This window comes from Canis lupus, chromosome 27, assembly GCF_011100685.1.
Source record: "Canis lupus familiaris isolate Mischka breed German Shepherd chromosome 27, alternate assembly UU_Cfam_GSD_1.0, whole genome shotgun sequence".
NCBI lineage: Eukaryota > Metazoa > Chordata > Mammalia > Carnivora > Canidae > Canis > Canis lupus.
The window spans coordinates 12,907,875-13,052,053 of NC_049248.1; the positions used below are offsets into that span (position 1 = coordinate 12,907,875).

A 144,179-nucleotide genomic window follows, 5' to 3' on the forward strand; every position below is an offset into this window, starting at 1 on the left:
ATGAACATATTAATTGCTAAATCAGCCTTTTAGATAAGTCCAATGGGCTGGCCATCCCATGAAGAGTTCTTATCAGCTTGTCCTCTCTTCAGGCTATAAAGCCCATGTCACAGAGACAGTAAAACTGATGAAAAGCAATTAACATTCTTTCCTCTTGACTTTTCTTAAGCCTCTCATGGTAATAGCTATGTAGAACAGTGGTATATGAGACTCAATCAATTTACAAGTGTTCACTGGTCATCTTTACCATAAGTATAGATGCCCGATCCAGAAGAGGTGGGAGATATGATTCCTGTCATCAAACACTAATAATCAAGTCAGGGAGCTAAAAATAACAGTCAAGAGGTAAGCATAAACATTTTTGACAGTATGTATAAATTATATGACTAACCTCTGTCCTGATACCTATTTGAGAAGGTCAAAATGGAGACAAATATGTAGGGAATTGAGGACGTTGTAGAGTTTGTATTGTTAATAACAATGATTAGTAATGGAGCACATTGGCATTTACAGTGAACTCTTTTTATAATCCCTGTACCATCTCTCTGAAAGAGGTAGTGGAAGGAATATAAATTGTTGAGTAAATATGCAAAGTGGTCTAGATGATACCTACACGTGAAGTGGGTTACACTAGAGAAGAGGAATCTTGAGCTTAGGAGACCCAAATCTTTTATAATGGGCAGTAAGCCTTCTTGAATTTTGTTCCAAAGGGAGACTCTATCTTCCAAATCTATTCAATATACAAATTACCTTGAAAAGATAAATCTGGAACAGACTAGTCAGTGCCTCTCTCATAAGACATGTGAACTTATGAGAGACTCATGGAGAGTTGTCTTTTAGCTTGCTCAAGGTTGCTCACCTAGTTAACATCAGGGCTATGGTTAGGAGCAAAGTAGCCAGATAAATATAATGATCTCACTGGTCCCTTGTTTAAGACATCAAACTCAAATTTGTCCCAACACCTGGGACCAGCCCTTATCCTGTTTGCTGTTCTGGCTCATATGAGGCATCCATCATAAGTGATTGGGTTCTGTCTTTGTCCCATGGGCCAAGCCCCAGTCTTGGGCTCCATTCTTGTGATATTTCTTGTCTTGTTGCTCAGGGCTGAAGTGCCTGCCTTGGCCCTCCACTGAGTTCCACTGTCCCAGAAATTTCTTTGCTGTATTCTGAGTCACTCTTGGCCAGCATCATGCCCAGACCTTTGTATCTTCTATTTCACCATACATGATCCAGTTGTCACACTTGCAGGAACTTCTTGGTGCTGATCTGCCCACCAAGACATTGATCTGTCACTCCCTCCATAGGTCCAGTTGAACTTCAGATACTTTCTCCTATAACATCTACTCCTGTATGCTTGCATGAGCCATTCATTCATTGTGTTTTGTTTCTGCGTCATGTCCAGTTGCTTACTTGATTTCATTCCAGTAAGAGAAGGAGTTTGTTTTGGGAAGAACAAGGATAAACGTCCTAAGCGGAGTGCTGCAGGGGGATGAGTATAGTGTATCAGCCCCAAGGCCAGTGTGATTAGAATGGGAGGAAGAGTGGCCCAGAAGAGACTCTGGCTGAAGAATACCAATAGAACAACCAACTGAATCATAGAAAATCACAAGGCTTCATGGGAGTGTGCACAAACTGATAGAACATGGGTTTGGGGATCAGATAAAACTGGGTTTGAATCCTGGATCTGCTATATACTCGAGCATGACCTTGGAACTTTTGGTCTATGTCTCAGACTTCCTCATCTATAAAGTCGTGGTAATAACATGTACCTCATGGGGCTGTGATGAGGATTGTTGATAATAAAGATACGACATCTAGCACTGTGACTTCAATTTTTAAATGCTCAACGAATGGTAGCTGTTATATATTTATCATTATGGAATGTTTGCCCTGGAATAGACTATAAATCTTCATCTAACTCTCTAATTTTAGACGTGAGAAAAAAGAATGAAGCACAGAGTGGTCAGCAAAGTAACCCATTTGCCCAGCCTTCTTAGCTAGTAACAGAATCTTACTCATGGAACACTTATTTATCAAACAGTACTTGATACTATGCAGTCAGACATTTATTAGTTGGTGACTTTGCTGCAAGCAGTCGGGAGCATCCTTGGGAGGCACAGACTCTGGGTTTAATTCAGGCTTGCCCTATGCTGGGGGAACTTTCCTTTTTAGCTACAGACTGTCTAGATCCTCAAAACTGCCTCACTCTTTGCTGCCACTTTGGACCACTTCATTCAGCTTATTCCTTTTTTTTTTTTCATTCAGCTTATTCCTACCCATCCTACCCATTCCTACTTAGTTTAAATGCCACTTTCTCAGGGAAATCTTCCCAGATCTCCCCAGTGAGGCAAGGCTGCCAGTCATATGCTCCTATAATGCCTTGTGCTTCTCTTTCATGGTGTTCCTTGTGCTCTGCTGACCTCATCAATATCTGTCTTTCCTCCTAGAGATTTCTTTAAGAGCTGCAGTTAGTGGCACTTATTCTCTGGGACATTCCCAGAGCTGGACAGAGACCAGATGCTTAATGCATGTTAGTTAAATGATTAAATAAGGCTTGCTAGCTGCAGTTATTGTGCCAGAATTTTGGAGGTGCTGTTTAGAATGTAAAACATGCTCTAAAAATGGGACAATACTGGTCTCAGAATAAAGGAGAATTTTTCCCAAGAAAGATATTAGAAAAATTATACTGATATGTACATATTTATGTAAGACACCTGCATACACACGAGCATTTTGCAGTGCCCTTATTTTTCTCATTTTACCTTCTAGTGACACTTCATTATGGAGTCATTTGGCCTGAGGACTAGCATTTGGAAACTACTATGCTAAAAGTCAGAGTCATTAATTAACTGTAGCAATTGCTATTGCTCCACATTGCTAAGGAAAGCAAACTTCAGAGTCCTGAAGGTTTTCATGACAAATGTACCAAATATACATCCATCTTTTATTTCCTCTTGGTACAATTTTTATCCCTATTTGTACTTTTTTTTTTTTAAGTGAAAACTCCACCTCATCATGATGGCTTATTTAGTTTCAGGGCAATGCACACAAGGGAGATAGTGGCACATAGAGAAAAAGACAATTTCTCTGGGAAGTTCCATTTAGCCAAAGTAGAACATGACCCTCCTCTAGCAGCTGAAATCCCTTTGTGGGTTTATGGTGTCTTCAGATTGTCCCAGTCCTGCCTCAGGATGAGAACAAGGGAAGCATGCTTAGGAAATGGGATATAGGGCCACCATGTATAGCTGTGCAGTCTGTGGCCTGCCAAGAGTCCCCAGCTGAGAGAGGTGGGCTCTCTCATGAAGCTATGCATCCTGGTGGGGACTGGCTGTGTTAGGAGGTCAAGGCCACATGTCCTAGGCCACGAGGAGAAAGGGCTGGAGGTGGTGGCATTTCAGTGAGATCATAGAATATTTTGGTGTAGAGGACATGAGCTTTGCTGTCAGAGAGACATGGATTTAAATCTCTGCTCCACTGCTTACTGTGAGCCTTTGGGCAAGATTGTAAGCCTTGGTTTCCTCATCCATAAAACAAAGATAACAGCACTATCTATTTCATAAGATTGTTGGAAGGATCAAATGAGATAATGTGGGTGCCACTAAGCAGAGTGGCAGGGCCATATTTAGTGCCTCCTGCACCTATGTTGGTCATTGGTGGTATCAAGATGCCCATGACCATCTGGGACATACTTATGGACAGAGAACTCATATATACTTTGCTCTTTTCTCCTTAGCTCACCACCCTGTCTCAACTTTGCCTCCCCTTAATGTCCCTGCCAATCTCATTTACTAAAACCAAAAACCCAAATGCCATCCTAGACTTTTCTCTCTTCTTCTCCTTCTGACATTGAGGTGGTCACTAAAGTCTATCAATCCTACCAGCTTAATCTCCATCTCCATCCCTTATTTCTGCTACTTGTTCCAGAACAACATGCAATAAATTCCTTTCTTGGACAATGGCAGCAGCCTCAATGGACTCCCATCACCAATCTTTCAGAAAGGCACATCTGATCTCATGTACTCCCTTGCTTAAGACTATCTCTGTTTATCTACAGGATAACACCCAAAGTTCTTTGGGAATAATTATGGCTCTGCAAGACCTGGCTTGTCTCCTCACTGCTTCTACCTTGATTTCTGTGTTCCAGAGATACTTTCTACAGACTCAATGGCCTCACGTTTTTTTTTTTTCTTTTTTTTTTTTTATCTCTGTGCCTTAAACATGTTGCTCCCTTTCCCTGGAATGCTGTTAATAATGATGATAATGATGCAGCGAGGGAGGATGATAATAACAGCCACCATGTATTGGGAATTTACAATATACTGTTTTCGGTACTTGGTGCTTTACGTTCATAATCTGTCTCTCCCCAACCTTAGTCACCTGAAGGTTGACCTAAGGTGGATGAACTAATCAAAACCAATTACAACTTTTTAAAATATATTTTTAATTTATTCACACAAGTGCTTTGTTTGTAATCCAGAGGGCATGACTTTGCCTGTGTCTCTTACCTACAGGGGGAACCCACATTGGCGAGTGTGGTAGCTGGTGCTATGCCTCTTATTCATTCTTTTTTTTTCTCTTTTAAATAGACTTCATTTTTTAGAGCACTTTTAGATTCACAGTAAAATTGAGTGGAAAGCATCAAGAGTTCTCATTTACTTCCTACCTCTCCTTTTTTGCCTCTACTACTATCAGCATCCTGCACCAGAGTGGTACAGGTATTACAATTGATGAGCCAACATTGATACATCATTATCTCTCAAAATCCATGGTTACATTAGGGTTCATTCTTGGTGTTGTACATTCTATGAATTTTGAGAAATGTATGATGACATGTATCCACTTTTGTAGAACCATATAGTATAGTTTTACTGCCTTAAAATCCTCTGTGCTTTGCCTAGTCATCCTTTCCTCCCACCAACCCCTGACAACCATTGATCTTTTTACTATCTCTATAGTTTTATCTTTTTCAGAATGTCATAATGGAATCATACAGTATGTAGCATTTTCAGATTTTTTTTCACATAGCAACATGCATTTAAATTTCCTCCATGTCTTTTCATGGCTTGATAGCTCATATCTTTCTTTCTCTCTCTCTTTTTAAAGATTTTATTTATTTCACAGAGAGACAGAGAGACCACGGGCACAAGCAGGGGGAGCAGCAGCAGGTAGAGGCAGAGGGAGAAACAGGCTCCCCGCTGAGCAGAGAGCCCAACACGGGACTCCATCCCAGGACCCTGGGATCATGACCTGAGCTGAAGGCAGACACTTAACCAACAGAGCCACCCAGGCATCCCGATAACTCATTTCTTTTTAACATTAAATAATATTCCATTGTTTGGATGAACCAGAGTTTGTTTATCCACTCACCTACCGAAGGGCATCTTGGTTGCTTTCAGGTTTGGGCAATTATGAATAAAGCTGCCATACACACCTATGTGCAGGTTTCTGTGTGGACATCCATTTCCAACTTCCTTGGGTAAATGCCAAGGAGTGCGATTGCTGGATTATTTGGTAAGAGCATGTTGAATTTTATAAGGAACTGTCAAACTGCCATCCAAAGTAGTGGTACCATTTTGCATTCCCACCAGCAGTAAATAATGGTGCCATTTTACATTTCTGTGGCTCCATATCCTTCCCAGCATTTGGTGTTGTCAGGGTTCTGGATTTGGGTCATTCTAATTGGTGTATAGTGGTATTTCATCGTTGTTTTAATTTTCAGTCACCTAATGGCATATGATGTTGAACACCTTTTCATATGCTCATTTGCCATCTGTCTATCTTCTTTGGTGAGGTGTCTGATCAGGTCTTTTGCCGCTTTTAAAAATCGGGTTGTTTATTTACTGAATGTTGAGTTTTAAGAGTTCTTTGTATATTTTGGATAAGAGTCTTTTATCAGATGTCTTTTGCAAATATTTTCTCCCAGGCTTGGGTTTATCTTCTCATTTTCTTGAGCTCCTACTCATTTTTAAAGCACAGCTCAGAGGTCATCTTCTGTGACACTGGGCCTATCTCTTCTCCTACCCAGCAGTTGGTCTAGATTGACTTTGCACTGTCGCTGTGCCTTTTACAAACATCCATCCTCATGTAAATATTTACACAGCAGACTGTGGGATTCTTGGGGAGAGGGTCCCATGACTCATTTTTGCATTTCCAGAGCAAAGCAGAGTGTCTGGCGCGAATGAAGCACCCAATATGTGTGTGTGAACTAAATGAGGTGCCAGATGAGGACATACATGCACAAGGCACCCTTGTCTCTCTCAGAAGCACGGGGTGGGGTGGGTACTATTCCTTTAGCAGCAGTAGTGAGAAACACGTTCTGCGAAGAACATTTTGGTCTAGGCTACATTCCGTCTTCATCTGAGCACAGGTATTTTTCCCAGATTCCAGATGCAAGCCATCCAGTCCCCACCAGAGAAGCTGCAATTGGGCAAGAAACTGAATGCCCTTCCCACTCACAACAGGAATGTTTGTAAAATGCTCTGAGGTGTTCTGTGGGCAGGAAACCTGTTCCTCGGAGGCATGCAGTCTTTCAGAATGTATCCCAACTCAACATTTCCCGCTCCTCTTTCCATGTCTGCATGTCTGTAAAGCTAGAACTCTCACTCTGAAGGAATGATTTACCATTCTGTCTGCCTCCAGAAAGTCTCTTCTGGTTTCCTGAACAGAGCTCCTTGTGCATGTATATGTGCGTGCCTAGGTGGCAAAATTCCTTGTGAATTCTTTCACGGGTCAGAATGCTGCAAACATTAACATCAAAACTCTTTATTTACTCTCTCTCCCCACCGCACCCCCACCTCCACCTTCCTTCTGCTTTTCTCACTTCTCAAATGTGCTTATCTTTCCTTTGGCTTGCAGTGTTTTTGTAAAACTCTCCCCTGTCTGACCCATCTAGTCTTTGGTATTTAGCTCAGAATGTGTTCCATTATGTTTAGGAACAATTTTCTGTCAATGGGGCTTCTATTGGGAGCAGACTGCATCCAGAGTTGGGTGAAGCCCTAGGGGAATGCAGTTGGGAGAAGAAAGAACTTTCACATGATTTATAGGCTTGTGACTGTTTCACTCATAGACATAAATGCTGAGACATTCAGATGAAAAGTAGAGAAAAATCCTGTAAAAGATCACCAGATGTTTTGTCTGCAAGACTTCAGGCTTTTGATGTTAGGAGGGAAAAACATGTGAATTCCTGACTGAATTTTGCAATTTTCACAGGGCATTTTAGGGATATTTAGATTTTAGTCATTATTAGCATTTCGGATCAATTTAAGGAAAATACAATGTGATCAAGGATTGCAGGCTTATTGTAAACACTCCAAGTAATGTAGAAGTCTATAGACTAGAAGCGGAAATGTCTTCTGTCTTTTCTCCTTCCCTCCAATTTCACTCTATTCTGAGTCACGAGTTGAATATGTATGCTTTTAGGCACTTTTTCTGTACATTTGTATACAACATAGTTCTATTATTATTTTTTATGTAAATGGTAATTTTATACAATGTATTTTGTAATGTCTATTTTTTCTGTGAACAACAGACCTTGGAGATCTTCTATGTCAGTATAGACAGCACTACCTCATATCGTGTCACTGCTGAAAGGGTTCTGTCATTTACTTAACCATTTCCTCAAGGAGGGGTGTTTGGGTTGTTTTTATTTTCCATTCCTTTCTTATCTTTTCTATTTTCTATTTTAAACAAAAAAGCAATAAATATCTTTACACATATATTTTTTCATGAGTGTATTTTTGTTGTATGTTATCAAGCTTTAGAAATTTTTTTTTTAAATTTTTTTTTATTTTTTTAATTTTTATTTATGATAGTCACAGAGAGAGAGAGAGAGAGAGAGAGAGAGAGAGGCAGAGACACAGGCAGAGGGAGAAGCAGGCTCCATGCACCGGGAGCCCGACGTGGGATTCGATCCCGGGTCTCCAGGATCGCGCCCTGGGCCAAAGGCAGGCGCCAAACCGCTGCGCCACTCAGGGATCCCTAGAAATTTTTTCTTATTCCAAATGAAATTAAAAATCCTCTTTTATACATTTAAAAAATTTCAAATTGTTAATTTTTTTACTGTTCTTGAGAGTTATATGTATTTTAAAATTCGTTTTAGGAGTCTTCCCCCAACATTTTATTATGAAAATGTTCAAGCACACAGAGAAGTTGAGAGTTGTGCAGTTTAGGGGTGCCTAGGTGGTGTAGTCAGTTGGACATCTGACTCTTGGTTTTGGCACAGGTCATGATTTCAGGGTCATGACCTCAGGGTCATGACTACGTTGGGCTCTACAATCACTGCAGTCTGCTTGAGATCCTCTCTCCCCTCTCCCTCTCTCTTTCCCCCTTGCTCTCTCTCTCTCTCAAATAAGCAAATTTAAAAAAAGGAACTGTGTAGTTTAAACATCCATATACCTATTATCTATACTGATAACATTTTTCTATATTTACTTTATCATATATCTTTTCATCCATTTGTTCCTTTATTCATTTATCAATCCACCTTATTTTTGTGCATTTTGAAGTGAATTGCAGATATCAGTACACTAAATATCTCAGTTGCTTACCAACAACAGGATTTAATGTTTATTTATAGTCTTTATTATTTTTTGAGGTAAAATTTACATACTGCAAAGTGCACACATCTTAAGAGTATGATTCAATGTAGGGAGTTTTTATATATTAAGATTAGTCATCTTTCTCTCTCTCTATATATATGTATTGCAAGTATTTTCTCCCAGTCAGCCTCTTACTCTTTAACTTTGTTATGATAGCTTTCACATATGGAAATAGAAAATTTACATAGCCAATCTATCATTAATTTTCTTTATGCATTCTAGGTTTTATGTCTTGCTTAGGAAGACTTCTCCCACCTAATATTACTTTAAAAGTTCTATATATTTTTAGTGCTTTGATAGTTCTAGTTTTAATTTGTAAATCCATATTAAATGACATTTTTGTGTGTGTGTGTGGACCCTAAAACCTAACTTTTGCATTCAGAAAATCAGTTGTCCCAAAGCTAAACACTCTTTTTAGAATTATCTCCTATAATCTTTGGCTGACAGTTTCCTTCAAATCTTGGAAGAAACTGGGAGAGCAAAGAGAGAAAAGGCAGTAAGACTAAGTAGGCAGGGGAGAAGGGGATAGAGAGAGATAGGATGACATTTGTAGTGAAGATTCTAAAGGTCTTGCTGCGATTTTTCTGCAACCACCGAATGAAGTTATTTCTGGCATAAAAGAAAGTGTTAAGTCAAATGTTGGTTTTCAACAATATCTCCCCAATAATATTATTTTCTAACCAAAACAATATGGTAAGATGATTCAGGGCTTGGGAATTACATAAAGAGCAGTTTCTGGATCATCTTAGCCGGGACATCTGTGAAAAAGTTGGAGTCAAAGATAAGAAGTTTGTAAAATACGAGCTGCAGCATTAGTGATTGATGAGTCTGTAATGAATGGAATGAGAGAGAAGGCAGCAGTTGAGAGCAGGCAAGTAGAGGATCTGGTTTGCACCTTGCTGACTCACTTTTGCAGTAGGGACAAGCCAGCCTTTGGCAAGGGAGTATGACTTGGGGTAAGTGTTGCCATTTGAGAAACAAGGGAGCAAAAGCAATTTGGATATGTAGTTCTTTTAAGAACATATCTGGAATACTTCATTCAGTCTTAGAATGTGTTACTGTTATGTAGGGAGACATAGTGAATCAGAGAAAGAGAAGAAATTACTTGTAAGGCTACATGACAGTAATATATGCACAAGCATTTTGTTAATTACATTGTGTAAAACAAAAGCAAATTCTTTCAATTATTACAATAACTTAGAAGAAAGTCTAATTTTTTTTTGTTCCATGATAAACCATTGTAGGCATCAAGAGAACTGTATGTAAGGGTTCATATATATCATGCTTTTCTCCTAGCCCATTATCTATTTGTTCAGGATCTACTCAGAAGATAATATTATACCATAAGACCTAGCCATTTCACTTCTTGGTATTTATCCAAGAGAAATGAGAGGTTATACCCATGCAAACACTTGTACATGGAAATCCATTGTAACTTTATTTGTAATATCCCCAAATTGAAGCAATTGTCCATCAACAAGAGAAAAGATAGGGGGCACCTGGGTGGCTCAGTCCGTTGTACCTTCAGCTCAGGTCATGATCCCAGGGTCCTGGGATTGAGCCCTGTATTGGGCTCCCTGCTTGATGGGGAGTCTGCTTCTCTCTCTCCTCCCTGCTTGTGCTCTCTCTCTCTATCCCTCTCTCTTTCTCTCTCTCTCAGATAAATAAAATCTTAAAAAAAAAAAACAAACAGTGAGAAGATAAATAAATGTGATATATCCATACAATGGAATACTATCTAGCAATAAAAAGGAATGAACTCTGATACACTCAACAGTATGGAATAAATCTCAAAATAATTTTACCAAGTGAAAAAATCCAGGCAAATGCTTGGGGGTAATGGGTATGTTCATTATCTTGATTAGGGTGATGGTTTCATGGATATATATATATATATATATATGAAAACTTTTCAAATCATACAATTTAAACAGTGTATTTTATTGCATGTCATTATATCTCAATACAGCTGTTAAGAGAAAAGGTGATATCAGAAGGTGGCATTTTCACCTTGAAAAATATAATATTTTCTAAAAATTCAAAATTAATTTTTTTAAGCAAGTGACATTTACTACTGCTCTTAGTCCACAATTTGATGTAAAAAAATCTAGTTTATACCATATACTTTTAAAATGAAAGCTTTTCAAGAATTTTTCTTAGAGTTGAAGCAGTCTGTGTTGATCATGTATGAGACAAAAAAAAAAAAAATGAGTCAGAGAGAACCATAAGAGGTTTATAAAGGCATCTGTTCACCACCACACTCTTAGGGTTAAGGAATTAGTTTCTCCAAAGGGAAATTATAGAAGCTCCATTGCCATAGTCAAGAAAATCCAACTGAACAAAGACTCAGCTTAAGAACAGAGCTCAAAACTTGTAAATGCTTTCATCCAAAGATACAAGCTTTTTCAAGCACCAATTAACCAAGTCTCACAGCATGCTGGGACCAGAGGGGTACAATCATCACTGCTGTTACAGACCGAGAGTTAGAATTCAAAAGGGCTCAGCCAGCCTGCCCGAGGTCACCTGGTGTGGCCCCTGCTGACTCAAGGGTGAGGCCTGAGTTCTGCCTCCTGGTTCCCTTACTTACTCCAACCAACAAAGAACTCTCTGGCCCTAGACCGGCCTGTGGAGGGGGAAGAAAACTTAAGTCTTAACCAGTTTGCTTTGGAGCCAAGATGGTATGAGAGGCACACCAAGGGTGGGATCCAATGGTTCAATGCTAATCTCATTTCCTCACTTCCTCCTTATTTTGAGCCAGTTCATTGCTATCTTTATTGCGTTCTTTGTGAGTGACAGAATGTATTATTGAAGGCTAAATGATTTCTTGGTAAACTTGAAATCAGGTTTTTCACCCGTTTGCTTTGTGTTTTCAGAGAGCTGTTTAGCACAAAGTAGAGATTCTTTCCACTCCAGGGAAACTGAGAAATTCTCAATCCTACTGAATTGCTTATGCAATAAATTTGGAGTCTTTGGGACCCAGAGAGAAAGCGTGTTAGACCCAAAGCACCAGCAAATGGGAGATCCATTTGGCATATCCTGGGAGTGGTTTACTTGTGAATTTTGAGAAATATTATAGTCAGGGGCTCCCCATCCTTCACCCTTTTCCGGAATGTGAGCTCTGTTGGCTTTACCTCACAAGTGTGGAGGAACCAGTTAATTTAGATGTGAGATCCTATGATCAGCGGCAATCTTTTCCTGGATGACATATGGTGAGAGGTTCTAACCCAAGTAAGACTCATTTATTATGAGTTTCTGTTGTAGCTTTCATGGTAATACTTGACTTATCTGGGAATTACTCATTTAGCAGGAGCAGCCATCTGAAGCACAGCTGAGAAACCAGAAGGAAGCAAAAAAAGCCTTTGTGTGGCCAGTATGGGCATCAAAAATTCATAGAAGCTACTTTGCCTTTTTTACTTACTTTTATTTCAGGCATGACCTAATAAGCTTAATTCTGATTTAGAGCAGATTACAGTCAGTGCATTAATTGGGCAGGGAGGAAATTTAGAAACCGAGAGAAGAAGTTGGCAACTTTACAGTGAAGGAGGAGACAGGAGAATTGTACGAATAAGAATGCAAAAAACAGGGATCCCTGGGTGGCGCAGTGGTTTAGCACCTGCCTTTGGCCCAGGGCGCGATCCTGGAGACCCGGGATCGAATCCCACGTCGGGCTCCTGGCGCATGGAGCCTGCTTCTTCCTCTGCCTGTGTCTCTGCCTCTCTCTCTCTCTCTGTGACTATCATAAATTAAAAAAAAAAAAAAAAAAAAAAAAAAAAAAAAAAAGAATGCAAAAAACAATCTGAGATGAGGCCAAAGAGCTCTTTGTAATTCCAAAGCCCAAGAGTTCATTTGTTTCGGACAAGAAAGTCTGATATTGGAGGTTATGTATTTGTTCTACAAATACGTATTGAGAGCCTGAGTACTCCACCAGATACTGGGTATGTAATGCTAGAAAAGGTTCTGTCCTTCCAGAGGGTAATAAAATACGTTGGGTTAGTTTAATTTAGGAAAATAGCGAATAACACAACGTATTTAGAAAGATTTCCATAACAACGAAAAATGTTTAAATGATTTGATTCCCCAAATTTTAGGCTCCAGGAATCTGGGAGGATCAATTATGTAGAACAGTTCATTCCCCATTGGACGTAATACATGAAGCCTTAATTATATTAGCATGACATTGTTATTAGTTTTATATTAAGAGCAGTATGCATATGTGTTATTTTCTGAAGACACAGATGTCTGCTTTACCCTTTAATTATTGCCAGCTCCTGTGACATTATTTCAGCTCAATTAAGGCAGCCAGCTACTCCTTGGGGTGAGGACACTGGGCACAAACTCGGGTGTTTGATGATGAGTGGAGGTGACAGGTTTGAGGGAGGAGAAAGTAAAGAGGTAAAACAGAGGTGCAAGGGGCCCTCAAGGTTCATGTTTCTAGAGGACAGTCATTTTGCCAACCTGTCTCCCTACCTCTCTTCCAGTCCCACATTCTAATGGAGAAAAATAAAGCTCCAAAGGGAATAGATTTAATGGAATTAGAACAGGGGGTGGGGCTGCCTGGGGATGTACTGTGCATTTAAAATAAAACAAAACAAAATGCCTCTTGATTGCCAAGTCCTTTTGACTGCCAAGGCAGGAAATTTCTGCCCAACTGGAAGGGCTGGTTGCAGAAATCCTTGAGGGCCTTTCTGGAAAGGCTGGAGGAGGCGTGACTGAGGGAGAGCTCCTCTGGGCATCCACAGTCACCTGTAGCCTGGTCGAGGTAATGAGTCAAGTATACCAAGGGTGTCAGGGCTGTGAGATGAGTCTGACCCAGCAGAGGGGTCGGGTCAGAATGTGACCATGTTCAGACAGGATCATCTCAGTGTCAGAGAACTGGGCCCAGGAGGCCAAAGATGATTGAATTAAACAAGTAGTATGGAATCAGAATGAGAGCCAGCATCAATCCACAGGTGAGGCCTCTCCTTATCCAATTTACTTTGACTTCCACCTCTTCTGTGTGTATTTCTCATCATTGTACCCTTAATACCTGGAACAGCTCCTGGCATGAGGCTCAGCAATGTTGAACGAATGAATGAACTTAGATTCATTCATTCATTGCTACCCTCTTTGCTACTCTCTTACCATTATAATAAACTATTTTTCTGAAACTACTTGCCATCCCTGATTTAAAACACACACACACACACACACACACACACACACACACACCAAGAAACAACAGAAACAGTTCTCTACCCTGCTTAAAATTTCTCATACAATTAGATCCAAGGAAATTAATCAGATGCTAAAATTGGGAGAAATTGGGCAAATCATCCCCACATTATTATTGCTCGTTACTTCACAAAAGTTTCCGGAGAATAAAAATAAATATTTACTGTTGTCTTAGTAAAGAGTTTGGTGGTTTACCCTTAGTAATGAAGTGTACACTCAGAAGTTTATGGTTAGGCAAGTTTTACCGTGAGCAGTGAGCAGTCTAATTATAAGGAAGACAAACAAGCATAAATACACATAAGTGCCTCTCTCATCAAAATAACCTCTAGGCAGAGCTTCTGTTTTGAGGTTTCTGAATATCCACCATCTTTTAAATATGGTGTCTAGGATGTCAGTATGTTCTAGGTCTCTGCATTTAGGGAGGTAGAATGATGGCTCTGCCTCCTTAGAGCCCAAACTCTGAACTCACAGGTAAGCAGACCCTATCTTTCCCTACTGCTCTGTGGACAGCGCTACTCAAAGAGTCCACAGAAGTCAGTCCACAGATGACTACTAGCCCATCACCAGTGAGGAACTTGCACCAAAGCTTAAAACAATGGTGTCACAAACCACACTGTTAGGTTCTGTTAACATTCTTGAAGATGACCTCTAGATCAAAGGTTGACAAACTTTTTCTGCAGAGGGCCAGAAAGGAAATATGCTAGGCTTTGCAGGGCAGTCTCTATCACAATTACTCAATGTTGCTGTTTAGTAGTGCCAGAACAGCCATAGAAAACACGAAGGGTATGGCTGTGTTCCAACACAACTTTTCTTTTTCCCTCCCCTTCTTTCTTTCCTTCCTTCCTTCCTTCCTTCCTTCCTTCCTTCCTTCCTTCCTTCCTTCCTTCCTTCCTTCCTTCCTTCCTTCCTTCTCCCCTGTCTTTTGACAAAGATTGTCACAGGTGTGAAATGTTCAGTGGGGGAGATGTGGCTTGGGGGTGGGGGGAGGGGTTGTAATTTAGCAACTTCTGTTCTAGATGAAGGAAGCTATTCGTGATTATATTCTAGTGCAGGTTTCTTGAGTACCACTGGACTGGACAACCTATGAAGAGCCATGTCAAGTAGGATCCCAAGTCCATCCATCTGTTGTCCGTGAGACCACTAACGCAGGTGTCATGCGGAGGGTTATAGTTGCTCTTCATGGATAATGGTTTTATAAGAATAAGCATCTACCCCTTGGAAACATTGCATTTTCTTCCAAACTCACCAATGGCTTGACCATCACTGCGAAACTTATAACTTCATTTAGTAAATGTCCACTTTCCCTTTGCCCTATCTCCTTCTTAATCTACTTCTACACCACTACCTACCTTCTTGCTTCTCTCTCACTTCCAGTTTTCTTTTCTGGCTAACCTAGTTTTTAGCCAGTCACCCCAGCTTTCTTTCTCCCACCAACAGTTCTTCTATTAATATCTCCTGAGGCAGATGCTCTTTTTTCCCACTTGTAGTCACAAAATGGTCAGGGCCAGGTTTTTTGGGTCATCTTTCTTCCTATTTGGGTGTCCATACCCTTTCTCTGGAGTTCTATGCTATTTAGATCTTCTATCTCTTTTTCCTCTGGGCTCTAGTTCTTAAAAACTTTCTGCATTTGCCAACAAAAGGACCCTTATCTCCAAGAGTAAGTTTCCATGCTGTGCTTCTTATTCTTACATTTTTCTATCTAGTTTCCACCTGAGCTCACCTCTACCATTTCCAAAATTGCTCTCCTGACGTCTTGATCTTCTCTTCTGAGTTGTCATCAAAAAGCATCAGTGGGGCAACCCGGGTGGCTCAGTGGTTGAGCACTGCCTTCAGCCCAGGGCGTGACCCCGGAGTCCCAGAATCGAGTCCCATGTCGGGCTCCCTGCATGGAGCCTGCTTCTCTCTCTCTCTCTCTCTGTCTCTCATGAATAAATAAATAAAACTTAAAAAAATACAACTTGACTCTACCCCCTCCGAGTCAATTTTAGAGTGTGTGTGTCTCAAAACAAACAAACAACAAACAAAATAAAACAAAAAACCAAAAAGCACCAGTGTTTTCTCTGCTTGAGAAATTACCCAACCACCCTTCTTGTCTCTTTATTTCTTGTCCCATTCAGGTTCTTTGACATTGAATCTTTGCTTTATACTCTCATAATCAATACAATGTCCACAGTTATTTTCTAGGAATCAGCCTCCCCTGACAGAGGCTGGCTTCTTTAAAACTTGGACTCAAAGTTGTCTAGCTACTACCTGGTATCTGATGCATGTTCTATAAATTTATTAGGCTGGGCTAGAGATTGTACAGAGCCATGATTTCTTGCTAGGCAAAAGCACTCTCAGAATGAGCAGTGGTAAAGTTTCAGAGGAGTTGTGGGACCTTGGTCAGCCAAGCTCTAGACAGTCTTCTGTCTCTAAGTGGATCTTTCCTCCACTGTTACAATATCTACCTTATCTTCTTTGAGGTGCCCACTTGGCCTCCTGGACTCTTGCAGATTCTACAGGAATCTCCCAGAAAGGCTGGATTGCAAATATCAGTAGAATGGCTTCATGCACCTGACAATGGCAGAGAATTGGATTGGAAGGGGTAGGGAGGCTCTGACTTCTCCCCTTTCCTCCCAATAGTAGGATGCTCTGCATAGAATATGAACTTCTCTATCAGATTGCTTGTCAGTAATGGTACCACCATCCACCTATCACTTAATCCAGAAACTCAGATGTCCCCTGGATGACTCCCTCTCACTCATTTGTTCATATCTGTCATTGAATCCTGCTATCATAAACCTACTCCCCCCCCCCGCCACTTTAATTCAGGTGATAATGGGAATGATAACAAGCTTACCTAACTCTTAAGGTTGTTATGTGGATCGAATAAGTTAATATGCATTAAGTATGTAGAACAGCATCTGACACAGTAAACACTATAGTTATTATCATTGTTATTTTCATTGCTATTTTCTTTTCCAGTGTGGGGTCAGATAATAGCTAGTATATGCTAATTAGTATTCTATTTTAGCACTTTCCACACCATACTGTATAGTCTCCTGTTACTTGTGTACCTGTAACACTGTATAGTGTCTGACCCAGAGCAGATATTCAAAGAAATTTCTTGAATTAATGTATGAATATAAAGTGAGGATTTTTGGTTTCCCATAAAGGGAGGTAGAGGGAGGCGATAAGAGGAGAAAGAAATTGAAACAAACAACCAGCACCTTATGATAGGCTTATTCCTCTCCTTACCAAAGATATATCTCCTTACCAAAGATGTGTCCTCTGCAGCAGCAGCTGCTGCAGCTCATTTTCTTCCTGACTCAGCCAAGCAGGCATCTGCTGTCATCTTCAGGTCCCTGTCTCTCTGATCTATTATGATGGGTGTTCAAAAGTTGATTTATCCACTGAAAAGTTTTTCGTTGTTTTGCTCCATCATTACTTCCAGGTTCACAGCCATTCTGAGCATTCCTGAAGGCTGGCCTCTGGATAACTGAGACAGTAGAGACAGTTCTCAGGATCATAGTTGAAAGTGAAGTGGACCCTCAATTTCTCAAATTCTAATAGCAGAAAGCCAGTGTTATGAGTTCAATAATGAAAGGCTTCTGATTCCTATAGCTAAATTTATTGGTGGTAGTGGCAGTGCAGAATTCATTAAGTTCCCTGTCACTCACGGTGCCACAATGAGCACTCCCGACTGTCCTAGTTTCTTAATAATTGGACTTTGTTAGACATTTTCTAACAAAGCAGGGAAGTGTGTTGCTTTGCAAAGTGAATAGCTCTTGTTTAGGTCCCTTCAAAGATGGGCTCAGATGAGAGTTTGGAAAGGGTATTGTAGAGGTGAGTGGAGTGAGACAGTTTCCCTCAGACTCAATTTAAGTAGTAGCCAATGGGAAATGCTGGAGCCATTCAACTTTTCTTTCAACAAATGTTTATTGGGCACTGTCTACTAGACACTGTGCTAGGCTCAGAAAACCCAAAATGAATGATATGAGTTGCTGTCTTTCAGAAGCACATAGCCTGGAACAGTCTGTCTGGGACAATTAGAGAAGTCACCACGTGATGCTATGCAGAGGAGTCACATTTCATTCAGAGATTTAGTCCAAAGTCAGCATATAAAGTGAAATAACAAATAGTCAAGAAAATCGCCCCCACAAAAATCCCTAAAATCAAGTCTAAGAAACTTCCTTCATTTTTTTTCAATTTTAGTGAGTACTTCCTTAAAAGCAATTTTTTAAAAAGATTTTATTTATTTATTTGACAGAAAGAGAAAGAGAGCTCCAGTGTGCGAGTACACAAGTAGGGGAAACAGCAGAGAGGGAGGGAAAGGCAGGCTCTCTGCTGAGCAGGGACCCTGATGTGGGATTCAATCCCAGGACACTGGGATCATGACCTGAGCTGAAGGCAGATGCTTAATTAACTAAGCAACTTAGGCACCCCTAAAAATTGTTTTAAAAATTTTATGAAGCTATATTTTGTAGAGTGTTAGGAATAAAAATATGTCTTTCTCTTTTCTCCTTCTTTTCCCTCTTTCTGTTTACTGAGCACGTGTAGTTAAATCCATGCAAGTCAAATGTACATATGATACAGCCCCTTGGTTATCCCTAAAATGGAAGTTCATATGACTGTATAAAGTGCTCTGAAAGCAAGGGGGAAAATGTTCTAACTTGGCCTGAGGAAATCTAAGAAGGCTTTATTGAGGAGGTATCATTCCAAGTGGTAGAAGGTTAAGGCTTTATAAACACACAGAAGAGTGTGAACAGAGGCCTGTAGCTATAGGAGAGCATAATTTCTTTAAGGAATGATCTAGAATTTATGTTTGGGGCAGGCCTGATGATAGTGGAGAAGGTGAAGAGTGATGAGAAAAGAGGTTCATCACAAGATCACGAAGGGACCAAAACACACCATGGCTGGCACAGCTGGAAGAGTGATTGGAGACATTGTGTCCACTCTCTGGCAGTCCACCTTCTCCACCCTCCCTTCTCATCACTTGCCACTTCCTCCTACTGTTCACTACTTCCTGAAGTGGCTTGATGCACCATTCTGTGCCTCAGTTCTGTTGCGCCGGATCTGACTCACGGAGTGCTGTTTTCTAGCCGAGGACAAGGATGAGTTTCTATTTCCTAAGCTTCTTTTTATCCAAGGATCACCAAGTCATCTGGAGACATGCATCATTACTGATTTTGATTGTGGCCCTAAATGTAGTGGGTTTCCTGTGTCTATTTCATAGTTCGACTGTGGGATAGCTGCTCTTGGCAAACCAGGGAACCAGAATTTGGCCTGGATGGGAACCCAGATGCTATTTCACTTTCTGCTTTGTCATTCATGAGATGGGCATCTTCAGGGACCATGGGAATATTGTCTTCTTAATTTCCCTCAAAAGAAAGGGAAAGTGAGTTCCATATTTAGACACCTCCAGAGAAATTAAGGAAATGACAATGGAATTTCTGGACTAGAATTTATTCAAGATGGCTTTGGTGTTATACCTAAAGCCTGGAGAAATGCTTTGTCAATTAGGATCAGATAAAGTGACATATAACAAAGAAACCAAAATTACAGTGTTATAAACAAGATAGAAATTTATTTTCCTTTCAAATATAAGATGTCTAGAAGTAAGCAGTCTAGGATTGGTACAGTCATGCACAGTCAAGGACTCAGACTTTGGTTTTAATAATCTGGTATCCTCTGTATGCGGCTCTCATCTCATGGTCTTGGGTGGTTACACAAGCTCTAGCCATCACATCCACACTCTAAACAGCAGAAAGAAGGGAGGGACAATTAAGAAGGGGAAAAATAGCACCTGACAGCAGTCTTATAAAGAGATTTCCTGGAAGCTGCTATGCATTGCCTCTGCTAATCACACATTGGCCAGAACTTAGCAGAGGCTGGGAAATGTCATTTCTCCAGTTGATGAGGTAAAAAGATACTGCAGTAGGCAGTAGCAGCCTCTGCCATAAATCCCATGAGCAAGAGCCCAGAACTGTACATGTGATCAGAGTTGACAGGCCCTTGCCCCTTTCCTTTCCTTGATAACCAAAAAGTCTGTATCTCAGAGAATCATGTAGCTGTAGGGACCCTTCTAGAGAGTTATTAACTCCTATCCTTGTGTGTGTGGTGTGATCAGCACTGGCATTATTTAAATGCTGAAGAAGGGAGACGTCTCCTTGCTTGCCAATTCACCAGTCCCCCAGGTATCTTGAGAACACCAATATGGGTGAATGGATGTCCTCGGCCTCCTGGATGGATGAATCCTGCCTATTGGTGTTTCATCCACATAATACCCATTGTAGGCAGAGCCACAAATGTCGGGGCCCATATGGAAACATTCTCTCAGATTCCCTACCTGTCCTCAGGCCCTCATCTGTTTAAATGGTACACCAGAGGTACCTGGGATCTTTCTGCCAATTGTGAACGTGAATTTCATCTGCAACTAGGCAATACATAAGTGGAGCCCAAGGACACAAGAGAGAAAGAGGAGGAGGAGAAGGAGGAAGCAGCAGTTCAAGTAGAGCAGTAATGGGTGGAGAGAAGGAGGAAGGAAATAGGTGGGGCCAGCCCAGCCCTGTACAAATATGTGAAAGAATCCAGTTTCTTTTTAGGGTCCTTCCGTATCTTTGGACATAATCCCCTTTACTTGTCCTCTGTGTCCTCACATTCCTCTAGTCACCCACCCTCAGCATCCTCCTTAGCGTGCAATGAACAATCTTTTCCTTCCTTTGTCCCCATCAAGCAACATTTGCTGTACTATGTCTTTAGGGAGTTGTGTAGGTGATAACGCTTAAATAATGGCTAATAAATCAGACTCTCAAAACATGTTATATTTATCCACTTTCCCCAATAAGTCAGAGAAGGTTATTCACTTCCATAATGATCAAGATAAGAATGTGCTCCTCCCAGAAGTCGTATTTACATTGTAAGAGAGATTTCTAAGCCTAAACCCAGAGATATATTCATCATCTACAATAAAATTTTATTAAAGGGAAAAGAATTAGGTAGGAGTTACCCCTGTAGGGCTGGGGCTGGGGTTCCCTGGCACTAGCAGGAAGGAGGAAGAGGGGAAATAGAGCTCATTTCCAGCACCAAATTGGTGTGTGCCTAGCACAGTGTCAACTCCATACTGAGTGACTGATCCATAAGGAATAAAAATGTGAATGGAGGTTTAATGAAAGGACAACTTACAAAGCTGTGGGATATGGTTTAGAGAACCAGGAAGGGATGGTACAATGTACAGGATGAACATGAACATGGTGGAAGACCCATATCACCTCTCAGTCTGAAGGTGTCACGGGAAAAAGTGGCTATCAGCCTTGGAGAGGGCTACGGCTTTTGGGGAAGGGCCATTTACCAGGAGTTGTGGGGTTTGGTAGAAGAACACAGCCACTGCCCAAACATGGCCTAGCAGCTAGGAATTAATTCTCCAGAAGATGCTCTTTTCCCATCCTCCATTTTTCCATCTGTACTTCTCATTGGAGAACCCACTGGAAGTCAATGATGCAAGGGCAGAACTCAGCCTCCCAAGAGCAGTGTGGAGAAAGGAGAAGCAAATAGAAATAGATAATGTTTTAACACATTAGCCTTTAGCAGCTTGTGCTTTAGTGGGAGACAGGCTGAGATGAACATAATTTATGTACGAAGCAGCCATCAAGTTCAATAATAGAAGTGTATTATCTGATTCATTTTATAAAATAAAAATTCACTGGCTGTTGGCAGGTCCTGAGTAGGATCTGGAGGTCTCCAAATCTTCAAATCAACTATAACTCTCAATTGAAGCATCTTTTCTGTCTTCTTTTCCTCTCTCTCTGCCTCCTTCCCTTCCTTCCAACAGGTATGACCTGAGTCCTTCATGTGTGGTAGGACTTGTGCCTGTCATCTGCTCCTTGTTGGCTTCTGTCCTGGGAGTGGCTCTTGATCACAACTGCCCCCCTCTCTCAGTCCTGCAGACTAGCCTTTCCATACCCTTTTTGAGGGATGGTGATGCTTCATTGTTGCCTGGGGCAGTAAGAATTGTGATGTGAAAGTTTCTCAAAAGAAGTAAGCTGTGAAGGATTTTTTTTAAGCTCAATTGTAGACTGGGGAGCAGAGGGAAAGACTGGGATTCTGGAAATCCTGGACTAGAAGGTGAAGGCTGCAGGGCAATGGGAAAGGGGAATAGCTGGGAGATTTAGTTCAATGTTATAGGGGGCATGTAGTAAATGATAGCTTATATCCCTTCCTTTTCACCCCTTCCTGAAGAAATCAACACAAATACAGAGGAAATGTACTTCAGTGGGTGGAGGCAGAGCCCTCTCAGCTCATTTGACCCAGGACTGACCCTTTTTCAGACCTAAACCAGGAATGCAGTGTACAAGACCCATTCAAACAGTCCCAGAACCATTAAGCAATGGAGACAGGCTCTTGGACACTTGGCATGAGTTTCTGGCAATTTCCCCTCACCAACATGGCTCCCTCACCCTGTCTGTAGGGGCCTCCCTGTTTATCTAGTCCTCATTCTGTCAGTGGTCACTGGCCTGACTTCATATTTTATTTTGAGAACGACTTTTCAGTCTATCTTTCTCCTCTGTCCCTTGGGCCTCTGTTTCTTTGGCAAATCTGTTCTGAAGTATCTCTGAGGCATCCCCCTGGATTTTATTGAGTACCTATGTATCTGCTAGACCATGTATGTTATTGCTTTTACAACCTCTCCTTCCTCCCCTGATGAGTCTTCAAATGTCAACAAGGCCTCCATCTTGGTCTCCACTTTGTACAGCATAGTGGTCAGGAACACTGACGCTAGACTGCCTGGCATTGAAGTCTGCTTCTGCTATTTGAGCAACAATGTGTGGGATAAATCACCTAACCTTGTTGAGACTTAGTTTCCTCATTTGTAAAATGGGAATGATAACAGTTTTTTTGAAAGATTTATTTATTTGAGAGAGAGAGAGAGAGAGAGAGAGAATGCACAAGGGGAAGTGATAGAGGGAGAGGGACAGGGAAAGAACCTCAAGCAGACTCCCAGTAGAGTGTGGAGCCTGACATGGGGCTCCAACCCATGACCCTGAGACCATGAAATCAAGAGTTGGTTGCTTAACTGACTGAGTGACCCAGGCACCCCAGGAAAAATAATAGTTCTAAGTTGTGGGGATTAAAGAAGTCAACATCTATAAAATGCTGGGCCCCAGGTCTGACCCATGTGAATCCTCAATAACAGTAAACTTTTATTACTATGAGTGCTAGATTATTATTATGGCCCAGGGCACTATGGTATGAAGCACTAATTTCATCTCTAAATTGTGTTCTGTGCTCAGTTATAAGGGTCTTCTAAGAATAGAGATGACAACAGTTCTCAGGTTTATCTCCATGTGAAACTCCATCTTCTCAAGAGGAGGAGACCAAGGTAGGGTTCAAGCTCTGGTCATTAAGACACCTGGAAGCTTTGTCTAGAGCTTCCTTACAATCAGAGTCAATTTTTGTTGGGGCTGAAGGTCCCTAGAGAATTGTTAGCCCAAATTGAGAGTTGATCAGTTGAAACAACCCCAAGACTTACAAGTTACGATCTTGCCTAAGACCATATAGGGACTCAGTGGTGGCCTGGGCTAGGGCAGCCTCCTAACTCTGAATGCAGCATTTATTGTATATCAGCATTCATTCATGTTTTATATATTTTATCTGTCTACCTGTCTGTCTCCTCTATTTGGACCTTATTCCCCTAGATTAAATGCTTTCCAGAGTTCCAGTTTATGAGGAGGGAAAGGGAGCTGTTCTAGCTGGGAGAGGCATGGCCTTGATCCCTGCACACTGTCCTTTTTTTTGCTTTGTGCAGGGGCCCTTGAGACAGCCTACATTGCTATCTTATCAGTACCTATGCATCTTTTTCTTTGATATGGTGTCAAATTCCATTTTTCTAACCAGTTTTTCTGGTATATGGAGTTTTTGAACATATTACAAGGGTGTTGTCAGCAAATGCTCTCTATATAATATGTTGTAAATGGAGAAGTTTTTGGATTGATCACCTTGAACTTTGGTCTTTGCAGGGAGCCTGGAAGCCAGCCTGACTCTGTGACATTGGCCAAGGTTCTGGAGGATGGGAAGGACCCTAAAACAAATAAGCCTACACCCCACTTTTATAAACCCAAATATGTCTGTCTTCAGCTTGCAGCACACCCAGAATCAAGTTCCAAAAATTCCATTTAATTTTCTTGGCTTCTATATTCACTCAGTTACAACTGGACCAGAAGGAGTCTTGGCACTAAAAGCTTGCAAGGAAAAGGCTGTTTCTTTGAATGTTGTTGCCCAATTTTGCAGACATTTTAGGTTCAGATAAGGTTTTGGGTGGCCAGTTAATTCTTCCTACATGTTGTTCTGAAATGAACTCAAACTCTGCCACCTTCCGAGATTCTCTGGTCAAATCATAGGAATGATAAGCTGACATTCCTGACTCTAAAGCCAACTTTTCCTAAAGGTCATTTCTCCTCCTTCTCTGAGAAGTGCTCCTTCTCTGCCATGCCCCTCTCTTCACCCTCAGGTCAGGGGGAGGGTTGTCTGAGCCTCTTCCTCTGGCCCCATGAATGGCTGCTTAGAGGCATCTGTGTGCGTGCTGTTGTTGTTCCCTTGAGAAGATAAGAGGAAGATTTCTTGGAAGCATCACCCCTGCTTTCTCAGCTATTGCTTATTTTTAAACCACCATCTCTGCCCTAGTCAATTGAGACTCCCACTGTAAGAGTTATGACAGTTAAGTGTATGGTTTTGTTCTTTCTTTCTTTCTTTCTTTCTTTCTTTCTTTCTTTCTTTCTTTCTTTCTTTTTCTTTTTTAAAGATTTTATTTATTTGAAAGAGAGAGAGAGAGAGAGAGAGAAAAGCGAGCATAAGTTGGGTGAGGGGCAGAGGGAGAGGGAGAAGCAGACTCCCCACTAAGCAGGAATTCTGATGGGGGCTGGATCCCAGGACTCCAGGATCATGATCTGAGCCAAAGGCAGACACTTAGCTGACTGAGCCACCCAGGCACCCAAGTGTATAGTTTCTTTCCTACTCAGCTGTGTGTATGATGTGGAGTGTATGTGTGTGTGTAAAAATGAGAAGGGGCAGCATAAGGATCTCCATTATTTTCTAAGCTCCACCAGATCAGGGAACATACCTACCTTAGTTACTGCTGTATCTTCTTTCCCTGCCACATCCTAGTGGTACCTAGTAAACACTCAATAAATATTGCTGGAAGGAATAAAGGAACATCTGCCTTCCCGTATTAGTAGACCTTTTTGGCCTCAGAGTTAAAAAGTACAACAACCTCTGAGATCCAGGATGTGGACTTCAGTGGATTGTCTGATTATACTGTGCAGATTGTGGTGACTTATGTTGTATGTTGAAGAGTGTTGGTACTTCCTAATGCCTACAATAACCTCATGTCTTAGGGCCTTAAATGCAATTCGTTCAGAATGTTATTTGTTATCTGTGAGAATGCAGATGTTCCTGGCAGGATAGCCTCTTTAGATTTGTTGGAAAGTTGTGGTGGGTAGAACAGATTCTGGAGTCAGATGAGCCTGAGTTTTAACTTCAGTTTTGCCATTTACCATCTGTGTGACTCAGATACATTATTTGACCTCTCTCAGTGGGTTTCCTTATCTATAAATTGAGGATAATAATATTTTCTTCTCAGAATTATCAGCTTTAAATGATATTGAGTATGAAAGGTGACCAGTCACATAGTGGCATGTGGGAGACATTCAAATACTAGGAAGTCTTTCTCTTGCTCTTCTCCTTCCCAAAAGCAAGGAAGAGGTGTTGGAGGGTGGGAGGTAGGAGAGGGTGGCAAGAATAGATCTTGTCACAGACTTAAAACTGTCTGGGAATAGTTCCATAGACTGATATTGCCTAATTGGCATGTAAAACTAGTAAACATGGAAATAGGAGACTTTTTCCAGTTATATAATTTTATTGGAGTAAACCTAATTGTGCCTATAGTGCCTCTGCGCAAATTAGAAAAATATCTCCATGGGGCTATCAGCCCTCTGGGCATATGTGACTTGGCAATCAGACTGTGCCTCTGGACACATTTGAAAAGGGGCCATTTCCTCTGGGCAGATGCAGCCCTGAGCTGGGGCCCACAGCTTGGTAGGAAAAGTTCAGGCTAAATACCAGTCTTCATCTGCCCCTTCAGCCATTGCCCCTATGCAGTGAACTACTTGCCCAACCATATGAGATGGGCTTACCAACCAGAGACAACAATTTGCAGTAAACTTGGACTGAATCATCAAATATAGTAGAAATTTGTGGAGGAAAACCTATTTGAGGCAGAAGACCTGGTTCAAATCACTTCCACTTCTAAGTCTTTAACCCAGGGTGGGGTTATGAAGCAGGTAAATACTTCAAACCTCAATTTCTTCATCTATAAAACAGAGATAAAAATACTATATTGGTTATCTATTCCTGCATAAGAAATTATCCTAAAATTTTGTAGCTTACAAACCAATAAGTATTTATTATCTCACATAGTTTCTGTTGCTCAGGAATTCAGGAGCAGATTAGTTGGTTGGTTTGTGCTCAGAATCTCTTGTGAGCTCAAGATGTTGGTAGGTCAATCAGTGTAATTAATGTAATACACCAGAATAAAAATAAGCCACATGAGCATTTCTCTAGATTTAGAAGAAGCATTTGGCAAATCTAATTCCCTTTCATGATAAAACACTAACAAATTAGGAATAGAAGGGAACTTCCTTAACTATATGAAGGGCATCTATGAAAAACTTACAGTTAACATCATACTTAATGTTGGAAGGCTAGGTAGGTACTTTCTCCTAAACATCAGCAAGAAGACATGGATGCTGCTATCACATTGTATTAGAGGATCTAGCAAGTGCAATTTGGCAACAAAAAGAAATAAAAAGTCATCCAGATTGGAAAGGAAGAAGTAAAGTATTTTTAGATGACATGATCTTATATATAAATAATCCCTAAGGAATTCTCAAAATAACCCCTAAGGAATTCACAAAAATGATTATAACTAATAAATAAGTTCAGCTAGTTTGCAGAATATATGTGCAATGAACACTCTGAAAATGAAATCAATTCTATTTATAGTAGTATCAAAAAGAATGAAATACTTGGGAATAAATTCAACAAAAGAGGTGCAAAATTTATACTCTGAAAACTACAAAACATTGTTGAAATAAATAAGCTGTAAGTAAATAGAAGTCATTCCATGTTCATGGATCAAACAACTTTTTAAAAAAATATTTTATTTATTTGGTAGAGAGAGAGAGCGAGAGAAAGCACACGTGCGTGGGGAGGGATAGAGGGAGAAGGATAAGCAGACTCCCCACTGGGCAGGGAGCCATACAATGGGTTCAATCCCAGCACCCTGGGGATCATGACCTGAGCCAGAGGCAGACACATAACCAACTGAGCCACTCAGGTTTCCTAAGGATCAGAAAACATAATATTGTTAAGATGGCAATATTCCCTAGATTTGTCTATAGATTCAATATAATTCCCATCAGAATTCCAGCTTGCTTCTTAGACAAGCTGATTCTAAATTCATACTCCCAGAATAAATAAATAGTCCTGAAAAAAAAGGAACAAAGTCAGAGGACTGATATTTCTTAAATTGAAAACTTATTATAAAGCAACAGTAATTAAGACAGTGTGGTACTGGCATAATGATAGACATGTAGATCAATGGGATAGAACTGAATGTCCAGAAATAAATCCACGTTAACTGATTTTTGACAAGGGTGCCAAGACCCTTCACTGGGGGAAAGAATCATCTTTATAATGAATGGTACTGAGACAACTGGATAACCACAGGCAAAAGAATGCAGTTGGACCCCTATCTCACGCCATATACAAAAATTGACTCAAAATAGATCAAAGACTTAAGTGTAAGAGGTAAAACTATAAAACTCTTAGAAGAAAACATTGGAGTAAGTCTTCCTGATCTTGAATTGGGCAACAGAATCTTATTTATGACACCAAAAGCACAAGCCACAAAAGAAGATATAGATAAGTGGGACTTCATCAAAATTAAAATGTTTTGTGCTTCAAAAACAATATTAAAAAAGTGAAAAGACAACACACAGAATTGAAAAGAATTTGCAAATCCTGTATCTAGAGTCTAGATATCTAGATTGAGAGTATATAAAGACCTCTTATCTATCTAGACCTATAATATCTAGAATATATAAAGACCTCTTACAGCTCAGTATTGCAAAAACAAATAACCGAATTAAAAAAATTGGCAGACTGCTTGAACAGACAATTCTCCAAAGAAAATGTACAAATGGCTATTAAACACATGAAAAGATGCTCAACATCATTAGTCATCAGGAAAATGCAAATCAAAACCACAGTGTGATGCTACTTCACACCCACTAGCATAGCTCAATTGTGCAGCCCTGCTTGTTAATTCAGCATTTGTCTCCTCATGGCTTTATTGTGTGGTTAAAAGATACAACAAAGTAAATTGCAAAATTAATGAAGAGAAGGAGAAAAGAAACCCAGGACTGGGACCCAAGAAGAAACAGGGTTTCTCTGAGAGATTGTCTAAGAAAGGCGTTCTGTCCCCCAATTTATATGGAATCTGGTCCAGCTTCAGGCGGGCCCCAGGGGTGCGGTTTCAGACAGGATGGAGAAGAGGGTGTGGTAGGACTGTAGCCAGATGGCTGTAAGCGGCCAGCTCTGTCCCTCCCATGTTTACGGCTTCCGGAACACAACACTCCTTGTCTCTAAAACCCTTGATAGCAGTGGATTTCAGGCTGTCTTCCCGTGTCCTTCGGTTGTCCTTCTATCACAGGCAGCATGTAGGCTCAATAGGATTATAAAAATATGATCTCAAGTTCATAAGTTAAGAGCAGAATCTGATTATTTAGGTAGTTTCCATCACTGGCTTGGATGTATCCTTCCAACTTCCTGAGTGTTATCCTTTATCTCCAGAGACTTTCTTAGAGGTCTAGTCTCTCTGGTTTACTCCCCTAACTTGCTTAGAAATCTATACTCCCACCTTCCAGGTACCTCTCTCATAATTTTATAAATATCAATTAACATCTGGGTTAGATATTACCAGAATGTTTGGTTGTCTTATCTCACTTAATCATCCATGTGACACTGTGACATAGGTAATGTTACCATTGTTTGAAAGGTGAAAAAATGAACACATGAAAAGTTGAGCAATTTGTTTAGTAGCGCACAGCTAGCAACTGGTACCCATAGCCGGATTCTCTGGATTTTCTTCTGACCCTATGGCTCCTTTCTTCAGCCCCAGACAGTAGAGTTTCCCTTAACCTATAACTCCTCTGCTCTTTCTTGGGGAAGAGAGTGGCCTGATATAAGAAACTCACAGAGACAAAAATAATGCTTTATACATTCTCCCTAAACATCGAGTTCTGATTTGGATCATTCGCAGGAGTTCCTATCTAGCCCATTTAGAAATTAATGAGAAGACAGTGAGTTCTGGGAAGGACCAGGGAAGGACCAAGGACCTGGGAAGGACCAAGGACCTGGGAAGGACTCATCAATGAGCTTACAATAACTCAAGATTAAGGTCAGCCTTGAAAGGCCTAGATAAATTCTAGAATCCTTCTTACTTTTAGAGGTTCCTCCGGATTCCTGGCACTGGGCTCCATTCTGGTGTGGATTCCCGCTTTGTGTTGAGGTAAGAACTGGACCATCTTCTGTGGTGATGAGAGGGAGGACATATATGTCTTATGAAGAGATCTAATGACCCCACTCATCTTGGGATACTTCTTAGCACTGAGCAAATACTCAATAGATGTCTTTTAATTTAATCACATGGTAACCAATATTTGGGTTTGTCTTTTTCCCCCTCCAGGAAACCTATTCTACAAATGAAATACACTTAACTGCAATTCCTCCCTCTCTCCCTCCTTTTCGTTCCCTCCACTTCTTTCTTTTTTGTTTTCTTACCTCCTCCCATGCATTCACCTATATGGAATGTTAATGTTTTCAGACTGTCTTCTAGTCTCTTCAAGGCCTATACAGAAGAGGGCAGAATATAAACAGATCATGAGCCTCCCCAAATAACCTCATTCCATTTGTACATTTCACCACTTTTACTCACAATGCATCTCACATATAAATGATCATTAATTCATCCCACCCCATTTTGTTCCATTTTATTTTTCAACTTACTGTCCTAAGAAGTTATTATCCACAATCCATCACTCCCACCTTTGGAGGGAGAAAAAAAAAATCCTCTTGTTTTCTGTGGGTGGCCTGTGAGGGTTTCTGAGCAGATGTTCAGGGAGTTGGATTTCAGCATCTGTGAATTTGACTGGATCACTTTGGTAAACTGTTAGTATTCCATAAGCTACCACCTGGGTACACCCCCTCTCCCCCCAACTATTACCTTTTTTTTTTTTTTACCTTCAGTTCAATGCTATTGTTTAAACAAACTCTTCTAGTTCCTGAGCATGTATTTTCTTACAGTAATGAGTGCCAGCTGCCTGATATCCAGGGAAGATTTCAAAATTATTTAGAACATACATAAATTGATAATTCTTTTCTCAGTTCTTTTCTTTCTTAAAACTCCAGTTCAGGGATTTGAAGGACACCAAAAAAGTGAGATTTAGCAATTAGCCCCTAAGAAAATGATACATAATCTCTTGAGCAAGCTCCACAGTTTTTTTTTTTGAACAACCTTCCCAAAGTTTGCAATGCAGAATGCAGTAGTATTGGAACAATTTCTGCATATATCTTCTTTGAAAGGAGACAGCATGAAAATGGCATAAAGTGAATGAATTCTCAGGCTTATGTAGGACAAATAACCCCTTATGGCAAGTGTTAGAGAAATCAAATCACTGGATTGAAAACACAATTCTTGATATGATACTTATGTTCAGGGAATAAGTGTTTGAAAATTTAAATTTATCAACCTGGTTGAAAGTGACTATACATTTATATATTATAAATGTATGATTCTGAAGGACAGAAGGAAGGAAACCAGTAGGAGAAAAAAGAATGATAATCAATGAACTGGTTTCCACTAGCTTAAAGGGTCCCCTGGGCAGGTTTTTTTTTTTTTTTTTTTTTTTTTTTTTTTTTTTAAGACAAAGAGGTCTAAGAGAACTGCTTGTTTCATAAGAAAACAATATGGCTTTAATAACATAAGAAAAAAGATTTTGATCCATGAGAAAGCAGGGAAGGGTAGAAAGAAATTAACTTGGCAGGGTCAAGGGTTGCTTTAAAATGATCTCAGAAGTGGAAGTTCACCAGGCAACCAGTGAAAAGAATGGTCAAAAATTGAAATAATTTGCTGAGAAAACCAGAAGAGCTAAAGCAGGAAATGAAATGCAACTAGCAAAAGATATAAAGAGAAACAGGAAAAAAATTATTTAAGTATTTAAGCCATGTATGAAAGATACAGAAAAATATTACCCTTCATAAACGAAAACAGTTAAAATATGGGATACTTAAATGCCAAAGCTTTAAAAGTTTTAAATTATGAAAATTAAATTTAAATTTAATTTAATCCCTCCATTCATGCGAGACCATTTTATAAACATTTTTGAAAACCTTTTTGGTACATTTTCTTCTAGACCTGAGTTATATAATACTTGAAATATGGCTAGTTCAAATCGCGATGTGCTGTGTCAAATACACTGGATTTTGAAGATTTAGTAAAAAAAAAAAAAATCCCATTAATAATTTTTATATTGATTACATGTTGAAATTGTTATATTTTGGATAATTGTAAGTACAGTATACCATTAGAATTACTTTCACATAATTATACACGTGGGTGACATTATATTTCTATTGGACAGTGCTGTTCTATTCTTTATTTTCTATATACAGCAATTAGGAAGTCTTTGTTAACCTAGAATCAACTGAAGTTAATCAATTGAAATGAGAATCAAATTTCATAAGTAGATTGTGATTTTTATCTTGAGGATACAATAAAAATTGTACAAATAATGTTATTATAAACCTTTAAAATAAAGTTTAGTTTCAAAACATCTGGGTGGCTCAGTGGTTGTGTCTGGCCTTGGCTCAGGATATGATCCTGGAGTCCCGGATGGAGTCCCACATTGGGCTCCTTGTGGGGAGCCTGTTTCTCTCTCTTTTTGTCTCTCATGAATAAATAAAATCTTTAAAAAAATTAGGTTCTACTTGCAACTATATACTAAATCTTAGAAAAAAAAGTCAATAAATAAAATGATGGGGGGAGAGAATATGGGATGATTTTTTCTAAAGAAAATGAAAGATAGCTTAATACTACATCTTTCACTCTACGTTTGATTATTTTATAGCACAATTATAAAGAGGACCAACTGTGCAAAGATGTTTGAAGAGCTGGTCAGTGTCCTGAATGGCCTCTCATAATACTTTAATAGATTATTTTCTTTTGCTTGGTCCATCTTGTCATCATTCTTGCTAATTTTCTCTTTGATTTTTTTTTATTGATTGAACTTTCAAGATTTTTATTTGCTAGTGATTTGTGCAGCTCTCCAGGTGCCCTCTCCTTATTTCATTAAATCTTTCAACTACAGAGACTTAGATAATGAATATATAGATAATGAGGACCCTGTGTATATTTATGTTGCGGGGGCAGCACTGTAACACAGGTCTATGCCCTACATATCACTTAATATTGCATCACAGTCATTCCTCAGTATTTTTGTGAATGATTGATAAGTGTCATCAGAGGTGAAAGACTACATAATAGTCTACGTTATAGGTAAACCATAATTTATAAGTTATTGAAGCATTCCCTTATTTTGGATATTTATGTTGTGTTTTTTTTCTTCCTTTTTTGGCTACTATTATGAACAGTACAATAAATAACATCTCTGAACACAAATCTTCATTACATTCCTGCTTTTGTTTCTGGTAGATATCTGGAGGTGTAATTACCAGATAAAAAAAATGTGGACATTTTTATGCAAACTGCCAAATAGGTTTTTTTAGCTTATTGATAGTAATTTATAGCTTACCAGCGTCATATGAGTGTACATGGAATCACCTTTGCCAACATTAAGAAAAATATTTTTTCACATATTAAGCTAATATGTGAAAATAACATCAATTACTCTTTTTTTTTTAATATATATTTTTTTATTTTTTATTTATTTATGATAGTCACAGAGAGAGAGAGAGAGAGGCAGAGACATAGGCAGAGGGAGAAGCAGGCTCCATGCACCGGGAGCCCGACGTGGGATTCGATCCCGGGTCTCCAGGATCGCGCCCTGGGCCAAAGGCAGGCGCCAAACCGCTGCGCCACCCAGGGATCCCTCAATTACTCTTAATTTGAATTTATTTGATAATGGTTTTTTAAATGTTTATTTATTTTTTTAAATGTTTATTAATAATACTTTATTTTCTGTAAATTTTCTGTTCATGTTATTATTTCATATATCTATTGTGGATGCTTTTGACTTCATTTACTTGCAAGAGGTTTTTTATATTAAAGATATTAACCTATTGTTTGGTATATTTGTAACAACCTCAGCTTTTACTTCTTATTATTAAATATTTCAACATATAGAAATGGAGAATATTTATAAGAATTCTTTATACTCACCACCAGTTTTAAAATGTTAAATTTTGTCATATTTGGCAAAACAGTAAAAAAATAATTGGATTCCCTGTGGAACTTCTCCCCTACTTGCCACTCTTGGCTTGCCTCAACCCCTAACCTCACCTCAAGAAGCACTTTCTTATGCTTCTTTAAAATTTTTTTCTTTTAAATTTATTTATTTGAGGGGGGGTGTGGGGAGAGAATGAAAGAGAAACAGACTCCTTACTGAGCAGAGAACCTGGCGGGACTGGATCTCAGGACACTAAGATCAGGCCCTGAGCCAAAGGCAGACACTTAAACAACTGGGCCACTGAGGCACACCTTTTTTATGCTTCTGATGGTCATTTCTTTTTTTATCTTTTTTTTTAATTTTATTTTTTGTCCTTACCGAAGTGTCCCTCTTTTTTCTTTTTAAAGATTTATTTATTTACTTGAGGAGAGAGGGAGAAAACATGAACCTTTAAGCAAACTCTCTGCTGAGCATGGAGCCCACCTCAGGGCTCAATCTCACAACTCAAGAGATCATGACCTGAGATGAAATCAAGTGTCAGAATGCTTAACCAGCTGAACCACGCAGGCACCCCTGATTGCCGTTTCTATGTATGTTTTTGTATTTACTACACATTTATGTGACCATAAATTACACAGAGTATTGTTTTTCATGTTTTAAAAATGTATATAAATGGTGTCATACTGTATATCACTTAGGAGGTGGTTTCTCTTCCTTTTTTTTTTGATCCAAGGTAATTTTTTGGATTAATCCATGGCAATCCTCTTTAACTGCTGTAGATATGTAATCGTAACTATTCACTCTTCTGTTCAAGTTTTGTTTTGTTTTGTTTTGCTATTATAGTTAATGCAAAAAATTTAAAAACAAGCTTTCCTATGCACTTGTGCTATAGTTTTTCTAAAGTGTATATACCTAGAAGGAGAATTTCTGTCCTGAAGACTGCATATCCTTAACTCTACTATGTATTTCCACATTTTAATCCATAGTGGGTTGTACCAATTTACATTCTTACTAGCAGTTTATGAAAAGTCTTATTTTTCTGCATTTTTGAGAAGATTTGGTACTGAAAAACTTTAATTTTTTGTTTTAAAGATTTCATTTATTTATTCATGAGAGACACAGAAAGAGAGCCAGAGACATGGGCAGAGGAAGAAACAGGCTCCCCACAGAGAGCCCTAGGCAGATCTCAGATCCCAGGATCATACCCTGTGCCAAAGGCAGATGCTCAACCACTGAGCCACCCAGCCGTCCCGACAAGTCTTAATTTTTTAAAAAAACTTCCACTTTCCTGATTCTAATGAGGTTGAGCATCATTTCATAAGTATATTGGCCATTTGGGTTTCTCCTATATATTTACTATTTGTATCTTTTGACCATTTTCTATTGGGTTATTCTTTATTGAATTAAATAAGCATTTCATATTTTTTAGACATTAATCTTTTGTTGATTATATGCATTGAAAATATAGTCTCTCAGTTTGTGATTTATCTTTTCACTTTGTTTTTATATTTGTAATGCTGCAGAATTTTAGAAAAATCCATTTAATCAAATCAATCCATTTTTTTTCATATAAAGTTAATGCTTTTTTTGCTTGTTTAAGGAAATCTCTACCCTGAGATCATGAAGACATTCTCCCAATTTTCTCCTTATCTTTGTAAAATTTTCTTTTCCAAATTGTATTTAAGTCATTTGGAATTTATTTCTGTGTTTGGTGGGGTGGGGAAGATAAAATTTTGTAGGTAATTCATTATATCAGGATTATTTATTAAATAACCCATCTTTCAAAAAAATCTCCACAGATTTTTTTTTTTAAGATCCTTACTCTTGGGATGCCTGGGTGGCACAGTGGTTATGAATTAAACTCAACACCATAGAAACAAACAATCCAATCATGAAATGGGCAAAAGACATGAACAGAAATCTCACAGAGGAAAACATAGACATGGCCAACACACACATGAGAAAATGCTCTGCATCACTTGCCATCAGGGAAATACAAATCAAAACCACAATGAGATACCACCTCACACCAGTGAGAATGGGGAAAATTAACAAGGCAGGAAACCACAAATGTTGGAGAGGATTCCCACCCTCTTACACTGTTGGTGGGAATGTGAAATGGTGCAACCACTCTGGAAAACTGTGTGGAGGTTCCTCAAAGAGTTAAAAATAGACCTGCCCTATGACCCAGCAATTGCACTGTTGGGGATTTACCCCAAAGATACAGATGCAATGAAACGCCGGGACACCTGCACCCCAATGTTTCTAGCAGCAATGTCCACAATAGCCAAACTGTGGAAGGAGCCTCGGTGTCCATCGAAAGATGAATGGATAAAGAAGATGTGATTTATGTATACAATGGAATATTACTCAGCCATTAGAAATGACAAATACCCACCATTTGCTTCAACGTGGATGGAACTGGAGGGTATTATGCTGAGTGAAATTAGTCAATCGGAGAAGGACAAACATTATATGTTCTCATTTATTTGGGGAATATAAATAATAGTGAAAGGAAATAGAAGGGAAGGGAGAAGAAATGTGTGGGAAATATCAGAAAGGGAGACAGAACATGAGAGACTCCTAACTCTGGGAAACGAACTAGGGGTGGTGGAAGGGGAGGAGGGTGGGGGTGGGGGTGAATGGGTGACGGGCACTGAGGGGGACACTTGACGGGATGAGCACTGGGTGTTATTCTGTATGTTGGCAAATTGAACACCAATAAAAAATAAATTTATTATTAAAAAATAAAAAAATAAAAATTATCTGATTGTTTTCTCTAGCTCTTTGAGAAAAAAAAAAAAAAGAATCTGCCTTTGGCTCAGGTTGTGATTCTGCATCCGGCTCCCTGCAGGGAGCCTGCTTCTCCCTCTGCCTATGTCTCTGCCTCTCTCTCTCTCTGTGTCTCACATGAATAAATAAATAAAACCTTTAAAAAAAAAATCCGTGCTCTCATACGCCAAGTTTTAAAATCTGTTTCTGAGCTGTCTATTTGGTTGCATTGGCTTATTTGCCCATCCCTTACGAATATACTCTTGTCAATGATTCTACTTTATAGGAAGTCTTGATCTCTGGTAGGGTAAATCTTGTTTCTCACTCTGTCCACTTCAGGAGTATCTTGGCTATTTTTAGCTCCTTTCCCTTCCATGTGAATATTAAGATCAAATAGTATCTGAATGGGATCATATTCCTTTTATGGATGTATTTAGAGAGAATTGATGTTTTGCAGTTTGAATATTCCATTCATGGACATGTTTTATTTCTCCACTTATTCAGGTCTTTTCTTAAGCATTTTATTTATTTATTTATCTATTTATTTATTTATTTAATTTGTTTATTTAAAAAGATTTTATTTATTTACTCATGAGAAATAGAGAGAGAGAGGCAGAGACATAGGCAGAGGAAGAAGCAGGCTTCCCGTGGGGAGCCAGATGTGGGACTCCATCCCAGGACCCCAGGATCATGACCCAAACCAAAGGCAGACGCTCAACTGCTGAGCCACCCAGTGCCCTCTTTTTCTTATGCATTTTAATATTGAAATTCTCTCAATAAAGATTTTACACAATATTTGTTAGTATTCTAGGCACCTTACAGATATCATTGATTTTGTGAATGAAATTTCTTCCATTAAGTTTTCTAATCATTTATTATGAATAGATATCTCTCAACTTTTTGATGCCTTTACTGAGATGTAATTCACATACCATGCAGTTCATCCATTGAAAGTATAGAATTCAATGGTTTTTGGGATATTCAAAATATGTGCAACTGTCACCATAATTTTCGATCATTTTCATTACCACAAGAAGAAACCTGGTATGTTTAAGCTATTCACTTATCCTTCCATTTCTCCCCACTCCACAAGCCCCAAAAGGGCATTAATCTACTCTCTGTCTCTATAGATTTTCTATTCTGAATTTTCATTTGACTGGAGCCATATAATAAGTTGTCCTTTGTGACTGTCTTTCATTTAGCATAATGTTTTAGGGTAGCTCCGTGAAGCAGCATATATCAGTACTTCATTCCATTTTACAGCTGAATACTGTTTTATTGTATGTGTATAGTCTATTTACTTTTACATGTCGATTTTAAAGAAGGATATTTCAGGATGCTTGTGTTAATTTTATTGATATTCATTTTCTATATGGATTTTCTATAGATAATCATATCCTCCATCAGTAGTGGCAGTTTTGTAAATTCCTTTTTATTTTGTATACTTATTTCTAATCTTGTCTTGTTTCCTTGATGAGAATTTCTAGTACTGAATGGAAATGCTATAACAAGCACTCTTGTCTTATTCTTGACTTTAAAGTAATTGCTTTTAAGATTTACCATCAAATATATTATGTATAAGATCTTGATGAATAGACTTTTTGGATGAACACATTGTATTTTATTCTTTGTTAAGATTTTTTCATGGCCAAATTAAATTTTGGCTGATTGTTTTGTATTTCTTAAAATGATCAGATTTTTCCTCCCTTTAATCTGATTTTGTGGTTTGTTAATTAAAAGATTTTCTGATGAAAAAAAAGATTTTCTGATGTTGAATTTCATTTTATTAAACAATTCTTCAATCATCTACCATTATTTTTTAAAAAGATTTTATTTATTCATGAGACACACAGAGAGAGAGAGAGAGAGGCAGAGACATAGGCAGAGGGAGAAGCAGGCTCCATGCAGGGAGCCCGACTTGAGACTCAATTCCGGGTCTCCAGGATCATGCCCTGGACCCAAAGCAGCGCTAAACCACTGAGCCACATGGGCTGCCCCATTTACCATTACTGATCGGATACCTATTATGGTCAGGTGCTATGTTAAATGTAAAAATGCAAAGATAAATAACAGACAATCCCTTTCTTTAGAAAGCTTACCATTGCTTTAGGAAAGTAAGATGAAAAGAGACTAGGTGATTAACAAGTATCCATGTTTTCTATGTGCCGGGTACCCTTTTAGATACTTTAGAAATGTGTTCTGATTTAATTCTCCCAATAATCCTGTAAATACAGTGGCTTTATCCATTTTATAGATTAGGTATCTGAAGCTTCCAGAATTAAATAAATTTACTCCAAACCAGGATTCAACCCAAAACTTTCTAGCTCTAAAACTCAAGCTCTTGTAATGTGTAAGTGGTAAGCATAGTGGTTGTTGAGTGCATGGAGAGCCATTTTTAGTTGGGATATTTATGGTTCCAGAAAATAATGGATTTAAAAAAAAAAAAAAAGAAAATAATGGATTTAAATAGTCCGTTCAGTGGTAGCCATAAAGTAGAGAGGAGCAGTAGATGGCAATTGAAGCACATGCGGAGGTAAGCAAAGACACAGAGTCAAAAAGCACCAAATAGCCCAGATATCAAAGGGTCGACCAGTGGCTTGTGATGCACAAGTTGTGCAAGCTGGTCTTGGGAAATAAATCTAGATAGGTTGGAGTTTTATCTCATGAAAACTCTTGTGATGACTTGCAGCACAGATTGGAGTAGGAAAGCCAGACTTAGGTAGGAGGCCTTTGCTATAGTCAAAGTGAGTAATAGTGAAGACTCTTCATTTGCTCCTCATCAATTTTAAGATGGAGTCCAAGCAATTAACTTACCCTGATTGACCGGGGCTGACACGGTTTTTCCCCTCCTTTCCTAGTCTCATTTCCCCCCTTGCCCTTTTAGCAGAAGCCTCCCTGGCCTCTTTCAGTTTCTTGAACCTACTATGTTCCTTCTGATCAAATAGCATGAATAAATTATTTCATCACTGAGCAACTCTCTTCCTTCTCTCAGCATGTTACATCCATTTTTCTAATCAACTTCTACTCATACTTCATGTCTCAAACCTTAATTGCGTTCTTCTCTTTCAGAATACTCATTTCAATTCACAGTCATATATTCATTAATGTTTTCTTGAGCAATATCTGTCTCTCTTACCAGACTGTAAATTCCATTGCTGGAACAAGGGTAGTCTGTGTTTGTTTCTGCTTGCCTGGTTCCCTGCACAGAGCCTGGCACAGAACAGGCACTTAATGCATGTGTGTTAAATGAATAAATTAAAAAAATGAATTTTCTTAATTAGGGAAGGTGAAGTCAGTATGAATGAAATGGATAAGAAGAAAAGGAGATTGCAAAATTATTTAGAAAAAAAACTGACTTGACTTGGTAATTGACTAAATATGGGGATGAGAAAGGTAGAGGAATTAGGAATAGTTCTAAAGTTCAGCACTTCAATGATGAATTAAGAGGGAAGTTGTGTTATTAATGGAAGCACAGAAGCCAAAAAGATGATGAAATTAATTTTAGATATATCAAATCACTATAAAGATCCTGAGGAAGACAACATTCAATTGGCAATTTCAGGTATATGGAAATTAAGATTTTGGACATATTTTCAGAATGAAACTAACAATCATCTAAAAGAGTAGATGAAATTAACAAGGAGAAGAGAATAAACAGAATAGCAGAGGCCCTGGGAACTAGATCCTAACAAATGACTATATTAAGGAGCCAGTAAAAGGAAAAGGTCTTGACAAAGGGGACATGGAACCAGGCAGAGAGATGGGGATGTGAGGTTGTGCATGGCCATCAAAGTCATGGGGGGAGTAAATCCCACTGAGTGGAACATCCATACTACAGAGGAAGAATGAGGACTGAAAATTAACCATTGATCTTTAGATAACACCCTGGTGACCTTTGGGAGTCAAGTTTTCATAGAGCACAAGGTAAGGCAAAATACTGATTTTAGGAAAAGAAAGGACTGCTTTTACAGATCACTGATTTAAGAAGTGTAGCAATGGAAAGAAAATGAAAATAGGATTGTAAATTGAGTAAGAAACATCAAAGAACATTTGTCAAATTATCAGAAATCTGAACATGCTCATAAGTAGAGGAGAATATGTCTGTAGAGAGGAGAAATTGAAGGGGCTGCTGAATGGGGTCAGCCATGCTTATTGGGGATAAGGGGAGCGTTTGGGAAGAAGTGACCAAATGGGTGGTGTGGTTGACTTTAGTAAAAGAGGACACTCTTTCTGAAAGGAGCAAAGTCTTGAGATGGAGGATATCACTCTCAGCTGGAGAAGAGATTATTATTTCTTGTCAAGACTGCTGAAGATATTGGAGTCAGAGGGTGAACTGAGTGCTCAAAGGACATAGGAAGTACGTGTCCACATTCCCAATATTCTCCACTTCCATAAACTCAGACTAAGAAAAAAAATGAGTCGTTGCCCTAGAGCAAGCTGCCTGTTGTCTAGGCCAGTAGTAACATGGCCTCTTTAAAATGCTCCAGAAGCCATGAGAACTCAAATTAGGGCAGGGCAGGAGAAAAAAGCACCTAGAGGGACCTACATGCAGCAGCAATCACAGTGCATTCTGGGATTGTGCTCACATCTGGCTCCAGATATGACCGGCCTCTGCCAAGCCCCCTCTGAGGACTGTGGGAAGGGGCTCTTTCCTGTGCACACAGGTGGAAGAGACCACAGTTCCAATGTCCAGCCCTGTCTGTGGCCCAGCCCAGCTGCCAACACCCTTCCTTTCAGCTGTGAACTCTAATGCATGATCAAGCAGCTCAGAGGTAGTAATGAAAATCTCTTGAATTTCCTCTCAACAATTTCAGAAGGGTTTTCCCAAAATATGATCTCATTTCATTCTCATGGTGCCATGGCATTATTGCCCTCAATCTGAAGATGCCAGTTGTTAAATGTCTTGAGTAAAGTCACGCAGCTAACATGTAGGGAAGTCTTTTGATTTGAAACTCCTAATTCTTTTCAACCACCCACATGTCTACACCTGATTGATTCACTTTAGTGGTGAGGAGGTGGATTCTGGAAATTGGGAGGCAACAATGGGAAAGAAAAAAGGGGTGGATGGCAACTCTGGGTGGCATTTATCACTCAGCCTGAGTTTGCCAAGGATAGCCACCCCCTTCTGTGGGTCAGGAAGCCATTCCCATTTCTGCTAGAGGAAACGAATGGCACCTATAAATTTAAGATCTTCTCATGGAAATAAAAGGCTTAGTGAGTTCTTAGAAGCAGTAGAGCAGGCAATTTATGTGTGTTTAGCGACCATGGCGGTGGTTGGGACATGGACGGGAGGCAGAAACATTGAAAACTATACCTGTCAATGTTAGGCAAACCCCATTACTTGAAATACAAGAGGGAAATGGCCTGCTTCCTCCTCCTTCACCTTGGATGTGTGCTGGTCTGCTCCCAGGTGAAGGGCACGGACCAGATGTGTGACCCTGGGCAAGTCGCTTCATCTCTCTGGGCTTGGGCTTCCTTTCCTGGAAAACAATGGGCTTGCGCTAGGTGATTCCTAAGATCTGACTGACTGGAACAGTCTCTGAGTCTATGGTTCTTAGAAAAATGGAAATCATGACAGTAGGAGGAGAAAAGTTTCTTCATGAGGTCTTCCTGTTCAAGGCTGTTTTCTGATTTCCCTTACGGGCAGTGAAATCATTAATGAGCCCGTGAAACTCATTTTCTAGGTGGTGGGCTGTGCCCTTGTGCTATTTGTAGAACTAACTAATTAACCGACCAATCAACTAATCAACTAACTGTCTGATGGCCTAACACATACCTGGGCAGCAGCCAGGGAGCCGGGAAGGAGCCACTTTGAGCATCTCCTGCTGTGGAAAACAGTGTGTGGTGCTGGGGCCTCCTGTCAGCACACCTGGCCCTGCAGCCTCCCACAGACCCCAAGTGTGGACAACAGGCCTTAAGTGGCCCACTGAACTGGTCCTTCAGCCAGGCTGCCGGGCCTTAGAATCAATCATTTCCATTTATGAGTTTCCTCTAAAGCTGGAGTGGCTGGATGGCTGCTTTGGGTTGTTTCCCGACAGCAGACCTGTACCTGGCTGGTGCTCCTCAGCTCCCAGGGCACCGGTGATTTTGGTTTCACGAGGCTGTGCCAAGTGTGGAGAGGCCCCGTGTGCACTTTCTGTCACGTGACCCAGTGACTCAGGCCCTTTCTGGTTCATGCTTGTCGGAGTATGGGAACCAGGGAGAAAAGGTGAGAAAAGCCTTCCCAGTAGTAGCTCTCTGGGAGGGTCTAGGGTTGAGTAACTGCTGCTGTTACACAGGTTGTCCTGAACCTTCTTTATGTGAGCATAATAAAGTAATCCTGGAGGAGCAGGATTGCTGTTTTCAGGTGATGTTTCTAGAGCCTGCGTCTCCAGTGGGAGCAAGCCAAAATCATCCAAGGGAAAGAAAAAAAAAAAAAAAGAATCTACGTTTCACCACTTCCTTTAGTGAAAGAGTTTGGTATTTAACCACCTCATCACCAGAGATTTTTTTTTTTTTTTTTTTTTGGTCTATTTAGCCTGAATCCACCCTGCCACGTTTCAGCATGATTCCTCTTACTCTGGGAGACAGAGTGGAAAATTCATTCCGGGACAGGAGGAATGTCTAAGTAACTGTAAGGGAAGATGCTTATTCCTGCTTTATTTTCTCTTCCCTGCCAATCTAGAGCCCTCTGTTCTTCCTTCCTTTCTTTTTTTTTTTTTTTAAGATTTTATTTATTTATTCATGAGAGACACACAGAGAGAGGCAGAGACACAGGCAGAGGGAGAAACAGCTCCATGCAGGGAGCCCGATGTGGGACTCGATCCCGGGTCTCCAGGATCATGATCTGAGCCAAAGACAGGTGCTCAACTGCTGAGCCAGCCAAGTGCCCTGAGCCCTCTATTCTTTCACATGTGATTTCAAAGGTCTCCTCGTGTGAGGAATCTTTCTGTTTTGTTTTTATTTTATTTTATTTTATTTTATTTTTTTATTGGAGTTCAATTTGCCAACATACAGCATAACACCCAGTGCTCATCCCGCCAAGTGCCCCCCTCAGTGCCCATCACCCAGTCACCCCAACCCCCCGCCCACCTCCCTTTCCACTACCCCTTGTTCATTTCCCAGAGTTAAGTGTCTCTCATGTTTTGTCACCCTCATTGATATTTTCACTCATTTTCTCTCCTTTCCCTTTATTCCCTTTCACTAATTTTCATATTCCTCAAATGAATGAGACCATATAATGTTTGTCCTTTAGAAATGACAAACAAATATCCACTATTTGTTTCAATGTGGATGGAACTGGAGGGTATTATGCTGAGTGAAATAAGTCAATGGGCAAAGGACAATCTTTCTCTTTCGAACCCTTCCTTTTCACAGAAGACACCAGAGCACTCAAGCTCAGAGTTTATTTTATCACCCATTAGTTCTCACTAACAGTCTATTTTGAAAATACTTTGAGTTGATTTCAAGGCACAGTGCTCTGTACTCCCAAGTAGGTTCGATTCTCTTTAATGCAACTATGATGTGAAAAATGCCTGGGCTTGGAGGTAGAAGTCCTGGACCTGACACTGGCCAGCTGCTGCTTAAAAGGCTCAACCTCTGAGAGACTCAGTTTACTCATCTGGAAAACTGAGAAAATGAGGCTTTCGCTTTTGGGGTCATGGTGATGATAAATAAAGGACTGTATAAAAAAGTGCTGAGGATAATGGCTTTCACTTAACAGGTAACCCACAGACACTAAGTCATATTCCATAAGGGCAGGGCGTATCTATGACATCTATGACTTCTGTTTCTATAGTTTTTCTCCTTAAGGCCTCAGTACGCTGCTTGGCCCACAGGGTAAGCTTCGTGGGTGATGCTCACTGATCATCTATTTGATAGCTGAGGACAAGGAAGTTGGAAAGGATTTGGGGCCATTTTGAGGTCTGGTAAAGTCTGGAGAAGTCCAAGATTGAGGGTCCCCGCTCCAGGTGGGTTGAAGATGGGGAAGACGGTTTAGTGTGTGCATCTGAGCTGAGGAATGAGGCGAGGCAAGACCCATGGCATAGAAATCTAGGGAAAATAGAAAAACTGAGGATTTGATCCTAAAAGAGAAATCTGGTGCAGGCATATGTGGCAGAAAAAATGGGCCAGTCATGTGCTCATTAAAAAGAAAATCTGCCTCTTGTAACTTTACTGGCTCTTTGAGTTTACCTTTGTACTGCCTTGCCTGGATTACTGTGTCATTTCAATAAGTCCACTCCGATCCTTATCTGTGGGAGGTGGGGTTTCTTTATCTAGGTGCGTAATTTATTACCTAGGAGGGTGTAGAAGTAAGCTTTGGGAATCATTTCCCCCAGAAAGCACAGATCTTGCCTTCATCTGCTTCCTTAGTTCTTTTGCACAAGGGCCAGAGACCCTTGAGATGGCTGCAGGGCCACCCTGGTGAGTACAGGGACAAATGTTGGAATGGCTCCAATGTGACCCCGGGTGAAGTGGGCATTCACTGTGGGATTGAGCAACCCACTCTAAAGGATTCTGTTGAAGGAAATGAGATTTGGGTGGGAAACACTAAGCCTAGAGATCAATGAGGGTCAGGGAGGGGTTTATTTACAGAAGGTGAGGACTTCTCTTTCTTTCCATGAAGCCTGATGAATGGAGATGAGGGAGATTGCTGGAGGGTCAAGGACAGGAAAGGTGACATCCACTCCATAGCTCACTTCTTTGGTCAAAGCAAGTGATGCAGTCTGGCAGCTGCTGCTCATTGATTTTTCTACCATGAGTGCCTTGACTCAGGATAGGATACCAGATGGTAGAAGGATGCTGAGGCATTGTGGGTTTTGGTTCGTGGAGCCTCAGATAACAGAGAGCTAAGTGGAACACATTCTTTAGTTTGTATGGCATTCTGGCTTTATTTCACTATTTGTTTTTCCTGTTCATCCCTGATCTTCATCCCCAGTTCCCTTCTTCCCCTCTCTCATTCCCAATCTCGCCAACCATCAACCTCCAACACACACGAGATTCTCTAACGATAGGACAAGTACACTTTTACGCATGCTCCTATGGATCTCTGCAAGAGCTTCCCTGAGCATATACCCAGCATGGGGGGATTGTTGGACATAAGGTACATGCTCACTTAATTTCACTAAATACTCCCCAGTTGCTTTCCAGAATGGCTGTGCCAGTTTAAGGATGCCCCAGAAATGCATGCATACATCTACTTCCCTGAGTCTTCTCCATCACTTGGTATTACTAATCTTTGTATCTTGGATGTATATGAAGTAGTATATCACTGTTTTAAAGTTTGTATTTCTCTGATTTCCAGGCCTTCCTAGAAATACATATCTTATCTCATACTTGGAATCCATTCTCTGAACTGTGTATTATTACATGTTTTGCTCATTTTTCTTTTGGGCTTCTAATCTTTTTTCATGCTGATTTGTAAGGGTTTCCTATATATGTTAGACATGTAATTATCCATGTATGGATACTGTGACTTTGTTTTGTGTTCCTGTCCTGTTTTGGAATCAAGGTTATACTTATTAGCCTTATAAAGTGATTGATAATTTAATTTCTAAAATGTCTATTTATCTATGAAAACTTTTAATTAATTCCTTTCCAATTTTGATACTTTATAAATTCACTGTGTCTAGGTGTGGATGGTCCCATTTATCTATGTTATATAACACTCTGTGAGTCTTTTCAATTCTACTTCTCTGTGTCTTAACATTTTATTGTTCCTTTTTTTTAGGAAAAAAATGACATTTACTGTGCTTGTTTATTTATTATTAATTAAAGTGAGTCTCATAGTATTTTCTCACATTTATTTCTCTTCTTATTAGAGTACTTCTTTCAAGAGAATGTTAAAAGACCTTTTACATATGCCTGAGATATCATTAAGTTGCCCCAAATTTTAAAAATAGTTTAATCAGTGTTAAAATTCTAGGTTGATGGTTCTTGTCTTTCAACACTGTGGAAAAACTATTCTTTTGGCCAGCATGTATTGTTAATATTGAGAATTCTTGTTCCTTTTCAGATCTTCACCTTCTCTTTGGAAACTTTTAGATTTGTCATTTTTATTTTTGGTTTCTTGAAACACACATTTATTATTAATTTAACCTTCTGAGCCTCATGACATGACAGCAAAGGAATAAAAACTGGTATAAACTACCAGCAAAAAACAAAACAAAACAAAAAACCTACCAGCAATGAAGAGATTGTGGAGAGGTCATTGGAGGATAAGCAATTGTGTGATGTATGGATTGTAGGAAGTAGGAGGAGGACCGGGAACTGATGAAGTGAGGTAGACAGAGGAAGATGCAGTAAAGAATATACATAGTACAGGCAGTTGTCAAGAGCAACTGTTCTTGCACATTCCTGGAAAGGCTCAGGTCTCAAAATCTCTAGATTTGATGGTGAGCAAGAGGGATATTTGGGCTGAGAGAAACTCCGGATTTCTCCATCCTATGGTCATGGGGGAGGATCGTTTCTCTCTAACAAAATTGAACAACTTGTTAGCTTGGGAGCTAATGCCACTTCTACTCATCTTGAAATGGAGCCCAATACTCAACCAATGCCTGCTGGTGTACACTGAGTTGGCTGTCAGACTTGCTAATCCTGTCAATGGGATTTGAGGGAATTGTGGTACATGAAAAGGAAACATTGCGAAATAGAGAAATGATCCCATAAAAAACAAGAGATGATTCAAGGTAAATAAGGCGGTTGAAAGAAATGAACTTGTATCCGCAGAGATATTCATGAAGACATCACATCAATTAAATAAGAAAAAGATGCTGTGAAATACCAACTAAAAAGATAGGGGATAAAATAGAGAAGAAAGAAAAGGAGTATAATATGACCATTATCAACAAAAAGTAACATTTAGAATAATCCAGGAGCTCAACATCCACCGAGAGAAGAGCTGCAAAGAAAAATATGTAGGAAGGAATTATTAAAGAAGCATTAAGAGAATCTCCCAGAGTCGAAGGATGCAAAAGTTAAGAAAGAAGTATTTCCTTAGTACCCATCATGATGCAACATAAAAATTCAGAACACTAATAATGAAAGAGAGATCATAAATATTTCCAGAGAAAGAGAAATGAAGAAAAATGAACAACAATCCACAAATAGGCATCCAAGACTTGTAAGAGCAATGCTAGGTGTTAGAAGATAATAAAGCAGTGCTTCAAATTATGAAGAAAATAACTTTCAACTAGAAGTCTATATCCAGCAAAAATCACTGTGAATTTTGAAGGCAGAAGAAAAGATATTTTCAGACAGATGAGATGTGGAAAGTCTTAATGCTACATGTCACTCTAAGGAAGTCACTGGAGAATGTACTTCTGCAAGACAAGGGAGTAAAACCAGCCAAGGAGGGGGACTTGGGTTCTGAAGTAGCAGCCCCTCCAGCCTTGAGCAGCTGTGAAGGAAATGCAGATGACAGTCTTGCTGAAGGCCTAGGGAGAGATCAGTATATATTTTACCATGAAGGAAACACTAATTTGTATCCTTTGCCACTTATGAAGACATCATAAGCACAGAAAGGTTAAGTCAATTGGCCAAGATCACACCGATAGTAAGCCGTTAGTTAGCAATTTGGACCCAGCTAGAATGACTTCCTAGCCTGAACCCTTACTCTTATATCATATTTTGCTTCTTCTCATCACTGATATTAAAGTGATTAAAAGTTTCCACTGGCAAAATAAAAATAAAGATATGTTCTATGTGGGCCAAACACTCATTTATTAGAGTCATAAGGAAAATTAAAAAAAAAAAAAAGAAAAGAAAAGAAAAAAGAAAAAGAAAATAGGAAAGCCTATGTAAAATTGATTAAATAAGAAATAAAGCAAGAAATAGTTTCTAGAGAAGGGAACCACCAGGAAAGAAAATTTAAAAGGGGTGATTTGGTTGAGGGAGAGGGCCTGGGAGGGAGAAGGAAGAAGGTGAGAGATTGTTTCATTGCATTTAAAATCTTCTGTTCTTTTAAAAACGCACACGTTTTACTTTAAAAAGTTTACATTTTTTGCTCTGCATCACTTGCCATCAGGGAAATACAAATCAAAACCACAATGAGATACCACCTCACACCAGTGAGAATGGGGAAAATTAACAAGGCAGGAAACAACAAATGTTGGAGAGGATGCGGAGAAAAGGGAACCCTCTTACACTGTTGGTGGGAATGTGAACTGGTGCAGCCACTCTGGAAAACTGTGTGGAGGTTCCTCAAAGAGTTAAAAATAGACCTGCCCTACGACCCAGCAATTGCACTGTTGGGGATTTACCCCAAAGATACAAATGCAATGAAATGCTGGGACACCTGCACCCCGATGTTTCTAGCAGCAATGGCCACGATAGCCAAACTGTGGAAGGAGCCTCGGTGTCCAACGAAAGATGAATGGATAAAGAAGATGTGGTTTATGTATACAATGGAATATGACTCAGCTATTAGAAATGACAAATACCTACCATTTGCTTCAACGTGGATGGAACTGGAGGGTATTATGCTGAGTGAAGTAAGTCAGTCGGAGAAGGACAAACATTATATGTTCTCATTCATTTGGGGAATATAAATAATAGTGAAAGGGAATATAAGGGAAGGGGGAAGAAATGTGTGGGAAATATCAGAAAGGGAGACAGAACGTAAAGACTGCTAACTCTGGGAAACGAACTAGGGGTGGTGGAAGGGGAGGAGGGCGGGGGGTGGGAGTGAATGGGTGACGGGCACTGGGGGTTATTCTGTATGTTAGTAAATTGAACACCAATAAAAAAATAAATTAAAAAAAAATAAAAAGTTTACATTTTTATTTCTTTGTATTTTTAAAAGGTGAAATAGGGCTCGTTCGGGAGATAAGCCAGATGAGGAGATAGGGCAGTGGACCGAAGGAGCCAAGAGCTCAGGGTGGACACTGGTGTGCCTTAGAGTGCGCCACACTGCAGGGTAGCTGGGCTTGACAGGAGAAGCTGGAGATGACTCTGGAAAAGTAGACGAGGGCAAGGCTGTGGAAAGCATTGAATACCATGCTAAGAAGTTTGGAATTTCCTTTGTTGGCAAGGGGGCGGGAACCATGAGAAGTTTTGAGCCGCGCGACTCCATCTGTGTTCTAGAAGGCTCTTCCTTATGGTGACATCCTGTCGGTAGGATATGAAATGTGGAGACGCCAGGAAGCACAGGCGCGGAGTGGAGACTGTCACAACAATCTTAAGAGACTTTTGAGGGCCTGAAGTAAGGCTTTTGAGGCTTTTTTGTGAGGAAATGGAAGCTCCATACCTGGGACTAGAAGAGAAAATCTCGGTGCCACGTTCACTGCCGCCCTGGGGTGGACCCTGCCCAGGGGCACAGGGGTGGCCGCTGGTGGGCCACTTGCAATCGCCCCACCTCTTCACATTCAGGAGCCACTAGGAGCCCCCCTCCGCACTCCCCCTCCCCAGGCAGCATCTTATTTTAGCTTTTTAAAACCTTAGCATAAACCATTTCTTGGCCACTTTTCAAGACATGTTTTAGTTTTCAGTACAGGATTTTTACCAACTTCTTTTCACTCCCCTCCACACCCTTTAATGATTCCCTTGGTTTTTATAAGCAGTTTTTCAGTTTTTTCCTCCTGCTTTGCCAACTCCTCTAAGAAGTAGGATTTTTTCTTTCTCCCCTCCTCCCTCTTTTATTAGTATCTTTAAAATAATAAAATGGAAAAAATGAATGTTTGTAAACTTCTGGTCTCCTGCTTCCTAGGTTCACACCCACTGGACCCTCCCTCTGAGGCTCCTAACAACATTCCTCCTTGCTGGGTGTGCGTGTCTGTGTGACCACAGCTCTCAGATGGCTTCAGCCCTTGTCTCTCCTGTTCCATTATGTCCTCCCTGCCTTCTGAGCGACTCCCATTCCTCTGGTCCTCCTGCCCTCTGGTTGCCAGGCAACACAGTGGGGGGGGAGGAGGCGGGGAGGCAAGAGAGGCTGGTAGCCAGTGCCCCTTGGAAACAGCATTGGTCTTTCTCCCTCCTGGAGCAGCCTGGCTGGGAAGTGAGCACCACGCTGAAGGTCAAAGGCAACCATCCATAGCTGTGGCATTCTCCACTTGGCCTGAACCTGACTCAGGAGAGGAAATACTCGAAGGCAGGGAATGGGGTGAAGTAGGGCAGTTAGTTTTCCCTTCACACCCAAAGGCCACGTGGCTCCTGCCTTGGGACAGGAGAGGGTCAAAGTTAAGCTGAATAGGTCTTTGTGCATTTCAGGAATGTGAATTGCATTTCTTTCTACACCTCTCTTCCCACTGCAGAAATGGCAGATTCACTTGCTGAATTTTTGGGTTGGGGATCTACTTTCCTAGTACCCACCATGTCTGGGGACAGTGTAGGCATCACCTGGGATTGTTAGAAATGCAAACCTCTGTCCCACCCCAGACCTGCTGAACCAGAATCTACATTTTGTCAGAATGGCCAGGTAATTTATATGCACACTGAGAATCACTGATTAAATACTCTACTGTCAACTTAGAATGACAGGTGTGGCTGACATCAGGATTCATGTTCCAGAGACTTCTGCCTTTTTGTTCTCAGTGGTGCACCGTAGAGCAATAGCTTTGTGTTTTCCCTTTTCTCCATCAATCCTTATGTTACCCAGGGTGTGAGACCAGGCATGTTCACTATATTATCTCACCTTATCCTCAAACAGTTTTATGGGATAACAAAGCATATTCATTGATCTGATTTTCGGCAATAAACCCCCATTTTATTGGTGAGGAAATGACTATCATATTCAGAATCATAGAGCTAGGAACTGGACTCATCCTTGTGATTGCTGAACATCTCACTTCCCACCTTCCTTTTCTGTAGACCTAGGCTAGAACTTCCACTCCTTTTCAATATGAAGCTCAGAAAAGTAATTACTATAGAAAATAAAAGCAATCAGAAACATAATGTTGGGTTTGGTTTGAGTCATAAATTCCACCATGTAGGGACAAAACTGAGGACTTTTTCCTGAGCCTCTGCAAATGATTCCAGTAGTTCAGAGGCCCTTTTGAACAAGAGGTTACATGGATTGAGTTTCAAAGAAAAGAATGTCCCCCCCCCCCACACACAAAATCTGTCCAGATGCGAATGGTCTCCAGATGTGCACATTGCTCTTCCAGATGTGTGGAAGACAGGGTGGGGGAGGGGGGCTGAGATGCCTCACATGTCTGCAAAATGAAATGGAAAAAGCGCTCTCAGCCACGGGGGAAAGTAGGACAAGGGGAAGAGAAACGAAATGAGAGAGATGGAATCCAAGTTAAACTCTTCAACGTGGGGCCAGACTAATTCGAAGGAATTGTTCCCACGTGGGCTGACCTTTTAAATCTGCGCCGCGCATGGAGGCCACACCTCAGAATGTGCTGCTGGACAGCAAACTCTAAAGGTGTTTGGGTTGGGGTTAGACCTGAGTGAATCTGATTGGGCCCCTTCGAGGTTTCCCAGCCCAGGCGGCCAAGCAGGCAGGACCGGCTCTGGGTCTTTGGGGAGAACAGAGGTGAGGCCAGAATGCGGAAGGCGGAGAAGCCAGGAGCTACCGGGCCTCTCCTGCTCCGGTTCTGAATCAGCAGCTCCTTCTTTTGGGGATCTGCTGGTTTGTTCCTTCACAGTGGTGAGAAGGTCCCAGGTTTCTCAGATGAGTAAATCTGAAACCACAGAAAACTGAGGTCTTGCAGCCACGTCATCACGGCTTGTCACATCTCTGAGAATCTGAGCCATTGTCAAACGCCTGGCTGCATGGCATAAAACTCCTTTCTTTCCCTCTGTTGGCTGGCATCTGTGCCTTCTCCGGGCAGATCTGTGAACTGCTGCTTCAGGGGTATGTCTCCCCACCTTCCCACATGTCCCTACTTTGTTTTTCTTCTGTGCACTGTCCTGAGTCTCCATTTCTGTGCCACTCTGAAGTATGATTTTGATTCCTACTTCTGCCTATGTTTTTTCACAACACAAATAACTCACTTTGTGCTGGTTTCCTTTCTAGGAGGAGGGAGGGGGAGGTTCACATTTTTATTTCCCTCTAGAGGTTCCCAAGATCTAAAGAACACATTCCAACAAAATGAGTAAATTCAAGTTACTAATTACTTATATTACTAAAACATGTGCATATGCAAGTGTCTACATTTTGATCACACGCACACATACTTGTACGCACGTGCACGTGCATGCATGCGTCCCTATATTATCTCTGGCCAGTATGCTAACAATATCATTACTAATTGCTTAGTTGAAAAGTTAATTAGCTATCGTCTGTTTTCCTTTGTGGGACCTAATCTCCTGTGATCTGTAGCCCAACACATTTCTCAAAGGTCACACCAATCAGAGGTAAATGATCTAATTGGAAGGTACTGAGATCGTTGAGGGGCAAACCCAGGATCAGTGCACCCTGGATACATAGATACATGTCATTACTCTAGGAATCAAGTATCAGGAAGTACAGTAGTTTCATTAACAGCATCATTGGCATCATCACTATTGGCTAATTGTGAATTCTTTCTTTTTGTTTTGATCTAATCAGATTCGAATTCTCAAGCTATGGTTTGATTTTAGGCATATTTTGATATTCCAGTGAGTACGTGATTCAATTTTATGAAATTGATTCTGTCCTGGCTCACTAGGGTGCATATCTTTAAGTTTTTATACTTAAGCCGACTTGGAATTGGTTTAAAGTTTAGACGAATAAGTAAATGGTTTAGTTCAATTATGTGCTCTGAAAAATGTAAATACTTCACTCTGGCTTTTTTTTTTTAAGGATTATTTATTTATTTATTCATGAGAGACAGAGAGAGAGAGAAAAGCAGAGACATAGTCAGATGGAGAAGCAGGCTCCTCACAAGGGGCCCGATGCGGGACCTGATCCCAGAATCATGCCCTAAGCCAAAGGCAGATGCTCAACCACTGAACCACCCAGGTGTTCCCTATTCTGGCTTTTAACTACAAACTTGGTGTGTTTCACACCTCTGAATTAGATTTCTGCCTGACATTTGTGGTGGCAAAGGTATATTATTTTGTTCTTGTAAGTTGGTCATATTCATTGTTATTTTGAAAAGGTTCCAGAGAGCCCTGTGTTGCAATTAGCCTATCTTGCTCCAAAATGCTGCACAGGAGGACTTTAATCATTGCATTCTGCTCGGGCATCAGGATTACAGAGATTTTCCTTCTTGTATTTCTAGGCTTTTCCCATGCCTCCCAGTCTGGAGTCACACATCTATGGCAGGAGACATGGTGTTTGGGTTCACTTCCTTCCCTGGTGCCAGGAGGGCTTTCCAGAGAGGGTGGAAATGGCCTTTCTCCTGTCACAGCTCAGGCCCCTGACGCAGGGACTTCCTGCCTGAGAGGACTGCACCATGCACTCCCCAGTTCATTGCTCCTCAGCAGTGACTAAAGCTCAAAAACCCAGCCCCTGTCTTTGGATTCCAAAGGTGTAATTTCTTGTGGAATGTTCCTTTCTGTTGATATGTTCTCCACCTTTCTTTTCACCTGTCTGTTATGCTTAGCTCTACCCTCTTGCATGTGTTAATTTAATCCTTTGGTGACCTAAGCTAGAGAAAATGTTTCAGCAATGAACTTTTCTCCATCTAGGAGTCTTCTCCTGCATGTTGTGACACCTATTCCTCTAATGTTCATATTTTAGATTAAATCTACCATTTATTTTATGCCTGGGTTCTAAGCAATTATATTTATCATATTTATTGTTACTAACAACTCAATCAGTTAGGTAGCATCATCCCCATTTTACAGATGAGGAGACTGAGGCTCAGGGAAGCTGAATGCTTCACCCAAAGCCCTGCAGCTGGAAATCAGATAAATCTGGTTCATCCAACTCCAGAGCCTCTTCTTCGTGGACATCTAGTCTGGTTCAGGTTACCCCAAGAGGCCCTCTGTGATTTCAAAAAATTCTAAAATTCCCAGATCAAATTTATTTTCATTCATTTTATTTAAAAACAACAATGCCTGCATGTTTCATAGGTGGTATAATGAGGTGAAAAGGAGAATACAGTGTTGTAGCCTGAAAGGTTGGAAATCAGCCCCTCAACCTTGAAAGGAAGATTTCAGGTTACCAATAAGTTTCCCTCAGAATGACTTTTGCTGAAAGTGCGTGAACCTGCCACCACCTGTTTCATTTGGTGAATTGATTTAATTCTGTAGCCGAACCTGCTTGCAGAGATTCCTTCCAGGTTCATGACCCTGGTTGTGGAAATGCAGAACTTTAGCTGGTAGGCCCTGGTGATGGAGCACAGAGCTGGAGGTATCTGGATGAGATACAGCAGGATGGAAGACTCATTTTATCATCAAACGATGTAAAGTGCAGACTTTCATTCTAGAACTTGTAACAAGATAGTGTTCCTATTAGAAGAAAATATAAGCCATTTCCCTCAAGTTTATATTCTTATGCATACCTTGATACCTTCAAGAACAACCTCTCTTGGCCACCAGGGGACAAGCCCATGTCTGCCTAGAGTAGAAGTGTGGTCAAGTGTAGACTTATCCCCTTCTGACTCCTTCCCTAGAGCATTTGAAGCAGTAGGGCTATTTTATTTTTTGGTGATGAGACTCCACACATTTGCCCTGCTTCTGGAGCCCTGCAGACAATTCTGAGGGATCAAACAAGTCCTCTGACAGAAGCACTAAAGCTAAAAGTCACAGTATAACTCTGCAGTCTTCTCATGGGAGATGGTATTTCTGGAGGATGCACAGAAGACTTTTCCTGTGGCTTCAAGAAGACTATTAAATCCAGAAAGACTACAGAGGAAAGGGTGTAATTTGTGAGCATTCAAACTTTTAGGAAAGTGTTTTTCATCTTTTATTGAGTGAAAACAAAGGAAAGAAGGCCATACCCTTCCCAGGATCCCCTCTTGGTCATTTTTTATTTTTTGTGCCAATAATGGATGTGCTATTAGAGGAGGGAGACAAAAGCCTCTTGTTCCTTAGGTTATATGTGATGTTTGCACAGGAAATATGAGCAAACATCTTGGAATCCTTATCATTATATATAAATGGCCTTATGGGTTGATTCTACAGAGACTATCATATTTACAGAAATACAATGATACCCCTGTGGAGAGCCTTTCATCATAGGATTTCTTGGCTTAGTCATCTTACCCCTAATTTGCAGAGATGAGAATAAAACCCAGGAGAGGTCACTAGCTGTAGAACAAGCAAAACACGTTGGGAGCTCAGCCTCCTTCAATCTGCCTGTGTAGCCAAGCCCTGGGTTCAGCCCATGAGCCTCCTCATGTATTCCTAGCCTTTGATATGTACCTTTTCTGCCATGGACACATGTAATTAGTGGAATAGAGCAAGTCTAGTTGCTGTTGAATCAGTTGCAAATTCAAGGTCAGTTAGGTTTCCTTAATTATAGCCAATCCTCCAACAATGATATTGAACATCTATATGCAACATACTGAGTTGGACACCAAGGAGAGGAAGCAGGAGCTATGACATGGCAACATTTAACTGGTACAGAAGAAAGGGGAGGAACAATATGCTTTTCCTGAGAGAGGGGGTCACTGAATAAACATGAAGCCATTGGAGCATGACAGGGGTATTTGATCAAAATGGCAAAGAAAAGAGCACGAAGGGAACATCAAAGGAATGAGCATCAGGCTCCCAGCAGTGGAGCCAGGCCAAGGCTTGAAGGAAGGATGGACAAAGACTGGTTCAGAGAGAAGGGGAAACAGTTTGGGAATGTTATTGTGAAGACAAAGGAGTGAGACTCTTCAAGGAATAGAGGGCTGGATAAGAAATAAACCCAGCTAGGGACGCCTGGGTGGCTCACCGGTTTAGCACCGCCTTCAGCCCAGGGTTTGGTCCTGGAGACCAGGGATCAAGTTCCACATCGGGCTCCCTGCATGGAGCCTGCTTCTTCCTGTGCCTGTGTCTCTGCCTCTCTCTCTAAAAAAAAAGAAAAGAAAGGAAAAAAAAGAAATGAACCCGGCTAGAGCCATAGGGCCATGTTGTATGGTAGTGGAGTATGAGGGGGTTGAGGTGGGTGTAGGGAAGGGTGGGAAAGTAAGGAGCCATCTACATGTCCTGAATTGAATATGAAATGGTCTTTGAAGCTGGTTATTCTGAGGAGTTTAGGTGGTATCAATTAACATAAAAAACCACAGAAACCAAAGAAATCTCTAGGAAGACAGACCTAGCAATCTAGCACTGAGAAGCTTAAAAGATGAATTAATGTTGATACTTTTGGAATGGAGAAAAAAGACCACAAAACAGGAAGTAAGGCAGAGGAATGATTAACAGGACACAGCCAAACAAACAGAAAAGAAGCTTTGGTATTGGAGGAGTGCTGTTGAATGTATTTATTTTTTATTTTTTAATTTTTAAAAATTTTCATTTAAATTCAATTTGGGTAATATATAGTGTATTATTAGTTTCAGGGGTAGAATTTAGTGATTCTGATTCATCAGTTGCCTCTAAGACCCAGTGATCATTCCATCCAGTGTCCTCCTTAATGCCTGTCACCCAGTTACCCCATCCCTCAACCCCCTTCCCCTCTAGCAACCCTCACTTTGCTTCCTAGAGTTAAGAGTCTCTTATGGTTTGCCTCCCTCTCTGTTTTCTCCTTATTTTATTTTTCCTTCCCTTCCATTGAATCTTGGAATTTTTGAATTGGAATAGCCCTGAGTTCAATATTCTTCCTTTGCAAATTAAACCAAAGGCCTAGTAAAGAAGCTGTTCATGCAGAGAAAAATGTGGGCTAGCGAAGTTCAGTTAGGCCTGGATTTAATTTAGAAAATGACATAAATATATTTTGAGCTTCAGACATATTGGGTTTGGGCTCATGATGTCACATTCTGATTCCAGAAAACTTGACCCCTGAGAAGCCCTGATCCTCAGAGACCTTTGTGGGGACAAAAGAGGTACTTTGCACCTGGGGCTAATACGGGTAGAGAGAATTGGGTTTGGAAAGCATGGTAGATAGAAGCCTGGTGGGATCCTGCAGCTACACCCTGCTTCTGGGGGCTCTGAGATCTGGGAATAGTCAGGCTAGTTTGAGGGACTGGCGCTCTTCCAGGGTGGCCCATGCTAGTCTGGGTCACCCAGCTCCCACCCAGACTCACGTCAGCTTCACGCACTGTGATTATCACACTTCAGCCAGCACCATCTCTCTGCACCATATTACATCCAAAAAAACAAACAAAAAAACTTTAAGAACTTTCCCAGGGACTAGAATATGTTTCATCTAGCTTCATTTAAAATACATTGCTAGAACTGGGCTCTGCAAATCTGTCAGATACTATAAATATGTATGAAGTTGCAGTGGCCTCCCACACCCATGGAGAGGCCAGTTTGTGGATGGATAACAGACAGGGAGAATTTTAAGTACATCCTGTTCCACCAAAGCTGACTTTTTCCCCCCATTCTGCTCTCCCTCATTCTTCTGCTCTCTGCTGCTCATCAACACCCTCCTTCCTCAACAGAAAAAATAATTGCTATGAAGGCTGAGCCTGGGCAGAGGCAAAGATTTCTTATTTCTCTTCCTTAAAATGTTGCAAAACCTTAAAAACTGTAAGAGAATAATGCCCCCCCCCTCAACACACACACACACACACACACACACACACACACACACACACCTCTCCTCCAGCAAACAGGAAACTCTCCCTGGGCTGTGGGACTTCTCAGCCAGGAAACTGGTCTTTGCTGCTCTGGCTACCTTCCCCTCAGGTTCTTCCTGGCCATTCAACAGAGTTAAAAATAGTAGCCACCAAAACCAGAAGAAAAAGATGATTTCATTGTCTAACTACTGCAACTTGTGGCCTGATTTGGGTGGTAGCAGATGCAGCTAATCCTCTGACTCTGCACCTTGAGAATTCTTTTAGGGTCAAAGCTGGTCCCTCCCACGGATTTCAACACCCTGGTGCTCCTAGAGGAGCTAGCCTCATCTCAGGAGGGCAGAGAATCAGGCTGGGCACACATGTGCTCAGGCCCACACGTGCAAAGGCATGTGCACACAAATACACACTGCGGTTGGGACAGCCGTGGAAATCCATGGTCTCTCCGGGTACAACCTGGGCACAGTGCAGGCAGCTCATGCCCATTCTGGCTTGGGAAGGCAGAGCAGGGGTAAAACCTGTCTGCCTTCCAAGCCAGTCACCCCTGCTGTGGCCTGGGGAATGTGTATCCTCACCCAGACCTGGCAGGCACAAAAATTTGTACAACATGCTGAATTCCATTCCTAGCAGAGGTAGCTGTCAGAGTGACAGGTACAGAAAGAACCCAGTTGTCCTCCAGGATGAGGAGAAGAAAAAACTAATTTGGGAAGGTACAAAGGGTCACCAGCAGTTAATCTGAAGGAATGAAGAAGAAATCAATTTTTACCATGAAGCACTCCAACTCTAGCCCTGCCATGTAACTTAAAATTCTCCAAACAGAAGTAAATTCACAGTGACAAAAAAAATCCACATCCCTCAGTATTGGGCTTACGGCCTTCAATTTTGCATATTTTGCTACTCAATCAGGGAAGTGGATTTTAAAATAACTTCTATGTTCCTGGCACCTCCAGACATGTGTGGGGATACGGAAGATACATAGGATCTGTTTAGTATCTCTGAGGACTTTGTAGTTAATAAATGAGAACAACTAATTCAGTGGAAGTAACTGGAAACAAAACACGTCACTCTTTCAATCAGTAAATACTGAGCACCTGCCAGACACTGCTCTGGGAATGCAGCTATAAAGAAAACCAATGCCTGCTCTCAGGGGGCTTGTGCTCTACTGGAGAAATAAGTAGGTACATAGTATGTGGAACAATAAGGAGATAGCTTAGGAAAACAGCAAAGCAGGGTAGAAAGTGTCGGGAAGGGTTACAATTTTAGAACAGGTGACCAGAAGGATTCTTACTAAGAAAGTGACATTTGAGTAAAAACATGAAAGATGCAAGTACTGGAGTTGCATGGTCCAAGCTGACTTAAGTACTTAGCGGAGGGGATAGTCAGTGAGTAGCCAGAGGAAATTAATGCAGGGGGTGAAGTCAAATCTAAACCTTGGAAAGTTGAAAAAGCTTGATCTAATTAGAAGAAGGGATGAAAGGGACAAAATTGGTATACTGAAATTCGGTAATCGGTACACTGCTGTGAACGTGTTCTCTGAGCTGGGTCCTGTATGTTACACACTTTAAAGAAAACCAATCCTACTGCCTAGCATCCCCTTTAGGCAGACATATCAGCATCGAGACATTTACCAGGAATGTCCAAGGGTCTGGAACTTGCAGGCAGCGCGGATGCGGGAGTGTTCCTTGCTCTAGCAGTGTTCTCTAGAGAGGTGGCGGGGGTGGAAGAGCAGGTGCTCTGCCCTCAGCTAGGAGCCAGGGGTTCAAGCCTTGCCTGGCTACTTCCTAATCTTGTGACTGGATAGGCTACTTAATTCCCTGAGCCTCAGTTTCCTTATCTCTAAATTGGGAATGCTACATTTTTTTTTTTTAAACAGGGCTGTCATAAGGTACATATAAAGCATTCAGAAGGTCATACCCATTATTATCATTATCAGGATATCACATAATGCTGTGAAATAAAATGACGGGCACCCTGTGGTTGCTGTGGGATCTTGTCATAAGTCCGAGGGGTACCAATAGCAGTGAAGCTCAGATTTAACTGTGGAGCTCTCTGCATGTGGTAGATGACTAAATGGGGGACACAGAGAGGTTAAGTGATGTGTCCCTGTCATGAGGTGGGAGTGTGGTTGGATCTCATCCTCTGACCTGCGCCTACAAGAGCACATCAAGGGCCTGAGGGCTGCCGCTGGGACAGGGGAGTTGGGAAGAGGCAGAGAGGGTGGTGTAGGACTAAAGCAGACATCAGCCAAGGGGCCAGGAGCTCCTGAAAGCCTTCCTTCCTACAGAAGGTACCTGCTTACTAGCATCATGAATTGCAGATAACCTACCAGTCCTTCCCTGGGAGTGTCACTTAGAACTGGACCTTGGGAGAGTTGGCTCTGAGACTTTTGCCCTCTTTATGGACTATCTCTTCCTTTTTTTTAACTGATCTTGACTGCTTACCCATGTGAGTGCTCAAAAGCCGTGTGATAAAAACCTAATGAAACTATGACACTATGAGAGTTTCAGGCATTTAAAACTGGCCTGAATATGACCTGAGGAAGTCAAAACTTAAGTGAGTCAAGAAGGCCAGGAGGCACTTGGAAGGTTGGGGGAAAAAAGCGTGGGGCCAAGGAAGCTGAGTGATTCAGGGCAAATTAAAAGTCCATGATGTGTGATAGAGGCTAGCAGTCTGGGTGATAAGAAGACCAGGACCTAAATACCACATTCATCTTTTGGAGTGTTTAAGATGCTTTGCCACTGGGGCATGCTCATCTCTGAGCTCAGGCCTGGCTCTCAGCATAGAGGACAAATATTTCTGGGGCCTTCTACACTGACCTTTCACATACCATCTAGAGTCTCTTTCTATCATGCTGGTGACCTGGGCCTCTCTTTGCATCCCAAGGTCCAATAGACAGCCATTCAAACCCTTGCTGATTCTTTGATCAAAAGGCAGTTGCTAGGACTTCTTAACCCTTAATTTATATTTTTAACATTTATTGAACACTTATTATATGCTAGGCACTGTGTTTTACCTGCATCATCTTGTCTTATTGCCATAAAAACTTTATGAAACCTGTACCCTAATTATATTTGTTTTGTAGAGAAGGAAACAGAGCCTAAGAGAGGTTGCACAATATGCCTAGGCCTCACAGTTAGTAAGTAATATGGCCAAAATTGAAACTTAGCCTCTGTCTAACACCAGTGTCTGTGTGCTTGAACACAATGCTAAAGAGCCTCACATCTACCATCACTTAAGTTTTGACTTCACTGTCTGTAACAGTAAGTTCCTAAGGATAGAAGATGAGAGGTGTTTGGTGACTCAGTCAGTTGAACATCTGACTCTTGATTTTGGCCCAGTGAGTGGTCAGGGAGCAGGGCTGCAAGGGCTTTGAATAAAGGGTTTTAAAACCCTCAGTTACTCTCCATCTCAAATAAGAAAATACATATTATGCTTTCATTCTAATGTTATTAGTATCATACTTAAATTCAAATGGGTTTTTCTAACTTTCTTATATCTAATGCTGATTGAGTATCACTAACGGAGTCTATGGACATTCCTGAGAGACTCTGTGGCCAATACCATTCAAGGTTTCCATGTATGTCATGTCATCCCATCTCCCTCTCAGCCTTCTGGGATGCATTTAGTTATCCTCATTTTTGAGTGAAGATATTGGGGTTCAAAGAGGTTAAGAACTTGCCCAGAGTGACAAAGCTGGTATTCAAACTAAGCCTGGTGTTATTTTATTTTATTTTTTTAAGATTTTACTTATTTATTCATGAGAGAGAGAGAGAGAGAGAGAGGCAGAGACACAGGCAGAGGGAGAAGCAGGCTCCATGCAGGGAGCCTGACGTGGGACTCGATCCCAGGACTCCAGGATCCCACCGAGCTGAAGGCAGACGTTCAACTGCTGAGCCCTACCCAGGCGTCCCTAACCCTGGTGTTCTTGGTGAAGTCCCATCATAGACTTTTGGTGTTTTTTGTGGTGTGTGTGTGTGTGTGTGTGTGTGTATGTATCTGTGTGTAATTCTTTCCCTTCTTACTCACATGCACACTTTATAACTGTGTGTTATAATCCAAGTCCTTTAGAAAGCTCATTTTTGTACTTTCCAATTCTTGTAAGTTAAATAAGGGTTGCTGGTTGTGTCAGGTACTGGAATAAAGATTTTGTAGTTTGCAAAATGTTTGTACCTAGGCCACCCTCATTAGATCCTTGTATCTTCCAGTGAGGTGGGAAAGACGTTAATATCTCCATTGCACAGGTCAGAAAACTGAGGGTCAGAGAAATAAAAGTCACACAATTAAGTGTTGTGGTTTGCTCTTGGTCCTCTGAATGTACCCTTTTCCTTTTTATTGTCCTTTATTGACTGCTTTCAGGTGACAAATGGCATCACATGATAATCTTTGGTGCATAGAACTCTGGGGAAAAAAATGGACCCTCTAGCTGTTTCTATTTCTTTTAAGACTTTATTTATTTATTTGAGAGAAAAAGTGAGAGAAAGATAGCAAGAAAGAGCATAAGCACGGGGTGGGGAGAAGGGGAAGCAGGTTCCCCACTGAGTGGGGAACCTGACTTGGCTTGATTCCAGGACCCCAGATCATGGCCTGAGCTGAAGGCAGATGTTTAACTGCCTGAACCATCTGGGTGCCACAACCCTCTGGCTATTTCTATCTTCACGTCCAATCCGACTCATTCCAGAAATGCTGCACATCTCTTGTCTGGGCACTGGATGCTAGAAAATGTCCAGCCCAGCCCTTAGGGAGTGAGTGCTACTCACAGGGGCTGGACACAGTACAGCTAAAGGTGAGAGGATGTGGCCAGTGCCATCCTAGAATTATGTGCAAAATTCTCATTACTCACTCTGTTTAGGGTGGGGTGGAAGGATGAGGAAGGCTTCACTGAGAAGGTGACATCTGAACTGGCTATGGAGGTGGAACAGCATTGCTTCAGGGACAGAAGGGCAGGACAACAGTGACAACAACACAGGGATCACCTGTTAAGCTCTTGCTATGTGCCAAGCCCTGTGTTAAGAATTTTACAAATATTACTTATTTGTTCCTCCCTGTAACCTCATGAAGTATCAACTAGTCTTATCTCCATTTTACAGATGAGGAAGGCTTAGAGAGGATTTGCACCTAAGCAGTCTGATTCCAGCATGTTCTTTTGACCACTACAGCACATGGTCAGGCACTCAAGCTAGAGAACAGAGCTTGAGCAAAGCCTCAGAGATGGGGAAAGTGCCCAGCACACTCAAGGTGCAGGCTGAGAAAAATGAAGGCCTGGGCTTGAAAGGTGGATGGAGCCAGTGTGTGATAGGTATGGAATGTACACCATGATTTTATTTTGCCAGCAAAGTTGGATTGTAGTCATGTGATTCGATTTGATGAGCTCTGTGTTTCTTACAGATAGCTCCAGTGACAGGACAGAGGAGGTACCACAAGCATCCATGCCTACAGGCCCATAAGCCAAAGGAAGCAGGCCAAGGAGGAAGGAGGGGGATGTCCCTGCTGGAGGGTGCAGGCTCCATGCCTCCAGCTCCCTCTAGCTCATTGCAGCCCTATGGAAATCAAGTGCCTTTGTTTCTAGTCACTGTGATTTTTAAAGAAATTGTAAAACCAAAATTTTATTTGAAAAGCCCTGATTTTAAAATGTAGGAAACTAATTCATATTATTTTTAGAAGATTTTCAGGGCTAAACAAATCATGTATGTGGGCTACTAGTTTGCCACCTGTGCTATGGAGGATGGGTTGGAAAGGAGAGTGCTCAGAGGCAAGGAGACCAATGTCAGGAGGACTCTGTAAGAGTCTAGGCAAAAGAAGACCCAAGCAAAGAGGAGGGGTCAGGCCTGAAACACATTTTAAGTCGGTTAACTAGGACTTGGTGACCTTGGACATGGAGGGTAAGAGAGGGAGAAGTCTTGGTTGAGTGGGTAGATGATGGAGCCATTAATTTTGTTTAATTTCTGGACAATTACTTATTAACTACTTACTATATATGCAAGATACTGTGTTAGACGCTGAGATACAGCAAGGAATAAGACACAGTGCCTTGGTGTGAAGGAGCTCAGAACTTAGAGAGGAGGTCTGTTGGAAGGCAGGCACAGAGAGATTTGAGGGTATGAGGGGGGCACGTCTCCCAGGCTTGCGAAGCAGGGGGTCAGGGAAGGCTCTGCTGATAAGGAATACAGGAGCACTGCGTGTGTGAGAGAGATCATAGGTCTGATTTTGGATTTGTTGACCTGAGCCTTTATCTTCAACACCGCTGTTGCTGTGAACTGGTACACTCCGTAATGCTTTTCATTTTGTGATAGTTAAAAGTCCAGATGGCTTGCTCACTCATATGTCACATTTCTTTCTTGTTCTCCTGTTTTCCCTTTGTCCCTGTTTTCCCTTTGTCCTTTGACTGAAATGGTCAGCATAAGTTGGTACATGGTTGGGAGTCTTCCCCAGGTCCCTTCCCATTAGCTGTTCACCTGAGGTGTTGCAATGTTTGTAAAATTAACCTGGGCTTGTTTTTTGTTTGTTTGTTTGTTTGATTGTTTATTTTTAGCTTACTCTTTGCTATTGTGGTAAATGATTTGCTTTCTTTCAGGTATTATTACTTTATTATTATTACTGTCTGGTGGGTTAATTAAGAGATGTTTTTAGTCACTTCACCTTCTTCCTGAGAGTATCCCATATTCTTTTTTCAAGCCTAGGCAAGGTTTTGCTTCATTCATTCAATAAATCGTTATCAGGCACCGGGAACTGTTCTAGCTGCTTGTGATGCATCTATGAATAAGTATGGACTCCTACTCTCATACAGCCTCAGTATTTAGCAATAATTGATTTCTGTATTGTTCTTTAGGGATATTCACAGATGAGTGGCCCCCTCCCAGCCAGAAGAATATTTCCTGCAGCCTTCACACAAGTGGGGTTGTGTTCTCCATCATGTGAGCCTCTTCATCCTCTTAGCATGGATTGTCCACAGCATAACATCTCCTTACCCTGGCAATTGGAGCTCCGCTGTCCCAACTAGATGTGTTGGGATCCCATAGATGGAATTCCATAGATGGAAGCTCCTCTATATGCCCTGAAAACAATTTTTGTCGTCTTTTTAGAAGATGTTTTGACTTTAAATTTTGTCAATAATCTAACCAGATATACACCTTCTGTCATAAAGTCCTTATAACCTTAAATTCTTTGTCCTCAAGTAAGAGTCCTTTCTGGGGGAAAGTCTCTGGATATGGTCAAAGGGTAACTGGAATCCAAGCTTGTGATGGTTCACTGAATTTGGTGGGGCAAGATACTCAGGGAAGCTTCCCTAGGGAGGTTAGTTCTCACCAGCTTTATGGGAATGAAAGATAACCCTGGGATGAGGAACTTAGAAGCCATTGCAGGGGTCATTTGGGTTCAGTGAATTCTCCACTCAGAGAACATGGATGAAGGGATCTCTTAAAGTCGTAAGCTGCTCCATGAACGTCTAGGAAGCTCCAATTTGGATAGCACCCAAGTGCAGTAGTTCAAAACCACATCACATATCTGGAAAATCTTCACCTTTTTTGGACCATTCTGGATCTTCAGCAGAACTCTTATAGCTTCCATGAACTACAGAAAGGTAAGTAATATAGAGGAAAGAGGAAACTTACAGAAAACAAAAAGTTAAAAAAAAAACCCAAAACCCAAAACCTAAGAAAACTAGGTGCTGTTCTTCAATAGTTCTGTGGCTTTGACCAAACAATTAGGCCTCTCTGAACCTAAATTTTGCCCTTCTGATAATGTAAAAAAAGAGGTTAAAATACAAGGAATGTATGCTCATAAGGTGCCATGTGAATGTAAGTCTTTACTGTTATTATTTTTTTGTTATTATTATTTTAAAATTTTATTTATTTGAGAGAGAGCGAGTGAGAGCACATACCCAAGTAGGAGGGAAGGGCAAAGGGAGAAGGAGAGAGTCAGAGAAGCTCAAGCAGCCTCTGGACTGAGCATGGAGCCCGATGTAGGGTTCCATCTCATGACCCTGAGATCATGATCTGAGCGGAAATCAAGAGTTGGACACTAATCAACCAATCCACCCAGATGCCCCTCTGTTCTTATTATTTTTAGCAAGCCTCCCTTCTGAAGTTTATACTATGAAGGCCTAATCCTCAGAATTGTGCCAAGAGCTCTCCTTCAACAGGCTGAAGACATCCAACAGCCAATGCCTAGTGAGCCAGCCCCTGTTGCATCTATCAGGCAGTCAGCACTGGGCTGAGGAATCTGTACAGCTGTCGCTTTCTACCAGCTAGCACGGAGCTTGCATTTTATTGCTTCTGAGCTAAGATTGGAAATTCCTTGGCAAAAGCTTTACCACCACAGACTTGTTTGTTTCAGTGCACCTAGTTTGCTGAGAGAATCCCATGGGACCAGGAGTTCATTAGGGATGGATCACTAATGCACCTCCTGCTGCCCCTCTGAGTTCTGTGTGACTCTAGCCTGTGGAGCTGACGAGGGTCATATCCTGAGCCATGGGATTAAGACATACAATGAGGGTGAAATGATGCCATGAGCCTGGAATTTTGGGAAATGGGTGTGTCGTGTTGAGAACACTAATGGAGCAGCCCATGGAGATTTAGCCAGAACTAAAGAATCTTTTAAATCTCAAATTCCTGGCAATCACCCAACTCTATATCTGTAGAGTTAGGCAGTCCTATTTGGCTCCATGTTCTCAGATGAAAGATCAGAAGGACAACAATACGAATTGTCAATTACTGTTTTTATCTCAAGAAAAAAAGAGAAGGAAGAGGTCAGAGACAGCTGGTTGGCATCCATTTATACATGTTTTGTATAAGTTTTTAAAACTGGCAAAGTGACCAAAAAATGTTGACACTAGAAGAGACCCTAAAAATCATGAGGAATAGGATCCAGAGAACTTAAGTAAGTTTTCTTAGATGTACACAATTAAGTGATAAAATCAGTACTATGTGCCAGTGCAATGAATGAGGGACACAATATTTAAAAAGATGGCAAATATGCATTATGTGTACAGATATGTAACATAACAAGAGTTTCACCATGGTATTGTTTATGGTGACAAAAACAATCAAAGCAACACACATATCCATTATGGTAGATGCACATGATGGAATAGTTTGTAGCCATTACAAATAATGAAGTAGATCTTTATTATTGACATGGAAAGCTGTGGGGAGGAGCTAGAGGGACCCTTGTGACTTTCTTTTGTGTGATGATAGCACATGTCAATGCAGCATGTATGCCATCTGGGGTAAAATTTTACATATATATATATATATATATATATGAAAAAATATTTACAATAATTGTCTCAGAGGTGAGGTTTTGGATAATATTAATGTTCTTACATTTTCATGCACTGTAGGAATTTCGTCCAAAGATCATGTATTATTTTTTATAATCTGAAATCAAACAGTAAAAGGACATTCTCCATTTTATCACAGATATCTGTTTGCAGTTTCAGAGGTTTTCAGGATGGTGGGAGTGAATTCCAGAGGTTTGCAGGGAACCATATCTGATTCATTTATAGTTGCTTTCCCCTCAGCGATCGGCAAGTGCTACTTAACACACAATCTAGAAGGAAGGACATCATGGAGCACATGATGCCTTGGATCTTCAAATAGAAATTGTTAGTACAAAGGTACATTAAGATATCCCTACAACATTAATAAAACGTCTCTGTTTAAGAGTAAAAATTAGGAAGAACAGAGTGGTTGATTTGAGACTCTGTGGATGTGACCACCCTGAACAAACAGGTGGCAGTGATCAGAAATCCCTAACTCTAAAGAAGATGCTTGAGTGTAGCCACATGTAAGTATAACTAAAGCAAAAATATAACAAGCAAAATGAAACTGAATTAGTCGCATTGGATAGCACTGTAATTTGCCTGAAAGCATCGTGAGCTAACGAAGGCTGAAAACTCAGTATAGGGTTGGAAAAGGAGCTTTGCGTATTTGTCAGCATTTACCAAGCCTGCTAGGGAAGAACGGTTGTGAATCCCATGGCCACAGGCTCTGCCGGGTTCCAGAGCCTTGAGAGACCTTCCTACATACCACCCACAAAGAGTAGCGTGGACCTGGCATCCGTGTGTTTAGAATGGCAAAAGCCATCTTGTGTGTGTACATGTGCACACACGTGTGCGAGTCTTAGCGATTTGAAAGATGTCTGTTTAGTCCTGTAAGACTTGAAAATATTCAGTCAATTATCCTAAAATTTAACTGGAGAGGATACTCCATTTTCCAGTGAGGCTGAATAATGGAGTCACTTTACTTAGCGTTTGTTTGCTTCCACCAAGAAAAAATTCATGTCCTTGAAAGTGTTAACTTGGTCTCAAGATCATTTCTAGAGTGTCACTATGTCTTGTATGCCCTGCTGACCACACAGTCCCAGTAGAGCCCTAGGCTGGGCTGTCTTGCCTTGTGCCCCCTTCCCTGGCAATTTTCCTCAGGCAAATGTAAAGCTATGTGCTAACTGCTTTCTCACATCTGTGGAAGCTTAGCCTTGGGGTGCTCTGATTAGCATCCGAACTGGAGGGGAAAACCTTGAAGGAGGACAGGAGATTCTTTGATTTGGGGATCTGACACTTCATTAATTAAATGTACTAGGTTTTAATGGAATAACTGCTATGTAACCAGCCTCTACTTACTGGACATACTCCCACTACTGCACGCAAAGGGTGGGATAGTCACTCTTTAATTACTTACAAATATCCAGTGCTTTACCTGAAATGGTCTGTTAAGCAGTAGTAATAATGCATTCAGTAACATGAGGGGCAAAGTGATGAAGGCAACATACCTTTAATATTCACCTTCTGGTACTGCTATTGCCATCAGCTGGAGAAAGAACTTTCCACTTTCTGTTTTGATCATCACTTATTTGTCTGCTAGTTAGTCTTCTCTGGCTTTGAAGCTGCAGGGATACGGATATGGCTCAGGAGTTCTGTTCTTTCAGTCATTTCCAACATCCATACACATCCCAGCTGCCCATAGAATTTAAAGACAGTAATTAGTAGCAATCTGGTAACTGTCCAAGGTGGCAGGGTTGGCTCCTTTCCCCTGCCAAGTTCAGATGTCTTCGACAGCCCTTCCTCTTCTACAGCATCACACCGCTGGGTTGGCGAGATTTTCCACTTGGCTGGAAGTGCCAGGCCGAGGGCCCACATTCTTGGAACGCTCTTGGAGTTTCATGAATTTTATCTTTCAAAAGCAGTTTCGGGACAAGCTCACTGAAACAAGAAAGGGGGAGCCTAAGAGGGTTTTAGAACCTTCCCATTTTGTGGGATTATATCAGAATGACATGTCACTGAGAAGGATCTGAGAAAGGAAACAATCCAGGCGGGAAGAAAGTTCTCTCTGAAGAAGAACTAAGGACAGAAGTGTGGCAGGAAGGAAAAAGAGAAGAAATTTCTGGTAAATTCTCAAGTTTCAAGTAGGAGTAGCAAAGAACAAACACTCATTTGATTTTGGAAGACACTATATATCTTTCTCTTGACTTAGTTACCTCTCAAGTAGTGTTTGCTAATATTAACACTGACATCCCCGGCATGTAAAATGGCTTTGGGGTAAGTTGCTGAGATTCCTTTTGGCTAAGTGCGTTTGAGCAAAAACATGCTTAAGTTTTTAGCAGTTTTCTTTTCTGGGAGCCATAAGGGGCCAGACCTACCTTTGGAGATCTCTCCTTGTATCTCGTCATTAAAAGCCCTTGATTCATACATTCATTAAAAGTGTTTACGCCAGTTCAGACTTGAAAATCTGCCCCAAATGGCATTGTGCCCAAAGTTGATTCTCATTGCTTCAGAAGGAGGGAAAGATATTCTTGTACTTGAGGGTAATGCAGTGGCACTGGGCAAGAGGGGACATTCCTTCCCAAGAATATATGACTTTACTGAGGTCAAATGAAACTTTGGCCAGTTCTTTACCCATGCAGAAAATGAAAGGGTCTAACCTACCCTCCAGATGAGGGGCACAGAGCAGAAAGGCAGATTACCCCAAAGTGTTTGAAAAAGATCTGTGCAGATAGCAGAGAGTTGCATTCTCTGGTCCCAGGTGTTTTTAGACTCCTGACCTCTTTCTATCCACAGTCTTAAGCTCATGGCTGTGGAAAGAATCAGACTGAACATGTTAATCACATCCAGAGGCATAGTAAGCTGGAGCTTCAGCCAGAACAGATCTGATTTCCTTCCCCGACTTGATAACTTTGTTTTATAAACTAAATTCAGTGAGATTTCAAGGGTTAATCATGAACCTTTAGAGATCCTGGTCTGGCATTTATCTTTTAACAATATTTACACAACTTAGCTTTATATGACACCACTGTGTGTGTGTGTGTGTATGTGTGTGTGTGTTTTAAGAGCTTAAAGCATTTAAGATTTTTCTCTCCAAACACTAAACATCTGCAAAAGTGTACAGGCAGGTGAGATTCATTAGGCCTATTTGGAAGGCTAGGACAGGCTCACTTTACAGTTGAAATACAGGAGGACAGCTCACTTGGTCACCCGGCTGCCAGGCAGTGTGGGAGAGGAAAAGTAGAACCCCTGTCTCTAGGACACCCCCACCCCACCCCAGTGCACTGTCTCTCCCTTTTCAAACCCAGTGTGGGCATCCAGAAGGTCCAAATGACTCCTCTACCAAAATACCTTAAGAGAAGTTTCTGCCTTTCTCCTTTGTTAACCTGAGAGGGAAGCAAGGGAGAGAGTGCTTCCTCTCCAATGTTTCCTGGCTCCAGATTTCTCTATAAAGAATACAACCAGACCACATACTCCTCAACATCCCAGCACTCCACTCCCCTGTCCCCAGACCGTCTGCTTCATATGCTGCGGGGAGGGAAGGGGACGGGGGGGGGGGGGGGGGGGTGCAGAGTTTGAAACTGGCCAAGGGCCTTGGAGGTGAAGGCTGGCAGGTTGCAGCTCCAAGAGGATGTGCTGGTCATTCTGCCGTGACAACCCGAGAGGATTCTTGGGCCTCACCATCCTCCCCTCCCGGAGGGTTAGGCTGCTCAGAGATCACAGGGCCTCTTAACCCACTCCTGGGAGTGGCTTTTCTCAAACAGGCACGTTTATTATCAAATGAGTGATGGGGGAGGGGGAGGGGATGAAAGATATGAGAAACTGATGCAATCTTGTGTCACATCACCAGTTTTTTTCTTTTTAAAGATTTTATTTAATTATTCATGAGAGACACACAGAGAGAGGCAGAGACACAGGCAGAGGGAGAAGCAGGTTCCATGTGGGAAGCCCTATGTGAGACTCAATCCTGGGACTCCAGGATCACGCCCTGGGCCAAAGGCAAACTCTCAACTGCTAAGCCACCTAGGCATCCCACATCACCAGATTGATTGATTGATTGATATTTTATATATTTTTTTCACATCACCAGTTTTTTTAAAATTAATTAATTAATTAATTAATTAATTTGTTTATTTATTTATGATAGAGAGAGAGAGAGAGAGAGAGAGGCAGAGACACAGGAGGAGGGAGAAGCAGGTTCCATGCTGGGAGCCCAATGTGGGACTGGATCCTGGGACTCCAGGATCGCGCCCTGGGCCAAAGGCAGGCGCTAAACTGCTGAGCCACCCAGGGATCCCCCTCACATCACCAGTTTTTTTTTTTTAATTTTTATTTATTTATGATAGTCACAGAGAGAGAGAGAGAGAGAGGCAGAGACATAGGCAGAGGGAGAAGCAGGCTCCATGCACCGGGAGCCCGACGTGGGATTCGATCCCGGGTCTCCAGGATCCCGCCCTGGGCCAAAGGCAGGCGCTAAACCACTGCGCCACCCAGGGATCCCTCATCACCAGTTTTTAATGAAAAACCTACACTGTCTCAGCCTTCCAGGGACAGACTTCAGTTCTCAGGGACTTGGGAAGATACAGGAGCAAATCAGTGTGTGTGTGTGTGGTGTTTTCTCCAGCACACACTTCAGAAAATATTCTCTTCTTTCCTCTTTAAAATATTTTCCCTAAAAACTGAAGAAATGTAGGCTCATTAAAAAAGATTTGGAAAATACAGATATGTGACCCAGAAGAAACTGAAATTCACCTGTAATTTTGCCATCTAATTTTATCAAAATTTTGGTAAATAGCCTCAGTCCATCCCCTATTCTTTTATGGAATAGAAATTCCAGGAGGACGGGGATCGTGCGCTTACCTCTGGGACCTAATGCTTTGAGCAGTGCCTCATGCGTGGCATTGTGCAGATGTATTGGTTGAATAAATGCGTAACTGTAAAAAGAATATTTGAATTAAAATAGGTTGTCACAATGCAGCAGAGAACAGAAATAGAGTTGCCTGGATGTGGCCGACTTGGATCCAAGCTGCCTCTGCTAATTCACGGTGTCTCCTTAGATATGTCATATCCCCTCTCTGGGCCTAAGTTTCTCCTTCAGTAAAATCATCATAGTTAACACTTATTGAGCCCTTCTGGGTGCTGAGCATTATTATAAGCTCTCTCTATGTATTTCTAACCACAGCTCTGTGAGATAGGTATGTTCTGCCCCCATTTGACGCACAAGGAAACAGGCCTGGGGAGGTCGATTTGCCCGCAGCCACACAACTAGTGAGTGGAAAGCAGGGCTTGAACTCAGGCATCTGAGCTCTTGTCTCCTGGGAATGCCTTGGCTGTAGGATTAGGTGACTCCCAGGGCCCCTCCCAGTGGAGCCCAAGTATGGAACAAGGTCCAGATGATTATTACAAGGAGATCAGAGAGCAAAGTTCTCAACTAGAGCACTTGCTCCAGGATGTGAGGAGTCCACATGGGCATTCACTCACAGAGTATAATTAAAGACCAGCATGCTGTTTTACCGAAGCTCCATCATTCAGAGGCAGGGCTATGAAGGATCTCGGCTTGTCCTCTTCTGGACTGATTCCCAGGCCTTGTCTTACAACTGCCCATAGGACAGGGCACCAGGATTAGGTGGGGAAGAAAATCAGAAGTAAATCTGATCATTCCTGACAGTGGACAGCCACTGATGCATTAGATGGGAGAGGAGGAATGAGGATTTCCTTTGATGATTAGCTAGGATTTCAATGGGCAGGGCCCTGTCCCCCCCTCTCTCTCCCCCTCCCCAAGTGAACATTTGGACAGATAACTTCTGTTTTGCCTATGCCCATGGTAACCAAGTCTCCTTTTTGGTGAGGAGGAATGGGCTTCGGTAAACAGATCTATTTGTGTGACTCCTATTACTCATTTGAAGCAGTGTCACTCCTTTTTCCACTGTGGTCTATGTGTGTGAGTCAGAGAGAGCCTAAACAGGCTCTTTGAATTGATGGCTCACTCCCAGCCTCTCTTGACCAACTGCCAACCTAGCAGGGCGTAGCTTTACCAACAAATCTTTTTTTTTTTTTTTTTTTTAAAGTCAGACTGATTCATAGAAACTCCTTTAAAACAGAGTGAAAAGAAACCACCCATCACACACCCCAGCACACCAGCGCTGGAAACTTATAACCTCGGGAGGCACGTCCCTCCCCTCACTGCGGTCACATACCTCCAGAGGAGCGGACCAGGCAGCCACCAGCTCCGGCCACTCAGGGCACATCAGTCCCTTGGATCCTCAGGTAGGAAAGCTTTCAAAGCTGCGGGGAAGCTCAGCAAAGTTTCGCTTTCCTTCTCCGCTGTCCTTCCGACCTAGTCATCTAAGCTTTGCTTTTTCTTTTTTTCTTTTGCTATTTTTTCTATGATTCTCTGAATTGGACTCTTGAAACTTCTGGCTAAAAGTGGATACCCAGACAGACTTTTTCTATGAGGTTCAGACAAATGCCTTTTGACGGGGGTTGGGAGACTCATGCAATTCAGCAGGACTGGGCTGCGGTTGTGCTTTGCAGTGACCGGGTTCTGCTCGGGAGCAGGGACTTTGGAACCCACCAGGTTATGATAGTCTTTATGGAGGAAACACTACATACCTTTGAAAGGGCATCCTGACTTGCCAGATGTGTTCCAGGTTGTCCGTTTTGATTCAGATTGCTTCAGGACTGGAGTTGTTTCTCTTGTTGGTTGTTTGCTGGTCTTTTTTGGATGGTGGTGGAGAGATAAGTGCTTTTCAGTTTACTTTTGCTGTTGTTTTTACAGTTTTTTACTACTCTTTCAGCTTGTTCATTCACTTCTGCTTAAATTTAGATCTTTTTTTTTTCCTCCTGGAGAGGCAGGAGGGAAACTGGATTTGGAAGAGAGGGTGGGGTGGGGGAACTTCATCTGCTCCCATAAAAAATAAAAAAATAAAATAAAAAAAATATTGAATGGCTTTGTGCTTCCACCCCCAGAAACAGCTGAATTTTAGTGCTGAGTGAAAAGATGACATATTAGAAACAATAAGATGATTTTTTAGGTGGATGCGGAATTTTTCCGCATGGAAGGCGGTGATTGTTTTGGACTATTCATCTTCTCACTTTTCCAACATGTGGTTGTGCAAATGCAAACACTCGGGCTAATCATAAAGTGAATCTGGAGAGAAAGGAAAAGGAATGATTTCTATTTGCTTTTGTTTTACATTAGCATTTTGGTTGAGGTGTGGCCCATTTCAACATAGATACTGGCTTTATTTTTCCCTACATAAACAAGACGAGGGGAATGACAGGATTCAGCTTGTCTGACAAAATTAGGCTTTTCCTTTAGAAATGCCGTTCGTTAGAAGAGAAGATTTAAATGTAATCAGCCTGTGTACATTGTACAGACAAGGCGCCTTGTAAAACTGCCCTCGAGGGGATGATTAACTAAGTGCAAGGGAAACTTTTCAAGATGCAGGGAACTCCCACATTTGCTTAAAATGTTTATTATTTCCAGATTACATGGATGTGGATGAAGGGAAGCCATTATTAAGTTGATAGTAGTGGTATTCTATGAATCTAGTACGGACCTTCTTGTAGTTCTGTGCAAGTTAAAACTATAAGCAATATTGAACCAGTCGGCAGGCAGAAAATACTGACAAATCTGAGGATATAGACCATCCTGAATCGCATTTTTTTTTTTTTTTTTTTTTTTGTGTGTGTGCAACATTTCATGTTACACTGTAGCTCCCTAAGTGAGGAAATAGGCTGTATGTTATTTCCTGGAGTTTGAGGGCAATTTTGAATTCCTGCTTTCCTTGCTGCCTCAGAGAAAGAGTGAGTGCCTCCGAGCTCCTTAGCTGCAGGAGTTTTTCTGGATTTCAGCTGTAAGTCTTTGAAAACACTGAAATGTGAGGGTTCTGTTTTCCCCCTGCTGCCTCCCACCCTCAGAGGCAGATTGAATTCCACCAAAGACTCAGAAGAATGGGGCGGGGGTGGAGTGCTGTCTGGAGGGCTGCAGGACATCCGGTCTGGCGTCCTGGTCAGAGGACCCCCCAGATTTCACATTGTTTGAGGGCACTACACTGTCCTGGAAGTTGGCAGAGGGCCATCAGGGGCCAACCCGGAGCAGACCACATCCCAAACAGATGCTGGCTGCCTCCCAGGAGTACAGGGCACATCTCTGAGGAAAGGAAAAGCATCCCTTCCACTGACCAGAAAGACTTACTGTGACTTTCTCAACTCTTCCTGCTTCCCTCTGGAGACCAGCTTAGGCCCATCCAGGTCCTGGGGGGAGAAAGAGCGTTCTAGACCCCAAGGGGCCTTGAGTAGGCTCTATAAAGACCCTGGAATGCAGACCCTCTTGGCTGTGTCTGGGGGCTCTTAGGGCCTCAGTTGATGCCAGATGCACTGGGATCAGTGGAGAGAGAGCAGTCAGAGACCTAGAAGGCTTACATATGAAGCAAAATGTTTTTCTATAGACTCCTCAGAGCCTGGTGGGGAGTATATCTGAAAAATGGCCACAGGAAGGACACAAGGCAAGTTTAGTTATGTTCTATCTTGAATTTCGTGCATCAAATTCTCAGTTCGGGAGGGATTCTCAGTTTGAAGAACGATTTATTCATTCTCCTACCACATGCAGAAATCCTATTTTTTACCTCTCCTTGGACAGATGGCCACTTTACATTCCCTTAAAATATCCAGAATAGGGGAGTTCCCTACCTCAGAGTGTGCCTCTGTGCTCCCCCACGCCTGCCCTGGTGCCACATTGCTAGATAGCTCTAATTATTAGAATTTCTTAAATTCAGCACAAGTGGCATCTCTGTAACTTCTATACTTTGTTCATACTTCTGCAGTCCTGGGCGTGCAGAAATGATCTATTCTGTATTTGTAGTTTCTCTACCCAGTGCCCTTTATCCTCTAAACACTTAACAATATTTAATGGTAAAGCTTGATGGGTCAGTATTATTATTATTAATTTTATTACTATTACCTAAGACTTAGAAATAGCAGGAAGTGTTTTTAAGGCTTTGAAACTATACATGTGTCAGCCATACACACATGATTTGATTCTGAGGTATTTCATTTTCTACACACATGAATATGGCTTTGTCTTTCACTTACCACATGTATGTACATGGCTGCCTAACACAAAAGCTTGGAGACATTTGGGACTCTTGGATGTGCATACTCAGAGGGACACACCCAGTTTGCTACCCACGAGGTCATGGTTAAATCAGTCCAATACCAGAGACGCAGGCTTCTAACTTGGCCCTGTTGGGGTGATCCTATAACTTGGTTTATGGTTCCTGTAGCTCACACCTTCACATTTTTACCATTTTACCATGGAGCCCCTGTCATGATAACTACGGGAACAAGCCGACAAACCATTGTAACCCCAGACTGATTGCTGGCCTGCAAAATGGGTCAGTCCTTGAGAAGAGCTCATAATCTTTAGCTAGTGTGGATCTGAAATTTTCTGATCATAAATTTCTCTTTTCCAGTACTCTTCCTAGTTTTGCTTAGATGATCCTGGACTTCTGGTCAGTAATCAAAGGAACCCAAATATGATTCTGATTAGAAGTTTACTTGAATTCACAATTCCCCAGCCCCCAAACACATATGTCTGGAGACCACTCTTTGTAATACTTCAGTCCCCAGTGTCCTGAATGGGTAAAATAATTTCTTTTAATTTAACTGGGGCATCCACTGACATAAGCATAAAGATAAAAGTACAAACCTTTGTGGAGATCGCTGTTTCTCTCTCTTCCTTTTTAAAAATATTTGGGTCAGCGTTTTCTTCCCTTTTCTGGTTATAGGCATTTTCCTAGAACTAAAATGGACTCCTTTGCTCTTGGTGCTGGGTTTTATGTGGATGTGGCAGCTTTTGTATTTCCTGAGTCTGTTTCATGAATTCTCTCTTCCAGTGGGGTCGTTAAAATTGAGAACATAGGCATAGGTTGAAAGTGGTGGCAAGAATCTCAGGGCAGACGCAAGATGGCTGAATAGGGAGATGGAAAGGGCACAAGGCAAGTTTGTGGTCTTGTCCTGACTCTGCCTTAGGAGCATGGGCAAATCCCTTGTCTTCTTGATTGAAGGCACTGAACTGGATGGTCTCCAAGGCCCCTCATGACTTTGAGATTCTAGTGTTCTAGGATTTTATCATTGCGTTTTGAGAAATCCCTCGGCTCACGCTAATAGTTTAATCTATAGGAATTGGTAGAAAAGTTAAATGAGGCATCCTGTTGCATTGCAGGGCATTTTCCAGAGGATTGAGGGCCCAGGCAGCCTCCTCTGCTCATCCACTCTGAGATTCCTTAGGCCTTATCATCAGATAGCAATGAGCATTTCACCCAGCTCTTGGAAGACAAGGAAGAGGTTCGGTTAATAAAACATCCAGGGTGCCAGCTCTGATGAGAAGAGGAGGCTGCCTGGGCCTTTATATAAGCCTGTTAAGATACCGACAACAACAAGAGATTCACCGATGACCAAACCAGGTTCAGAGAGAAACTGAGCTGGTCCTGGGACAGGAGCTCCACCCTCTTCTCTGAGAGGGAGACCCTGCAGCAGGAGGGTGTGGCAGTAAAGGTGTGGATGAGAACGAATAGGAGGGGAGGAGAGAGGGATCAAATGCAAATGATTGGGTTTCCTTAGGCCCGGATGTGGAGGGAGAGAAGAGGTGCCCCTGGAAAGCCTTAGAAGAGGGAGAAAGAGTGAAGTGGAAAATGAAAGACAGGGAGAAAGCCAAAGAGCAAAGGAGAAGTATGAGGAGGATTCCACTCTTATTCCTCCTGCCCCCGTTTTTTAAGTAGACCACGCCCAGTGTAGAACCTAACATGGGGCTTGAACTCACCATCCTGAGATCAAGCCCTGAGCTGAGATCAAGAAGTGGAAGCTTAACCAACTTATTTCCACTTATTTCCTTCCCTTCTTGTCTGGGGACCCCACCACCACCACCACCCAGTGTTTCAGAACAGTCCGTAGTGCCAAATATTCTTTTCCTCGTCCCCTTTGAAGAATCTTTGTTGCCCAAGGAAAAAATATTGGTCAATACATGCTCTGTGTCATATGAATTTCCATTGGATATTTATGCCAACAGAGCAGTGATCTCCCTTGATGCTTTCCCCCCTTTCAGAAGAGTCAGATCAGAGCTAGGAGCAAAATGAAGTCCTTGATCCTTTGACTTCTTTCAAATAATCAAAGGTCCCTCCCTAGGGGGCTGATGATGGGGAACTGGAGAGAGGTTTGCTACCCTGAAACAGTGAGTTGGGCTGGCAATTGCGTTCCATCTTCCCTCTGTGGGATATGGCTTTGGTGGGGAAGGGACCCTGGTGCTGAGGGCGGGGCCAGGGCAGAATGCTGGAAGCACATCTCAGAACTTGCACTGTGGGGATCTGGTTTGGGCTTTTTGGTGGCCAGGTAAACTGGCTCTGCTGGCGGGCCTCCTCAGCTGTATGACAGAAAGAAGCAGCTGCCCTTGGCACCTTTTTGAGGGGCTGTGTTGACCCTCTGATTGACTAGGAGCTGGTGGGAGGAAGAGAGTGAAGGGTAGCTCTGGTAGAGGTTCTAGAATGTCTGCAGAATCCTGAGGCCAATGCGGGAGGGAAAATCATGCTGGAGTGGAAGAGGCCTCGGTGTGGAAGATGGGAGATGGTAGGCTTGGGTTCTGATTCTGGTTCAGCTCCAGGGAAGGTCCATTCCCTCCTTTGTTCAGGGAACAGACTAAATAACCTCGATGCCTCTAAATCCCTAAATAACCAAGTGCCCTCAAGAAGAGCAGGAGCCCCTGCCACCCACCCAGAGCCTCTGGTGGCAGGCTGCCTTCCGCCCAGCTCCACAGGCTGCCAGGCCGCGGCTTTGCTGGGTGAAGCATGTTGTCGCCACCTACTGTCAACCCACCCAAGCGCCGCCAGGCCTGGGACACACCTTGATTTTCCTCCCAAACCCTGGTTTTTGTCTTGGCAATCTCTCCTTTGAAGACGTCCTGGTGGCCAGAACACTCCTCTGGTGTCAGAAGCAGAGGACAACTGCAGCTTCTGTCCTCACCCTCGGGGGACACCACCCAGTGGCCTGGCCAGCTGCGGTCTGGGGGCGTGGGCTGGCAGAGGCATGAGGCCCAGGTCTGGCCTGAGCCTTCGCAGATGTTGCCAGATCCACCCCCTCCTTGGACAGGAAGGAGGACAAGGGGGAAATGAGAGAGAGAGAGAGAGAGAGAGAGAGAGAGAGAGAGAGAGAGAGAACGGTTATTCTCCTTGGGAGCATTTGCAAAAACAAGGTTCATTCCACTTGTTTGCCTTTAGCATAAGTGTTGGACCTCAGATTCTGCCAGAGAAGCTAAAAGCCCATTTTGCTGGCCTGGAGCCTCTCATTTTAAAGGAAATCAAAGAAAAAGCAACAACCATATAGCCTTTGCTCATCAGTCACGAATCCTCACACTAGCCCTCTGAGGTCGATAGATGGCAGTTAAGAAGTGTTGGAGTCAACAAATCCCCTCAATGTATACTTTAAATATCTTACAATTTTAATATGTCAATTATACCTCAACAGCACTGAAATGAAAAAAAAAATGGTGGTTCAGGATTTGAACCTGGCACCCATGCTCTTTACTACTATGTACTCTTATCTCCGTAGGAGCCACCAGCCAGAGGTATGAGATTTTCCCAGAGTCAGCAGTAACTCAGAGGCAGAATTTTTTTGAGATTTTGATTTTCTAATAGGTGCTTCTCTTCCTTCCTTCCTTCCTTCCTTCCTTCCTTCCTTCCTTCCTTCCTTCCTTCCTTCTTCCTTCCTTCCCTTCTTCTTTTTTTAATAGCAATCTTGTTCCCACACTCCCCATCCCCTGGTTCTTCATCCCTAACTATGCGAGAGTCTGTGCTAGTTTATACCAGTAACAGATACACACTACCCTTTCTATAATACCTCCATTTATTATTGATAGACCACATTTGGGAGATGGAATTCCCTTCTCCGAAGACCATGAAAAAATAGTTGTTTTCCCTGGAACAATGTAGTTACTTTTGTGGCTTGATGCCTGATATTTCTCCTGCTCATAAAAACTGCCCTGTACGTAAAAACATCAGGCCCCAGGATGACGTGGATATGGTGAGGTACAACCTGAAATTCTTTCCTTCCATACCAAACATCAGATATTCAGAGGCAGGAGGAAATGGTCCTTTGGGATCCTTTCTCTCCCCCTGTTTCCCACGGAGAAATTAACATCCCCTTCTCCTACCCCTACGTAAAAACAATATTTAGAATGGAAAGTACGCCCGACAAAAAATAACAATAACAATGGCCAGAAAAGCTCATCCAAGGTCTCATCCACTCAACCTGCTTTTAATCCCAGCCTTTTCCTCTTCCAGATACATCCTCTCTGACTGCTCCCAAAAGAGAGTGTTTCCTTTTCTGCTTTTGTGTTTAATGGACATCCACTTTGCCAACCCAAATGATCCTCGATGGGACACAGACACATGAAAAACAAACTGACCAAAGCAGAATGATACTGAGGTTGAGACCATAGAAAGGCGTTGGTGCTGCCACTCTACATGGTGTCCTTAAGGAGAAGTGGCAGCTGCTGGGTGTCACGCTAGGGAGATGGCACAGAGATAGGGGCTGACTCATGGAGCGCATGTGATCAGGGGCAGCTTTGTCTCTCATCTTTTCTCGTGCCTTGAAGAAAGCACCATGTCTTTGGTCAGATGGTGTGAGACAACTTTTTTCAAAATTTACAGTTTTCCAGAAAGAGATGGAGATTTCGTAATCGGGAAAATATAAATCAATGAGAAGAGAGAGTTGAATAAAATCTAACGGTTGAATAAAATCAAGACCATGTTATGATGTGATTGAGATTTGGGGATCTAAGGTGATGTCTTTTGGGTAATTCTCTGGTAACCTGAAAGTTCTGCTGAGAAGGTGACCATTCTAGGAAAGGTGTGAAGAGGCAGCTTTAGATTAAGGGCAGAACTAAGATCAAGAGTATTATTTGCCAAGAGCAAATTCTGATTCATTGTCAGAAGGACTTTCTGGTGGGAGGGTCTTAGCAAGTAGTGAGCGCCCTGTTATTGGAGGAGTTTAAGCATAACTTAGATAGTTCTGTGGTGTAGGTTTGTAGTTGAGATTCATTTATTAGGAAGGAATTTTAAGGCCCCTGTTCTCAGTCCAATGATTCTATAACTTAAAGAGATAGAAAAGTTAAATCTGCTGACAAATTAGTTTTTAGAAATTTAAGGTATTTTCTTTGTATCTACTTATTTCCTCTTAAATAAAAGGCAATATATATATATACACAATATATATATACACACAATATATACAATATATATATTGTATATATATATACACCCTTGCGTATTAAAATGTCAAAGTTACTCAGGAAATATTCATATGTTTACAAAGGCATTTATATAGGAATATGTAACACAGAGTTTGCATTTAATAAGATACAATAGTAGTGATGTATAAATAATTTCTACAGAAATAATGTAAGTGGTAATATATAATTTCTAGTAGTAATTCTAAATTAATGTATAAATAACAAGAGTAATGTATAAGTAATTTCTAAAAATTTTAAGGACTAAAGTTCATGTATGTAAGAAAAAATTGCCTTCTTAATAACATTTATTTGCTCACCGAATGGATGTTTACTTGGTACCTGTCATAGATAAGACTCTCTCTTCAGAAACTTACAATCTTAGGGGTTGGTAAGCCAAATATTTCCATAAGTAATTCTGTTACCAGGCAGGCTGCCACTAGTGGTTTTAGTAATATGATAGTGGGGAAAATGACTACTTCTGACCTATGTATCTGGGAAGGCTTCCTAGAGGAGGCAGGATTTGAGTTTCCTTGAAAAAAATTTGATAGCTCCTGGAGGAAGGACACTTGACAGCAGGGCTGTCTTTGGAAACTTTGGAAACCACATTATCAGCATTCCCAGGGCTCGAGTAAGGTGTTTAGAGCCTCTTGCCTAGTGACTGGTGGAGGGGGTGGTGAAATGTTTGGAGGATTTTGAGCAGAGGAGTGACAAGTTCAGATAATGCAGTGGCGTGGAAGATATGTCAGAGAAGGAGGAGCTCAGAAGGAGGATCCTGCGAGAGGCTGATGCTTGGGCTAGGTTAGGATCTGAATTGGGCAAGGACAATGTGAGCAGGAATTAAGGAATAGATGAGGGATAAATAATAAAGGAAGAACTCATGACCTGACTGTGCTTTGGGCAATAAAATTGGGTTGAGCGGAAGGAGAGACGGGGAATTTGGCAGCTGACTATTACTGCTCTCTTCTCATCAGAGAAGATCGGGTTATCCAAGGCGGTCAGGAAAATGACTAAACTGTCTTCTATCTAGCCAGCCGATTCACATGCTCTCAGAAGGCTCTCTTGCACCATCTGGTAGAGGATGCTCCACTGTGCCTTTGGGAGAATCTTACCCACTCTCAAATGAGTCATGAACATTTGAGCTCTGTGAGACTCCCCCTCTGCTCACACAACCCCTGCCCTTCCCACCCTCCACCTCCATTTTTTATTATGTTTTACCCTCAGGTTCAGGCTACTTCTTCAGCGATTCAAGCCCAGGATTTCCACTACTTCCTTTGCTGGAGAAGTGGGTTTTTGATTGTTTTTTTCTGTTGTATTGTTCCCAATTATTGTGACCTAAACCACTCTTAAAGATATGTATCCCCCAGACTCTGGTAGTGGCTCTTCAGTAAACACACATATTCTGTGGCAGGAAGAAGTTATCTGATCCTAGCTTAACAACTATGGAGCTAAATTACGAACATCTAAACTCCCCTACTGTGTCTTTAGAAGTCCATTATTCTCAAGGTCTGCGCAGTATTCGGTACTCACCAGAAAAGGAAAGGTGTTCACAGGGTCCTGATTGATTTCTCAGGGTCAGAGTACCATAAAAAAAAAAAAAAAAAAGAAGGCAAAGAGGAAGTGCAAGGCAGTCTCAGAACTACGTTTCTTTGATTCTTTCATATTTTAGGGGAGTAGGAAGGTTTTAAGTTTTAAGTGAATGGAGACAAGTGGAGATGACAATTATTCCCCCCCATATTATTTAGTCATTTACACATCCAATCACCAGCAATTGTAATTCTCAAGGTCATTTCCACTAACTATAATGGTTTTCTTTGGGCAAAGAACTGAATCCAAATCTAGAATGGTCAGCGATTTTGAGGTTTGCATTGGGACTAGGAGCATAAAGAGACTGCTTGTCCTCTGTGGGCTGGGCAATTCGAGAAAAAAAGGAGAAATATGAGCAGGAATAAAAAATGGTGGTGGTGGAAAGGGAACTGGCTGGCCTGTGCATTTGGAAGAAAGAACAACAGAAAAGGGATATCAGAGAGCTGAGGTGTGGCTCTAAGTCTCTAACTTCCCTTTCTCTTTATACTCCATTTCTTTCTAGAGTCAACATTCATGCCTCCTATACTTTTCTGTTTCTCACCCAGTCCAATGATAGCCCTGAGCACTCCTCTCCCAAGAAGTCCTATTCTGCTTACAGTGATGGGTGGAGAAATGTGTTCCTGGCACCTCACATAGAATAATCAGTGGATGTCCTATTCTTCAAGAACCCTGTGAATGGACTAGCTCTGTGGGCTGGAGTCTGAGAGCTGAAGTACCATAAATGACGTTATGGGAGTTCCCAATAACCAACTGACAAACTGGGACTGCCCAGTGCACCAAATGCTCTGAGGGGCAGGCATTGCACCAAAGTATTCAGGATTGCAATACTGTTATTTTGTACTTCCTGGTTTGAGTTGCCCAGCTGTGACTAAGGGTATGCTTTCCACTGGAGAGTGCCATCCAAAGCATTTTAGAGAGGTGTGAGGAAGGAGCTAATTACTGTTTTAGTGAAACAAATTGCCAAGAAAGAAAGTTGTAGCAGCCAATACTTCCAATGATATGAATGTGCAGAAATGGTCTCTTTTCAGTGCTTTTGTATGATGCAAGATACAGACCAGGGTAGGGAATGAGTCTCCCTGTAAGTTATGCTGCAAGTAGCGGGTGGGTGGAAGTTTCAAGAGCCTGAGGCCTTCTTTTATCCCTATTATGTTCTGCTATTCAATAGATCTCTAGACATTCACCTATTAGGTAGTTCTCATGGTTATCTATAAAGATCTCAAAAACTTGCCCTTGTACCCCACCTCTCGCTGAGAGTTTCAATCTGCTGGGGACTCTTTATTTTTTATTTTATTTTTTTTGTAAATTTTTATTTATTTAATTTATTTATGATAGTCACACACACACACACACACACACAGAGAGAGAGAGAGAGAGAGAGAGAGGCAGAGACACAGGGAGAGGGAGAAGCAGGCTCCATGCACCGGGAGCCCGACATGGGATTCGATCCCGGGTCTCCAGGATCGCGCCCTGGGCCAAAGGCAGGCGCTAAACCGCTGCGCCACCCAGGGATCCCTGGGGACTCTTTAGTATAGGGTCTGGCTCACTAGGAATAATAATCTAGGTCAGAAATTTAAGAAGACTGTTCATTCTGTTTCTGAAGGTGTTGGGGAGGGTCCCTAAAAACAATGGAAGCACCTCTAAGCTGACAATGGATGATACTAATAAAACCTGACAAATTGGGGGCAGTGAAAAGATGGAGAAGCTACATACATTATGCACTAGCTCCAGCTAAATAGCCCCTACTTCTGGCTGGATGCAGCAGCCAAAAGCAGAGGGAATTATGTGTTCTGTATTAAGAGCTCCAGCTAATCCAAGACATTTTCTCCTTTCCTTGGTAGATAGATGTGACACAATCACAGGAACCTAAGATGAAAGAGAGTTACTTCTTTGCTTGCTTCTCCCACCCACTCCTCCAGCCGGCAGCAGGCAGGGGAATAATGATCAGGTGGGGCTTCGGTTTAGATCAGGAGTGAGATTCAGCCTTGGTTCTTGAACGGTGGCAACGGTCTCATTTCATAAGCAGACCAGAGCACACTTAATTAAAATGTGCCACAGTCAGCCCAGGGATCAAACAGTTCTCATGTCAGGCGAAGAGAGCCTCCTCAGACAACTGGCCTGAAGGATAAAGTGGCCAGGACAAAGCAGCAGAGCACATGCAACACACACGGGGAAGTGCCAGGCCCTGGGTAACAGGGGACACTCCACAGCAGGGCACTATCGAACCTCTCCTCCGTAAAGCCATTACCCTCTAGATCAGGAGTGAGATCCAGAGCCTGGGGGTGCAGTGGATGGGCTCAAGTGAGCTGCAGTAAGAAAAGGGTGTGTGGAATGCAATAACAATCAAGTCATCCCAATAGAAAGGGCGAGCAGGAATGAAAGCAATCAGAGGATTACATAGCAAACCAAGGAGACAGAAAGTGCTGCTGAATTCCCAACAGCATGTAAGGCAGAAAACTCACAGCATTTCTTCTCCCTCATTTAAGAGGACTCACTTGGTGTATTGTATTCTGTTCTTGGCCTCTCCATCACTTCCCTCTATTAGGAGGAGGATGTTTGTCAGTTAGAAGCCAAAGGAATAAAAAAGACATTTATAAGACCAAGGAAGATCAAACATATAAATTGTTATGTAATATTTGTAATTCCCTAGAGTCAGCCTCTTTCTTTCCCCATGAAGGGCAAGATCAGGATCCAGTGATGTTGTGAATTTTGGGGGTGTAGGGAGGATGGTCAGGATAGGACAGAGAAGAGTGAGATTTCTCCTTCTGATTCTCGAGGGTGTATTCTTAGTGGTGTCCCCACTCAAAGGGCAGGGATTAGACATAATGGCAACTTCTAAGAGGACCAAAATGGTTTATACATACTGCCTGGTGAAGTATGTAGCAGGTATCCTATTACTTGTATTTAACAAGGGGTAGCCTGGTGACTAACTGACTTGTTATGTTGACAACAGCTACTCTCAGTTTCACAGACTAATAATGGTGATACTAATAACCACAAGCAAAGCAGCCCCATTACTACCTGCCATGTGGCAGACACTGTGATAGTTTCATGAACATGATCCATAACCCTTGTATTTCCCTGTATGATCAGCATTGCAGCCCCTACTTTATATAGGAGGATACTGAAAATGGAAGAAATGGACTAGATGATTCTAACTGAAACTGTTTAATTCAAAACCTCTTTTCACTGTACATTAAAGTCAAGCAGAAAATTGTGGAGGTACGCGCGAATCTGCAGAAAACAAAAATGAATTTGAATATTTGAATGCGCAGGGAGATTATTAATAGCAGGCATGAAAGCTCCAAGCTCTCCCCTGAGGTGGCAGGATAAACTTCATGATTTTTGTCATTCACAGTGAAATTGGACAAATTCCTACAAAGTAGCCTGGGGTGGAGGGAAATACTGGGACTGGAAAGGAAGGCAGGGGCTGTTGGTACAGGTTGGGATAGACGGTGGAAGCCAAAGTCTGACTCTAATTCTTGGCCTGTAAAGAGCAGGACCCCTTCATGTACGTTAGGACATTCTAGATTTTTTTTTTTTTTGAAAGAGCATTCTTAATTTTGAGTACCTGATGAGGAAAGTGATAGGAGATAAAGGCACTTGAAATGTTGGGATGATAGCATTAGTGCTTGCCACTAGATACCCGGGACAGTAGGAAAGTGGCTCAAACATGCTCAAAGCTTCAATTAAATTAGGTGGAGTGAGGGGAGAAGCGGGACAATTGCAGGATGTGTCCAGCCATCTCCTCCCTAGGTGGGGACATCCACACATCCACCCCGGTGTGAATAACCTCCAGCTCTTTCCTTTTGAAGTCCCTTGAGACTGCATTGCACCGTAACTGTAACTATCTTGGGGATGAAGAAGCACTCCCTCTGCTGTTGACATAAGTCGGAATAGGCACTCCCATGTGCATCCTTCATACTTTCTTAATGATCAGTGGACTCCCTTCTTCTCCTCTGCTGAGATTATGGCCGAACAGTTTGGTTTATCTATGCCCACTCTTAATCTGTATTAGTTCCCAATCCTCCCACCGTGTGATTTATGCATTTGCCTATCTTTGCCACGGAGTCCTGAAGGATTGGACTTTGTGTAAGTGTCATGCACAAATAGAAGGCCCATATAGTGGTGTTTCAGGCTGCATACTTCTAAAGCCCTGGAACTGACGTATTGCATCAAAGAAAATACAGCATTTTGCCCTAGACCAATAGCAGAGTCCCCACCATGAGGCACATCCAGCCAAAAGGCTCAGGTGCAGTAATACAAATCTGAAATGTTTAAGCAGTAGGTAAGCAGACCATTATGCCATAATTAGGTGGTTATAATTACTGAATACCAAACAGCATTATAAATAACAGAAGTTGTGGCTCTCACATTTTTTATATCACCTAGGATCAAATTAGTAGCCTATTCAGTCTATGGGCACTGAGTAATAGCTGCTATTCTGCAGAAGGCATCCACATCTATTAATATCGCTGAATGTGCAGTTTGATAGAGCCACGGACACTTCCCTAGTGGAAAATGGGGATTTATATGACATTGTCGCACAGAAACCTGGAAATTACAGCTGTGAAAAGGCCTTCTAAAAACCAAGTCTTATTTTGGTTTTTAAAACACAAACAAAATAAAACAGTAACAGTGATTACATGTGTTTTTAAAAAATTTTTCCCCAAACAGGCTGTATTAGAGAGATGAGTATATAAATACTTGAGAAGCAGAATTATGTTTATATTTATATATATATATATATATAAATAGATGAATAGGCATTTAGGAAACTAGGTTAACAAGATGTTTTTAGGAATTTATAATGAAATTGTGACATGGTTTTTATTGCAACTCCTGATTTTAGTGGACAGTCCACATGTGTGGGAAAGCTGAATTGTCTGATTGAATCTGACAGTAACCTTTTTTTGCCTCCTTTATCTTCTCTTCTTTTCAGAACTCTCATTGCTCTTTGAGGCATCAAAAAGCCAAGATGTTGGTACTACTGGCTGGTATCTTTGTGGTCCACATCGCCACTGTCATCATGTTATTTGTCTCCACCATTGCCAATGTGAGTAACATGTTCTTTTGTTCATTCATTCACCCAGAAGTTATTTGAATATTTACACAAAGTGCTACCAAGTACTACACAATCCCTACCCCTCATGAATATACAGTTTAGTTGTGGAAAAAAATAAACACACACTTGCACTTCAAACAAATAGCAGGAGGATAAAAGCCAATGTCTTTGGCGAGTGACCAAAGCCCTTGCCAGGGCTGTAGGCGTCGAGAGGCTGCAGAAGGCAATGAGACTTCTTCAGTCTCCCGCAGAACCTTCTCGGGAGGTAGAGCTTGGTGGATGGGCAGATGGGAGGGGTCTCTTAGCAGAAGATGAATCCTGGAAGGAGCACAGGGATGCATTCTGGGCAAGAGTGCTGGCCAAGGTCCCCTGGGGAAAGGGAGAGGCTTTGTTCAGGGCAGAATGGGGACACCTATGTGGCAGGAGCAGAACTTCCTTTCCTTCTTCTGGGAACCTTGATTAGAAGGATAGATGGGAGAGAGATGATGAGAAGCTTTGGTTGCCACACTGACCCATTCAAATTCTGAGCAGCGAGTAGCATATGAAGGTGGAATTTTGAAAGATTAACCTGGTTCCAAGGAATTAGCTTGAGTTCAAAAAGAAAAGAAAAGAAAGAAAGAGAAAGGAAGGAAGGAAGGAAGGAAGGAAGGAAGGAAGGAAGGAAGGAAGGAAGGAAGGAAGGAAGGAAGAAAGAAAGAAAAGAAGTAACAATATGAAGGCAGTAGTAGCTTTTTCTCTCTGAACCTTGGGCTACTCTGACCTCTAGTGGTAGTTTATAGCATCAAATTTGCCTTTGTTGTGCTTTTCTCAAAGAAACAAGACTGCTCCTTGCAGGCAAAAATCAAGGCCAACAATCACTAGACGGGGAAACGGTGGCTCTAGGATCTGTTCAGGTCCATGTTACAACTAAAGGACTGATGTGTTTTGAAGTTCAGATAGGAGAGTTTTGCTAACGTTGGTGGATGTGGGTCACGAGCAAGGCTAATTTAAGAATCTTCGCCCATGAGGCCTCCTCCGGACCTCAGGTTAGCCTTTCTGTGCACCAGCCCCCAAGTCTTTCAGGATAGCAAGCCTGAGAAATGACTTCAGACTGTCCTAGTGGATGCTAGAGTGCTGAATACTGAATTTTCAGCCCCTATATAGGGCTTGGCATACAGTTGTTTACTGAATTGAGAGCAGGTGATCACACATCCTTGGCCCTGTCTTTCCAGCAATGCTCATTCTAACAGGTGCTCTGTGTGGACAAGGCAGGTGTGTGTTTCCCAGGAGAATAATTGCTTTTCTTGGGCTGGGTGGGAAGGGACAGTGGCACCACAGTGAGCCTTGGGAATTACATCTCGATTACTCTGCTACTTTCAGGGGCCCCCACCTCCCTCTGTTTAGATGGAAGTGGCTTCTTGACACCCAAACTCACTGCTATTTTCTTAGTGGTCCATATGCTTCCTATTTGCCTCCAGATGAGCATTTTTTTTTTCATAACACCCATAGTCCCTTACATGAAATGGTCTTTTTTTTTCTTTTAATATTTTATTTATTTATTCATTAGAGACACACACACACAGAGGCAGAGACATAGGCAGAGGGAGAAGCAGGTTCCCTCTGGGGATCCCAATGCAGGACTCGATCCCAGGACCCCAGGATCACGACCTGAGCCAAAGGCAGGCATTCAACTACTGAGCCACCCAGGTGCCCCTGAAATGGTCTTGATAGAGCGTATGGTTGTGCATACTTAGAACAAATCACCTCATCTAGTGTTTCTTTTACTTAGAACTCAGAATTTTAAGCCACTATGATTGAATTATTTCATTTTTTTCCTAAGTTACAAGGGATGTGAAACCCAGAGATGCTAAGTGATTTTTTAAAAATGATTTTATTTACTTATGAGAGAGAGAGAGAGAGCGCCAGAGACACAGGCAGAGGAAGAAGCAGGCTCCATGCAGGGAGCCTGATGTGGGACTCGATCCCAGGTCTCCAGGATCATACCCTGGGCCAAAGGCAAGTGCTAAACCGCTGAGCCACCCAGGGATCCCAGCTAAGTGATTTTTCTTTGGCCACACAATCCTTCATCTTTTCTCTTGGGACTTACGTGACTTCAGTTTTAGCCAGATCTCATTTCCGCCAAGAGATGGGGGGCTCAGCCATATTTGTGGCTCATTACGGGGTATTGCTTAAGATTTGATCCTGACACCAATCTGATAATGCTATTTCTTTTTCTTCAGAAGCAGAGGGTCAGCTTTTGAACAACTGCTTGTTTCCTTTTGGTTGCAGGTCTGGGTGGTTTCAGATTTTACAAAAGCATCAGTAGGTCTTTGGAAAAACTGCACCAGTGATGGCTGTGATGATGTCCTGTCCTATGCCAGTGAAGGTATGTATGGAAGGACCGTATTCAGTACCGACAATTCGCGTGATTGGGGAGGCAGGCAGCCTGCCGGGGACGGATCTGTCTAATAACGCTGTTCTCATCCTGTATCCCCAGACGCCCTCAAGGCAGTGCAGGCCTTCATGATCCTCTCCATCATCTTCTCCCTCATCTCCCTCGTGGTCTTTGTGTTCCAGCTCTTCACCATGGAGAAAGGAAACCGCTTCTTCCTATCCGGGGCCACCATGCTGGTGTGCTGTGAGTATCCTAAGGGGCAGGCTCTGGTGTAGGCAGGAAAAGCTTTTATGTAGGTCTTACCATGGGCGTTTCTGGCCATTTGGACAGATGACCACATGGCTTAGTGAAGCTGCTTTGGACAATTTTCTCCTCTGATTGTTCTCTTTTTGAGCCCCCCTGCCAGTGTTTGGAATAAGTACTGTCACCTGCTTTAAACAGATGGCCATGTTTAAACCTAGGGCTCCCTGGTAGCTACCAAGTGGCTGGGCCACATCCGTTGCTAGTGGTTGTATACAAGACACTCGAGGGCAGGAAGATGAGAGTCCTGAGAGAGACAAAGCCACTGCGACAGGGCTTGCCAGCAGTGCTGTTCTCATTCTTCTGCCATTCTTCCCAAACACATGCCATTTGGTGAAAGGCTGTGTTCTCTTGCATTCTGGGCGGCCTGCCTACATATGCTGGGATCCAGAAGGAAAAGCTGGTTGAGGGACAGGAGGGTCTGTGTTTTTTACTCTACACTTTTAGCTACACAAACCAGTGCAGATGTGAGAGCCCAAACACCTCTAGTTTATCAATACAACTATCGAGGTTGGTTCAAGGCATATCAACAAGACCATGGTTTGGGGCTCAATGGCCAGATTTTATTTTCCCAGTGAAATTTCCCATTTTGCTAGTGAGGAAAACAGGATCTTTTAAAAGTTATACAATTTGTTTTCTTGGTTTTAATGTAAAAAAAAAAAAAAAACCAAACAAACCAAATGATTTTTTTTTTCCTCTTGCAGGGCTGTGCATTATGGTCGGAGTATCCATCTATACTCATCATTATGCCAATGGTCAGGGAACTCAGTACCAGAGCAGTCACCACGGCTACTCCTTCATCCTGACCTGGATCTGCTTCTGCTTTAGCTTCATCATTGGCGTTCTCTATCTAGTCCTGAGAAAGAAATAAGGCTGAACAAATTCACAGGGATCTGGGGGGTGGGGAGAAAGAAGCCATTGGATCTGGGCGGGAAGTGGAAGATACTATGCAGGAAAATCCAAGAGTGGGGAGGGGGGGCGGGGAGGGGAAGTAGGGTGGGAGAGGCTGAAATTCAAACCATTCTTGAGGAGGTTCTCTACTGTCGAGCCCCTGCCCTTGGGAGAAAGTAGTTGGCTAGTACTCTGCTGTTCCCTTGATGCAGCAGGAGAGCCTCTCTCCAGCCACCAGACTTGGCCTCCAGCTGTTCTCAGTTACACACACTGCCTGGGGCCCCATCGGCTGCCACACCACTGACTCCACTCCTAAGGCTGATTTCTGGGTCTTGCATTGAGGTTCTCAGACCCATTGCATCAAGTTAAAATAGCGGTACAAGTTCCAGCAAGAGCAGATATTGTTTTTGTGTTGAATATGCTAAGCCTGCCTGGAAGCCATCCCGCCTTTCTGACCCAAAGCAAAACATGACATTCCAGTCTGAAGGACCTATACAAGGGCTTTGACTAGTGAGCCATTATCCCTCTTTAGAACAGATACTTAACTCTGTGGAACTCAGTGGTATTTGTGACGAAATGGGAGAAAGAGATATAGTCCTAAAGCCAAATTAGTGGGTTAGTGAAGCCAAGAAAGAACTTTTCACAGTGGAGGGCCTGGGGGATGGTCAGAACCCAGACCAGACCTCACACAGCTGTCCCTCATGGAGACCTCTTGCTATGGACTTTGCTAGGCCTCTTGCTTAAAACTAAAGCAACTCTTCTGGCATTTTGGTAAAGCCACTAGTGACCAATTCATTGGTGAAAGCACCACACAAATTACAGGACCAAGGGTCAATCTTGTGACAGTGCTACGGTAGGGTTACGTTTTTAGGACTCCCTGTCCATGTAGTCAGTGTTTCTTTTAAGAACATATTGGGAGAGAGAATGGACATGGTTCCTTGTAAGATGATTTATTACTCTCCCTCTAATGATAACTCTTGAGTACATTTTTGTTAATTATCCACATTGGGGATTAGGACTCTTAGGCTCAGTGGCAGTTCTCACTTTGACATGGGCTAGAGCCGTTGCCTTTCAGGGGCCCTGCCTATCCCCTTTCACAGGTGAGGCAGGGTAATTTTGGAAGCATAAGAAAACACACACAAACCAAAACCAAATTGATCCTTTGGTGAAAGGTGCTATATAATTGTCAAGTATTAAGTGTACTAGATTCCTGTCATGATTAGAACAGAGTGCCTGCATTCCCAGGAGAATCAGAAATTTCCCACAAGATAAATAAAGATATAGGTGACGGGCAGATATCTTCTTTAAGAGAAAAAGTAAAAAGCAAAAACTCTTATGGTGTCCAGTCAGTTGGTAATTGGGCTGTCTGTTTCCATAGGAGCATTTCTATATAGGATTTAGTAGCAGTATGCTATTCCTGGTTAAGCAGGCATTGCTCTGGCCTGGAGCAGCTATTTCAAGCCATCTCAGATTCTGTCTAAAGGGGTTGGTTTGGGAAGACATTTCCTTTATTACCTGAGAAGATCTACCCCAGGGAGAATCCGAGACATCTTGCCTACTTTCCTCCTAGCTCTCCTTATCCCATTTCTTGCATACCTTTCCTTTTTGGGGAGTTGTTATGCCATGATTTCTGGTATTTATGTAACAGGACTATGACTAAGTATATTGCTCTATGTTCATTCTGGTTAAGGGAATATTGAGGGTAGGCCACCAGATTACCTGGGCTGGGGGTAGAGAGATGGCAACAAAAACTGTAGGATGATGAACTTTTTAATTATGATTTAATTATCACATGATTATAGATGGCTGTTTTATGTTCAGAGGTATACTTACATATCAGATATACCCCAAAGAGATACTCACATTGTGTTGAAAAGTCAAGCTATGACTGGAATGAACCATGTATTCCCTTGTCTTTTACTTTATTTCTGTGACATTTATGTCTCATGTAATTTGCATTACATTGGTGGGTTGTTCTAGTACTGTATTTGGCTTTTTCTTTAATAGATTGATATTTCATATACTATAATTGTAAATATTTTGATACAAATGTTTATAACTCTAGGGATATAAAAATAGATTCTGATTCCCTTCCCTGTGTGAATGTTTTCTTCCTAAAAAATGCAGGACAGTGGGGATAATAATGACATTTATACCTAATGAAGTTGTCAAATCAGTGTGATTTGAACAACTTGGCATTAATTTGAGACATTAAACTACTTTCTGGTAATACATTAGGCATTTCTACAATAACTCTTTCAAGCAAATGAATGTTATTAGGTATAGTTTTAGCTTACTTTAATTAAACCTCTAAAGCAAAAAATAGAACTTCATAAGCTAATACACCAGGAAGATGTTATGGTCTTGAATCAGAATGACTTATGACATTAAGAAATGAGATACTTGTAAAATTTCTTTGAAATAGCCAACACCTCTAATGTGTCTTCAAAATACAAAGCAATTCACAAAGGTATGCATCACATTAGCTTTGCGGAAACCCATTCATTGCATAAATTGGGCATATCTGTATGGGGCAATGAGAAAAGGAAAGCTTTACTACTTTCTGCGAGCAATAAGGACTGGAGTTAATGGTGGAAAAGCAGAGTGGATGCTGTGTACCCTAGCATCATGTAAACACCAAGATCATACAAATGGTTTTAATGTGGATTTGGTGCTTTGTCAGTCCCCTGTGGTTTCGGACAATATAACTGCACAGTAATTACACAAAAAATACACAATGGAACCTGAAAATAAAACTCTAACATATTTTAAAGTCAGTTAATCAAATTGCATTGATTATTGATACCCTCTCAGAGACCTATGTGATTTCTTAGCCCTCTTCTGGGATACTATCATAAGAGGCTACTTCTTTCCCTTAGTTCTCCCTGGGATTCATTTCCCCTTGTCATTTGCCGAGTCATGGATCAGACCTCCAGAGCATCCTTTCTTCCTTTCCTTCTATAGATCTTTAATCAGAATCTCCAATAAGGTCTCAAAACTACTCAAAGTTTCTCTTCTGCCAAGATGAAATCTTCCATCTCGAAGATCTAAATTGTGAATGGCAGTGTCTTACTCCAGGATTCTCCGCGGAAATAGGACCAATAGGATGTATAAATTATACATAGAAGGAAATTTATTTTTAAAAATTGGCTCACATGGTTATGGAGGCAAGCAGGTTCAAAATCTGCAGGGAGGATAGGGCTGGTGGGCTGGAGACCCAGGTAAGAGGTCCAAAGACTATCTACTGACGGAATTCTCCCTTGTTTAGAGGGAAGGGGTGGTCAGTCTTTTGTTCTATTCAACTGATTGAGCCCACACACGTTATAGAGGGCAATCTGCTTTACTCAAAGTCCACTGATTTAAATGTTAATCTCATCCAAAACACCCTTACAGAAACATCCAGCAGAATGTTTGGCCACATGTCTGGGCACCATGGCCCAGCCAACATGACACATAAAATTAATCATTGTGGAGGAAACATTCTAATTAAGAATAAGGCACCAGCTTACCAAACATTTTCAGAAATAATTTAAAGGAAGCTTAAACAGTGGAAATCTTTATGTTTACAGGTGATACTTGGCTCAAAGATGATCTTGGATATCCTATAAAAAGACAGGAAGTTGTCATAGTCCCTTTTATAGAGCAGCTTAATAAATATTTGTTAGATTCAATGTCTTAGATAGGGTCAAATTGAATTAAGGTGGTTAAGAAAATATTCTTAAGTGAAACTGGCTCAAAATCATGAATATAGGGAAGATGAGCTACAGAGCTCTCCATTACTATGTAAGAATGAGATGTGCAGGCAAATGACAACTTGTTTATTTATATAAGTGATAAACATGAGGTGCCAAATGGTTAATAGGAAGCTACAACATTCTGCATTGGACTCAGCCATTACAGTCCCAGTGCAAAACCCTACTGGCTTTAAAGCACACAAGAATATTTCAGTAGGGCCCTGAAGGAAGGCATATGAAAACTAAGAGGATATTGTACAGGACTCCACACTTAAACAAAAAGAGAAGCTCTCGCCTATGTTTACCAAGATATAGTCAGGATATACCAAAATACAGATAAAATTCCCTAGCAAAAAAAATATACCTGAACTTAAAAGAAGGCTAGATTTTGGGGAATAGAGAGGAATGAGGTAGAGTGGTGTGGGAAGCAGGATGAAAAGAGAAAAGCTTGTTGGAAATTTTGGAGTAGATTCTGAAGAGGATTGATTCATTTTAAAGAGGTATTTTTAGTCCAAGAGCGCATGCAGTTCTTGAATATAGAGCAGGTAGGGAAGGATGTACACTGATCACGTGGAGTCCAAGGAAAGGAGTGTTTGGGAGTTCACCTAGTCCTGTTTCTGAAAGAGAAACATGTGGGGCCTCCTCATGGGGCAGGAGGGCGAACATTAAAACTTGTATTGATAGGGGATCCCTGGGTGGCTCAGCGATTTAGCCCCTGCCTTTCACCGAGGGTATGATCCTGGAGTCCTGGGATCGAGTCCCACTTCAGGCTCCCTACATGGAGCCTGCTTCTCTCTCTGCCTGTGTCTCTGCCTCTCTCTCTTTCTCTTTGTCTCTCATGAATAAGTGAATAAAATCTTAAAAAAACAAAACAAAACACTTGTATTGATAAACCATTGGGTGCTAGGTGCTGTACCTAGAGGCCAGGGAATGAAAAATCAAGCAGACATGTTTTCTGTCTTCATCTCATTTACAGTCTAGCCTGGGGGTAAGACTCATACCTAAAGAAAATGGAAGGAGATCCTCTGGGAGCACAGAGGAGATGGAAACACTGCCACTTAGGGGAGGATGGAAGATTTTCAGGTCTTCATCTCTTCCTCATGGCCCTTATCCCACCCCATGAGCAATTAGCTGACAACCCTTATGGATTTTACCTCTGCTGCATCTCTTACCTACCCAAATCTCCCTGCCCCAAAGGCCATTCTTTTGGTCTAGGCTCTCATTGTCTTCTATCTGAATAACTGCAGGTGGGAAACATTCCAGTGGCCTCTAGTCTCCACCTATTCTCTCCAACTTCTCCGGATGGCTGTTGATGGATGCTTCTCTATCACTGCCAGGGAGCCAGTCCAGGGCTAGGAGGACCAGAATTCCCATGTAGGATGGCCAATGTTTATGGGAGGTTCATAATCTTCTGGTTAACTGATGATGATCAACAAGGGCTATAGAGTGAGTCTCAAATCAAGAATGACTGTCTTCATATGACAAATGAGGGACTTCATTATTTTAAGAGATAAACTGAATGAGCAGTGGGGGGTGGGGAAGCAAGAACAAACTGTTAAGCCCTTCCCAATATAGGAATGGGTCAGGTTCCAAAAGTTGTTTTCCTAAGTCGGTTGTTGGTTAAACTCAGAGCGTATTTTTCCATAGAGACAATTCAGAATTAGTTTGCTTATGATATGAGCTAAAAGACTTTTGAAACCTAGGCTGGAAATAAGTTTAATAATTTTTGAACTATTATTATTTTCAGTGGGACTGAGTTAGTTTATATTCTGAAACCTAGAATCCTCTGTTATCCTTCTAAACCCAGGAGTATATCTGATGGAGAGTGGAATGGAGAATAGATATGGGTCCATATTCAGAAGACAAGGCAGCCTGTTCCCTTTACCCTAGCCATGTTCAGAGTTTGCCACTGAGAGTAGGAGAACATGGAGTTTAGTATGACTCTGTCTGGCTATAAACATACACAGCATATAGTTTTTAAAATTGGGTGTTAAGCTGGAACGGCTTGCTCCACTGTCTTCGTCTCATGGCTCAAAATCAATCTTAATTTTCACACTTGTGTTATCATATCAATGGCTTCGATCCAGTCTATCCAGACCTTTGGAATGATTCTAACTCCTTAGTATAGTAGTCAACATGCCTTTGGGCATTATGAAATCTTACTATTTTAGTTTGATTTAACAACTTCTCCTCCCTCTTACAAAATGCTGACATAGGGAAGATATATTTATAAGTTTTAAGGTGAATCAAGATCCAACCTGTTTTGAGTATTTGGGTACAATTTTGCAATTGCTCTTGAGGTAACTAGACATTGCAAAATCAAGTTTGAGAATTATAGTACTGGATTTATGAGGGAAGTAGATTATACTAATTAATCTGACATTTAGTCATCTTGTTTTTAAAAAGTTAAAATCTTTCTGGCAGTAATATTCACATCCAGATTTCTTTCCATAAGCCAAATTACCAACTCATTCACTTCAATATGGCATACTTGCACTGACTGCTAATTTCTTTCTTCGGAGTAATTTATATTCTTTACTTCTCATTGTATTTAATACTTGTCTGGAAGGACAGATAAAAGGTAAATGCAGACAACACTTAAAGGTTCAACTTAAGTTCATTTCAGCTACCCATTCCCATGACCTTTCCCTGAACATATCCATTCCAAGAGTTGCTCTTCCTGACTTGAAGGAAGGAATTCTCCTCCTTCTTTCTGTGGTGAATACCCATCACCACCATTTTGTGAATTTCATACTCTTTTATTTCCTTGGGAATGCTTTATAGATGCTTCCTTTCTCCCTGTATCTCCAACTTCTCTCTTTACTGGAAATTTTCTTTTGTGGGTTAAATAAATGTGAGTTTATCCCATCATAAGTAAAACAAAACAAAACAACTTTTTTCTATCCTAATAACTTATGTCTCGCTGTCTCCTCACAGGCATGCTCATTGGAAGTGTGGCTTATTGTCTATGTCTCTACTGGACCCCAACTTGGCATTTATGGGGTCTTAGGCAAAAGTACAAATGGAGGGCTGTGCACTACATGTCTAAATATTTAGAAGTTATATATCAAGTTAGAGAACTGCTAAATAAATATGTCCTATTGTTCCACCTTGATAAGCATATGCAGAAAGTCAGGATCAAATTTAGTATTCTCAGAGTCCTTGGAGTTCTGGGCTAGGGCATGGTTTTGTAGGGGAGAGTTGGTCCTAGGCCTCCAGCTCATAGCTTGCTTTCCTGGCTGTTCACTTCTGGCTCCATCCCTCATCATGAGAGACCAACAGTGCATAAATATGAGAACCCCAGCCCACATACCTATGACTAGTCCTCATTCCTTCCCAATCCTGCAAATGATTGCTCCTCAGCCATTTCACTCTGGGAGTGTGCACACCTGTGACATGTTTTGACCTCTGAATAAACTGGACTAGGCCCAGGGGAAGGAGGCCTAAAAGCGAGCATGGGGAATTTGGGGTCCTAGATAATCAGAATAGAATCTTGAAGGACAGTGTGGGCTACAGTAGGTCTGCTCCTTGGCCCCAAGCCCAAGGACTTTTAATCAATGGACAGGTGTGGTTGGAGGAGAGTCAGAGCTGAGCCTTGAAGGCACAGGCCTAGTGAAGGCCCCCTCACCTGGTCTCTAAGGGCAGTGGCCTATCATTTCACCTCTTACTCATTCTTTCATGGCCCCATTCAAGCCAAGCTACTTCTACTCTCACCATTTGCTGCTCTCCTACAGTATCTTTAGATTTCATAGCACAGTAAACACTCTTAATCTGTATCTTCTTCCTCTCCTCCTCCTGCTCCTTCTTCTTTTCTTGACCCTCTAGTCATTTATCACTGTATTCTGCACGATGACTTAATTAAAACTCATATAATTAATCACCACTTATCTTGTAATGAATCTAAAATTTGCATCTTGACTCAGACCAATTTTCTGGATCCAGGCCCATAAAAACTACAAATTCAACTGAACCCATTAGGTCCTGCCCCTTTCTTTTGTATTCCCAGTCTCAGAAAATAACCACCTATCACTTAGATGCACAGGCCAGAAACCCAAGTATCATTCACGATTCCTCCTACCTCATTCTTCACATCTAATTAGTAACTGTATCTTGTTGATTCTAACTCCTAAATATTTCTAGACTTTCCTCTACCTTTCCATCCCCTTTGCAGTATACCAGTTTTGACTTTTAATAGCATTTAAAAAAATAGCTGAATAGTCTCTTAAAAATCCACTGCTATAATTCATTTTCTACTCTGTTGCAAAAATTATTGTCCTAAAATGCAAATATGATCATGCCCTTCCTCTGCTTTTAATCCTTCATTGGGCCTTTCATGATAAAATTCATGATAAAATAGAATATAAATAATAGTGAAAGGGAAAATAAGGGAAGGGAGAAGAAATGTGTGGGAAATATCAGAAAGGGAGACAGAATGTAAAGACTGCTAACTCTGGGAAACGAACTAGGGGTGGTAGAAGGGGAGGAGGGCGGGGGGTGGGAGTGAATGGGTGACGGGCACTGGGTGTTATTCTGTATGTTAGTAAATTGAACACCAATAAAAAAAAATTCATGATAAAATAATATGATAAAATAAAATGATAAAAAAAAAGTTCATGATAAAATTCAGAGTCCTAACCCGTCTATTGCAATCTTTTCTCCCCATGCCATGCTATCCTTGAATAGAGAAATACTACTCACACCATGCTTTTGGAAGTGTTACTCACATACTACTTCTTTTCTCTGAAGATCTTTCCTTCCTCTGGTATTTGGCTACCCTCTTCTGATTCCTCAAGATTTAGCACATTCCTAATTTCTGCAAAGGTACTCCGACTATCCCAAACCCTACTGGGATACCTTTCATCAATGCTTACAAAATACCCATGTGCATGTTCTATCAGGATATTTTTCACAAAATATTTTAATTGTAGCTTTAATTGAATGTCACCATCACTTGAATGAGCTCCACTGGGTCAGGGAACTCATCTTTCATATTCTTTCTTTCAGCATTTAGAATTATGCCTGGCAATTAACAGATGTTCAATATAATTGTGTGAGAAGTGCCAGGGAAGGTGCTGGGGATATCACAATGGGTGACAGAGCCCATCCCTGTGGTGCTCACTGACTAGAAGGCGATTAGACAAGGGGCTCCAATGTAGGCGGAGTGTTGCTGATACTGAGAAGGAAGAAGGTAAGACAACTCTAAGTAGGTGTTTCTGTCTTTTAGGGTCATTAAATTTGATAAAGCTATCTCTGCCAAAATGTAAATATATACATTATATATGTATATATAATTTGTTTCATAAAATTTAGTATACTCACGAATTCCCCTGGAGCCATCCATGGATTTCCTCAGTGGGACACCCCTTAGATCTGGGCAAGAGTGGCCTCTGCCTTATAGCAACCTGATCTGGTCCTTATCCAGCTGTGCTCCATGGGCATATGCATTTCAGGAACATCTGAGATGAACTCAAGGGGTGGATACAATTTTGATTTTGGATACATATGGGAGGAAAAGGGAAGCTAGTTCAGAAGGATGAGCCAGAAAAAAAAGTACAGGGATGGAAAAGCTAGCCTGGTCCAGTGATATGTTTGGAGAAGTAGATTAGGGTCTACAGTATGCCCTGACTCTCTGAATTAGGAGTTTTAAACTGACTTGGTGGGACCATGGGGGAGTCATTTAATGTTTTTGAGGAGGACATGATATAATTTGGCAGATTATAAAGTGGATTCTAGGGGAAGAAAAGGAAGGCAGATAGAGGGCTGGGAAGCTGTTGCGGTTCTTGAGGAAAGAAGTAAAATGGAAGTAACTGGACAAAGTGGTTGGAATGGGACTGGAAGGGATGAATACAAAAGACCTAACATATGCCACATGATTCAGCAAGAATTTGAAGAGGAGGTATCAGAGAGTATTCTGATTTATAAGACTGGATGGTGGGAAACTGGCCATGTTGTTAATGAAATAGGGAGGCTGGAAGAATAATTAATTTGAGGGGGAAGAGGATGAACTCAGATCCAGACATGCTAAGTGTAAGGAGCCAACTGGACACCAAGGGTAGCTCTCCCCTCCAAGTCTAAAATGTTCTAGGATAATCTTGAAGGGTCCTATTCCAGAGTGGTCCTGGAGGTCCTTGAAGCACTCCAAATAGAAATCCTTAAGAGGCTGCATATTTCTCATGTTTGAACTCTAGAGAGTTAAACTTTTCTGGACACATTCATCTCCTGTGTCAACTCACTTGGAATTGACCCTTACATTTGTTTTAATTCAGCTGTTTTCTCATTTAAAATTTTACTTTTAAATTGTTTTATTGCCAAGTTTAGCTTCCTCAAATTAGCATCATATTTTCTTGTTATATTAGTTCTGATGCAGATCCTGTAGCCCTGTGGAGAACAAGGCATGGGGTGGGATGGGCATGGAAGGATGACAAGAGGACAGGACATGGAGTTGGGCCACACCTGGAGTTTTAATTTGGTATCCCATGAAACTTCTTGTTAAAATGTGATTTGCTTAAATTTGATTTTCAAAAATGTTGCCTTTTACAAAATTTTCCTTTTGAACATTTTTAACATCTGCTTTTGTTTTAAAAATGGTTATTTTTTAAAGACATCTTTTACTTTTACCAAACTTTCTTACCCCGCCCAAATAAGGACTTCTTTTGGGCAAGCTATTTTGATAGTAAACCTCTGAACATCACTCTCATAAATGAGAGATCTGCAATGATGTCTGGACACAGGTAACAGCAACCTGGCATGGACATAGTCAGATGATTATGACAAAGCCCTTGTGATTCTAGGAAGGATGAAGAAATACGAAAATGAAGGGCAATAATTTCTTCATGTTCTGAATTAGTCAGATTATAGTCTGAATTAGGGAACGACTCAGGGTTGGTCACTACTGTTCAAAGGGATGTGAAGAAATTGGAGTAACTGTAGATACAGGCAACAAAGATGATTAAAGGGTTGGAAAAATATGTTCCAGGATGAAAGATGTAAAGGTTTTTGATGTCTCAGGAATGGAAGACAAAGGTAGGACATGATTATGAAAGGTGTTTTAAGGGGATGGCTAATGGAGAGATAGGACACTAGAATGTATGATAAAGGAAGATTGTGAACAAACCTAAGAAAAAAATTCCCTCTTTTAGATAATTTAGGCCAGAGTCAACTTTTTACCCTTTCCTGTACCCTTGACAGACATTAATAACTAATCACAACTCTTTTCTGCAGTTTGGGTCAACCCTCAAAAATCCTCAACTCACAATTCCAAGAAGCCTCTACCAGTCCTTTGAAACATTTACATAAAAAAAAAAAATCCATCTGCTAGTCTCACTTTAGACATTTCACTTTCTGAGGGCTTGAGGTTTTACCAAATGATTTCTCAAAGATTTTTTGCAGAACCATGGCTCTACTAAATAGTTTGCTTCATGAGTTTCATGAGGAATAGACTTAACTTATAAACAATAATAGATCTTGATCCCTTGAGCACACTGGGACATCTTTGGAATGCTTCTAGTGAAGGAGTGGGGGGGGGGATTTTGCTACTAATTTAATAGATACAATTTAGTTGTCTTCTCAAACAAGCTCTTCAGACAGCCTTGAAGATCTCATAATACTGGTAAACTTGAACAAAAATAAATATATACAGATGGACCTAGTTATAAGGGAACAGTTTCTACTAGGAGGTTCTCTTTATTTTATTTTTCTTTAGAGATTTTATTTATTTATTTATGACAAACACAGAGAGAGAGAGAGACAGAGACAGAGACAGAGAGAGGCAGAGACACAAGCAGAGGGAGAAGCAGGCTCCATGCTGGGAGTCCACATCTCGATCCCAGGACTCCGGGACCACGCCCTGGGCGGAAGGCAGGCGCCAAACCGCCCATCCACCCAGGGATCCCTTGGAGCTTCTCTTTATTTTATTTATTTATTTATTTATTTATTTATTTATTTATTTATTTATTTATTTTTAATAAATTTATTTTTTATTGGTGTTCAATTTGTCAACATACAGAATAACACCCAGTGCTCATCCCGTCAAGTGCTCCACTCAGTGCCCGTCACCCATTCACCCCCACCCCCCGCCCTCCTCCCCTTCCACCACCCCTAGTTCTTTTCCCAGAATTAGGAGTCTTTCATGTTCTGTCTCCCTTTCTGATATTTCCCACTTATTTTTTCTCCTTTCCCCTTTATTCCCTTTCACTATTTTTTATATTCCCCAAATGAATGAGACCATATAATGTTTGTCCTTCTCCGATTGACTAATTTCACTCAGCATAATACCCTCCAGTTCCATCCACGTCGAAGCAAATGGTGGGTATTTGTCGTTTCTAATGGCTGAGTAATATTCCACTGTATACATAAATGAATGAGAAAGAAGAGATCACTACCAACACCAAGGAAATACAAACGATTTTAAAAACATATTATGAACAGCTATACGCCAATAAATTAGGCAATCTAGAAGAAATGGACGCATTTCTGGAAAACCACAAACTACCCATACTGGAACTGGAGGAAATAGAAAACCTGAACAGGCCAATAACCAGGGAGGAAATTGAAGCAGTCATCAAAAACCTCCCAAGACACAAAAGTCCAGGGCCAAATGGCTTCCCTGGGGAATTCTATCAAACGTTTAAAGAAGAAACCATACCTATTCTACTAAAGCTGTTTGGAAAGATAGAAAGAGATGGAGTACTTCCAAACTCGTTCTATGAGGCCAACATCACCTTAATTCCAAAACCAGACAAAAAACCCACCAAAAAGGAGAATTACAGACCAATATCCCTGATGAACATGGATGCAAAAATTCTCAACAAGATACTAGCCAATAGGGTACAACAGTACATTAAGAAGATTATTCACCATAACCAAGTAGGAGCTTCTCTTTAAAATTAACTATTTGACCCAGGAGAAAAAAAAAAAAAATTGGGCTCTAGGTTGACCGTTAATGTTAATTGGCCGAAGAAGGCATTATGATGCACTAATGAAGCTAATTCAAATCTTTGTTTTTTTTCTGTAGTTGTTTATGTGTTGTTGTGAGAAAAACCTGATGAACAGTGGTATTCTGACACCGAGTCTTTGGGAGGTAAACAGTGATAAATGGCAGATCAGAAAGTTGAAGGGCAGAAATCAATACTTGCTGTTACTTGGTAGTAAATTACGAGAAGCTTTGGATGAGAGGGACAGATGTTTTTCAAATCACACTGTTTGAACTTCAGTTGTTTATAAATTCTTCTTTCCTTGCAGGTCTAAATTTCCATCTTTGCCTTATATACCCTAAACATATGGTGATATATATGAGGTCAATTAAAAAGGTGGCAGGTAATTCGACCTATTAATATTTGAATTTTATTCTCTACTGTCTAATTTCTCCAGCTTTTCTAGTGATGACTAGCAGAGCTGCTTTGTTAAAGTAAAGCTTTTGGATCACAAAAATGGATTAAAATAAAATTAAAAGAATTAATTGTGCTATTAAAAAAAAAACCCTTAAAATTTCCTAATACTAAGTTTCAAGGGCAGCATCTTTCTTGGTGCCACTTGGCTCAGGTTTAAGACTCCATCCTGGAGTCACTAAATTTGAAATACAAAAATAAGGCGGATTTTTAAAAAGCCATCTCTTCCAATGAGGTCAGCAACAATTTTCACTGTATTTTATACAAATTTACCATGTTCCGCCAAGTCACACATTTACATATACCAACTTGAAATTTCATCCCTGAAACATAATAAAGAAAAAAAAATCAGTCTCCAAAGATGTTTTAGCTGTTTTTTTTTGTGACAGTTGTTGAGTTTTAGTGCTTATTGATTTTCCTATCTTTTCCTTATTTATAATCCTTCTCTCCCTTTAAAAAGAAGAGTGGAGTAGCTTCTTGAAATCTGAGCTTATAAAGCTGCTGTCAGGAAATTCATTATTTTATAGTTGCCCATGAGGCTGATAGGCCAAAGAAATGTATGCGACCCATTGGAAGAGATGTCTTGCAGCCTGTCACACGGGTATACGGGGTTTTTATTGCTGTTTACCTGGGGTAGCTATCAGGTGCTTTCTTGGACAAGCTCAGATGGGGTCTCTAGAGTCAAGATCACAGACGGAATATAGCTACCACTGTGCCCCAGAGGCGCTGTAACTGCAGAGGGAGGCGGTAGCTCTTTTTGCCCCCATATCCTGTGAGTCTGTGGACTGCAGGCTTTCCTGACCAACCTTTGAGCAGAGCTCAGAAGGAAGGGAAGCTTCCTGCCAGACTTGATGATGATTATTTTGAGAAAGAGTGTGTGTGTGTGTGTGTGTGTGAGAGAGAGAGAGAGAGAGAGAGAGAGAGCAAGCAACCAGGAGAGCCTTACAGACTTCAGTGTTGTAAGGCAGAGAAATGAAAAGATGTCAGAGGAGCTCTGACTTAAGGCCAGATCATAAATATTGCTGAGACATGATCAATTAACACCAAGAGTACTACCTTTGACTGTAAGTACCTTGACTGTAAGTCAAGGCTTGAAGGCTTGTTCCATAACTTTTTCCTCCATTATTTTCCCAGATCCGACACATTGCCTGGCTTATAGTGGACACTGAGTAAACATGCAGTGAACAAGTTAAATAAGAGAATAAATAAACACAAGATCTTAGCTTAAAGTGAAGGAGAAATGGACTTCCATTAAAGCACCAGAGATATGGGGTATACCTGCAGGGGAATTTCTTGGCAGGGAATATTATTGAAGTCTGTTATTGGTTATTGAAGAAGTTTCATATAATCTAAGGAAATGCACAATAGAATTTCTACAATTCTGGGAGGAGTTCAGTGGGCTACTTGGAGGAGGGCATGGATTAACTATTCACAGGCTCTTATCCTTCACTTGACTTTGATGGTTCTGGTTCTTAGGAAGGTACCCCTTTCTCTGCTCCCTCAACTGGCTGTGTCTACTTTCCCAGCTGATTCAAATTTCTTTACAGTCACTGAAGTACAGAAGCACTCATCCTGAAGCATTTTTGAGAATATGGTACTGGCAAATACTTTTTCAGAGCAAAGATGATACCTTCTCAAACAAATAAATGGTGCTCATGAATGCCTAAAATGAGAGATGGCCCAATAGCCTCTCTGCTGAAAAATATAGTGTATCATTATGTCTTGTTGTTAGCTAGCAAGTGTTAAAAAACAGAAGTCAGAAGCTACTCCCACCCTTTTTTTTTTTTTTTGCATTGGCATCTGTTGACCTATATTGTGCATTCTGTGTAAATCCCATATGCCAGAGAAATTCAAGAGTAAAAAGGTCATGTGAAGGTAGAGTGTGGTTTGGAGAGGACCCAGAATAAAAGGATCTGGAGTAAGAAGACAGTTTATCAAGATATAAGCAATGATTTCTGATTTTTTCAACCTGAAAATAAATAAAGCCCAGAGGATGTTATATATCAGTCTTGGATCAATAAGGCACATTTTACAATAAGAAAAATAATGTATTTCTATCTTCTGGGTACGTCTTTGCTCCTTCTATCTTGGGGCTATCTGTGAGTTGGCAAAGCCTGCCAGGTGCTTACTGATGGACCTTTTAGGGCTTTGAGATAAAAAAAAAATCAACGCTTGAGCAGTGCTGCTTGTCAATCCAGTTAACAAATAAGATTGATGTCCTTGCCCTAATGAGTGGCTGGTTTCCAATCTGTTATTTCACTCTTTGACACTAGATGTCAGAGAAAGACTTAGCCTTCTAATTTGTAGGTCTCCCACAGCTTCAGCAGAAAGGAAGGCTGCCTTGTGAGAGAAATCAGGTATTGAAAATTGGCAGATTTCCCACTGTGAGTCACTGGGGACACCAAGGTTCTTATGCCAAAACATCACTAACCCTACTCATGTCCTGTTAGACATACTTTTGATGCTATTAAATCCCATGTACAGAATGGGTTAGATTCAGGTCACTTCTTAGAAATAGAGTTTTTTTTTGAGAGGTGGGGAAATGAGAACCACCAATTTTCTCTTCCAATTTTATGATAAAACATACTCAGTTTACTTGGAAATAAAAGATAGATATAACACAGCCATGTTCTTATAATCCTTTTTATTAGTGAATTAGGAAATAGCCAAACCAATTAAAAATCGCATGAAAGTCTCAGAAGATCATTCCAATATCCTGTGGTAGTTCCTTTCATTTTGTAAAAATGGCATTTTGTTTCAAATGATATTAAGTAAAAATGTGGTTTTATTAGAGTTATTATTTTAGTTATATTGCCAGATTCCCAAGGCTTTCAGTGCCTTAGCAGGCTTTCTGATGTCATAAAAAAATAGTGTGCTTTGGATGGCACATTCAAAAAATTTTTTTCTTTGTTTTGTTTTGTTTTTGACCTGAAAGAAGGCAATGCGAATAAACTGGAATCAGGAAGGACAATGGTTAAGGACAAAGCCAGAAAATGATACACGGTTTTCCTCATCATGCACATTCCTCCCCCCACCCCCCCCCAATTCTGAAGGGTCATGGCCACTGTGTTCTCAACCATCCTTTGGAAATAACTAGTCATCTACCCGCCCAAAGTTAAAAATAGCACTCCTACAGTGAAAGGAGGGTTCACTCAGATGTGGTGTAGCACCCCACCAGGTTTCCTCTTGGTGATTCTAGAAGCCATTATGTCATCATCAAAAATAGCATTATTAATATCGCATGGGTGTGTCCTTTGTTTATTTGTGAGCTGGGTGCTGTGCAAGGCACAGGGAACAGAAATGAAGAGACAGCACTTCTCTGAAGGCTCATGATGGAGACAGGAGAGAAACATGCCATCCAATCATTCTAACATCCACGACAATATTTACAGTGATTGCTGGTTGTCATGGTCAGCAACCTCGACAGCTCCAGCTTCTTGGAACTTTCAAATAAAAGTTGATGTGGACAAACAATAAAAACAATTTCCCTGCATAACTCAAATTAGAGGATAACTCAGGCAGGATTAAAATATGGAGTGCTGTGAGTACCATTAATTATTGATTTATTGATTTTATTATTTAAAAAGATCACTCCTATGGCACATACTATGTGCCAGACATCATTCTAAAAGTGTTGTGACTATCAATCCATTTCATCCTTAAAATAACCCTACTAAATAGGTACTGGATTAGTCCCATGTTACAGAAAAGAAAACTGAGGTACAAAAAGGTTAATTAGCTTGCCCAAGTATTGACAACTAGCGCCAGAATCCTGGGGTGGGTAGGGGGGCTGTCTCACTTAACTTTTTTTCTACTGAACCTGAACTCCTACCTAATAAGCTGTGCCCCCTGATCTTCTACCCAGAAAGAAAGCACAGTAGAGTTAAATAGATTATGATTTTGGAGTTAGTCACACCTGTGTGTGACTCTTAGCTTTGCTACTTGGTAGCCAGGAGTTTGGGACAATTTTTAAGCTCTTTGAGCTTAGCCTTTCTTATAGGGAATAATGATAACCATTTCCTACAGTTTTTGGGAGAATAAAAGGAAATAACATAGTAAGATTACACAGATTTGATACATGCTCTTACTTCCTATGGGAAAACCAGCTCCAATCACCCCCTCTGATTCTTGCCTCCTGATGATCACACCCAGTTTGTTTCCTCCCACTCCACACTGGGTTGACCTATGTTAGCAGTAGGATATTACAGAAATGTCAGAGTGACTTCTGAAGCCAGGTGCTAAAGGACATAGCAGCTTCTGTCTGGCTCCCTCCTTGATCAGCCAGTCTGGGAAGAGCCAGCTGTCATGTCCAAGGCCCCTCAAACAACCCCAGTGGAAAACTCTATAAGGTGCCAGAAACCTCCCACTGACAGCCAGCATCATCTTGCCAGCTGTGTGAGGGAGCCGTTTTAGAAGCAGACTCTCAGCCCTGGTTGAGCCTTCAGGTGATAGCAGCCCTGGACAAGATCTTGCTTACAACCTCTAAAAGACCACAGCCAGAACCACTCAGCCTAGCTCCTTCCAGATCCCTGACCCACAGAAAATGTGTGAGATAGTGTTTATTGCTATCTAGGCCACTAGGTTTGGGATGGTTTGTTACGCAGCCATAGGCAACTAATATACTTTCCCTCACCAATTCTTTCTCCACTATGTAAAGCTAGACTCTTGTCTCCATTTCTCAGAGAATATTCTGCTCCAGACAAATTTAGTGAATAGGGTTTGTCCTGAGAGCCCACCTTTTTTTTTTTTTTTCTATCAATGACCAATGTCCCCTCCCTGCTGATAGCTGGAAGGTTCTTGACATCCTCATGTGGTCAATCAGTCTTCCACTGGCACTCAGTTGCCCACAAGGCATTAGTGGATGTGAACTTTCATATGTCTTTTTATGGAGATATTAGGATTGTAATAGTGGATATGGATGATAAAAAGCCTTAACAGCATGGTGAGTATCTGTCTTAGGGTGAGGTTCTATAGATAGAAGTGGTGGAACTGATAATTTGGAGGAAACCCCTATTAGGTAGGTCCCTTTTAGGAAAATGATTCCTGAAAGTATTAAGGTGTATGGATGCCTGTAGGTGCACAGTGTGGGATGTAAAAGGGACATGCCTGGGAGTTTGAAAAGCCTGTAAAACTGAAAGCTTTCAGCACTTTTGGGGTGGATATGTTCTGTGTTCCTATGTGAATTTTCTTTGGCCAGCTTTCAGTTTAAGCCTGGAGCTTATAATGACTTAGGTGTTGGCCCGGAATATCCAACCTATCACCATTTAACTCCCTGTGCTTGTGGGATATCCAGACATCTTAGATTTGGTGAACCCAAGTCCTGAGGAGATCTCACTAACTGGAACAAACATGCTTTGTGGAAAGAGGCAGGAACCTGAAATCAGATGGACCTGGACAGTATCCTTTTAGACCTGAATAACCAAGGTGTCTATCCTGGGCCCTGAAACTCAAGAGGCTTCTGCTCTGGAGAGAGTCCAAGGGACCAAGGAAACATTCTTTCCTGGAGCTCAGGCCCCTCCTAGACCACACTTTGGGTACTAGGATCCCAGGATTTCCTGCCTAAAGATATACAAGCACCCTTTTGAGGTTCTTCCCAAGGGTGCACTACTTCACTTCCTTGGCTTGAAGGGTGAGCAAGGAATGGTTGTTTGATGTAGGAGGGAGGACAGAGCTTGGACCTAAGGGCTACAGTGTTCATACATATGAGTGTGAACTTCTTTGTGGTGCAGGATGGAGCAGAATGGGAAGAGAAATATGGATTGAGGCTTCCCTTTAAACTCTTATCCTGGGCCCTGCAAATGTGAGGTATAGGTCTGGACCCAGGTTTGAGTAATTCCTTAAAAGTTAAAATAAAATAGAAATTACTGGTAGTAGCCTTTGGGATCTGGCCCCACCTACCTCTCCAATTCATTTTTACCAATCCTTCCTTGTTCACTGCAACCAGCCCAATCAGGCCTTTCTATCCTAAGAGAATGTCAGAACTAGTCCCCTCTTGAGGCTCTTGCTACTGCTGTTCTCTCTACCTGGAATCTTCTTTCCACAGGCTTTCACTTGATTGGTTCATTCTCATCACTCAGATTTCAACTCAGTGGCAGCTATTTGGAGAGGCTTTCATTGATCAACCAGTTTAAACAAGTCTTCCTACCTCATCTTCCCTGTTATACTTTATGATACCTGCATGCTCTTATCTTAATAGCATTTATCACAACCTGAATTGTCTCATACATTTCTTTGTTCACTTGTTTTTTAATCCTTCCCCCATCTCTCATGTTAACATGTGCTTCACAAAAGTAGAGTTGTCTTGTTCACGCATTGTATCCCAAACTGCTTTGAAGAGTACTTGGCATATAATAATTGCTCAAGAAATATCTCAGTGAATGAACTTCTTAGACTTCATTTTGTTGGCTATAATTGAGCCTATGCATAGTCATCGTGTACAAATCATGTATAGATTTGAAACAAGAGACAATGACCCAACCCACATTCCTGGTATGTATTAGGTACCCTAATAAATATTACTTTCCATTCTCTCTTGCTCATATTGCAAATTCATCTCAAGTTTGCTAAAACGGTAAGAACTCCAGGCCCTAATCCCTCTGGACTACTTTACTATCCCCCACCTCTTCCCATTCCTGTTCTGCTCTAATTTCTGGTGCAGGCCCTACCTGGCCTGGTTCTTTTCTGATGTCTTCCATAGTTGTTAGTGTAAGTGTGTCCCCTGGTGGCTATATCAGATATGACACATTGTGGCAATCAGGAGGATACTCATGAAGGAGAGACCTATTTATGAGTCATTCTCAAGCAGTTTCAAGAACCCCTAGTTCAGATGAAAGTCAGAGCCACAGAAACTATGGTCTCCATATATACTCACTGTAAAATACACATCGACCTCTTTGATCTCACTGCCTGCCTCAGTTCAGGATCTAGCATCTTGTCTGGATCATTGCATCCTTTCATCTGAGAAACCAGCTCTAATTGACTTCCCTTCCACATATTCTCCTTTTTCAAGTAGACCATCATTTTCCTAAAGTTCAGATTTTCTCAGACCATCTTTCTCTGCTCATAAACATTGAATGGTTCTCTATTATATGAAGAATAAAGTCCCATCTCCTCAGCCTGGCATCCTCGACACTTCAAAGTCTGCATTCAACCTGACTCTGAAGTGTCAGTCTCTCTACTATTCCCCTGCCTCCTTCACCTTCACCTGCTTTTGTTTATGCATCTTGACTACTTCTCAGAAATATGCTTCCGCTTCACCAATGCCATGTCGACCTTCGTGCTGTTATCCCCAGCTGAAATGCTGTCCCCTCACTTTTCCCTGCCAATTTAATTCCATGCTTCTCAAAGCCAGCTCAAGGATCTGACTTCCATGAACTGCCTCCTGCTCTCATAACCCTCTTGAGATCCATCACTCCTACAAACCATTGTTCATGTTTCTGCCATGACATTTATGCAGGTGTTATCATTGGTTTGATTTTTTAAAGACTTGCCTTTGTCAGGTTTGTAAGTTTCTTTATGTAGGGATGGTGTTTGATCTACTTTAACAATGTCATATACATGGTAGGTCAATAATAGTTGCTGAATGGGTAAATGAATATCAAGGCTCAGCCTGGAGTCTATGTTTCCTGGAACCTATTTAGACTGGTCTGAGAAGTAAAAGACCACATATGGTGATGTTGGGACAGAATTTTTGAAATTGTAACTGCCTTGGGAAATCTCAGATGCATAGTTACTCTAAAACTGGAAGTGGTGTCTCCACTGCAGTTCTGTGAACTGAGCTTCCCTAGGCGAATAATGTACACAATCATTCCTGAATCTTTCTTTATATTGAGAAGATGAAGCTGAGGATCTTGGGATGATGTCTCTTTTACTTTGATATGTCAACATAAAAGGCAAAGTGTAAAAGCTGATATTAATGAATATTCATCACAAATGTATGGGAAATTATATTCCTGCAACACTGTGTCTTTCCCAAAATTTAACTGAGTTTTATGTTTCTTTGGTTTGTATCCCAAGGTAACTATATGTTATAAGTAGTTGAGATGAACAGGGGTGATGCTATGATATAATCTCTTAACTAATTTTGAGACAAAGGACTTAGTAATATCTAATGGACACAACACAGTTCTAGAGATCCAGTAACTAGATACATAAATTTATCTTTTTTTTGAGTCACTTGATATTTTTCTGGAAAATGTTCAATTTCATGGGTGTGACTCAGTGTTTGCAAGACATTTAACTTGTTGGTAATATTAGAAATCAGGTATTTCCAAATTTCAGATGAGAAACTGAGACAAAAGATCATTAATAGACACAACAAAGTGTCTTAGAAAAAATTAAATTTGAAGTTACATACTTGGGACCTGTCTTTCTGTTCAGAGAACTAACCCTGAGACCAGCATTCTAGAATGCATTGTCTTTTGCTACCTCTGGGTTTCTGTCTATTTCTGGATGAAATAATACAGTTTTTTTTTTAAAGGCACCAACTATACCTCATACAACCACTTGTATCATGTGGTTTAATAAACAAGACATGTTATAAATATTTAGCTCTATGGCTTATAGCAAGTAAACTAAATGCCTGAGTATGATTTTTAGGGTAATTGGAGTCTGGTGGGTCTGGAGCAGGTTTCCACATTCTCTGGAGCTTTTTGAATAATCCTAGGCCAGTCTTGGATCTTAAGTACTCTAAAGACCAATTAAATGGAGCTTGTCCTTGACTATTCAGAGCAATCATTTGGCAGTGATTTGTCAGAGATCTTCAAAGACATCCTGGGGCCAAGGTTCAGAGATTTCTTAAGGACACTAGCTAGAACTTGACATTCTTAGACCCACTATGAGAAGAAAGTGCTCCTGAAGGCCCATCATGGGTCAAAACTTTCATGCCTATGCCAGTTTGTAGAACAATTAATCCAACAGTCCCAGGTTCTTGCAAGCATATGCCCCTCTGTATGGCTCTGCAGTTTAGACAACCACCCATAAGAATAAAACCAAAGTCTGCATCAACAGCATTGTGTATGTTCCCTGGAAAATAGTTCATATCTGAGAAAGTATAGCTTTCTCACAACCATATCAAGTCCATGAGATAAACAGCCAGTTGCATGATGTATGGTTCTTTGGTTTATTTGAAGATGTTTTCAAACACACCATCGACCAATACTACTACAGGTCCTGGAATAACTGGGCAGTACACACATCTAAGCTATATATGAGCCAAATTCAGGTTTAGGGGAGAGGCTGCCTACCAGGGTACTTGCTACCATGAGGTAAGCAACTGCAGAACGATGCAAACAAATTTACAGATGAAGCTGGGAATGCAGGCACAAGTGTCCTCCGTCCTGAAAGCAAACAATGTCTTCCATAATATAGATGCAGTCTTGGCCAAATGTATATTCAGCAGTATGTTCCTCTCAACCCTGTTCGAAGGAGATAACGGATAATGCTATTCCACCAGTTGTGTGAAGTGGGAGAGGGTCAAGAAAGCGTTTGCAGCTTAGAGCACAGACTGTGAGATGCATCCAATCTTAATGCAATCCTAAATCCCTGGGCGAAAGCCACATGAACAGAATTTGTAACCAGCAAAGAAATTTTTTATTATAAGTTAATTTCTATGTGAGATGGAGCTTGTGTGAATGAGTTATAGAGAAGTGGAGAGGAAGAGAGAGAGACAGGAGAGGGAAAAGTGGGAAAGACAAAGAAATGTGAACAAGAACCAGGAATGGTAGGCAGAGATAAAAGAAAAGCAATATAAAACAAAGAGGGGGGTATAAACCAAGTACTAACGTTGGGTGATTGCAGAGATACATTACAAATAGAACTGGGGAAAAGAAGGGATTAGGAGAGTTTGTGGGGAAGTTGAGAGCGTGGCTGTGGATAGAAGAAAGATGAAATGAAGAACAGGAAACAGAACATAAAGACTCCTAACTCTGGGAAAAGAACTAGGGGTGGTGGAAGGGGAGGAGGGCGGGGGCTGGGGGTGAATGGGTGACAGGCACTGAGGGGGGCACTTGACGGGATGAGCACTGGGTGTTATTCTGTATGTTAGTAAATTGAACACCAATAAAAAATAAATTTATTATATATAAAAAAAGGAAAACAAAAGGAAAAGGCAAAGGTAAACCACTTCAAGAAATAGGTAGGAAACAAGATGTGCGTTTGGAATTTAAACAATTATTTTGTCTCCCAGTTTTTCCCTAACAGTGTGTTCTGCCAATGACAGTCTAATTCTCAATTAAGATATGCTAATAAGGCTGACCACATACCATAGACTCACCATGCCTGATAAGCAGCTTATTTTGTTTTTGGGTTGGGGGGAAGGCAGTTATCTTGTCTTTCCACACCTAAGTTTCTCATTGGCATTCCTCCTCCAAAAACACAAAATCACCACATATTGTTCTAACAAATATTTATTTTAGTCTAATACACTTTCCTCTCTGGTGAATTGACTACAAACTGCTCATATAAACTTTGTATTCCTCCACCGGGTTTCAGTTACTTTGATCAAAAATAATATTCACATAAATCTTTTTTATTAATGGGGAAAATTGATTTCATTCTAGTCTATTTATCTGTGGATAAGTACAATTATTTTTCAGTATGGAAAGTACCTTGGGAGGCTGGAAATATGCCTTAGAAGTAACATAGACAGAAAAGGGGGAAGTCATGCCACAGAGTTGGCTTGCTGACCTGCAAATAACAGACAATGACTATGAGCTGAATCGCGGTAATAGAATGAAAATCTGGATTGACTTTCAAGGGATATTAGAGCACTAGGACCTGGCAGCAAGACTTAACATATGTATCACCCAGTTACTGAGTGTCCAAGCATTATGAAAGACTCTGTCCATGCATCGTCACATTTCACGGAGGTGGAACTCATCCTTTCCATGTGCACATTTCTCTAGTGACTGTTCCTGCTCCATGGTTCTGCAGGAACTCCAGGGTCCTTCCCGAGGGCTATTGGCATTCCCAAGAATTGCTTATATTCTCCAAATGTGACTGCCAAACTCTTGGTGCCAAACTTATTCTAGATTAACTCTGCTGGGCTCACTCACCTCTCTGTGGTACTATAACACGTCCGGTCTACACCAAACGGTCATCACAGAGCCTTCCTTCATTTCCCAAGCTGACACCAACACACATAAAGATATAGAGACTAGTAGTGGTTAAGATTATGAGCTCTGTGGTCAGACTTCAGGAGTCCCAATTCAGGCCCTGACTCTTACGAGATGACTCTTATGGCCTTAAACAAGTTACTTAACCCATCTGTATCTCAGTTTCTTCATCTGTGAAGTGGTGGTGACAATAGTAATTCCTTCACACTGTAGCTGTGAGAATCAATGAGTTAATGAAAGGTGGGGTGCCCAGAAGTGCACCAGGCACATGGTAAGTAAGCCCTTGATGTTAGTTATTTTCAGTAAGAGGTTGTAAGAGTTTAGAAACTTTACCAAAGACTCTAGGTTATAAGAAAATTACAGCTTGGGGAAGAACAGTGTGAAACTGGCTAGGAGATATTGCTGCTGCTGTAGATGCTGTCACAGAGCCTCTGATGGGGTTTCCTGCTCTGTCCTCAGCCTGTGCTGCCCTCCTGCTGGAGGCACACTCTTCCTTAACTCACATTCCTCTCTCATCTCCCAGGTCCCCCACATCCTGGATCACAGTCTAATTTCTGAGTTCTGAGGAGCCCCAGATCAGTAAACAGCACAATAGTCTCTGCTCTCATGCAGGACAATACTTTCCCTTACAGTATATATAAGCCTTAGGTCTTCAAGAGCTGAATCCCTTCTCCAGGATTGAACACTGAGCCTTGCATCTGTGTAACCACAAATCCCATTCAAGAATTCCCTCCAACAAAACAACAGTGTCTTCCTAACGATGAATCCTGCTGGCATTGCCAGAATGAGAAAAGGGCTGTGGGAAGTGGGAGCCCATCCTGAGGCTCAGGATTCATTCATTGGCATTGAAAATATTAAATACGTACCCTTTGACTAAGACGGGCTTGTTTAGAGCCCATGAAGCATGTTTGATGTTATCAATGATCATCACCTGGAGGAAAAATCTGAGATATTTCAAGAAATGATGCAGAAACTGGGTAAGTGAAGAGAAAAAGTTGGCAGCACTCTGAGAAGTGTCCCTTGGAAATAACGTGATGAAGTTGGAAATGGAAACCAAAGATCACATATTCATTCTATACACTTTTCCTCACTGCAAAACACACCGCCTTTATGCTCTAATCACCCTGGCTGGTATTTCCATCCCTCTGCAGAATAGTTTTCTTGAAAACTGTTAGTGTGCTTCAAGTTGCTACATCCAGTGGCTTTTCTTAATCTGGGTCTTCCTCCTGAACTCTTTAGAACATTTGACATGATTGAAATTCTGTTCTCTATTGGACTTTCTGGTCCTTCATCTCCTGATTTTCCCTGAGCCTCTGATTCTTTCTCTCACATTCTGTATCTCACATTCTTTTCTTCCCAACTCTTTCCCCAAAGGTTAGAGCCTAAGGCTTTCTCCTTGACAGTTTTTCCCTGTTTTTTACACGTTCTCTTCTAGTGACCTTATTCATTGCTGTAGTTTCAAGTGTAATTTCTCTGCAGATGAATCCCAAATTCCTGTCCTTAGCATTGACATTTCCCTGTCTATACTTTTTAAACTGCCTTCATGTTAGATACTCAGCTGAAATCTTAAACTCAAACTCAAAATCTTCATCGTTAGAACTAGTGGTATTAATCTCTCTTTCTTTAACTAATGATTCTATAGTCTTGTATTGATGTAGATTTAAAACTTCTCAGTCAATGTATTCAGTTTTTTTTTACCGTGATCCACTGTAAGAGCTGCATTTACATCTCAACTGCTAAATATACACATGCAGACATACATATACACATGTAACTGAAAGTTTAACAAAATGGAACTTACCTCACCATGTGTGATGCACTCTGTTTTATTCTGATATATCCCATGCCATTAAAAAAAATCTGGCTGTGACCCATTAAATTGGAGTCATGACCCATTAAGGAGATATAAATTGCATTTTTAAAAATACTGCTTTTAGGGGCACCTAGGTGGCTCAGTCAGTTAAGGGTTTAACTCTTGGCCTTGGCTCAGGTCTTGATCTCAGGGTGGTGAGATCAAGCCCCTGTGATGGGCTCCACACTGGGCATGGAGCCTACTTAAAAAAAAAATAATACTGCTTTTAAATGCTCTTTGATTCATATTTCTCTTTTAACTCCCAAACCTAATCAGTCATTAAGAAATGACCTTATTTTGGGGTGCCTGGGTGGCTGAGCTGTCTTCAGCTCAGGTCATGATCCCGGTGTCCTGGGATAGAGCCCTGAGTTGGGCTCCTTGCTCAACAGGGAGCCTGCTTCTTCCTCTGCTCCTCCCCCAACTCATGCTTTAAGATAAATAAAATCTTAAAAAAAAGAGAAAGAAATGGGCTTATTTCCAAAGTGGTTTGCATATTCAATCTCTTTTTTCTCTTTGCTCTCTGAACTCTTCCAAATGCCACTTCTATTGGGAAGCCTTCCTAGATTTCCTTACCTGGTCAATCTCACCTTCCTCTAAACAACTCTCTTTGGTTGCATCTCCCTTAAGTTACTTTGCCATCTAAAGTATCACACACCATAACTTTCCGTTTTCTTATTTTTCTTTATTTTTTTCTTCTTAGACCTTGTCACTTGACAATGTACATTACATTTCTATGCTTTTAAAATTTGCTATCTAAAAAAAAAAAAAAAACAAACCAAAAAAAAAAATTTGCTATCTCTCACTAAATTGTGAGAGTGAAGAGTTGGTATCCTTAACTGTGCTTAGAGCATAGACCACCAGTAAAACCAGGCTGGAGGGAAGAATGAATTAAGACATGACTCCTAGCGGCAACAGGACCTAATTCCTCCTCTAGGGCTAAAGAGAAGGAGGCACCCACAAGCTCTTTTTTGTTTTAGTTTTTTAATTAAATTTTTTTTTATCCACTTTGGATCCTGTGCCCACCCTCATGGCCAAGAGATTAATATGTGCTGATTGACTTCATGCCAATGGTTCCAATCAAGCAAGACCTGCCCTGACTTCCAGGAGTGGGGTCTATTCAACCTCAAACCCTAGGTATTGCACAGTAGGCATGGGGGAGGGGTTGGAATGGATGTTGAGAGACAACCAGACATGGAGTAAGATAAGGTCTCTGACCCCAAGGAATTCCTAGTTAAGTAGGGCAGAAAGCTAATGATTTCATTCTGATAATTGTACCCAGAGTTGCATATGTAGCAAGTTAATGGATGAACTGGGATCATGACTCAGGTCTTAGAACTCCCAATCTAATATTTTTTTCATTGCATCAAACTGTCTTTCATTGCAAGAACTGATTTCCTGATGTGTGAAATATAGCTAGTGTATGAGAAGTGGCACAGCTAATAAAAATGATTACAGTTCACCTCTTGTGGAAGACTATTTTGAACAGCCTTAATGAATCATATGAGATAAAAATAATAATCAGAACACTTTTCAAAGTATCCTGCAAAATTGCCACTGGTCTTTCTCTACTCCTAATCACTCAGTGATGCCTTCTCCAATAGCAGTCGGTTTTCACAGCCTGAAGAATCATGGTATAAGTTTTGTGGCTCATAATTTTAAATTATATTCAAATTCTTCCTTTCGCAGAGTTGCATTTCTTTCCCAGCCAAACTAATTTGCATAGCCTTTGTTAATCTGCATGGCTGTTTAACTCTATTAGAGGGGCAGGTAGAAGGAAGGCCTAAGCCGGTGTCAACTGTCCAGAGCATTGAAGAGGAGCCTGAAGCAATGTCACCAACAGGCAGATGATAGTAATTTAGAGTCACTGATGACAATACCATGAGAGTCAGACAGGACCTTAGATTTCATTCAATCCAACCCTCAAGATATAACAAGGCTCAGGGCAGAGGAATGTGTCATCAAATCACACAGCAGGTGAGTATCAGAGCCAAGACCAGATTGAGCCCAAGTCTCCTAATGCCCAGTCTTTGATGCTGCCTTAGCATGGAGAAAAGACTATGTTCATTTGGCCAAATATGTTGAGAAGAGACACAATCTAACAAAGATGAAGGAAACCATAAGAACTTAGGAATCAATTTTCACAGTTACTATTTCTGGAAGGTCATTCATTGAACCATACAAGTCAAGTTACCTGGGTCATAAAGTTGTAGGCCTGGTCTATCCTTTTATATTCAAATAATCTTTTACTCGTGAAAGCACATATTATTAATTTTTTTGGATGGGGTAAGTTGTGGTCTTGAAGAAGTGAAGAAAGCTGTAAATCTTTCCCCCAGATATTTGTACATGCATCCACAATTTTACAAATTGTGTTTTCAAGGGTTTCATGAAATTCTTGAATCTCACTCATGGCACAAGTACAGCATTCAGATAGCTTTAAAGAGACAGTATGGCTCAGAGAAGTTGACAAGATAAGATCATGACTCATCTCAGCTGTTTCTAGGAGTCTCTTGGTTGTAGGTAAAAAGGAATCCTGCCTTTGGACTCAAACTGCACATATCCTGTTGGTTTTATTTTCTGGAAAATCTTCACTGATGTAGATTTTCCCAAAGGGTACTGATGTTAAAGTTGTGGAAAAAGGAATATGATGTCCAGAGCATACCTTGTTTCCTAACAGTAGCAGTTGTACGTACTTCTGTCAAGGTGGTAGATAAAACTTGGGCTTGTCCCAACTGATAAATCTTACAACTGATCCTCAAGACTCATTATTTTAGGGAAGTGTAAGCAATTTATATATTTTCAGAGGTGCTGGGGTGGTCCAACAGACTAAAAAGAACAGATTCCTGGAATTTGGCTTATGAGAGCAAAGCATAGTGTGATCAGGCGAGTCAATAGGACTGGGCTCCAGATCAGGATTGAATAAACTGACTGAACTACTTGTAGTTGTTCAGAGTTGCCATGCATATGTGTGTTTGTGGCTTTGCACCTGTTTTCTCTGCCTTGATTGTCCTCACTCATAGTGTGCATTAGTCAGGGTTCTCCAGAGAAAACAGAACTCAAAAAAACAAATACATATATAAAGATAGAAATATAAACATGTAGTTAAATAGAAATACATATTTATATATTGAATATAAATATATATTTTAAATATATAAATATATGTGTGCATGTATATGTGTGTATATAAATAAATATACGTGTGTATATAAATATACGTGTGTGTATATAAATAAATATATATAATGTGTGTGTGTGTATATATATATATATATAGAGAGAGAGAGAGAGAGAGAGAAAGAGAATAATTTATATTAAGGAATTGGCTCACATGATGGTGGGAGAAGGTGCACAAGTCCAAGATGTGCAGGGTGAAGAGTGGCTCCTGCAGTGTAGGTCTGAAGGCCATCTGCTTGCTGAATTTTCTCTTGCTTGGGAAAGATCAATCTTTTGTTCTACTGAGGCCTTCACTTCATTAGATGAGGCCTGCCCACATTATGGAGGGCAATCTGCTTTACTCAAAATCCACTGATTTAAATGTTCATCTCATTTAATATATCCTCACAGAAGCATCCAGAATAACGTTTGACCCCATATCTAGGCACCAAGGCCCAGACAAGTAACTCATAAAATTAACCATCACAGAGTTTGCCTGGGATCTTCCCCTAATTTTTTAAGGTTCAGCCTAAATATCTTCTCTTTCTCTGTTCTGCCACTGAACTTCAGCACATTCTTATATTCCAAACTACATTCCACAGTATTATAATAATTTGATCACATGCCTGTGGTCTCTGTTAGATATTGAGCTTTCTGAGGGCAGGGATGGTGGGGTCTTTTGGAGATGATATTAGAAGATGATATGCTAAACCTTATTCAATGCCTAGCATAGAGTTGTTCAGTGTAATTTGTGGCATAAGGTGATGAATTAGTGGAAGGATTCAGAAGCCAGAAATAATAGCAGCATTAAGTTATTTAGTCTCCAAATGATGGGCTTATTTTCTGAATATTTGTTGCATCAGATATGCAATATAGCTTGGCCACCTTGTCCCAAGAACACATGTACACACATACCCATATACATTTTGACAGACCCTGGGAAGATTTGCCAAGGTCATTAGAGATGCATACAATGATAAGCCCTTCCTGCTTTTCTCAGGGCAGGATGAAGCAGAGGGAAGAACCAGGTTTAGAGCTTCAGATAATTTGCCTCTAACTCATGTGGACAGTCCTTTGCTAATTGTCAAAACTTGGCCATGATTTGTATAGTTTCAAAAAGTTGTATTTTTTTAAATCAATCATATAAGAACAACAATAATAATGCCTACAACACAATGTTAGAAAAATTAAGTGCCTGGCATATAGTATGTATTTAGTAAAAATTGATCCTCCTTCTCTCTTCCTTATCTAGGTTTGAAGTAATATCTAATATATGGTGCATTAACTGGTGAAAGTAACTAAGAACATGTTAATGACTTTTTAAAAAGATTTTATTCATTTATCCATGACACACACACACACACACACACACACACACAGAGAGAGAGAGAGAGAGAGAGAGAGGCAGAGACATAGGCAGAGGGAGAAGCAGGGAGTCCGATGTGGGACTTGATCCCAGGAGCCTGGGATCACACCCTGAGCCAAAGGTGTCCCACTCAACCACTGAGCCACCCAGGCATCCCCATGTTAATGAGTTCTAAAGATAGTTTTGCTGTCTCTTGATGTTCTAGGCTTCCTTTCTGTCTTCTTTCATTTTTTGACCAAAAGGGAGAATGTAGATTGTGTAAGAGATTGTTCCATATGAAAAAAACAGAGATGATTGCTGCGTGTACCATTTTGTTCTTTGTTCTCTCTCTCTTCCCCCTGCCCCTCCTTACTAAAATAAATAAATAAATCTTTTTTTTTTAAATAAATAAATCTTAAAAAAAACCCCTTGGGTCAACATCTCCTCATCTGCTGTTTGTCTTCTGCTTCTTGCCTTACATTCCCTCTCTCTCTGTTTTTCTGTCTCTTTCTCTCATCTCTAGCGCTCTGTCTCTGTTTCTCTATCTATATTTTTATTTCTTAACGAATATGTTTAGGATCAGGATAAAGATTCCAGATGGATACATGGATGAGTGAATAAAAAAGTAGAGGTTGAGGAAGAGCTATGGAGTTAAAATGACTGCTTTTTAAAATTTTTTTCTGGAAAGTTCCCTGGTGGTGACTTTGGAGCTGCTGATCTACTAAAAGGCAGAATGTAGTAATGCTTAAACTCATAGCTCTGGAGCTGAACTGCTGGGTTCAAATCCTGGGTGTGTATGACTTTGGGCAATTAATTCTGTTTGTCTCCCAGTTTCCAAAATGGGGCTAATGATAGTACTACCATGTTGAATTGTTGTAAGAATTAAACAAGCTAAGTTATATATGTATTTTATAATAATATGTTTTAGTAAGTGTTCAGTAATCTGTTAGTTGCTATTATTTATTTTGATGACTTAAAATCACCAATAATATAATTGCTTAAATACAAAGTAGGACTCACAAATAATAAATTCAACATCACTAACAAGAAAACTGCAATTAGAAATCCTCCTTTCCAAAATTGAAGCAGTAATAAAAAATCTCCCAACAAAGAAGAGTCCAAGGGCCGGATGGCTTCACAGGGGAATTCCACTGAACATTTAAAGAAGTAACACTTATTCTTCTGAAGCTGTTTCAGAAAAAGAGAATAGAAGGAAAACTTCCAAACTCATTCTATGAGGCCAGCATTACCTTGATCCCCAAACCAGACAAAGATCCCACCAAAAAGGAGAATTACAGACCAATATCCCTGATGAACATGGATGCAAAAATTCCCACCAAGACACTAGCCAGGGGCAGCGCCGGTGGCGCAGCGGTTTAGCGCCGCCTGCAGCCCGGTGTGATCCTGGAGACCCGGGATCGAGTTCCACATCGGGCTCCCTGCATGGAGCCTGCTTCTCCCTCTGCCTGTCTCTCTGCCTCTCTCTCTCTCTCTCTGAATGAATACATAAATAAAATCTTAAAAAAAAAAAAGACACTAGCCAATAGGATCCAACAGTACATTAAAAGGATTATTCACCATGACCAAGTGGAATTTATTTCTGGGCTGCAAGAGAGGTTCAACATTCACAAATCAATCAAGGTGATAGATCACATTAATAAAAGAAAGGACAAGAACCATATGATTCTCTCAGTTGACGCAGAAAAAGCATTTGACAAAATACAACATTTTTTTAAAATTAAAACTCTCCACAGTGTAGGGGATAGAAGGGACATATCATAATATCATATCATAAAAGCTTAAATATCATAAAAGCCATTTATGAAAACCCCACAGTGAATATCATCTCAATAGGGAAAAACTTAGAGCTTTTCTCCAAAGTTCAGCATGACAGGGAGGCTCACTCTTACCACTGTTGTTCAACATAGTACTAGAAGTCCTAGCCTCAGCAGACAACAAAAAGAAATAAAAAACATTCAAGTTGGCAAAGAAGTCAAACTCTCACTCTTCACAGACAGCATGATACCATATATGGAAAACCTGAAAGACTCTACCCCAAAATTGCTAGAACTCATACAGGAATTCAGCAAAGTGGCAGGATACAAAAATCAATGTACAAAAATCAGTTTCATTTGTATACACTAATAATGAGACAGAAGAAAGATAAAATAAGGAAATTAAGGAAATGATCCCATTTACAATTGCACCAAAACTATGAGATACTTAGGAATAAACATAACCAAAGAGATAAAGGATCTTTACTCTAAAAACTACAGAACACTTACGAAAGAAATTGAGGAAGACACAAAGAAATGGAAAAACATTCCATGCTCATGGATTGGAAGAATAAATATTGTGAAAATGTCTATGCTACCTAGTGCAAGCTACACATTCAATGCAATCCCTACCCAAATATCACTGACATTTTTCACAGAGCTGGAATAAATAATCCTAAAATTCCTCTAGCTATTCTAGACCCTGAATAGCTAAAGGAATGTTGAAAAAGAAAACCAAAGCTGGTGGCATCACAATTTTGGACTTCAAGCTATATTACAAAGCTGTAATCATCAAAACAGCATGGTACAAAAGCAGGCACATAGATAAATGGAACAGAATAGAGAACTCAGAATGAGAACAGAGAACTCAGAAATGGACCCTCAACTTTATGGGCAACTAATCTTCCACAAGGAAGGTAAAACTGTCCAATGGAAAAAAGGACAGTTTCTCCAACAAATGGTGTTGGGAAAATTGGACAGCCACATGCAGAAAAATGAAACTGGACCATTCTCTTACACCACACACAAAGATAAACTCAAAATGGATGAACAACCTAAATGTGAGACAGGACTCCATCAAAATCCTAGAGGAGAACACAGGCAGCAATCTCTTCAGCCTTGGCTGCAGCAACTTCTTGCTAAACACATTTCCAAAGACAAGGGAAACAAAACCAAAAATGAACTGTTGGGACTTCATCAATATAAAAAGCTTCTGCACAGCAAAGGAAACAGTCAACAAAACTAAAAGACAACCTGCGTTAATGGGAGAAGATATTTGCAAATGACATATGAGATAAAGGGCTAGTATCCAAGATCTATAAAGAACTTATCAAACTCAACACCCAAAAAATAAATAATCCAGTCCAGAAATGGGCAGAAGACATGAACAGACATTTCTCCAAAGAAGACGTACACATGGCCAACAGACATATGAAAAAATGCTCCATTATCTCTTGGCATCAGGGAAATGCAAATCAAAACCATAATGAGATAATCACCTCACACCTGTAGAATGGCTAAAATTGACAAGTCAGGAAACAAATGTAGGTGAGGATGTGGAGAAAGGGGAAGTCTCTTACACTGTTGATGGGAATCCAAGCTGGTATATCTACTTTGTGAGCTTCCTCACAAAGTAGAAATAGAGCTACCCTACCACCCAGCAATTGCACTACTAAGTATATACTCCAAAGATACAAATGTAATGATCCAAAAGGGCACGTGCACCCCAATGTTTACAGCAGCAATGCCCACAATAGCCAAACTATGGAAAGAGCTGAGATATCCATCGACAGATGAATGGCTAAAGAAGATGTATGTATCTATATGTGTGTATATGTATACACACATATATGTGTGTGTGTGTGTGTGTGTGTGTGTGAGAGAGAGAGAGAGAGAGAGAGGAATGCTACTCAGCCATCAGAAAGGATGAATATTTACCATTTACATTTATGTGGATGGAACTAGAGTGTATTATGCTGAGTGAAATAAGTCAATCAGAGAAAGACGATTATCATATGGTTTCACTCATATGTGGAATATAAGAAACAGTGCAAAGGATCCTTCCCTCTGAAGGGAGGGAAAACTGAATGGGAAGACATCCAGAGAGGGAGACAAACAATGAGAGACTCTTAACTATAGGAAACAAACTGAGGGCTGCTGGAGGGGAGGTGGGTGGGGGGATGGGGTAATTGGATGATGTGCATTAAGGAGGGCGTGTGATGTGATGAACACTGTAATATGCAACTGATGAATTACTGAACTCTACATCTGAAACAAATGATGTGCTATATGTTGGCTAACTGAATTTAATGTTAAAAAACAAAACAAAAAAAGAAACCTCCTTTTCCAAAAGACAGAACTTCCCTTCCTTTAAGGTGATTTACTCTTATATAGGAATAGTAGGCTTACAATTAGGTTAGCTAGGATATCATTCTGCCGTTTTCCCCTGAGATCTAGTGAGAATTGAGATCCATTGTCCATAAGATGTTCGGTAAGATGTTCGTTGGGGGAGGGGGGGGGAGGGAGGGAGGGGGCTGGGGCAGGGAGGAGGGAGGGAGGAGGTAGGGAGGAGGGAGGCGGGAGGGGAGGTCAAGGAAGGAGGCCGGCCTTCCGGGAGGGGGAGTGAGTTCTTTGCTGGGGTATGGGCGGGGGGGGTATTTTTTCTGGTGAGGACTTCATTTCTTGCTGTGATTCAGTCTTTCTTTTGTGCGTGCTTCTCTTCCTCTTCCTTCCTTCCTTCCTTCCTTCCTTCCTTCCTTCCTTCCTTCCTTCCTTCCTTCCTTCCTTCCTTCCAGTTTTATTTATCTACTCTAGAGAGAGAGAGGGAGAGAGAGAGAGAGAGAAGGGGGAGCAGAGGGAGAGACAATATGAAGCAGACTCCAAGCTGAGCATGGAGTCTGAGCCGGGGCTCTATCCCATGAGCCCCAAGATCATGACCTGAGTCTAAACCAAGAGTCAGATGTTTAACTGACTATGCCACCTAGGCACCCCATAGGTTATTTTTTCTACCACAACAAGGTCCTCTATTAGGAAAGAAGCAGCCCAAACCTACCTCTAGACTTCACTAGAGGGGTTTATGTCCTTTGTCTCTTACTCAGAAAGGGTCTCTAGACCAATAATTATGTTTATACCAAGCCAAAGAGATAGGCCATTATACCAAATTTTAAAGCTGACACTTTCCCATGAAAGGTTGCTTAAAAGAAAAAAAAAAAAAAAGAAAAAAGAAATGTAAATGTGCAGTCATCACTTTAACACTTCACATTTTTAAGGTAAAAGACTGTCTAAAACTGAATTTATTTTCCCTAATTTATAGGTCTTGTTTACATTTGGCCCTTCATTCTTCTCTTACAGTGTGTGTCTCCTCACTTTTTCAAAGGCAAATATTTACTGCAGAACTGCAGCGGAGCTGTCCTGTTAATGCAGTGTTAGCGGGAGGTAAGGGCCAGTCACCCTGGGCCGCCTCCTGCCCCCCACCCCAAGGAGAAGATGCAGATGAGTCTGCGTCCAGAAGGTGGAGCTGTTACCAAAGCTGGCCTGGGAGGGAAGGAAGGGTGGTAGCCCCCCCGGGGGCAATCTGGGCAGCAGCGGGGCCCCGCGCTGGACGAACAAGAAGTAGAGGGGGCAGGTGTGGAGGAAGGTCTGAGCTGTGGCAGGTGGTCGTTTTTCTACTGGTTTCAGAGCTGTGAACTGTCAGTTTGGAAGGGTGTCTAATTTAATTCTAATTGTAACTGAAGTGGGAGGAGATGCCCACCTCAAGTCTAAAGACATTGACAGGTCTGGGGATATCTAAAATTCCGAGGTCTCTGGGTAACCTGCTTGCATGAGAATTGAGGCTCCTCCTGAGAGGAAGTCAGTCTGAGGGAAGAGGGAGCAGGTTCTGAGCTTCACCAGTAACAGTGTGGTGGTAGATCTCGGAGTGCTAATTGTGCAATCCGCCTGGAAGCGGCTCCTGAGTCATGAACACGAGTCTGCATCTTGTGGGGAGAGAGAAATCTGAGCAAACATCCAAGAGATGGTTGATTAGAAGTCCTAGGCACCGAGGTACAAGCCACACCACCTTGGGACTCTCCTGGCAGACCATAACATCCGTGGCGGTCCAGAGCAGGTCCCACGTAGTGGCCCACCATGCATCATGCTGTGACTGGGGTAGGTGGGGACATTGCTAACAATGCTCATACGTGCCACGCACCCAGAACCTACTTCCTGCCTGGCCCTGTGCCAACTGCTTTAAAGTCTTCTCTCATTTAGGTTTCAAAATAAATCTAGGAGGTAGATTCTATTTCCAGGCTCATTTTGCAGAAAAGGACACAGAGGCAGACTTAACTTGAGGAAATGACAGGGCCTGGGTTTGCAGCTGGCTGGGCCACCCTTACCCTTGGTAGCCATCTGAGCTTTGTGCAGGCGATGGCATCTGCCCACAGTACGTGCCCAGATGACAAGATGGGGTTGTGGTAGGGGTTCAAAGCAGTGATGACTGGCATTGTCTTGAAGTCTTTGTGGTGCTCTTGGACTTGAGCCAGACCTTAAAGACTTGGATTTGGGAAAGGACTTTCAGACAAGGATGAAGGCAGGAGAGGGTGAGATGAGGTTCAGGGCAGTGAGAGGCCAGTCTAAGTGGGTGCAGGGGTAGGGGTGAAGCCTGTGTAGGAAGAGTGGGCTGGAGCCAGTAGGCCAATGCCATCGAGGCTGCACATGTGGGCGTACAGAGTGAAGGGAACATTTCCCTATGACCACTTCCCTATGACCCCAGGAACCTTCATGTTGTCTTCTGTCTGTGGTCTCACTCACCAAGCTTTGGGTTCTTGGAGTTCACCCAAAGCTATGGATTATTGATGGGTCCTGGTCCATGCCCATAAAGCTGGCATCAGAAATAAAATATTTTTTTTTCCTGAAGAAAGTTGAAGAGAAAATAACTTTATTGTCAATTCTCAGTGATCTGTGAGGAAATAAGGTTAATTGAGATCTACAGATTTCAGTAGCTAATGGCTTTGCCTTCTTTTGCAACCCATGTTTCGCCACTGCTTCTAGAAAACAGCAAAATGGAGTAATCAGATTTTCACATTTACTCCTTCATGTCCTCCATCTGAAGTGCTAATAAGCAGCGAAATGGCCCAAATGTGGACAGCAGGAGGGAGAGGAAGGAAAAGCAGAGGTCTGGATAGCTGTCCGCTTACATGCAAAGCTGCTAAGAAATGCAGAACTGAGCACTGGGATGTTTATGCCAATGCTGCTGTGGCTGGCTGCTGGGTGGGAGCCAGGAGGTGGGACAGGGGTGGGGGCAGAAATATGCACAGTGGCTGCACATGTCACTGAAGTTCAGAGGTCAAGGACACCCCATAAGAGCTACATGTAAGAAGTGTGACAAAATACCCTTTTGGGAAAGCTTACGTGGGGAGCACAGGCACAAAATTGGAGTAGCACCTCACAGGGGAAAGGAGTTCAGGTAACTCCGAGTACCTCATCATCCCTCTTCTGTTCCTCTGGATAGTGGCTTTGTGTGGTAAATATTTATGTAATATCTGAATTAGTGGTGATGTCATACATGCCCTTGTATCTTAGAACATCCTGTGATTTAGAATTGAAACTATCATCTCCATTTCTGCTAAGTAGGATCTATTCCTGATGTGAAATGCAGGACCTTGGGAGGAACATTTATATCTGAGAGAAAAGGGCCTGGTGTGTAATCTTAAGAGCAATCCCCTCCTTTCTCTTGTAAGCAAGGGAAATGGGCTTTAGTCACCTAAGGAGGTTGTGAGGTGGGGGTGGTGGGGCAAGGATGATGGGACTGGGGAGAAGGTCAAGTGTTTTCCACCTGTCTTAACAGTAGGAGTGTACAGAACTTACCACAGACCACAGGCAGAGGCCCGGGGCAGCAAGAATCTTCAGCAGCCAGGGGATGTGGAGGAAGATGGTGAGGTCACCTGACAGGAGGAGGAGAGGCAAGGATAGCACGGGCTCTGTGTGGCTGCAGCCTCTGCTCAAACCTTTGTCTATGGTTCTGACAGAGCTCCCCAGAGAGAAGGCACCATGACAGTTCCTTTTTCTCTTGTAGCAGACTGCACATTCTTCTGTGGTCTCGGACCTCTCATCCTTGACAGTGGCTACCCTGGCCTCTTGTAGCCCAAGAGCCCCAGGGTAAAGCCCAACCATAGCAGCTTTGTGCTGCACAGGCATGCCCAGAACATCATCCTCAGGGGAATGCAGAACCTGATGGGACTTTCCATGGGCTGGGACTTTCCAGACTTTCCAGATATGTCTGGACTACATATCATGGTGCATCAAAGCCTGGGAAAGGGGTGACACCTGCAGAGAAGAGAATCCTTGAAGGCAGATAACCCACTGAGGTTCTTTCCATACTCGGCAGCATCTCATCTTCTTATTGTGGGGTGTGAGTGACCATGCTAATGGTGGAAAGACAGAGTTAGGTAGGAAATTTGCATGCTGTCACGATATGGAGAGGGAGTTTCTGTATGTAAACGTTGGGAAAGTTTACTCCTGTTAGATCTTTCTAGTTATTATTGTGACACTTCCTCTTGTTCTGAAGTAATCCTCCCCCCACCCTCACCCACCACCCCCTCCAGGGAGACTCAGCCCTTGGTCTGCTAGATGGGAAGTCTGTTTTGGTGCTATGTTCCTGGAAAAGCTGGACTTGAAAGTGGAACAAGTATTTACTGGGTTGTCAGGAGACTTAATGGTTGTTTCTGGCCCAATGAAGGGTTAGGTGTGTTATTTGGCCATTAATGACACAGTCTTGGAAAAATCACATTGCCAGCCTGACTTCAGTTTCTTCATCTGAGAAATGAAGAGATGGCAGAGATGATATCAAAGGTTATTATTCATCTTGAATAGGCTTTATTCTAAGTCTCTGGACAAACAGCTTACATTTCCATTTCCTTATCCACAAATGAGGATAATAATACCCACTCTTACCTTCTAATATATAGGAAAACCCTTTTTCTTCTCTGGGAAGAAAAAGCACTATTTAAATCTAGAGTAGAATTATTATTATATTTTATTTGTTCTCTCCTAGTCATTCATCACTGCCATGCTCTACAATTATACCCTGGGGTGAGTTATGTGAACAAATAGTCACACTGGGCAAGTTTCTTGTGTGATGGGCCATTCTCATTGTGTTGGGTGGAAAAGACACCAAAAGTCTTTTATTTAGTTATTTTAGTGGGGAAACTTGCTATCTATTTAGTATACAAGCCAAAATTGGAATACACTGCTACCTCTAGAATGTAAGATTGGTGGTTATTTCTCCTTTCCAGTGTTTTCTTGACTTTGAATTTCTGTGGGCATTATTTTGACCTGTTCTGACCTGGGAAAGCACGGCATGAGTCCTCTTTGGCTCCCAGCAAGACCCTGATAATGCCTAAAACTCTGATGCTACCTGGGGTTCAGAGTAGAACCAGGGTCCCCATGCCTGGAAAATCTGCATCGCCAAATGTGCATAAATAAAGGCATACCTCACCTAGCTAAACAAACGCATACAGGCTAATAATTGCTTTTGTATTTTCCCATTGTAGCCACCAGAGGCCTCCCAAAATTGTGGTTGATTTCAATGTCAGTGGAAATCTACTGGGAATTAACAAAAAAAATCATTTTAAAATTGAATAGAATGCCTACAAAAGTTCAAAGTCTGTTACCTTGTTCATTCAACATCGCTATTCATGCAAAATGTCATGCAAATCAGTCCTTATTTACTGAGTACTTTGCTTCAGTAACCAAAAAAATGCTAAGAAAAAAATGGCTTATGTTTAGCCATCTATTTTTCCAAAAATAGGACAGCAATTAAAGTAGTACCACATGATGTGACTGATGATATCAGTGCAGGAAAAGAACACCATCTCGGTGGCTGATGCTCAGGGCTGAGCATCTGTCCTTCATCAGGGGTTGGGCAGTATGTCCAGAAGAGAAGTCCTGGAGCGCCAGGGCTGTGGGCAATGTAGATGCCATGCAGGGCACAGAATGATGAAAGTATCCTTTGTGAATAACATGATAACTGTGCCTTCCAACAAGATCCTTTGGGAATCTGATTTCACCTCTATGGTGCTCAATTTCTTCTATAAAAATGAGAGTTTGGGTTTTGTGATTTCTAAGTTCTTATAAGTGTATGATTGTCTTCTAACATTGAGGACCACTTACTGGGCATCTGTTATATGCAATTACAACACAAAGTGTTTTGGAAACATTTTCTTATTTAACTGTCATGATCAGTAAGAATAAGAAGCTTCATTTTAACAGATGATGGAATTAAGCTCAAAGAAGTGAAATCATGCACCAGTGGTCACACAGGTGTAAGTGATAAAGCCAGAATTTGCACTCAGATCAGTCTGATTCCAAAATTTCTCTCTGCTTATGTTTTTTCATGCATTCCCAAACTGAGAAAGTAAATTCAGTTAACCTACATAATTTAACTCCTGCAGTGTAGCATTCATTGCTGGTTTCTGTATCAGTTAAGAATTGTACTGGTGGTAAGCAACAGATCAGACAAATAAAGGCTTAAGCATACACAAATTTATTCTCTCACATACGTATGGAGATAAATTGTTGAAGGCAGATATGATGGCTCTGGAGTCACCAGTCACCTTTGCTCCTTTTGTCTTTCTGCTTTACTATATTCTAGGGTGTGGTTTCCATCCTCTAGGTGGACTTAGGAGCCAAGATGGCTGATGGAGCTCCAGCCATCATATTTGGGCTGCAGGCTGGAAGAAGGAGGAAAGCAGAATATAGCTGGCAGGTCTCCAAGCTGAGTTAGCTCCATTTAAGCAACAATTCAAAAGTTCCATACAGCCCTTCTGCTTATCCCTCAGTGACCAGAGTTTAATGACATGGCCATGCACAGCGGTGAAAATGGAAAGCTGACAAATGTAGTCTTTATTCTGGGTAGCAAACTGCCCAATCAAAAAGTAGGGTTTATGCTGTTACAGAAGAAGGGGAAATGAGTACTGGATATCAAATAGTTGTCTTTACCACAATTACCAACTGCATAGTTACCTCCAGCTCTTTTCTGCTTTTGGAGCTCAGATTTTGTTCAGGTTTCTGCCTCTCCCCAAATCTCTCTGTTAATGCTGAATAGTCAGAGTCCGTCATGGTGGTACCAGTCCCTTTGCCTGTGATTGATTGTGATTAGGCATATGAACTAGTTCTGGACAATGAGATATGAAATGACTTCTGGAAATTGTTTTTTCTTCCTCTTAAAAAAGTGATGTGTGGGAAAAGACTGACTTTTTTTTTTCTGACTCTTTCTTCTACAGAAGAGAGACAATGTGTCTGACAATGACACCTGGAAATACAGCAGCCATCATTATAACCTTGTGGAAAACCTATTACTGAGAACAAAGCTGTCCCCAGAGGATGGCAGAGGGGAGAGATGGAAAGAAGCTGGATTTTTGAGGATGAATTGACTAACTCTGAAGCTGGCCTACTTCAAGACTTCTTATGAAATACATTTCCATATTGTTTAAGTCAGTTAAATTGGTATTTTCTTACTTGCAGCCAAAGGCATGCTGACCGATATGCAGGAGAAAGGAGGAAAGAAGAAAGAAAGAAAAAGAAAGAAAGAAAGAAAGAAAGAAAGAAAGAAAGAAAGAAAGAAAGACATTCCTTTATGCCTTCAGAATAGTGAACTAGAGACCAATATATGCTTGTCTTTGGTCTGAACACCTGCATTGCTTCATTTCTTATAAGAGGTATCTTTGTTTTTAATTGCCATAGAGAAGATACCTTTACACAGAATACTTAATAGCTTGGGGTAAAATCTGAATATTTTAGAATTATAAGAGCCTTAACTCCTACTCAAGACTCAAAGAGAGTCAGTGATTTCTCCATGGTCCAGAACCATAGTTAGGGGTAGAACTGGGACTGTGGTCAGGCTGTCTGAAGACCTCCCAGGAGATCTTTCACCATACCATTGTCCCTTTCCCCTCCAGTCCACTCACTGATGCAAGGTCTAAAAGGCTGTGGGTCTGTCTTCATCCCACTTAGAACTCTCCCAAAGAGATGACTTCTGTGGCCTTCCCTTTCTGTCCCTTCCATATGACCCCCCTAAGTTCCAGTCTAGCCATGTTGAGAATGATGACTTAAAAGTGTACACAGGAGATAATTTTCAATTTTAGCTGTTGCCAACTATATCAGCCATGGCTGTCACCCTTCCTGTCTAACTCCTCTTGCCAAAACATGCTGGAAATCATTAAGATGGCCATGTCTCCTTCCCTTGAAATCAGACCCCAGAGGGCTTCCCTGCACTCAAGCCCCAGCTGCTTTTCATTCCAGACCATATCATGTCACAATTATTCCCAATCATGTCTCGTTTGGCTAGCCAGCATGCACCCGACTAGGAGAAATTCCCCCAGTGAGAATCAGAAGTGTGTGCAGCTGTCCAGGGCAGTAGGGGAGATGCCTTGGGACTTGAGTGACAGGCTCAATCATATAATATGGATATTCTCCAAGAGAGGCAGTGTGGTAGTGATGGGCTCAGAAGTCAAGCCAACCCAGCTCAGCTGCTTACTGGATTTAAGACCTTGGACAGGCTATTAAAATTCCCTGTGCCTTAGTTTCCTCACCTATAAATTGAGTATAATATCTTTATTATAGAGTTTTAGTAAATACTAAATGATGTAATATATATAAAATACTTAGACTCTCAAAGTATTTAAAAAGTATCTAGAAGGCATTCAATAAACTATCAATTAAAAATAAGCTTTTGTCATGGAATTATGATAGATTTAGGCTTCAATTTATGCCTTGTTTTTTCTAAGTTAATGCTCTTTACTCTTCTGTTCCCTCACACCCAGGGAAGAGGTTAAGTGTCCATCCTTCCCATTCACAGATTCTTATAGTTGAAGGGAACGTGGAAGTTTGTATTCTGATTTGCTTGATCTTGGCCTCTGATGTACTCTTGCTGAGCAAACAGTATTAAGACAAAGGAAGTCCATCTAATAGGTGAAGCCTGAGATGCCACTACCCCACAAGTCACCATCATCCTGTCTTGAGAAAATATTTCCCAAGAGACCGTTAAGGCACCAGAAAGAACAGCACCCTCTTAAAGGCTTATGGGAGAGGTCAACCTGGCTCTGGCCTGTCCTATCTCCGATTACTCAAGTTATTCTGGGTCGTCTTCAATAGGGGTTTTTCCCTGTCTCTGAGGTCCCCTATATGTCATCTGGTTTTTCAAAGGCTAGCCAGTTCTAGAGAGAAGGCAGCTCTGGGTATTGCTTTAGTCACTTTTAGGAAGGGATAGAACCAAAGGGATGAACCGGGGGTGAAATGGTATACCCTTTGCTCTAAGGAAAGCTCCATCTCTTGACGGAATGACCAACTTGATGTGATCTTGAGAATGTAATATTATTTTTGATGTTTACCATCTTCCCTGGGGGTGGACTGGAGCACTTGAATTTTCCCATGAGACTCTCGGATTTGATCAACAATGACCTCATAATAACTGATAAATTTGGTTAATTCAATTAATGTCCTCCATTTCATTGCCATGGTCATCTTAGCTCCCTGTTCAAACACAGTCATATCATTCACCTCTTGCTATAAGTTTCTTGTCTATACTGATGACTTAGGGATACCAACTCTGCTGTGACAAGCATGATTCTGCATCAGCACAAGCATTCTAAAAAATCCCCCACCATAATTCAGGGAATGCCTTTCACATCTTCTAACAGAAAATAGGAAATATTAAATGAAAAAAAGTTAAACAGATTCTGAAGGGGAACATTTGCTATTTTAAGATTTAAGTAGCTAGAAGATATTTTATGATAAAGTTAGGCAGTCCTTCTATCATGAGGACACTTGAAAAAAATCCCCATTAGGTGCTTGTTTCAAAGACTGGCTTGAATGTGTGGAACAAAATCTGCTGAAGCAGAGAGGTCACTGTAGTGTCAAGTGGCAAGCCCCTGAAGACTTCTGGAAGTCCCTGTCCTTTTTTGGCCATCTGTCTTAAATATTAGGGGACATGCTGGGAATTGGTGAAGGTTGGAGAAGGGTGTCCTTAGAAGCATGGCTCATGGAGGAGGGTCTTGGGCCATAAGTGGTTGCCTCCAGTTCACCATCAGGGATATTCAAATGGGAAGGAGGCACTGGCTCTGGATGGCACTGACATTACCTAAATCTGCGAGCGCCTTCTTGCCTTCTAAGCTTCATGTTTCCATTTAGAGGCAGTACATTTGCCCCCTGCGCAATGCAAAGGGCTAGGCTGCTTGGGCACCCATTTCTCCATCCTCTGCATGCTTACACCCTCACTCCTTTGTCCTTTGTCTTGTTTTTTCCCCCCAGTGTGTGTTCATCAATGGAGCTCCTTCCTTTTACATTCATTATCTCTTTACTAGCCCACTGGCATTTCTATGCTCTGGTTTTCAGCATTTTCCAGCCTCTTCCTCTCATCTTTATCCTCCAATCTACTTTCTTCTCTCTCAAACTTTCCTTCTCTCTGTGCTCTACCCACTATTTTTATTCTTTATTCTCTCTCCCTTGTTATCACCCTACTTTCTCCATTCTGTTGTCTTTTCTTCGTCTCCACAAAGCATTTTCTGAATATATTTTAAGACAGATGTTAGTGCTCTGATAAACACCAGAACTTGACACAGAAATATTTTACCGAGAAACCTTTACACTCCCCATCCATCTTGAGGCACTACAGTGGCTCACAGGCCCAAGTCCCACGTCATTATTCACCAAGCATATATTTAATGTGTGACTTTACTCCAGAATAAGATTAGTTTTTCCAAGATCAGTTATTCATTTCTGAAGTGAATCTATTATTATAGATAAGGAAGCTAAATGGTAGTTTGGTATTACACAAGATACATAACAACCAGGTTGCAAAGAGCACTCTTTCAGGTAGGGGGCTTGGAGGCCAGAGCCTCTAGGAGGTCCTCTTTGACTCTCTGAGATTTATTATTAGATACCTCACTTGCATGTATTATGTGTTCTTCCTCTTGCATCACCCCTGCCAATCTGCTTGTGTGCTTGGCTCTCTCCCCCATTGATGCATAACCTTGCACAGTGTCAGGTATGCTGTAGATGCTCAGTGTGTGAAGCCCACAGAATACCAAGAGATCCTAGTGAGAACCTCTGTCCCAGGTGGTTTCTTTGCTACCTCACCTCTGGAATGGTGGGATTTCTGTGAGTAAGCCACACTGGGAACTTCCATTTGTTTGTGAAACCAGAGAGTATTTCATTTTGAATAGATGTCCAATCAATGGTTCAGCATTTCTTTCCAACAAACATTTCCAGGCCTGTGCTAGGAAATGTAGGTTATTAAAAATACTGAAATAGATGATCATGCTTTCTCTCCTAAAGGGACTGACAGTCTGGTGGGAGGTCCTTCCTTAGTCTTGACTTTAATTTTTCCCAAATCCCAAATTTTGGCTATTTGCACAGCTGTCTGAAATAGAGAGGCCTCCTCAGCTCTGGCCTTCTGGCCCCACTGGATCTGAGCTTGACATCTGCTGGTGCCCATGGGACCTAGGCAGTGGACTCACCTCTGCTAAAATTTTCTAATGTATAATTAACCCATGTTAAGTACAAATGTATTTTCTGAACCAGGACTTGTATAGAATATGCTATCAGGAGCATTGTATGTTTTCTGGAGATTATTACCCTCATTTTTATTTGCAAATAGGTGTGCAGCCTCCCCCCCCCCCGCCCAGAATTATTTCCAGCATTGTGAACAGGCTTCATAAACTCTTGGTTGTAATGCTACATTTAGCTCACAAAAATTTCATTGAGCTCTATCATGCTTACAAGAGCCGCTTTTACCCACAAAGCCACCTTGTGTAGGAACTGATCCAATTTAAGGGAATCAAAGACTCACCTGTCCTACAGGAGGAACCTTCTGGGTTGAACAAAGAAGTTTATTATCTTGGGCATGGTGATGGTTCACAAGTTTCTACATATGCCCAAACCTATCTAATTGCATGCCTTAAGTAGAGGTGGCTTAACATATGTCAATCATAGGTCAATAAAGTTGTTAAAAAAAAACCTCACTGGGCCCCAAATATCTCCCTTTCCTCAACCTGAAATTCATCATTTTGTTTTCTGTCACTGTCTTTGACTTTGTCTATGAGACAGTCATTTGGTTCTATCAGGTTTCATGACACAAACATGGCTAGGGAAGTAAGAGTACAGCCAACAGATTCTCACACTCCTGCATCAGTTAAACTAGGTTACTTACTTTTTAAGAACTGGGATTCAGAGCTCAAAGTGGACATAACTGGAGTTCAGATGAGTCAGATGAAGAGGGAGAAGTAATTTTGGTGCCTGAAGAAATTTGGAGGAGGCGGGAACATGATAAATTGACTCAGTGGCCAATCAGATTCTGAGGAGTGGAACCCAGGAGATAAAAGTGTCAACTTCTGTGAATTTGTGTTAGAGGTCAACCTTGTTATTGATCAATGAACTATTTTATTCCTCTTCTATTTTTAGTGTAAATGGTGCACTTGCTGGAGGCTTTGAAGTCCTGCAAACATGGGTGTGCCTACTCAGTCTACCACTGATTAGATGTATGACTTCTAGCAAATTTTCCAACTGACTTTAGCTTCAATTTCTTAGTGTTTAAAAGGGCACAAGAATATTTATCTCAATAGTTGTTGTGTGGCCCAAACAGGATAATACAAATGGAGAGCTTCACCTACTGCCATGCACATAGTAGAGCCTGTGTTTCTCCCCATTTCCTCCTAAACTTTCCCTACATTAAAAAATATCTTACTTATGCATCTTTTGAAGATTCATCAAACCCATTTTAAAAAGTGTGTGTACATATCTTTTTTTCTAATTATAGAAGAAATCCATTCTAACGGTTTAAAAGAATGAAGAATACAAATTGATCAGTTGAAAAAAAAATCTCCCTTCCTTATGAGTTCTTAGGAGAAAACACATCCCAAAATATAAAAAATTCATGGTAACCCCTACAGACTTATGTACAGGCAAGTAGTTGTGGAGTGGACAGGACATGGGGCTCTGTGTCACATGAATTTCGTTCACCCCCTTACTACTTTTGGTTAGGGGATACTAGAAATCAAGGCTGACACTTATTTTCAGAGATATGATTGTCTTATTTTAAACCAAAGAGAAAAGGCAATTTGGCATAATTTTAGATTGCAGAGTTCGACAATGCTTGCTCAGTGTTGAGAGGAGAGGGTGGCTGTGCCACGTGACCCCCAAGCATATCTCACAGTTCTGCTGTTTCCTTTGTAATAAGGCCAAACCCAGTGCATCCAATTTTACTCTTGATTTGCTCTTTCTCCCAACCTTCAAGAATAAGAGAAGTGGCCTCCGAGTTATCACTGGCTGTTCTTTTTCCCCTCCATCCCAGCTCCATCACTAAGCCACACCTGGTACAGTGTACATCTTGCCCTATCATTTCTCTGCCTCTCCAGCCAGCACATTACCCTCTACACACACAATCATTTCTTCCCTTGCCAACTGTTCTACCTCTAGCACCAACCAACCACTCCTTTAAATTAGAGGCATGCTATCAAGAGCTAGAAGAGACCTCAGGGGTCATCTCATCACTCCTCCTCCCGCATAGCATCAATGCCTAGGTTACGTAGATGGATGTGCTGCATCTTATATCCTGATGCCCAGGTATGTGTGGCCTAGAATACACTGGAAGCATGCGCCAGAGCAGAGCAAGGGATCAACTTATGTGTGGAGCTGGCTGGAATCAGCTGGTATCAATTACTCTTAAAGCAAGGGAAGGTTCGAGAGCTCTCTAATTTTGGGATTTTGTATATCACCAGGAAAAACTCTTCTCTGAACAGTTTAACTGCTTGTGCCTCTCTTAAGCCTAAGAACTTCTACTTAGTCCATTAAGGGGATTGATTGAAGGTTTAATCCCCTTGGGGTAGTGATCGGTGTCCTCATAGCCTAGGCCAGTCCTATGGTGTCCCTGTCTGCAGATATATGTATCTGACATTGTAGCCATATAGAAGCATGTCCCTGTTCACACTTCATGCCTTTGCACGCACTAATCCCTCTGACTAGAATGTTCTTTCTACCTTTCTCACCTAGAAAATGTATGGTCCAACTTCTCTTCTGTGACATCTTGCCTCCCTTGGGGGCCACCTTGCTTGTGATCATGATCCTCTTATAACCCTAACAGGGGTAATAATAAAGACAACAATGGCAATGAATATTTACTGAGTATGGACTGTGGGCAGGGCACTGTGCTAATAAATATTTATTATTTTATTTAATCAGAAATAATTTTGTTATGATGTTACTCTTAGAGCTAAGGAAATGGAGCCTTAACGAGGCTAGCCATTTACCCCAGGTTACAGCTAAGAAATGCTGGCCTGGAGCTCAGACTTAGGTTTGACTTCAGAGCCCAAACCCGAGTTATGACATTGCCTGTCATCCCTTCCCATGTTGTCTTAACAGTTATCGGTGAGCAAGTCTTGCTTCTTGAGGACAGGGGCCATCGACATACCCGCAGTGCCCAGAACAGTGCCAGGCATATACTAAGTGTTGAGTAAATGCTTGTTGAAGAGATGAATAAAGAAACAAATTTCAGTGGAGCCCTCCCCTCATCCAACAGTCCTTGAATCAAACCCAGTGACTTGGGTGGAGGCATGTCTGTCTGTGCCCAGGAGCAGCAGCAGCAGATGGTGCTGCTGGGCTGTGGTGTCCCTGCACTCCTGCACCGAGCTGTGCTCTCTCCATCCCCTGTCCTCCTTCTCTGAAGAAGCCCTGTGTTCTAGGAAGATGGCCAAGCAAAGCCATGAGTCTTCCAGCAGGAAACACCTGGCTGGTCAAAGCCTTTTGCAAAGCTTTGTTTCCACAATTACCCTTTATTTCCCACTCCCTCTTAGATTTCATGCAAGCCAACTGGTATTTCTTTTTAAACAGCTGAGCACACCAGATGGAAGGGTAGGGGGAGGTGGGGGCACAGTGAAAGGCAGGAAGGGGACGGACGAGCAGGGGCTCTGGAGGAGGGGGGAACGTTCTGGAACATGCGATGTGGGGAGAAAATGCCAGACAGGTCCGCAGAGGTAGGAAGGGAAGAAAGAGCTGTAAAAGCGAGCAGCTACCATATGTGTGCGCGCACATACACACAGAGCTTTCAACACACCATTAAAATAGAGAAAGAAACGTTCTGGTTTCCGTAGCAACAAGGCCTATGGGTGCCTCAGCCAGAAAAACTTATTGGAAAAAAAGGCATTTGCCTGTTAAGGAGCCTGATGAATTGGGAGATAATTATACAGCATTCCGCCACCACTAAAGCACACAAATACACTCCAGCAAATTTTTTAAAGAGCACGGATTGTCACAAATCCCATGAGGGCAGAGGGTGGGAGTGAGAGAGGCAGCCAGCCAGGGGGAAAGGCTCCCGGGATGGTTTTAGGTGAACACCCAGGGAGGCGGGCAATCGCGAGGGAGAGGCTAGAACCAGCTCGTGAGTCAGTCATCAGAGATGTAGGGTGAGGCGACGGCTTGATGTATTTCTCTCTGATCCGAAAGGGGCCAGTACTGTGAGTCCTATTCTTCCTGTACCTTCAGGAAGTAGTGGGTAGATGTGTAAAATCTCAGCTGTTAGATTCAATATGACAGTTTGCTGACCAGAGTGGTGGGATCCGTGTTTGTCAGGGCCCTGTTACTGCAATAGAATGAGCCACGTGAATCGCACAGTACATCTGGTCCCCACATGCGGTGGGACAAAAGGGGAGACTCTTTAAAATTGAGTAGGGTGATATAGGATCTTGATCAGGGTAGAGGGAAAGGAAAAGCATCATAATTTGGTACTCACAGCACAGGACCAGTGCTGGGCATACAACAATTGCTAAATGAGGCCTCTGGGTGGCTCAGTGGTCGAGCATCTGCCTTTGGCTCAGGTCATGATCCCAGGGTCCTGGGATCGAGTCCTGCATCCAGCTCCCTGCATGGAGCCTGCTTCTCCCTCTGCCTGTGTCTCTGCCTCTCTCTCTATGTCACTCATTACTAAATAAATAAAATCTTTAAAAGTTTCCAAATATAATATTTAGCATGTGCATGGAGGACTGAATGGATACATGGAAGGATGGATGTTATGTAAGTGGACTGATGAATGAACAGATAAGGAATCATGAGTAACTCTGTACCTATCTTCTTTCCTCTAGCTCATGCATAGGGATTTATTTGCAACTCAGTTTTGTCCTCTGGAAGATGGGCATGGAGCAGTCATACTCTGAGAGGTGGAGTCTTTGAGAGTCATTCCCTGAGATAAGCCCCCAATGTCCTGAAGCTAGAGGTGGCTGGCATCTTCAGGAGACTTTGAGAAGTTGGATTTTCCCCACATGTTCTTCCTCACTGTGGATAGCATACCCTGTGTTGCACCCTTCTAGTGATATAACCTGAATTCCAGAGAAGAGCTTGCCCACCTCATCAAAGTACCAGGACACTTTCTGTAGTACATGGGCTCTCAAATTTGATCTGAGTCAGTTTTGTTTTATAATTTTATTTTATTTTATTTTATTTTATTTGAGAGAGAGCGAGAGAGCGAGAGAGAGCCAGTGCACAAGCAGGGGGAGTGGCAGGCAGAGGAACAGGGAGAAGCAGGCTCCTTCGCTGAGCAGGGAGCCTAATGTGGGACTTGATCCCAGGACCTGGAGATCATGACCTGAGCCAAAAGCAGATGCTTAACCGACTGAACCACCCAGGCACCCCTGAGTCAGTTTTCATTCTCTGATTTCCTATAGTGCTAGCGGGCTCCTCATTTGACCCTTCACAGATGCTATTTTATAATCGTAAGTTATTATTTAGTTTTTTCTCTATGTACGGCACGTCTTTCCAACTAGACTGTGCTCTTGCAGGCTGGAGCCCCTAGAGAAACTTTTCATCACGCCAGCCCCTAGCAGAGAACATTGCACACCAAACCATTGCATGCTTGCAATGCTAACACCATGGAGAACAAGGACATTGATCCATAGCCTTTAAGAACCAACTGAAAGCCTCAAGCTCCATCCCAAGCTAGGATCAGCTCCATGCCAAGAAGCTTCTTGCACACCAAACACATCATTCTGTTCAGGCAGGGGCTGTGTGAACTGATGAGAAAGAAAGGGAAGGAGTCAGGGAAAACGAGGGAGGATTCACTCCTGTGTTGCTCACAGGCACATGGCCTGTTCTCAAACCGTATGTATCACAGTCATGTCCCAAAGGAGTCCTGCTAGGGAAGGGAATGCAAATAGCATCGGACAGCTTCTCTCTCCTGGAGAGAGAGGTTAGGGCAAGAACGCCTCAGATGCTACTGCATCTTTGTCACCACAATCCTGGAGGTGCATTTTTCATATACTCCGCTTCCTAGACAAGAAAAAATAGAGATTCAGAGAGGCTGAGCAAAGTGCTCAAGGTCACACAGTTAGTGAGCGACATACATACATTGGATTTACACTGTGCCTCAAGTGTCCAGGCTCTTCACTCCTGTCTTATATTGGCTCTTGTGACTCAGGCTCACCGAAGGCACTGGAAGAAGCCCAAGTATGTTTCATTTCCCTGGATAGATAGATGCCTCTTCTAAAATGCAGCTGGTTTGGGAGCATGAAAGAGGAAATCGGATCAGAGCCCACTGCTAGTTATAATGAAGATGAAGGAAGCAGAGTTCAAAGCAGGGAAAAACTTATAAGTCTTATTTTGTGTAAGCATCATATTAAACAGATTCCGTTCCAACCATAAACAGATTTTCACATTTCCACCTTCTCCCCTCCCATTCCCCTCCAACAGCCCCCACCATCTCTGACAGATTGTTCCCTTCCTTCTTGTTTAGATTATAAGTAAGCAAATTTGGCTTTCCTTCCATTCTCCGCCCCCCGGCCCTGCACCATCTGGGGGTGCATATTTCTTACCCCAGTTTCTTTTAAAATCCTCCCTTTTGCTTTCTGTCCAGCGGCCCCTTCGCTTGGGAAGCTCTGCGGAGAGTTTCTCCGCCGGCCGCCAGGGGTCGCAGCCGAGCAGCCGGAGCCGCGTCTCCGCAGGGGCGCCCGGGCCGCTTGCCGGGAACCGCGAGCCCGGCTCCTGCAGGCCCCCGCGCACCGCATTAATCAGGCCGCGGCGCTGCGGTGCTGTCGGAGGGGAGTGACACGCGGGGCTGGGACCCAGATCGGGCTCTTTCAGGCAACCGGAGCCCGGCCGCCTCAACTGCCTTGCCCCGGGCTCCGAGCAGACGGTGCCCAATCACGCGGAGCGGGGCCAGCCGCCCGCCCGGCCCCGGGGTCGTGGCTGCCTTTCAGTCCTCGGATTCCTTCATCGGCAGCGGAGAGAGGTGGAGTTGCAGCGGCGGGGCAGCTCGGGGTGCAGAGGGGAGGACGCGCTCGCCACCCCCCGCCCCCGCGCTGCCACCAGCCCAGGCCCGCAGAAGCCCAGTGGGCTCCGCTGCCGCACGCACGTGGACCCGCACCGCCCGCCAGTGATTCCTCCCGCACCTCGGAGAGACTTGGCCCAGCCTCTCATGGTCCCTGCATGTGCCTGGAAAGCAAGGCCTCTGCCAGA

General features: G+C 41.6%; 1 protein-coding gene and 1 long non-coding RNA gene across 3 annotated transcripts; one reads left to right on the plus strand and one right to left on the minus strand.

Annotated features, from left to right (window-relative positions):
• Window positions 1-29,321: 29,321 nt before the first annotated feature.
• On the minus strand, window positions 29,322-74,339 carry LOC106557917. 2 transcript variants are annotated; one of them, XR_005379884.1, is made up of 5 exons: window positions 73,466-74,339; window positions 71,714-71,787; window positions 68,365-68,794; window positions 29,685-29,751; window positions 29,322-29,431 (listed from the first exon to the last, which is right to left on the minus strand). It is a non-coding gene; the product is annotated as an uncharacterized LOC106557917 (long non-coding RNA). The 2 variants fall into 2 exon arrangements; XR_005379885.1 differs by lacking the exons at window positions 29,322-29,431; window positions 29,685-29,751 and adding an exon at window positions 62,185-65,163.
• On the plus strand, window positions 72,939-93,442 carry EMP1 (epithelial membrane protein 1). The gene is made up of 5 exons (XM_038576856.1): window positions 72,939-73,120; window positions 87,661-87,774; window positions 90,052-90,148; window positions 90,260-90,400; window positions 91,162-93,442. The coding sequence occupies exons 2-5, from the start codon at window positions 87,697-87,699 to the stop codon at window positions 91,326-91,328; spliced, it is 483 nt and encodes a 160-aa protein (XP_038432784.1). The 5' UTR covers window positions 72,939-73,120; window positions 87,661-87,696; the 3' UTR covers window positions 91,329-93,442.
• Window positions 93,443-144,179: the final 50,737 nt, after the last annotated feature.

Excerpts from the sequence above, each read along its gene's own strand:
- EMP1 (XM_038576856.1), top strand. The coding sequence starts at position 87,697 with ATGTTGGTACTACTGGCTGGTATCTTTGTGGTCCACATCGCCACTGTC. Across the intron at positions 87,775-90,051 it reads TTGTCTCCACCATTGCCAAT|GTCTGGGTGGTTTCAGATTT; the intron begins GTGAGTAACATG and ends TTTTGGTTGCAG. Across the intron at positions 90,149-90,259 it reads CCTGTCCTATGCCAGTGAAG|ACGCCCTCAAGGCAGTGCAG; the intron begins GTATGTATGGAA and ends CTGTATCCCCAG.